Source organism: Vulpes lagopus, chromosome 5, assembly GCF_018345385.1.
Source record: "Vulpes lagopus strain Blue_001 chromosome 5, ASM1834538v1, whole genome shotgun sequence".
Classification (NCBI taxonomy): Eukaryota; Metazoa; Chordata; class Mammalia; order Carnivora; family Canidae; genus Vulpes; species Vulpes lagopus.
Genome location: NC_054828.1, coordinates 51,475,776 through 51,619,954, shown reverse-complemented (window position 1 = coordinate 51,619,954; position 144,179 = coordinate 51,475,776). Strand labels below are relative to the sequence as shown.

At 43.7% G+C, this 144,179-nt stretch overlaps 3 protein-coding genes and 1 pseudogene across 5 annotated transcripts; 1 reads left to right on the top strand and 3 right to left on the bottom strand.

The window, feature by feature from the left end:
• Positions 1-16,826: 16,826 nt before the first annotated feature.
• PROKR1 (prokineticin receptor 1) lies at positions 16,827-28,025 on the bottom strand. Its single transcript, XM_041756586.1, has 3 exons — positions 27,869-28,025; positions 26,572-27,168; positions 16,827-19,455 (listed from the first exon to the last, which is right to left on the bottom strand). Exons 2-3 carry the CDS (start codon positions 27,054-27,056, stop codon positions 18,759-18,761), a joined length of 1,182 nt encoding a protein of 393 aa, XP_041612520.1. The 5' UTR covers positions 27,057-27,168; positions 27,869-28,025; the 3' UTR covers positions 16,827-18,758.
• A 25,250-nt stretch (positions 28,026-53,275) lies between these two features.
• APLF (aprataxin and PNKP like factor) lies at positions 53,276-124,322 on the bottom strand. Of its 2 annotated transcripts, XM_041755366.1 has the most exons (10): positions 124,195-124,322; positions 105,295-105,366; positions 96,651-96,823; positions 89,691-89,838; positions 89,246-89,378; positions 82,654-82,832; positions 76,871-77,223; positions 76,342-76,467; positions 61,855-61,901; positions 53,276-54,251 (listed from the first exon to the last, which is right to left on the bottom strand). In XM_041755366.1, the coding sequence occupies exons 1-10, from the start codon at positions 124,288-124,290 to the stop codon at positions 54,046-54,048; spliced, it is 1,533 nt and encodes a 510-aa protein (XP_041611300.1). In that variant the 5' UTR covers positions 124,291-124,322; the 3' UTR covers positions 53,276-54,045. The 2 variants fall into 2 exon arrangements, with proteins under 2 accessions (XP_041611300.1, XP_041611301.1); XM_041755367.1 differs by lacking the exons at positions 53,276-54,251; positions 61,855-61,901 and adding an exon at positions 64,436-64,868.
• LOC121490923 lies at positions 93,158-95,209 on the bottom strand (annotated as a pseudogene).
• A 378-nt stretch (positions 124,323-124,700) lies between the features above and the next one.
• FBXO48 (F-box protein 48) lies at positions 124,701-129,599 on the top strand. 2 transcript variants are annotated; one of them, XM_041755369.1, is made up of 4 exons: positions 124,701-124,772; positions 125,550-125,663; positions 126,908-127,244; positions 127,695-129,599. In XM_041755369.1, exons 3-4 carry the CDS (start codon positions 126,939-126,941, stop codon positions 127,854-127,856), a joined length of 468 nt encoding a protein of 155 aa, XP_041611303.1. In that variant the 5' UTR covers positions 124,701-124,772; positions 125,550-125,663; positions 126,908-126,938; the 3' UTR covers positions 127,857-129,599. The 2 variants fall into 2 exon arrangements, with proteins under 2 accessions (XP_041611303.1, XP_041611302.1); XM_041755368.1 differs by lacking the exon at positions 124,701-124,772 and adding an exon at positions 125,076-125,315 and having other exon boundaries at positions 125,552-125,663.
• Positions 129,600-144,179: the final 14,580 nt, after the last annotated feature.

The following is a 144,179-nucleotide window of genomic DNA, read 5'->3' as shown; positions in this document are numbered from 1 at the left end:
GGATGAGGGGAGAGGAGACTCAAAGGTCTTCCCTGGACTTCTGGGAAGTCTGAAGAGTATAAAATAGGCAGGTTTTACACATCATCCCTGTAAAGGGAAGTCTCTGAAAACCAAGTTTGGGTGTTTGGTAACTTCTAAAGCTAGTCACTAACTACGATCACCCAGGACCATCTCTCAGGTCAGGCAAGTGGTTAAGATTTGATCTTAATCAAATTCCAAGAGGAATTGATTGATTGATTCCTCCTGGCCAGTACTGTGGAGGGACACCGATACGGACTGGCACACAGAGGGAAGCTATAACCTTCCAACAACTAAATTAGCTGCACTGGGTGTGACTGATCCCCCAGGAATAGCATCGGAAAGAGGAACAGCAACAAAATTAAACATCCGTCAAAGTCTGCGTAGGATGGATATGTGCAAATCAGTCCACACGAGAATGGCAGGGTGACTCTTCTGGCTTTTCACAGCAACAAGATACTATTTCATTGATTTTCCTCTATTGTATTTTTGCTTTCTGTTTTTATTAACCTCTGCTCTTAATTTTTACTAATTCTTACTTTTTATTATTTCCTGTTATTATTACATTTACTCTTCTTTTACTAATCTATTAAGCTGGAGGCTTAAATGACCCATCTAAGACTTTTGATCCTTTCTTTCCAAAATAAACATTTAATGCTAATATGTTTCCCTCTAAGCACTGCTTTTACTGCTGTGTTTTTATTTTCATTCAATGCAAAATATTTTCCAATTTCCTTTGTGACTTCTTTCATCCATGGGTTACCTAAAGTGCATTATTTAATTTTCAATTACTTAAGGATGTTTCAGGTATGTTCAACTTGTTCAGAGAATATACTTTTTATAATTAAGATCCTTCTAAGTTTCCTGTGAATATTGTGTATTTTGATGTATGACCAATGTGTACCTGACTGTGTATTCTGTTCCTGTGAGGGATTTTTCTATAATTACTAACTAGGTAAAAATAAGTGATGCTTTTGTTTGAGTATCCTATATCCTTGCTTACTTGTTCCATCTATTCCTAAGGGTGAAGTGTGGAATATTCAACTACAGTTGTGGGTTTCCTTGTGGCTGTTTTTCGGTTAAACTGTGCTTTTTCAACATATTCTGAAATTTTACCAGGTTCTTTGATATTTTTCTTTTCCTGCATTCTATTAGACTAATTGGCCCTTTGGGTTCAGTGAAGACTTTAATTCCTGCAGTCTTTGGAGCACCATCAGGAGAGGAGTTGAGCGAGGAGGGGCAGGCTGACGATGGCACGCGTTGGTTCTTGGCCGGGGCCTGTACGTCTGCGCACTCAGCAAAGTGTCATCAGCAGCCTTGAAGCAGGGCGGCCCTGCAGCAGTGAGGGCAACTCCAGTGTTGTTTTCCTAGCTCCCAAAGACGAGAGGCTCTGAGGGCAGGAGGTGAGGCCAGGACACAATGGCACTGGCCACACTTCTGAGTGTTCATTGAAGGACACCCTTCTTTCTTCCAACAAGGTTTCTGCACTTGGTGCAGAGATGGGTTCACTATGTTTTTGTTTTTTGAAGAATATTAATATAATTCCTCCCAATCTGAGGACCAAAGTCCAAAACTACCACCTAATTCAAAGAAAAACAGATGATGAAATAGTCATTAAAAGCAATTCAAGTTAAATATTGTTTCATCCCTCAGGAGCCACCTTCTTAGTCCAGACTCAAGCATCTTTTTTTTTTTTAAGATTTTATTTATTCATTCATGAGAGACACAGAGAGAGAGAAAGAGAGAGGCAGAGACACAGGCAGAGGGAGAAGCAGGCTCCATTCAGGGAGCCTGACATGGGACTCGATCCCGGGACTCCAGGATCACGCCCTGGGCTGAAGGCAGGTGCTAAACCGCTGAGCCACCCAGGCTGCCCCAGACTCAAACATCTTAAGGACCCTCTCTCTTCAGCTCTTCCATCTTCAATATCTTCCATGTAGATGGGAGATACACCCTAGGAACGTTTTGTCTCCCATACTCAGTGCCCATCTTAAAACTCTGGTACCTACCCTACTGGGCTTTTCTAGCACTTCACCTCATTCTTAGATTTATTGGCTTTTTTCTTTCATTTGCATTATAAGTTCTCTAGCTAACCCTTCTTCTGTTCTCTAAGAAACTGGATCCTCATAATAATAAAAATGATCATGGGGAGGAGAGGAGGGAGCAAGAATAAAAGGAAGAGAAGGAGAGTAGGAGGAGTGTGGTCAAAGGAAAAGTAGTAAGTCAACAATCCTAGAATTTCCAGAATGTTCCTTATGGGCAAGGGGAGACTCCAAGGGAGCATGAGACATTATGAGTGCATATGTGTTACTTCATTTCATCTGTACTGTACAAGGAAAATGGGATCTCTTGGAAAGGATCAAGGTGCATTTTTGTTAATAGGGAGGAAACCCCACACACACAGTTCTTTTATATCTGGGTAAGGGATTTTGTTGAAAAATAATAAAAAGGGCCACAGTAGCAAAAGCCTCAACCTAGAGCATGAGAATTCTTGAAATTGTAAGGACTGAAGTAAAATCACTGAGCAAGGGGCCCCAGGCACCTAGAATGGCCTAAGCTACACATGCCAATGATCCAGTGAAGGTCTGGTCTCCTCTATTATCTGCCCTTCACCCCACACATTTCAATAACATTTTTTAAAAAGATTTTATTTATTTATTCCTGAGAGGCACAGAGAGAGAGAGGCCGAGGCACAGGCAGAGGCACAGACTCCTGCAAGGAGCTCAATGTGGGACTCGATCCCAGGACTCCAGGATCACACCCTGAGCCGAAGGCAGATGCTCAACCACTGAGCCACCCAGGTGTCCTTTCAATAACATATTCATGCAAATGTCCAGAGCTATTGTCTCCACCTAGACAAAAATTTCCCAGGCCAGCTCCTGAGGAGAAACAAGGGTGAGACCTTTCTGCCCCAGCTATCGACAGGGAGTCTGGCTCACTAGTTCGCTCCTGCTGGTTAAAGCCGGGCTAAGGTTCACAGGCTGTGTGCAGAGAGAACATCACTTTCTGGAAAGCTGTGTCCTCAGCTGAGCACCTGAATCCATCAGAGGCCTTCCCCAAACTCCGCAATACGGCCGAATGGCTCCTCCGCTAGATGTTCTACTTCTGCGGGCCTCAGTACAGTGAATGACCCTCTACCTGCATAGCAGAGCCCAGGCCAGGTCGGATGTGTCGGGAACAATACAGGTGCCTCTTTTTTTTTTATAATGAACTTATTTTTTATTGGTGTTCAATTTACCAACATACAGAATAACACCCAGTGCTCATCCCGTCAAGTGCCCCCCTCAGTGCTCGTCACCCATTCCCCCCCCACCCCCCGCCCTCCTCCCCTTCCACCACCCCTAGTTCCTTTCCCAGAGTTAGGAGTCTTCATGTTCTGTCTCCCTTTCTGATATTTCCCAACATTTCTTCTCCCTGCCCTTATATTCCCTTTCACTATTGTTTATATTCCCCAAATGAATGAGAACATACACTGTTTGTCCTTCTCCGATTGACTTATTTCACTCAGCATAATACCCTCCAGTTCCATCCACGTTGAAACAAATGGTGGGTATTTGTCGTTTCTAATGGCTGAGCAATATTCCATTGTATACATAGACCACAGCTTCTTTATCCATCATCTTTCGATGGACACCGAGGCTCCTTCCACAGTTTGGCTATTGTGGACATTGCTGCTAGAAACACCGGGGTGCAGGTGTCCCGACGTTTCATTGCATCTGTATCTTTGGGGTAAATCCCCAGCAGGGCAATTGCTGGGTCGTAGGGCAGGTCTATTTTAACTCTTTGAGGAACCTCCACAGTTTTCCAGAGTGGCTGCACCAGGTCACATTCCCACCCACAGTGCAGGAGGGTTCCCCTTTCTCCACATCCTCTCCAACATGTGTGGTTTCCTGCCTTGTTAATGTTCCCCATTCTCACTGGTGTGAGGTAGGACCTCACTGTGGTTTTGATTTGTATTTCCCTGATGGCAAGTGATGCGGAGCATTTCCTCATGTGCATGTTGGCCATGTCCACGTCTTCCTCTGTGAGATTTCTCTTCATGTCTTTTGCCCATTTCATGATTGGATTGTTTGTTTCTTTGGTGTTGAGTTTAATAAGTTCTTTATAGATCTTGGAAACTAGCCCTTTATCTGATAGGTCATTTGCAAATACCTTCTCCCATTCTGTAGGTTGTCTTTTAGTTTTGTTGACAATACAGGTGCCTCTTGACTACCTACTTGTCCACCCTCGGGGGTTGTGTGTCAGGATGCGTGATCAAAAGGGCCTTTTCATTTTAGTCATTCTGATGTCAGTTCCAGAAGGTTCTACCCCTATGACATTCCTACAGATGATCAAATAACTGTTTGGAATTAAAATTCAATATTCAATAAATAAGTAAATAAATACATAAAATAAAATTCAATATTCAGATTTTAAAACAAAAGTACAGACTAAAACAGCAACTCATTAGACTGGTTAAAGGACTTGCTGTATCGTGCTCCATGATAACAGGGCAACGGTACTAGGAGCTCACAAACGTTGAATACATGCTAGGCTTCAGGGCACATATTATGTTATTCCATTTAATCCACGGCCTGTTCCTGCCAGTCGCCTCCTTCCTCTGCTCCTAGTCTGACTGATGATGATCTCAGGCCCCCCGGGGAATGGACACGGTGCAGAAGGCACAAAGTAGCCACAGGCTTTGTTCCAGTCCAGTTGGGAATATACTTCTTCATTATGAGAGTTAATGCAGATGAGCACAATTTAAATGAAGCCCTGCTAAATTACTCGATGGGAAGGCGACACAAGAAGATTTCAAAAGAAGCCTTGCAGAGAGAGAAAGAGGAGAGCCGCAAGTGGTAATGGCCTTCTCATTTCCTGCCAGAATTCTCATCACAGCGCACCACATCTCTATTTGTCTGCCTTATCAATCAGTGAAATGAGAGCCTCGTGACCATAAGGCACATAGCCCAGAGATCATGATTAAGTGCGGCATTCAAAATCAGCTTCAACAGAATTAGCTCTCGTTAAGAAGCAAGGTGAAGATGGTTGCTTAAAAAAGAAGAAGAAGGAGGAGGAGGAGGAGGAGGCGGAGGAGGAGGAGGAGGAGGAGGAGGAGGAAGAGGTTGCTTAACCTCTGGTTTCGGTTCCTCTTGTGTGAAACAAGTTGCTGAACTTCATTCTCTCTAGATCCTTTAGTATCCAGCACCCCCTTCCCACCACTTGACCAAAACACACACGGGAAGAAAGAAGATGCATAGCTTGACTTTTGAGGAACAGGGCTTCTGGAAAGGTCTGTAATAAACCTACTCCCCCCAAAGCTGACAGTTGGTCCCCCACCCCCCACCACCACCACCAAAATAATCCATCCCCAGGTTTTCTCTTCTTACCTACTTGAGGTAAAGGGAAAACAATGACCCAGAAGCTGCAAGACCAGATTCGTATCCCAAATCTCAAGTAGTTGTGTGGTCTTCATCTGGGGTTAATCTCCTCAATTGAAAAAGGGGGGAATTGGACCAAGTAGTCTCTAGGGTCCCTTCCAACTCTGAAACTTGAAGTAATACGAGTCACATGGAATAAATGAATTTTATGACTTCAGTTTCCCAGCAGTGACCCCAGAATGCAAACCAAATGGCCCCTTGGAAGGAAATGGCTCCCTAGAAGTGTTATTGATAAGCACTTAATTTTCATACCAGACTTATATTTCATACAAGAATTGCCTAGTCCCTTATTTAGAACATGATGTCAATTTTAGCTACAGTTGCAGTGTCAATGTGAGTTAACTCACTTGGATGTAAATAAAAAATCTGAGGAGGAGGAAAAAAAGGGAAAAAATAATAATAATAACTCAATAAGAAATAATAGCTCCAAATATATTTTTTAATTAATGAATAATACAAACAGGTGACATTTCTGCCAATTTCTTTCCTGCCATTTATGTGGGTTCCACATGAAAGTGACCAAACCTATAGTTATTATGCCTCATTATAATCTGGGAACAGTACTAGGTTCTGGAGACTCAGAAATAAAGAGACCACAGTGTAGTTTGAAAGGGGAGAAAATAAGAGTAAATGGTGAAAGACAGTGCAGTCACAGTCAGCTTTAGATTGGTTATGTTTTCATGGCAACTTCACATCTTTCTAGCAAACACAGTAACTAAGACATCCTTCCCCCGTATATGGTAGGGCAGGGGCACGACGCTCACATACACCTGTGTGTTCTACTTGCTTGGTGGTCCAGAATGTGGCGACGGAGGTGTTTAGAGGGATCATTTCTTTGGAAAGCTACAGAGAAGGACCCAGAAGTCAGCATTTTCAGGGAGGGGATTGTGTCAATTCGCATTCCCACTAGCAATGTACAAGAGCTGCAGCCTCCTCCCATGCTTGCTAATGTAGAGTAGCGCCAATATTTGTACCTTAGCCATTCTGGTTGGGGGGAGTTGGCATCATCTGGTTTTGTTTTACATTTTCCTAATATCTAACGATGTTGAGAACCTTTACATGTGCCTTTTAGTCACTTGTATATTTTCTTTTATGATGTGTTCAAGTCTTTTGCTAGTTTTTATTGGGCTGTTTGTCATGCTATTGTTAATTTTAGGAGTCCTTTATATATTTTGTATCCAAGCCCTGGTCAGTGTGTGTGTGTGTGTGTGTGTGTGTGTATTTGAGATATATATATATATATCAAATATTTTTTTCTTAGGCTGTGGCTTGCCTGTTTATTTCCTTAAAGATGCCTTCAAATGTGTAGAAATATTTAATTTTGATGAATTGAATGTATTAAATTTTTATTTTATGTTATAGTTTTCATGTCTGTCCTAATAAATCTGTTTCTTCCCCCCCCCCCCCCCCCCCCACGATTTTGGAGATATTCTGTTTTCCTCTAGAATCCTTATAGTTCTTGCTAATATTTTTAAGTCTTGGATCCATCTGAAATTAATTTTTTTTTTAATTTTTGTTTCTATAGAGAGATAGGACTTGAGGTTCATCCTTTGCCATTGGGGTATTCAGATGTCCCACTATCCATTTGATAGTTGGTTTCTTGCTGGTCAACGTACCAGGGATGCTCTTGGCCAGGGCTATGCCTCAGTGGGTTTTGCGCTGGCAGGTAGATATTGATAAGACACCAAGCCTTGTAGGTGTCTATTGTTCTGAATTACAGCAAAATCAAGAGTTAAGCCTTTCCAGACATGCTATTACAAGAACTTCTCTTTCATGGTTAGGAAACCCACAGTCCAGAATTATAAAATCTTCAGCAGATAAAACTTTCCGAATAATTTCTCCTCCTCCACTCCACCCCTGGCCAGTCGTGCTATAGCACTCCTCTTCTCTTCCTAATGTGTTTTATTTGATCCTGGTGTTGGTTGGGTTACCACTGATTCCATTTCCCCCAAATTTATCCCCTGTATGCCATCGTATTGCTTTGTCTTATACACATTGTCTGGTTGGATTTTCTTCCTGAGAGGAAATACCTATTATGTTACTCAAACATTCAGGGGAATATTATCCTCTTTATGAAAACTGACTAAGTAGAATGAGGTGCCTCCCTCAGGTATTAGTCTACTGTGAGGGAAGAAAAAAAAGACACTCGACTTGCTCTCCCAAGGACAGATGACAGCCTCGTGGGTAAGAACATGGGAAATCATGGAGTAGAACTTTCCAAGCTTTCTTAGGCTGGAGGCCAGGGTGAGCTGTTTGCCCTTGGCTGTTGAAATCACAAAGAAAATCTCCTCGACTTGATCAAACCAGGTCTCCTGAGGCTGTTCAGTGTCCTGAGTTTGAACAGAGAAGCAAGAATCTCCAGAAATGTGAGGAAAACATTTGCTGTAACAGGTAAACCAAAGCACATAGAAAGAGTAAGAGCTGACCCTTATCGGGCCCATATAGGAGCGAGACACTGATCTAAGGACTTTCTATGCAATTACTCATTTAATCCTCACAACTAGCATTTGAGTTAATACTATTATTATCTCCACTGAAAAATGAAGAATCTAAGGCATAAAGATGCTAAGTAACTTGCCCAAGTTTACTCAGCTAGGAAGTGGGGAAGCTTTTAACCAGGCAATCTGGTTTGAATTTGTGCTGTTAACCACTAAGCCATAAAAATAATAATAAATAAAAATAAAATAAAATAAACACCTGTTAGTAATAGAGACAATTCAGAGAAAATAAGACTTCACAAAGTAATATCCTTTAAAATATAAGAGAAGGAATTTCATGTCAGAAACAAGAAAAGAATGCTATAGAGTATAAGGAGAACAAAAAGAGTCTTCTTGGCGATTACAAATGTGGAAGCATAAGTGAAAATAGAATCACTGGATTCTGGATTTTTCTGGAATGGGAATCTTGCAGAAAGTAGAGCAAGTGATAGCTTTGCAGCTGGTCTCCTGGCTTCCAAACCTGGTCCAGTGCAATGGGCAGAGTGGTTGATTCGAAATCCTAATTTAAAGTCCCATTAATTCCTTGCTCAAAACTCTCTAGCAAACTCCCCTCGCGTTTAAGATAAAACTCACACAGTTATGAGGAGCTAGATGATCTGATGTAAGGCTTCCTCACCAAAGCCAACTCTGGTCATTTCTTTCCTACTCATTCCAGCCCTGCTAGCCTCTTGCTGTTTCTCATCTCACCAAATTTGCTCCTACGTCAGGGCCTCTGGACGTGCTGGTCCCTCTGCTGATAAAGCTCTTTGCCAGATCTTTGCAGAGCAAAGTCTTCAAGAAGCCAAGCTATCCTTGACCTCCCAACCTAAACCACCTCCAATCCCTTTCTGTCTCATCCCATGAATTGTCACGTACTGGCCATTTATTCTGCTCTCCATTTTTTGCAATACCCCTGTCAGAAATTACATCTCTATGCAAGTGCTCTTATTTGCTTGATTATTTGATCTAGACTATAAGCCCCATAAGGGCTGGAGTTTTATCTCCTTCACCGTTAAATCCCCCAACCCCTGCATGGTGCTAGTGCATAGTCAGCATTAAATAGGTATTTGTTAAATAAATAATGAATGAGGAACATTACATGGTAAAAACAATGATATCAACTGCAATGACTGTGTTTATAGAATCCCTGGATTTTCAAACTGCAAAGTAAGGTAAAACTTTGTACAAAAAAAAACAAAGAAAATTGATTTTTTGTTACACCCATAAGCCTTGGAGGGGGTAGCTGCAAACAGAATCTGGGCTGAACAGCATGCTCTTGACATTTCTTCGGTGAGCCCCAGAGACCTCTCCCTCTGGCAGGACCTTAGGCACGGAAGGGGAGTAACACAGCACTGCCATTAGCTAAGCGCGCAAACAAGCCAGCGGCTGCCTCTGCTCATTATCTGCATGAATAAAATGCTTCCACTGGGACCCACCAAGGCAGAAGCAATCTCAGTTCCAAATGAGCTAAGTTCTCTAGGAAAATGATTCTTGATGGTGGCTCCGAGAGACTTTGGAAGGAGAAGGGATCAGCAGTGCTGGCCTGCCTTTTCCCAGCTGGCTTCTTGCTGTTCCAAGCCGTGAAGATGCAGAGGAGATGGGTTTTCTTTAAACCGTGAAGGAAACTTCTGAGAAGAGGATTTAGACTGTCAACTCCTATGGATTATCTCCATTGAGGTAAGCAGTATGGCGAGGTCAGTGGAAAGAAATCCAAACATCTATCTCATCTTTCCGCAAATAACAATAATCTCCTGCCCCCAAAATGTCATGTCCACCAGGGGAAACTTGGCGGGCGTCTTCAGCGTGACAGGGCAGGGCTGGCAGCAGGGGCCTGCAGTCCAGCAGCAGAGGGAGTCCAGAATCGTGGGCCTGGAATTGAGAAGCAGCAAGAACTGACACTGGAGTTCCCCAAGCTGATTCTAGAAGCAGAACTGAGGGCTGTAGAGGCCTAACATCTCCAGGGTGGGCTCAAGGCAGTAATCCTAAGGAGAGTTTGGTGTCCCCTTACAGTTCTGGAGGTCAGAAATCCAATGCTCAGTTTTACTGGGCTAAAGCCAAAGTGTTGGCCGGGCTGGTTCCCTCTGGGGGCTCGAGGGGAGAACTTATTTCCTTGACTTTTTCAGCTTCTAGTGGCCTTGGCTTCTTTACTCCTTCTCCATCTTTAAAGCACATCACTCCAACCTTGGCTTCCAAGGTCACATCACCTTTTTCCCCCTCCGCTTCCCAGTTACAAGGACACTGGTGATTGCATTTAGGGCCTCCCTGGACAATCCAAGATGGTCATCTTCTAGCTCAAGAGCCTTGATTTAATCACATCGGCAAGGTCCTTTTTGTTACATAAGCCAGATTTCACAGGTTCCTGGGACTCAGACCTCGATATTTTGGGGGCCATTACTCAACCTACCACAGTATATAAAGTAAATGAGACATAATGTATATAAAGTATATGTATGATAGACATAAGCATATGTAATACCCACTCTTGTCCATTGCTCATGGAGAAGACACCATAGCTGACTGCTCCAGAATAACATCAAATTTCTATTGGCAAATCGAACTTCAATAAAAAATTTAAAAAATAACATTAAGTTTGGTTTTCATGCTGTAATTTGATATATCTTTGTGTCTTCCTCCCACAACAGACACACCCTAAATGTGGATTATGAGAAATCCTTAAAAAATAGGTGTTTTAGTAGATGTTTGTGTACACCTCTGCCCAGGTATTTACTCACCTGAAGATCACATTACCCAGAGCACACATTAGGGCACCTGCTCTTTACCTCGTGCTGGATAGAAGGTGATGTTGGGTGTCCTGAGCCCTAGGTGGGCTACTTACTGAGACTTACCGTCTCACTGAAGACTGAAGATACTCAGGCTTTCAGGAATATTAGTGAAGTAGCATATGCAAGCAAGAGGAGGGAATTCTTCCCAAGGACAAGCACGCAGCCTGGTCTCAGAGTGAGGACGGAGGTTTCCTCTCCCTCCCATGTTGAGGGACTTTGGAAGGCAGACAGCATGCCGGGGAGGGACAGCCCACACAACTCCAGCAACGGCTGGTGCAGACTGGTTGTAAGAGACCCCCCGAGGAGACGAGCAAACACCAAGAAGAGACTTGTGAAACCTAGACCTTCCTCGGGGAGCCCCAGCAATACTTGGAAGGAGGACGAGGTGTCGGGACTGTCTGCTAAGTTGCAAAGAATTTACAGGTTCCTGGGACTGTGACAACGTAATGATGACAATTACATTAAGCAAATATAATGTCACGGCACTCTAACTTGTCACTGGGGGGTAGAGTCCCTACTTGGTTTGGTGATATGTTGCTATGGATACACTGATTGGCTCCCGAGGACATTCATCTGAAGACCCGACCGCCCCTAGGGTTCAAAAGTTCTTTTAAATATCTGAAGGTGCATCTAAAATGAGGTTTGGTCTGTTTCACGTACTACCATTTTAAGAGTCTTTAGACATTTTATCTTGGTGAATTCCAAAAATGATCACATAAAAATTCAGATCCCTCTTCTAATTCAAAGGTTCTCTGAGTTTCCATGTATGTCCGGAAGAAGTGACCTATCTTTGTCCCATGGGTTTTCAATGCTGTTAAAAAAAAAAAAAAAATGTTCCTCATTAGGTTATTTACTATTTACTCCTGCTTAAAAATGTTCTTCTTTGAAATTCATGGAAGACTTTGGTCAGTCTATTTCCCAAATAAAAACAGCCAAAGAGCTATAGGAATACATGTTAATGCCTTACACTGAGAACTGCTCTTACGTGGGATCTTGGCCAGCCTACTCCAAACAAACCATCTATTAATTTTAGCCCCCTGATATAAACATTTCAGAGACCCTAAATTTGAAAGAGTCATGAGACCTCACTTCTGTACACTCCATAGGCTCAGAACTCCCACCTTGGCGGCCAGTTTGGGGTCTTCGCAGTGCATGGAAGCTGACAGATCCATTGGATCCATCGCCCTGCCTAATGCCTTTTAGCTTTGGGGGACAAGGGCAAAAACTCAGAAACTCTGCGTGCTTAGATAGAATTCTCATTACGATGTAGCTAAAAGGTCGAGTCCTAGTCCTCAAACAGTCCTCTGTGCCAGTAGACATAGAGGGGATGAAGAAAACAACAGACAGGGTGGTTCCATCTTGATATAAATCAGGGGTATCCTTGTCACTTTAAATACAAAGGTAGACCAGACCCCGTAGTGTAGCTTTCTAACCTCCTGCTCTGAAATCAAACCAGCCTGACAGGCTGACTACTCACTAGACAAGTGACCCTCAGGAACAATATTACACACACCTGGTAGGGTTATGAGGCTTTAATAAAATCACACCTATAAATTACTTAACACAGTATATAGAAATACCTGATTAACTAGAATCAATCGTGCAGTCTATTATTATAGTCCACATCACAATAGCCAAAAACAACATTTAAATAATTCTTATCCATAAAGAGAAAAACCTGCCTATGATATTGAAGATGCACCTTGAGGCCAATTAAAAAAAAAATCCTAATACATGCAGTAGAGGTTAGAATTTGTTCAGATTAGAGTTTTATTAAGGTACTAACGTGCGAGGGAATATTGAGGTCTTGGCCATGCAGTTCAGCAATGTCACCTTTCGTGAAAAGATGGGTATTCTATATCATGGCAACTCGAACTCCAATAAAAAAAAATATACAAAAGTAAAATAATAAATTTTAAAAAATAGAAAAGATGCATATTATGCAGAAGACAAAATACAGTCCCCGTGAGCCAATATTGAGCCATAGGTGCCCAGTGAGAAGTCCCTAAACAGTGACTTAAATCAGATGGAGGTTTATTTTTATCTCACTTAGGAGAAGTGTAGAGATCGTCAGGCCGGGGACACTCAGAGTTACCATAGGCCCAGTATTCTTCTGGTTTCCTGGTGGACCATCCCTACACTGCAAACCTTCTTTTCATCGTCCACGATGGCTGCTGGAACCATCCGGCTCCAGCTCCAAGCTGCTGCGTCCTAAGCTACAGGATTTTGCAAGGCAAAGAGAAAGGTGTTTCTCTCTTTAGTGACGTCAGCTCCATAATTTCCTATGTTTCCTCTTAGGTTTTCTTGGTAGGTTCTCGGTCACAGGATCATCTTTCACAGCAAGGGAGCCTGCGAAATGCAGTCTTTACTCCGAAGTAATTATTTGGTTCTTATCCTAAGGAAAAAGAGAATCCTGGTGAGCAAGAGAAAACTAAAGTGATCCTTCCAACATATCAGTCTCCCCATAGCACTCTTCTACACAAACGCCATAGACTGCGGGGGAAGTACAGTGAAGGAGATGCGGGATCATAAAATCTAATGAAATAAGCAGCAATAACATACACAGTTGGCCCTTGACCAGCCCCACGAGGAGGGGCACTGACCCTGCCCTTGCCTCTCCCCACACATTCAAGAATCTGAGTAAAACCTTTGACTCCCCCAAAACTTAAATACTAACAGTGCACTGTAGACTAGAAGCCTAATCAATAGTATAGACAGTCAATTAACACATGGCTGGTTTGCTCTATGTATTATATATTGTATTTTTATAATAAAGTAAGCTAGAGAAAAGGAAATGTTATTATAAAATGATAGGGAAGAGAGAATACATTTACAGTACTGTATTTGTCCCAAAAAAACCTGCCTAGAAGTAGACCACGCAGTTCAAACTCGTTTTGTTCAAGGGTCAACTGTGTATAGATAGAGATAGAAAGAAAGATATTTTCATAAATATTCACTTTAGAACCAGATGCAATGTCATGTGTATCGTCCAAAGGTGAGTAAAATGAAAAGAAGCAATAGAAAAACTGTACACAATCATGCCAAAGGGAAAGGGGGTGGGAAGGAAGGAAGGAAGGGAAAAAAAAGAAGAGACTAGAGCCTGCAAAAGAAAAATGAATAGTCTACTCCGAAATAAATAAATATCACGGAAAGAAAAAAAAAAACAACAAATGCTGGAAATGTTGAATACGTGAGGAGAATATGGAAACCGTGATCCAGGAGATACATATATCAAATACGATTAAATAAAAAGATGTATTTCAGAGCTAGAGATGTTCTATATATCAAACCAGGAGTAAAGCTCTGTCCGGGGGACGCCTGGGTGGCTCAGTCGGTCAAGCATCTGCCTTCGGCTCAGGTCATGATCCCGGGGTCCTCGGTCCTCCCAGAGTCACGCGGTCTGCTCCGCGCGGAGTCTGCTTCTCCCTCTGCCCCTCTCCCCGTTCATACTCACTCTCCCTCTCTAATAAATAAAATTAAATGTTTTTAATAAAATGTTTTAATGTCTAATAAATTAATAAAATGTTTAAATTTATAATGTTTCCTTTCTCTATCCAAAGGAAACTCACTCCCTTAAAGTGACATAAAAATAATTAAAAACACGCATATATTCAACTCAAGAAGATATGAAAAGAGCAACAAAATTAAAGTGAGGAAAGCGAAAGCAGCAACAAAACGATGAAGCGACAGAGAATGACCAACGAAAAGAGAGCAAAGCAGTCACCTTGAGAAGTGAATGTGCAATGCTGCTTTTATAGGATTTTTCCTTGTGCTTCCCAACAACCAAAACGTCCTAGCTCCTAAATTCAGATCATTAGGGGACAAGAGCTAGAATTGGGTCGTTCCTTTTTGTAACATCACAGCCTAGGATGCTGTTTGTTAAGTAATTGTGCAAAAGAATCTGGAATCTCCATGTTATAAAGACAGACCTCTCGGGCTTCTCAGAGGAATCTGCCTGAGGGATGACAGTGGAGGGACCCCGCAGAGGGTAAGGGACCCCACAGGCTGGGGCTGGTTGGGATGGGGGTGGAGGGACCCCACAGAGGGTGGAGATGCAAAGGATGGAGGGACCCCGCAGAGGGTAGAGGGACCCCGTAGGCCAGAGCTGGTGGGGGATGGGTTTGGAGGGACCCCGCAGAGGGTGGAGGGACCCCGCAGGCTAGGGCGGGTGGAGGAGCCACAGCCCCTGTGGAGGCACCTTCATGGGAGGAGCCCGGGAGGTGCTGATGGAGTCCCACTGACCTGCGCCCACCCGCCTCACACCCTGCAGGGCCTCTCCCCCCACCCAGGGCCTGTCCCATGAGCCGCCGCTCTCCCCCACCCCGCGTCCTTCAGGGTCCTGCTTACCTGTTGCAGGGACGACAGTCCCCTCCTGGTGTGAGAAGCCCCCCAGGCCACCCCCGTCCCCAGTCAACACCCAGGTCCGGTCTACAGGGGCAGGTGCAAGCGACCTTCCTCGTGTCCGGTGGCTCCCAGGCCCGTGCCCCGTCCTCACCACGGGGCAGGAGGTGGGCTTCGGGCCACCCCCTCCCACCCTCCGCCAGATGACAGGGCAAGGGATGAAACCTCCTGACCTCTGTGCTGAGTCCGGGAACAAGAGCTAAGTGGACTCTGCGGGGCGGGAAGGGTCCCCAGGGGCGGCCTGGCCGAGCTGAAGGTCAACCCGAGAGTTCTCAGGGAAGATGCTTCCCCCCGAAAAGGGCAGCCCCCAAGGCTGCGGCAGGAAAACCCCGGGAGAGCTAGGGGCCCTGGGCGCCGAACCTCTCACCCGGGGCGTCGGGTTCCCCACCGTGGAAAGCACCCCGCGGGTTTAACAGGCTGGGTCCCGGGGAGGAGAGCTGGACTCGGGCTGTGCGTGCGGCCCGAAGCGTCTCCGATGTTTCAAGAAACCAGAGTCCTAGTTAGGATTTTGTGGCCGCGCCCCACACTCCTCAGCGCCCTTTCCCTAAGGGGGGGCAGGTGCCGCGCTGGAGGGCTCCGGGGACACCGCCCACTGCCCTGTTGCCGTGTCCTGGATTTAGGAAGTCATTTCTCCAACGTGTGACCATTCGGCAAAACGCCCAGCAGCTTTGCTGTGCACCTGCCCTCCTCTTTGGCTCTAGTTAAGGGAACGGTTCAATTTTGCCAAAGCCCTGGCTTCGGCTTCCACGCAGGACACGGCGCAGGCCGGGTGCGCGTGGGAGCGCCTGGAGGACAGCGGAGGGCGGCTCAGCGCCGGGGCCCCTTGGTGGGCTCAGCCCCAGGGTTGGGGAGGCCGGGTCCGCGGGGCCAGCCACCAGGCTGCGGGTGCTGTGGGACCCCGGGGCCACCTCCTGGATCGTTTTGCGCGTGTGGACGGGAAGCCCGTGCCAAGGGCTCGCCGTAGGCCGCGTGACGGCGTAAGCGGGTCCTCAGATTTCACGTCTTGGCATCTAGATGCTGAAAAGGCACTGATGGTCCTACCAGAGCCGCCTCAGAGGAGGAAGATCTAAACCGTGAGATCTGCGGAGGACGGAGAAGCGCGAGGGCAGGAGGGGCCCGGGCAGCGCCGTTCTCACAACTGCTGCGACCGTGGCCGCCGCCTCTGCCCGGCGCTGGCGGGAGGCAGCTCCACGCCGTGACCCAGACGAGGGGGAAGACGTGGAAATTACAGGCACGCTACGCTCCACGCTTAGATCGGCACTGGCTGGGTTTTTTTTTTTTTTTTTTATTTCACTTGATCACAACACGACACTTATTCACTGTGGAAAATCGCAAGCAGACGCAACAAGTAGGAACATCACAGACACTTAAACGAGTGCAAAGCGGACACGTTCTAGGCCGAAAAGCAAAGCCGCTCGGCTGCCACGTGTGAGGAGCTCCTGGGCCATAGTCGACTCTCGCTTAGCATTTCTAATGGGAGAGGCGAACGGGACAACAGCCAACTATGTCCCATTACTATTGTGTGGTCCGAAGCTACCTCTCCCGAGTCTAGAACGGAATATGTCATCTTACAAGGACTAAGTACCGCCCTCCGGGACGTGTCGGGTTTGGGCTCATGTCTTCTTTTTTTTTTTTTTTAATTTTTATTTATTTATGATAGTCACAGAGAGAGAGAGAGAGGCAGAGACACAGGCAGAGGGAGAAGCAGGCTCCATGCACCAGGAGCCCGACGTGGGATTCGATCCCGGGTCTCCAGGATCGCGCCCTGGGCCAAAGGCAGACGCCAAGCCGCTGCGCCTCCCAGGGATCCCTGGGCTCATGTCTTAATTAGTTTTTATTCTCTGAGAGTTTTCCGATGGCAGCGTAGAACGGTCTGCTGGATGGTGAGTGGGAAGACATGGATCTTTGAACGTGTCTTCCAGGGAAATAAAGTAACTATTGGGAAAAAAAAATGAGGTTTGCTGCCAAAAATTAAGAGTTGACTCTATTTGGAGGGAAACGCCGTACGAGTGTCAGTTAAATACCCTTTGAAATGTGCTGCTCTAGGATTCTTTGAGAGGGAAAGGACACATCTACTCTTTAGCTATACACACTTAGGAAACTAAAGAAAGATCGAGAAGCAAATGTCACATTGCCCAGGCGCACGCTGGCCGGGAGCAGGAACGTGGTCAACGCGTCCATGATTGCAGACAGTCTCATTCTGAGATTCCTAAAACCCAGAGCTCATCTTCCGGCGGGAGACACGCTGCCACTCCCTGTTGCATCTTCACCACCAGACGTCTCTGCCTCGCGGTACCAGCGTGTTGTTGGGACGTGACACGTTAGCGCGGCCACGAGAGGTAAAGGGATAATGTGCACGAAGAGTAATGACAAGGGGAGACGGTAAGGTTCCCAGATGCAGAAGCCAGGATGGCAAGTTTTTCCTGGTCGGGCACACTATACAGTCATCGGTCCTCTCCTTTGGTTACCCACCTACCGGCTCCTCGGCTCTTCACAACCACCTCATCAGGAGCTCTCACAGGCCTTAGCCTTGTCCCCTTTGGGAAGCTCTCCCAAGGGTCGCACAGGTGGCAGAGCCAAGGCTGGATCAGATCTTCTGGTCCCAAAAGTCCAAATTCCAAAATTGGAAACACTACACAATGAGGGCGCGTTAGAAAGTAGGATGAGCTCTTGACGAGCCCGTGGAGGCATTGAATCCCACGGGGTCGCCTTCACCCGCTGGTATGTCCCCGTCTTTCCTGGACGCCCAGGGCTGTCCCACCAACCTTCACCACCTGCCCCCGGATCGCAAGGCTCCACTTACACGGAGGAGTAGAAACATGGCAGGTGATCTGTCCCAAGGGGAGAGAAGCAAGTCTTAATCCAAAGGATTAACAGCCGTGATGGGCTTCGGGCACTGGTGACGGACTCCTCTTGCCCTCAAACCGTAACAACGAGGGGGAGAGCTGGTGGACGTGGAACGTGGCTGACGGCCACACCATGAGGGGCTGTGCCTACTTTCAAAGAGTCTATGCTTCCAGGTGTGGATTCAAGAGCAGGACTTGAGGGGAAGCCTAATTGGTCCAAGTCAGAATAACTGAGGGGCAGAAGCATCCTTACCCCCAGAAAACCCGAGCTCCTGCCCTGAGCCCCACAGGCTCTCAGAGGTCTGCCCTGGAGACCAGAGGATATACTCGGCCTGAGCCGAGGCCCTCCCTGGAGCACGTCAAGACACCCAGAACCCCTTAGTACCTTGACCAAATGGCTTCCAGGGTCTGCGTGGCTTCCCCTGATGATGAGCCTCACCGTGTATGGGCACAGCCGTAAGCCAGAGGGGTAGCCACGGAGCAGATTTGGACAGAACTTGGCCATGTGTATTGGGGTGTCCATGTGCATGCACCTGAGGCTCCTCACAGCGACAGGACCAGAGATGAGACTAGAAGGGTTGAGGAAAGAACGAGGAGCCCGTGTCCTATTCATGCTCCAATGCCCCCAAATGTTAAGAGAGAACTCGAGCCGAAGGACAGTCCTAGAGATGGGCTACATCAGTGCCTGGTGGGTTGTCCATCCACTCTGCCCCCGGCAGCCACCCAAGGCTTCTTGCTTGACGCTGTATCTTCCGTACACTGGTCAGGGTCCCAAAGGTCTGTCTTTGTTTAAACGTTGCGAGGCCCAGCGGGTCACTTCAGTCTGACACAGTCCACCTCTTCGGTGGCAGGCACGCCTGTGGTCTTCAGATCCAGGTCGGCGCTGGACTTGCTGGCACTGTAAGAAGCCTTCCAATGGAGCAGCATGATCTTCTTGAAGTACTTGATGGTGTTGTTCTTGACGGTCACGAAGCACAGGGTGTTGATCATGCTGTTGCTCATGGCGATGCACTCGACGACGTAGAAGGCCGTGAGGTAGTGCTTCTCCTTGACGAACACGGCGGGGAAGAAGTCGCGCACGATGGTGAAGCCGTAGAAGGGCGCCCAGCACAGCACGTAGGCCGTGAGGACGCACATGAGCACCAGCACCGTCTTCCTGCGGCAGCGCAGCCGCTTCCGGATCTGCTCGGTCTGGACGCCCGGCACCGCCTTGAACCACAGCTCCCGGGAGATCCTGGCGTAGCACAGGGTCATGGTGACCACCGGGCCCACGAACTCGATGCCGAAGATGAAGAGGAAGTAGGACTTGTAGTAGATCTGCTGGTCCACCGGCCAGATCTGGCCGCAGAAGATCTTCTCCTGGCTCTTGACAATGACGAGGACCGTCTCGGTTGTGAAGTAGGCGGAAGGGATGGCGATGAGGATGGACACCAACCACACCAGGGCGATCAAGCCCGTGGCCGTTTGATACTTCATCCTGGGTCTCAGCGGGTGGACAATGGCCAGGTATCTAGGACGAGAACAGAAAGAGGGCCAACCGCCGTGAGGGGGACGTCGTGGGTCATGATACTGTTGGGGCAACACTAGAACAAGGACAATCCTGGAGACGGGGCTACCATCTCGAGAAGGTGCGACCCAACGGAGAAACGGCCTCGTGGGCTCTCAAGAAAAGTAGGTTCTAAACCCCGGCTCCACCCCTTAGGAGCTGTCGCAGCCTCAGGCAGGCTTTGTTTAATGTCCCCGAATCTCGGTTTCCCTACCTGTCGCGTGTACGCAGTTTTTGACACACTTTCAAATGTGATAGATGCTCAGTAAATGGTGACTATTACTAAATGTAGTAGTAATGCCTCCCGTTGGTTTCTGGCGGGCTCTGTTCCCAGGTCCTTCCGGATTCCAGGGCCATTCATCCTAATTACCTCACCATGAAGAGCCGAGAGGGCCTGATAATTCCAGAAAGCTGTCGGGGGGAGCTTGCCCTTTCCAGTGGAAGCAGTGGGCCAAGTTCCGCCCTCATTCCGCGTCATTAGAAATACTGCTCTTTGGGATCCCTGGGTGGCGCAGCGGTTTGGCGCCTGCCTTTGGCCCAGGGCGCGATCCTGGAGACCCGGGATCGAATCCCACATCGGGCTCCCGGTGCATGGAGCCTGCTTCTCCCTCTGCCTGTGTCTCTGCCTCTCTCTCTCTCTATCTGATGATTATCATAAATAAATTTAAAAAAAAATTAAAAAAAAAAAAGAAATACTGCTCTTTATGCGAAGGTGAAGGGAAGAGCATGTGACCACGTACCTTGTTTTTCAGGGGTAAAAACGGAGCCTGGAGACAGAGGAGTGACTCTCTCAAGGTCACACACCACACAGGACGCTTGATCGAAAACGTTTAACCCTGTCTCACGGTCGATGTGAAAAATCAATCAGGAATATACATAATTTTTTTTTTTTTTTTAGCCACAAAGCAGCAGGCGGTAAAAGATATTGCTTTTGTTCTTTCCAAAAAAAAAGAAAAGAAAAAAAAACCCACACGGCTGCTAGCACAGTGGTCCAGGAATGAAGAGAGAGCACTTTGGGGGGGATGTGAGTCATCTGTGTGGTATGAAAGCCGCCTTCCCGGGAGAGAGCGCAGAGAGCTCTGGTTTCCTGGAAGACCTGCCACGTCTGGCAGGGGGTACAAGTTGGAGAAGGGGACAGATGGGGAGGGAAGGGGAGGGAATGGCCAGACGACGCTGGAAATACTCATTCTCGCGTGTCCCCGGCCTGTCCCAGGTAGAGCCAAGAGCAGGCGTGAGAAGCCTGAAGGAAAGCCAGAGCGACTCTGTTGCCTTTGAAACCAACCCCTTGGAGGTCAACGTTCTTGGGATTTTGATTGGAAGAGGAAGCTCATTCCTTTTTTTGTTTTTCTGTGTTTTTTTTGTTTTGTTTTGCCCGATTATATTCCTGCTGTTTGCGCCCTTCTCCCCCCAACGCAGGCAGCCGACTCCGTTGCGTGTCCTTCGGAGAGTTCACTGGAGTGAGACTCCTGCTGTCTGGAGAGACGGCGGACGGGGTGGGACGGGGCCACCGTCGGTGCACCCGGCCCTTGGGCTTGCTCTGGCCCCGCGACAGTCCCTGCCCTCCCGCCGGTGTCCGAGCGCCGAGAGGGGAAGGGGAACGATGCCGGGTGTCGGCAGCGCCTCTGTCCATGCGCAGGCCCGGGCCCCAGAAGGCCGCGGTGCCCCAAGTCGCCGACCCCTAAGGCCTACTATGAGCTCAGTGCCTTCGCTCTCACCACCCCCTCCCCTTTGCCGTCCCCCCACGTTCTACCGACCCACCGTCCTGCCAAAGGCCACGTCTGCACCTCCACCCGTTTGCAATACGAGTGGTCCCGATCTGCTGCTGTTCCTTCCTCCCCCACGGCACCCCCCGGAGTACTCTTTTCTGCGCCGACCTAGGCGTCAGAGGACCAGGGCTCTGATCCCGGCTTTGCCTCGAACTGCGGGAACGTGCGTCCTTCCTCCGGGCCCCCTGGCTGCACGCGCCCCGGGCGACGGGGGAGAGCACCTGCCTCGCCTGCCTCCGAGAGCTGTGGGCGCCCGTTAGACGCGTCACTTGGGGAACCCGTACGACGCCGTCAGAGTCTGCTTGGGCTCCTTTACTGCTTCCATTCTTTTTTTGTTATTTTTTTTTTTAAGATTTTATTTATTTATTCACAAGACACACAAAGAGAGAGAGAGAGAGAGAGAGAGAGGCAGAGACCTGGGCCGAGGGAGGAGAAGCAGGCCCCATGCAGGGAGCCCGATGCGGGACTGGATCCCGGGAATCTGGTGTCAGGCCCTGGGCCAAGGGCGGATGCTCCACCGCTGAGCCCCCCCAGCGTCCCTACTGCTCCCACTCTTGCAGGGCTCTGCACCCCCACTTCACACGTGCCTCGGAATGCAGAGTCTACGTCCCCCCTGGAAGGGACAAGGAGTTAATGATTCCTTCAGAGTAGATGACCGCTAAGGAGGGACCACGTGAGAGTGACCGACGAAGCCATGATGACGGGACACGGGGGGACAGGGGGGTACAGGCCAAGGGATGCACCTAAGGAGCTGCCAGTTGCCCGACACCTTGGAACATCGGGGGGTGGAAACCAGCTGCGCTGCAGAGGAAGGGGAGAAAAGGATGCCGGCGTTCTGGAGGGTTCCAGGAGGGCAGGAGGACGGGGTGCGGCTTGACAATCAGTAAAGGACGGGAAAGGTTTTCCACGGGGGGTAGGGGCGGGGTTTACAAGACGAGGTCCCCTGGGGAGGTGTGTGGACCCTCCGGGGCAAGGAACATAAGCAGAGCGGAGATGGGAAGCAGCAGGGTCCTATTCCAGAAGGTCTGGGAATCAAGGTACAGGGAGTCGGACCTGCTGGAGCAGGGAGCTGAAAAGGAACATCCCTGGGCTCTGCGCCCCAAGGTCTGGGTTTCCCGTCGGGTGTAGACACAGCTGCACTGGCCTCCATGTGCCATCCACGTACCCCAGAGCGCGTGGGGCGCCGGGGGCGCCCCCCTCTTCACCCAGAATCCAGGCGGGATGTCGGCCCATCTGCTGAGCCCCAGTCTCCCGGCTGCGCGGGGCCAGCGGGGGCCTGAGCAGCCGAGCAGCCTCGGGAAGCACCGACGTCCCCCGTGAGTTCGCCGATGGGTGAACCTCCGTGAAGCCTCCCTGGTATGCAATGACGTCATCCTTCTGCAAATTTCATTTAAAACACAGCCCTTACTGTGGGTTCTGTTAACTCAGGGTTCGTCCCACCATCTGCACCCCCGCCCCGACGGCAAGCTCCTCGAGGGCGGGGATCCAGTCTTACTTCTTCTGTAGCTTCCACTTCCCCGGGAATCCTGGGCACCCAGGATTGTAGTCAAGCCTCAGTCGCAGCAGGCGCTCGGCCCTGGATGAATGGGGACGTAAGGGGCCGTCGCGAAGCTCCCACCCAGAAAGATGGCAACGGCTTTCGGAGAACAGGGCCGGAACGTGCTTACCCAGCCCGAGCCCGGGGCGCCGCCTGGGACTCGATAACCATGAGGAAAGACGGAGGGATGCGAGCCGTAGTCCCTAGAGGTCTTTTGAGCAAGAGGGGAGCTGTGCCCGCGACACGAGTGACACGGCGGCGGCCTTCCTTCTCCCCTCGGGCCATGGAGCCTTGCTGCCCCGTGTGGGTGCCGTCTCGGGGCCTTTGCACTGATCATTTCCCTTGTGTGGAATGCGTCGTCCCAGCCTTCAAAGCCTGGCTTGCTTGCTTGCTTGCTTTTTTTTTTTTTTTTCAATTTTCCCAGAGTTCCCTTCAAATGCCTGTTCCCCGGGGACACTTTCCCCAACGACGTGCCTGGAGCAGCTTCCATCCTGCATCACGTTCAGTGTTCTCCTGCTTGTCTTTTTTTTTTTTTTTTGGTTCAGAGCGTTTGCTGAGATCGCCTTCTGGTTTGTGGCTTGTTTGCCCGACTGTTCCCTCTCCCCACTCCTGGGGGGAAAAGCTGCACGAAGGCAAAGAGCTCCTCCCCCCACCCCGCACCGTCCCGTCCACAGGGCTCGCACTCAGGACGCGCTGTTTGCGGGGAGCCTGGGGGGCTCAGGGCTTGAGCGTCTGCCTTCCGGTCAGGTCGTGATTCCGGGGTCCTGGGTTGGAGCCCTGCATGGGGACCCTGCTCCCTCTGCCTCTCCTGCTCCCCCTGCTTGTGCTCTCTCAATCTCAAATAAATAAAATCTTTAAAAAAGAAAAAAACATGCTGTTTGCATGAATGAGTGTTTAGCGTGGATTGTGAGCAGGAGACGTTAGCTGAGGGGCAGATCCAGGAGCCCCCGAGGCTGCAGTGAAGACGGTGGAGATATACCACCCCCCCGTCACGCCCCTGCAGCAGGTCCCATAAATCAAATGAATGCGGAGAAAGGGAGACAGCCTCTGGGCGGCACAGACGTCTGGGAGCACCAGGGACCCTGGTTCATAAATAGTTCTGCTCTGCTCTGTCTCCATAGCTGCGTGTCTTGCACACCCTGCACCAGAGCTTGTCTGACCTCACATCACAGGAACAGCCACCTCGAAGAGCTTGGCCAATCGAAAACGGTCATCACTTTACCTGGGTCTGTTTTGTTGTTGCTGCTGTAAGGGTTAATTTGAGAATTATCCGCTATTTCGTTTTGCTTTGTATTTATTGATTCCTGAGAGATACAGAGAGAGAGAGAGAGAGGCAGGGACCCAGGCAGAGGGAGACGCATGCTCCATGCAGGGAGCCCGACGCGGGACTCGATCCCGGGACCTCGGGGTCACGCCGCTGAGCCCCAGGGGCCCCTAAGACCCGCTGCTTACTTGTTGTTGACTCTGGTCTACGCCTGGTTCCGAACAACTACACGTCTTACCTCCTCGAATCCTCAGGACACCCCAGCACACGGGCTTTCTTATTATTCTCACCGTACACAGGAGAGCCTGAGGCCGGGGAAGGTAGCTGACGGGAGGCCCTGGCGCTAGCAGGCGCCGCAGCGGGGCTCGAACCCTGCCCGCATAGGCACTACCACTGCGGTTTCGCTGAACAAAGCTCCAGGCCTCCTATAACGGAAGCGTCATCCGTGACATCGAGACAAAAATATCAGTTGCCCCCAGGGGCAGCCCGGGTGGCTCAGCGGTTAGTGTCGCCTGCAGCCCGGGCGTGATCCTGGGGACCCGGGATCGAGTCCCACGTCGGGCTCCCTGCATGGAGCCTGTTCTCCCTCTGCCTGTCTCTGCCTCTCTCTCTCTGTGTCTCTCTCATGAATAAATAAATAAAATGTTTTAAAAACTAACAACACAGAACCTGAAAAAGCCCCGATCCAATCCTGAACAGCACACGAGGCCCGACAAAGTCAAGCAGGCCCTGTAGGCCCTGCACCACGACCCCGGGAGGAGGTGGCACAAACACACGCAAGTCATCTGAAGCAAAGGCACCAACAGGTGCAGCCGAGCAGCCGGCTGGTTGGCCAGGGCCTCGGGGAGGCGGCCTGTGGTGGCCACAGCGCCGTTTTCAATGTCGGGGCTCAGGCCCCGCATCCCCACCCTGCTGGGCCCAACGAGACAGGCCTGCTGTGCAGTGGATGTTGCCGCCGCGTCTAAACAGCGTGATCCTGCAGACCGGGGTTGACGCCTGGCACCGATAGTGGCCCTTGCACAGTCAGGGTGAGCCAGCGTCCCCTGACCGGCGCCGGCGTCCGCCCCCCTGGGAGCCCCCACCACCCACCTCGTGGGACACCCGCAGCGCAGTGACGGGCTGTGCCCGGGGACCAGGCACCGCCGCCCAGCAGGTGCCAGGCCAGCCCACGCCCGTGGCTGGGGCGCCCCCTGTGCAGGAGGTGACACTTCAGGAGAGGACGCTCTTCTGCTCTGAGCTCCCACCTTCAGGAAGTCGGAGACAAGGTCGCAGGAGCCCCTCCCTCCCAGCCCGGAGCGGGACCTGGGGACAGAGGCTGTGCTCGGCCGTCCCCTTTCTGAGCCGCCCGGGTCAGCCGCGGCAGCAGCCCAGGGCGCCCGGACCCCATGGAGGGCCCTGCAGGCACGACCCCTCGCACGCAGCACCTTCGTGCCCTTGAGGCCAAGTCCCTGACGTTCGTGCCCCGAGAGAGGAGGCTGCGGCCCCAGCCTTTAAGGCTTGGCAGCCGGGCTCCTCCTGGGGGACGCCCCCGGGGCCTGGGCAGTGGCCTGTTTCCAGGTCGCGCTATCTCGGCTTGTTCTGCCTTTGGCCTCAGAAAATAGGTTCTATCTGCTGCGCTGGTCCCGGACCGCTGCCCCGGGGCGGCCTGGCTGTGGGGGGCAGGGAGGGGGGAGCCTCCGCGGGAGCCCTGAGGCCACGAACCTGGGGGGCGGCTGTGCTGCGGGCTCTCGGGGCGAAGGGGCAGGGACGGGCCGTGCAGGCCCGAGGACACGGGGCCCTGACCCCGGCGGCGGCGCCAGGAAGAGAGCTTCGGCAGAGGGGCCTGCACACACTGCCCGGGGACCCCCCCGCCGGGCTCCTTAGCACAGGAGCTCGTCCTGAGTGGAAAGGCCCGACACCGCCGAACACAGGTGTGCAGTGTGCTCTGACGGCTTCAGGCACGAGGCCAGACCGGGCCCTCCGAGCGCCCACGCGAACCTCTGGGGAGGGCAAACGTGCCCCGACGGAAAGAACCGGTAAGAGCATGTGAAGAAATTCTTTCCTTTCTTTTTCTTTCTCTTTTTCTTTTTTTTCTTCAAAACAAATCACCCGTCTTATTTTAAAATCAACTGGCGCGGACGTGGGGGAGGTTAGGGGAGAGGTGCTTGTGTTTTGAGAAAATCTTCCTCGGGCAAGCTGACTCGAAAGGCACCTGCCTGGAAGTGAGACTTGTCCCTCCGCGTGTCCTCGAACCTATTTGCCCCCAGGCCCCGAGCAGGCCGTCCAGGAGCGGCCGTCGCCCAGGGATCGGAAGCTGTCCCCCCCGCTCGGCTCCGGGGAGCTCGGCCACTGCCCCTGCCCGCCCACGGCTGGAAAACCAGAAGTCTCCTTAGTGGTCGGCCAACGGGCCAAGGTCCCCCCCGCAGGCATCCGCGACCGCAGAGGACAGAGGTCGCCCGTCCGTCCACACCTGCAGTAAAGGAAGGGGTCGACCCGGGGCCCTTTCTCTGTGGTCCCTGCGTCCCCGGACTCACCTGTCGATGGCGATGGCCAGCAGGGCGTTGGTGGAGACATAGAGCGAGACCGTGCGCAGGTAGTTGACGGAGGCGCACGTGACGTGGCCGTGCTCCCAGGACAGCTGGCGCACCACGTAGTAGTCCATCTCAAAGGGGCAGCAGACCACGGCCACCAGGAAGTCAGAGACGGCCAGGTTGGCGATGAGCAGGTTGGTCAGGTTCCGCAGCTTCCTGTGGCGGGCCAGGGCGGCGATGAAGACCAGGTTGCCAACGCCGCACACCAACATGATGGCCACGAGGGCCACGCCGATGACGATCTTGGCGGCGAAGAAGGTCCGGGAGTTGGTCACGTCCTCCTCTTCACCCGAGGGCAGGTCGTAGTCGCCGTAGCTGAAGTTGAATGGGAAGGACGCGGCGTGGGCCCCGTGGGGCGCAGGCACAGAGGGGAAGTAGGCGGACGCGTTGGGGGCCGACTCCTGGGCAAGCCCCGCGGCGACCTCCATCGGGCCGGTGGCTCCCGGGGCGACGTCGGGGAGGCTGGGGTCGCCGCCCTCTCCACTGGGTCAGGACGCGTCCGCTGTCCTCGGGGCTCGGGGCCTGAGCTCCATCCTACGCCTTCGAGACACACACAAGGGAGCGGCCAAATTGAAAGCCGTCCTGTACCCCAAGCCCACCCGCTAGCCCCGCGCTCACGACGAACAGAGCGATGGGGGGGACCCAGGAGGCGGGGAGAGAAGACAAATGGATAAAAACCACAGAGCCGCTCCTCGGGGCAGGCTGGACTGCAGTAGAGACAACCGGCTCCGGCTCAGCTTGTCTCGTCTCCACTGAAGATCTGACGTGTGGCCGCGATTTTGCTAAAGGACCCGAGTTGGGGGGGGGGGGCGCTGAAGGGAAGGAAAGTGACCGGCTCCAAACGCTCCCCCCTCCCACCAGTGTGAACTCCGGTCTTTGTGAAACGGTCCAGTTCTGTGGCTTAAAAGAAATTATTCTGGGATCCCTGGGGGGCTCAGCGGTTTGGCGCCTGCCTTGGGCCCAGGGCGTGACCCCGGGGTCCCTGGATCAAGTCCCACGTCGGGTTCCCCGCATGGAGCCTGCTTCTCCCTCTACCTGGGTCTCTGCCTATGTCTCTGCCTCTCTCGTGAATAAATAAATAAAATCTTTAAAAAAAGAAAGAAAGAAATTATTCTGAATATCATCAGCCCTGTAGGAGACAGCCCTGTCTCTCCCCCCGCCCCCCAGCTGGTCTCCTTCCTCTCGCAGAACCCTCCAGAATCCCAGAGGCTACCCCGCAGCGTCCCTTCCCGCGCCTCACTGGCTTTCGTGTCCCCACATGCACGTCTGCTGCGATCCCAGGAGCCAGGCGGCGTTGACCAAGGCCTGTCCCCAGGCAGAGGCTGCGGGGCTGAAGCCACAGCCCCCGAGCCCCTGAGTGGCTTAGTCGGGGGCTCCGGAGCCTGCCCCGGGTAAACAGCTTAACCGCTCCGAGTTTCAACATCCTCCAGGCAGCAGATCAGTAACATCTGTGCAGCGAGCTCCCGAGCTCCGGGGAAGGGAGGGCGTTACCCCCGGGGCTGCAGAGAATTCCTGCCCAGGGTTCAGACCTCCGCGGCCACGGGGAAGGGGGGGATCCTGCCCCAGATGCCTCCACCGCAGCTCATATGGGGGGCGGGGGTGGGGGTTCACTGCCCTGCTGGGGGCCAGAAAACCAAGAGGAACCCCCCTCCCCTTGCAGTCCCGGTGCCTCCCAGAGCCTGCAAGCATCACACCAAGTTGCTGAGACCTAAGAGGCCCCGGCCCCGGGGAGGGGTTTGTGGGGGGAGACCTGCTGCCCACACTCCTCGGCAGGGAGGTATCCACAGCCTGTCTTGGGGGGACACTGGGGTTAAAGCCCCTCTGAGCCCCTACAAGGCCACCGCCCGCCTCACCTCCACTGATCTCACGGTTCCCTTCCCAGTCCCTCCCCGGTGCCCCGTCAGGGTGAGACTGCACCCCTGAAGGGTGGGGGGGCACGTCTTGGGGTCCAGGCCGGTCCAGCTGCCATCCTGCTGGGCCCCCCTCCCTCCCCGCAGGCCCCGTGTGCCCCGGGGCACCTACCTGGAAGGCTCCAAGTCAGCTTTTAAAAGCAAATGGTGATAAAAACTTCTTGGGGGGGTGGGCAGGGGGCGCTGGGAGACCCAGCCCCGCGGAGGCCCGTCCTGCGCTCCCTCCGGCTTTCTGGCATCTGCAGGGGGAAGCCCAGTCCCCGGGCCGGGGGGGGGCACTCCCGGGGTGGGTACCCCGCCTCCCTGGGGAATGGGCGCGAAAGCTAGTGCCTGCCGAGGAGCCCGACGGGGGCGAGCATCCCCCCGGGCGCCCCGTACCTGCACCTGCACCTGCACCTGCACCTGCACCTGCAGCGGCCGCGCTCCGGGTCGGTGTCGGCGGTGCGGGGACCCAGGCGGCTCCCGGGGCGCAGGGACCAGCCCCCGCTGCGTCCTCGTCTCCCCCCGCCCCCCCGCTCAGCGATCCCCGCCCCCCGGTGCCCTGGGGGCGCCCAGGCCCCCCCCCCGGGCTCACTGGGGTCGCTGGGCCCGCGCGCGGCTGGGACCCGGGAGCCCCGGGATGCGGAGGACGCGGCGGAGGGAGCGGGGCCGGGGCTCAGGCTCCGAGCGGCGGCCGCGGGCGGGGGGCGGGGCTGAGCCATCCCCGGAGGCGTAGCTCCCTCCCGCAGTGCCCGCCCCGGGCAACCGGACAGTGCGGCTCACCTGGCGGAGGGGGCGGGCCGCGCGCATCAGAGGGCGGCGGAGGGCCCCCCCGCCCCCGCCCTCGCGGGACACCTGGGATGAACCCAGACCTCACCGCCTTGGCCAAGCCCGGGGCACCCCGGGGCACCCCAGGGTCCACGGAGCACCCCAGGGTCAGCTCCGTTTGGGCAGCGCCCACCTCTAGGGGAAAGGGGCTGCGAGGGGAGGGGGCCGCGTGGGCGCTGCAGGAGGCAGGAGCCACCCCGCCCTCGTATCTGTTGAGAAGGCTGCGGAGGCCAGAGCCAACTTCACAGAGCACAGATCTCCCTCAAAAGTCTGGATTTCTCAAGAAGTCAAATATAATATTACCCTGCCATCCGGTCATCTCACTTTCAGAAACAAAACAGGAACCCGGATCCCAGTCCGTCAGTGTTCCGGCCAGTTTTATTCCCAATAGCCAAAACCTGGAAACAACCCAAATGTCCATCAACTGATCAACAGATTTAAAAATAAATAAATAAATAGATAAATAAATAAATAAATAAAAATAGATAAATAGATAAATAAATAAATAAATAAATAAATAAATAAATAAATAAATAAATAAAATGTGCTAGATACACACCTGACAGTATTTGTCATCGCTAAAGAATGATGGAGTGAGGGAGCTACGCGTTGGTGAGGACGCAGAGAAACGGGAACCCCGGGGCGCTCACTGAAGGTGGGAATGGAAAATGATGGAGCCGCTGTGGAAAGCGGTAGGACAGTTCCTTAAAAACTAGAATTCTCACAGGCTCAGCAGCTTCCTCCCTGGATATAGAGCCGGAGTCGTGGAAGGAAGGCAGCGTGTCAAGGGACTCCTGGGGCACCTACGGGCAGAGCCGCATCATTCACAATAGCCAAGAGGTGGGCGCCGGCCCAGGACGCGTCACTAGGTGGACGGATCAGCACAGCGGGATGTGTACACACACTGGGATACCATCAGCCTCCAAATTATGGAAATTATGACAGAGGATGCAACAGGGATGAAACGGGAGGACATCACGGGAAGTGAAGTAAGCCGGTCACAAAAAGGCAAATGCTGTGTGAGTCCACTGACAGCAGGGACCCTGCAGAGTCCAAATCCTAGAGAAAGCGGATGGTGCTGGAGGCTGAGGGAGGGGGAGGTGCCGTGTGCGGGTCCAGGTGTCAGCTTTGCCAGAGGAAGAGTCCTGGAAGGGGTGGGGGGGGTTGCACAAGAATGTGGCTGCGCTTAGGTCGCTGACATGCACATTTCCAAACGGTTAAGATAGTAAATATTTTGTGTATTTCACCACAATTAAAAAAAAATGGGAGATAAAAAGGAACTCAGCCCCGACTCGTGCTACCATATGGCTGATCTTGAAAACAGCACGTTAAGTGAAATAAGTCAGACACAGACAAATACTCCATGAATCCAGGTCTATGAGGAACCTAGAATAGGCGAATCCATCGAGTCAGAGAGTGAATGGAGGAGGGTAGGGAGGAGGAGGAGGAATGGAAAGTTATGTTCAGCGGATCCAGAGGTTCCGTGGGAGATGACGAAAACGCCCTGAATTGGGTGCCCGCGATGTCACTGAGCTGTTCGCTGAAATGGCTCAAAGGGGCTATAGAACAGCTCCGTGCTCGTCAGCAAGGCACCCAAGGCCCATCGCACTTTGACCTCCCAGTGTCCACAAAGGAGGGGGGCCCGCTGGGTGCTGGATCCCCACGCTTCGTGGCCAGATCGGCCTCAGGCAGGTGGCCTCCACTCTCTGGAGCTCCCTTCCTTCACTTACAAGTGAGCTGAGCTTCTATTGGGAAGTCACCGCCGGGTTCCAGCACCTCCCGCTCTGTCTTCCGAGGCCCATCTCCGTCCCTGAGCACCTTCTCCTGTTTGCAGAGATGTCACAGGCCTCTCTCGTGGCTGAGCCTCCTACATCCTGGGATGGAGCCCGTCGGTTAGGGGCCTGGCGTGTGAAGGCCCCTGCCCCCTCCCCCCCTTGCCATGTGCCCGGACGGCCTGGAACCAAAGTGGAGCCTCCCGTTCGTAAGCTACAGGTGGCCAGAGCTCCCCCTGCACAAGGCTGTCGTGAGGACCCAATACGGTGAAACAGGCCAAGTGTCTGGTGCGGGCCGGGGGCTTAGCAGCCTCCGCTAAATGCCGAATGTTTCTGTTGCTCTGTCAGTCTTTCCCTGTCTTGCTCCAGTGAGATCTTAACCAACCAATTTGCTTCCCCTCTCGCACCGTCACCTGAAGAGGGGCTAGGGCTCCCTCATTTTCTAACCCTTTCTTGCAAATATTTCTCAGGCTTGCCTGGTGATAGAATTATCTGGGGTGCTAGTGAAACATACTGATTCCTTGGTTCCCACCCCAAACCGGAGGAAGGGGCCTAGAAATCTGTAAGTTAAACCAGCACCCCAGGTGGTTCCTACTATCAAATAATTTGGGGGCCCGGGGACCTAGAACAGAGCCTGGCACAAGGTAGACCAATATTGATTTGTCCTCTCACACAGCATATACGGTTGTTCCCTACAGCAATCGTCTTCTTGACCCTATTTACGTCCACTCAAAAGATCAGGAACAAAGCACAGAGTTATCTGTTGCTACCAGATTACGCTGAAACCCAGCACCAGAAAGCAGCAAACGCGTATTATATCCCAGAATTTCTGAAGGTCGGGATCTGGGGATGGCTTAGCTCCGTGGATCCCAGCTCAGGGTCTGTCATGAGACTGGAGCCAAGCTGTCAGGGCTGCAGCCTCATCTGAAGCCTCAACTGGGGGAGGAGTCACTTGAAACTCACTCAAGGTGGTTGTCAGGCCTCAGCTTTTCCCTGGCTGTTGCTGGAGACTTGGGTTTTTCAGCATGTGAGCCTAACCTGGGCTGCCCACGTGACCTCACGACTTGGTAGCTGATTCCCTGCCCCCAACCCGCGCCCCCGCCCCGTTATGTATCATTCACCACAAACAACAGCGACAATAACCCTGGTACAATGTGGGAAGGGACCACACAAGTGTGTGACTACGAGGAGGATCACTGGGGACTGACTTGGAGGCCACCTTAAGGACTGGCTACCAGACAAAGCTTAGAATTTTCCTTTTTCCCCCTTCAAAGGCCTGACACGGAATGGCGCCTGAGGTCAACAATGAGGTTAGCCACAGCCAAGACGTTTTTGAACTTCAGAGTAGAGAAGTCCGGCATAAATAACCTCTGGAGTTGGAAGGCAGGATTGAGATGACTGATCGGCCCAGGACCCTCATGAAAGGAACGAAAGAATGAAATGATGACCTAGCAGGTCGTATTGGGAACTCCCGTGGGGAACAAGTTTCTGACACTTCCAGAGATCTCCATTCCATCCGAGAAGCAGACATCCATCAGGGGCCCTATAATAACAGTTTGTCTCTAGACAGAGTTAATTTTTTTTTAATTTTTATTTATGTATTATAGTCACAGAGAGAGAGAGAGAGGCAGAGACACAGGCAGAGGGAGAAGCAGGCTCCGTGCACCGGGAGCCCGATGTGGGATTCGATCCCGGGTCTCCAGGATCGCGCCCTGGGCCAAAGGCAGGCACCAAACCGCTGCGCCACCCAGGGATCCCTCTAGACAGAGTTAAACCAGGACTAGCTTAACTTAGAGCGAAATATGGCACTAAGAAGGTTTTTTTTTTTTTTAAGGAATTAAGAATAAAAACTGGAACTCCAATGGTACAATTTTTTTCTTTTCAAACTTGTAACCCCAAGGATGCCAACAGCCTAGAAATCTGTCCTGTGATTACAGCCTACTGCCAGGAAGGGCAAACGTACTTTGCCTCATCTTATCTACAAGAGAAGCCACACTCTCTGAGAGAATTTGCCATCTCAGTGACCTCTCGCCAAACAAGATCAAAGAACTCATCTGGGAAGCGCTTTTTTTTGGAGATGCTCCTCCCCCCCTAAGTAATGTCCTCAGGCTACTTTAGATTTTCTTTCCTTTCCTATCCCACTAGCAGGAATCATCTCAAAAGTCCTCTGAATTCTCATTTCTTCATCGTTTTAGGCTATGCTTGTATCCTTTACACGTGGAAGTTTTTAATGTCTTAGGGCATTTCTCAGCCATGTAACTCCTGTGATGCTCCAGTAAACACCACATAGGAAACAGTTCAAGGAGCCTTCAGGGTTCATCCAGGGAACGAACGCTCTTACGTGGAGCAAGGAGCAAGCAGGTGCTCAGGAGGGAAGCCGCTAGCCCAAGGGAACAGAAAGGGCCCATTTCAGAGCCCGGATGAGAATCCCAGTCTCCTGACTTTTAGCCCCATCCTCCATCTCCCGCGGCCACACTCACAACACCTACTGCAACCTGCCTCCCTTTGCCCCCCTCCCGCCATGATCCTTGGCCCCATAGATCCTTGGCTCCACTCACAATTCTTCCTGGCTGGCAAATTTACTAAATCAGCTTATTTTCTGCCTTCATCAGATTTGTTCTCTTGGCACGCAGTCTCATCTAGTGCCACGAAAAAAATCAAGGATTCCTGGAAGACACCCAGAGCTGGCTCAGAACCCATGCTGCTTCCTTTTCCAATTACCTCTGCAGCACTCGAGCCAGCAGGGTTGGACGGGCTCCCCGAAGCCCACTCAGTGGGGCCTTCGGACTGCTCTTTGCCGCTCCTCTCCACTTCCCAAGTCCCCCTGGAGGGCATGTGAAGGAAGATTCAGGCAGATACACAGACGTGACCTCACTCTCCACGGAAGCCCCCACACTTCAGAGATGTCGATTCCTTCACTAACCTTATTGGTTTAATACCATCCCTAGCAAGTTCCTAATGATTGACAAAACCATCCCTATGTGTATCTGAATGAATAAACAGGCAACAGCATAAAAGAATTTTTCTTTGAAAAGAAGAGTAATACGGGGAAATTTGACCCATTAGTAATAAAATATTATAAAGGTTTAAGAGGACAGCACGTAATGAGTTTGAGCGAAAAGTGTTGAGACCTGGATACGTCTTGACATGAGGTCTGATAATTCAGCGCAGCCCCCAGCCCCTATTTCACCCAGGGGTGCGGAGGGGAGGGCTGGGGACAAGGGTGGAGCCGGTGCGTGGCATCCGCCCCAGGTTCTGGTCTCCCTGACTAGGGCCCATGGTGACAGGGCTAGAGGCAACGGGACTCTGGGAAACAGGGGCCCCCTGTAGTGCTGGCCTGGGGGCTCGGGGACAGAGTGGGGAAGAAAGGCCCTGTCTCCCCGTTTGGGAAACACGGGCTGGTTCTAAAGCCATGAGTGCCACGTGCAATGTCACAATGTCCCGCTTCGCTGGCACCTGCAGTTTTACCTTTGGAGGACGTGACATGGGTCCTTTCCGTTGACACGGTGCTCTCTCAAGGGAAATGGCACAGCCAGGCCCCAAACGTCTTTGCAGGGAGTAGTGTTGAGGGGTTGGACAGGAGGGGAAGGATATGGGAACTTGAACGATGCCCTCCCCCACCCCAGAGGCTTCCAGAAACAAGGGTCTGGGATTTTCTGCTTTATGCAGACGGTGGCAGGAGTCAGGTGTATCCTTACGTGGGTCCGTTGTACCCAGGAGTTAGGGGATCCTGGTGAAACTGGAGTTACAGGAGAACACATGCAAGGGAAGCAGTGCCCATCGACTGCTTCACCAAGTCCAACTCTTAAAAGTGGTGATTTGATGGGTCCTAGCCACTGTCGGACTGATAGTCCCCACTAAGATTCTGGGACACGGACTTCACTTTTGCAGTTTCTTCTGACGAAAAAAGCTGAAAGTCATATTCAGAACAGCATGAGAATAATAGAATGTTAGAAAGACTGCAGCTCCATCAAGGCCGAGCCGAGTCCCTATGGGCTTCCCGCAGCTGCCGGGGCCGAGCCCCTCCATCCAGGCGCCTTAGGACCACGGCACTGTGGTCTCTGCACTGTTGTGGAGGCTGAGGTCTGCAACCAAGGTGTGACCTGAACCCTTCCCTGCCTCTCCCCATGACACCTGGTGCCCGTGCTTGGGCTGCAGGGCTCCGGCTCTGCGTCCTCCTCATGTGGCTCGCTCCCCGGGGTCTCTGTCTCCATGTACCGGCCCCCTACCCTCCCCCCACCCCCGTGCTGGGACCTGCCCCAGGGACTTCAGCCGAGCTCCATCACCTCCGCAGGAGCCCTGTTTCTGCGCAAGGTCACATCTGCAGGTCCCGGGGTTAGATCTCAAGCTGGCCTTCAAGAGGACACAGGTTACCCCGGATCGCCCACAAGGCCATGCAGCATGGGGCTGGGAATGAACCTGGGATGCTGGGGGTCCGGGTACAAGGTGGCGGGTACTCTCGGGAAAGGGAGATCCCTGGAACGAGCCGGGTGCGGGGCTCTGGGTGTCAGCCACATTCTTCTTGGTGCGGTAGCTTGTTACAGGGTCTGGCCAGTTGGTGAAAATGCACCCAGCTCTGTGCTTCTGAAATGTGCACTTTTCTGAAGGTTTAGGATATTTCAGTAAAAAGTTAATTAGGACATGGTGCTGTCAAGGTGTGTTGATTGCCACGGAGAGAGGTGCTGTCAAGGTGTGTTGATTGCCACGATATATTACTGAGTGGAAAACATCAAGTTACAAAACCATCGTTGCAATATGATTCCACCTGGAGGGGAAATAATGCATTCATCTATAGAAGATACTATCTGGAGGAACAAAGCAAATTACTAACGTTCAACTTGTAGAAACGAAATACAAGTTTTTTCCCCCCATTATTTCAATTGTTTTTTTTTATTTTCTAATTTTTAAAAATGAACCGATGCTATTTGTATAATGCTTTACGTTTCATAAATTAAAAAAGAGTGAATTACTCAATAACAATGAATAGGAGAGTCAACTATTAGGGAAAATTACTAATTTAGATCTTTCTCGCATGCGACATTCTAAAAATGCAATATGGGAGGATTAAACAGTTGAATTCAAAAAATTTAAGACAAAAAAATTGACAAAAAATCTCTCTGATTTCAGAGTAGTGAAGGTTTTACTAAGAAAAAAAAGGCAATCGACAATATCCCAAAGGAAAAGACCTTTATTTATTTATTTCTACCTTGAAACTCAAAACATTTCAAAGACAGAAAAATCATAAACAGAACTAAAAGATACATGTCAAACCAGAAGAAAATATTTATGACAGATGTTGCAAAGAAAAGGTCGCAAGTCTGAATATATGAAGACTATTACATTGTAATAGGAAAGAAACCAGGACTTCGGAGGAATAATGAGCAGAACACACAAATAGGCAATTCACAAAACAAATAACTGAAAACAATGAGACACCATTTTGCCTATTAATTAAGCCAGTGTCACAAACCAAAAGTTAAAATTAGATCAGGAGCTTACTTTAAGAATTCAAGTCCGTTGTCTAACTTTGGAAGAATCTTGAGCTTTCCGTGCTGTGTCTAGAGTTGCTTTGTAGTAAATACGGTTGATTCCGTTGATGACACGCGACCATTTTCCCCCCTTCCATTGTTCATTCCGCTTGGCATTGACTTGAGCTGCGGCCAGGAGAACAGACCTGGGCACGGCGCCAAGAGGATGACGTCATTGCAAGTCAAGTCAAGTGTCACAGGACTCTGGTCCCTGTACTTACAGAGAAACCCGCAGGAGGAGATCGAACTCGAATTATACCTAAAAATGTGTGCTGAATCTTTTGCATGGTCTATTGACTAAGTTTACAATATTGTTTTATATTCAGACCATTTTCAAGAGGGGTGTGTGGGGGTGGGGGTGAGGGTGGGGAGTGGGAGCCAAGGGCTATCCGTGGCAAAGCCCCAGAAGCACATTCTCACCAGCCAAGAGCCAGAAGGTGGTGACACAGCCTACCTGCTGAACACGTGTCCAGTGCATGTGGGGAGGGGACAATGACAGGAGGGCAAGCACCAGGGGACCAGGACTTTCTGGAGAGTCGGAGGAAAAAAATGGAAGCCACTGCTCAGTAAGCAGGGTCTGAGAAGAGTTGAAGGTGCTCAGACAAGACACAATGGCAGATGGGCTCACGCCACCTTGGACGGCAGCAACTCCTCTTGGACACCCCGGCCTCCCCCTCAGCCCTGCCCCAGTGACGACACCGCCTCACCCTTGCTCCGGCCTGTGTCTAGAGCTGGGGCTCCCCTGCACCTGCTGTCTGCCTCGATCCCTCCCCGCTCCCCCACCAAATCAAACACTATTCTCAAGAACAAGGGGATGCACATACATACGGGTACACTCTCTCTGAATATAACATACGTCACGTCTAATGAGGGACAGGACGTGAAGTACGTATGTTCAATGTCTTTAAGTTTTGTCTCATCACGAGCACTGGGTGTTATTCTGTATGTTGGTAAATTGAACACCAATAAAAAATAATTTATTAAAAAAAATAATAAAAAAAAAGTTTTATTAAAAAAAATAATAATAATAAAAAAAGTTTTGTCTCATCACAAAAGTAACGTGTGTTGTCATTTAAAAAATTCTCAAGCACACTGAATACAGAAAGCCAAACTTGTCACATTTACCTATATCCCTGATGCCATTATTAGTGGTTGACATTTTCCGAAATAGAGAGTATTTCAAAATAACCTTACACAGAATTCGTCCACGAGGGAGCAGCATATGTTAATGGGTATTTTAACAAATGGGATGGACTACGAAGACACAAGTCTTTCCAAACACCCACCTCCGTGCCGGAGGATTAGACCTTCCAAGGCGCCCACGGTTTGGTAGCATGCTCTCTGCGGACACGTACTGAAGAGACCGGGTGGGAGGCTGAACAATCCGTGCTTCCATAGAGTTCCAAGCTCAGCTTCTTTTCCCCTGGGGAGTTTGTCTCTTGGAACCCAAGAGGACAGGACAATAATTAGCGTGCATCTCGGTCATACCCAGGCAGGAAATGGTTGGGCCTTAGGGTCAGGGGCAGGGAGGCACAGAGGCTCAACCGGAAGATCCAGTAGTGGAGTGAACGGCCCTCAGGGAGGCAGATGGTTGTGTGGCCACATGCACAACCATGACAAAAGCCTCGGCAGTGCATTGGAGCCCCCTTCAGTCTTGGTCCCAAAATGAGACGAGAGAGCCCACCTGGACCTTCCTCAACGTGCTGGAGCCAAGTCTGACAGAGCCCAGCAGCATTCGCAGAGCCACAGCCACAGCTCCCGCGAGGGAAACGTAAATGTGTGTGGTTTAAGCTGCTGCCTTTCAGAGCTATGGCTCCATTATTGCGGCAAAGGCTGGTTCTTAGGCCTGCAGTAATTTCCAAAGACGGGAATCACGGAGTGCTGGGGGTAACCAGAGATAATCCTAGGGACACCGTCTAGCTCGGCGCCTGTCCCAGTCTGCTAGGCCTCACAGCAAAGTAACACAAACTGAGGACTTAAAAAAAACCCAGAAAGTTATTGTCCTGCAGTCTTGGAGTCTAGAAATCCAAGATCGAGGTAGAGTTAGAGTCGGTTCCTGCTGAGAGCCACGAGGGAGCCCCGGTTCCAGGTTCCATGAATCTCCCCACTTGTGGTGGTTTGCTGGAGGTCCTTGACATTCTTTGGCTTGTAGAAGCATCACCCCAAACTCTGCCTTCATCTTCAGCTGGTGGTCGCCTTGTACGCATGTCTGTGCTCAAATGTCTTAATAAGCATGACATCTTTTAATAAGGATCCCAGTCTTGGGCTGGGGATAAGGACCCACTGTACTCCAGCATGATGTCCTTAACTAATGATATTTGCAGTGGCCCTATATCCAAACAAAGGCACGTTCTGAGGGACTAGGAATTGGGCTTCCAACATATGAATCTGGGGGGACACAGCTCAATCCTTGACAGTGCCTTTTATACTTGTGTTCCTTGAATCAGGGAAAGAAAAGAGCCGGAGCGTCAGGATGGCTTACCTTCCCCACCTTGTGCCCCTGGCCCCTATCGTAACGATTCTCATTTTGAGAGGAATTGAGGTGTCCACGGCACGGTATGTGTTGGAGGCTTCTAAGTTCTGGAACCAGGATGAGAATCTTGGTATCTTGATAATAGACCATTTCCCCGCATCCCATTCTGCCATTGTAGTGGTCGGTGATTCAGGGAGGTAACCAAAAGCAAACAGATTAAAGTAAATAGTGGTAGGGAACCAGAAGAACAATCATAGCATTCAAGTCATCATCAACCTCATCCACTGTTACTAAGGCAAAGTTCCTTCCTCCTCTGAAGGAAGTCAACAGGTCGGCGGTAGAGGTTAGTGGTAGCAACCGAGAAAGGGCTGTCAGTATGGTTGGACAGCAGAGTTTTATGATGTCAAAGTAAAATTTTATAAATTGGAAATGTCTCATTCTACAGGAATTACAAAAACTGACCCAAGACGACGTATGAATCACAGTAATTACAGATAAACGAGAAAGTAGTTAAAGGTCTCTTTCTTTAAAGGTACCAAACCCAGATTTATGCAAAAAGTCTACTGAATTGTTGAGGAACAGATGATGGACAGCCATCTCCCCAGGTATTTGCCCATCACCCTTATGAACGAAGATAAAAGATATATAATAAATATTAGCAAGACTGGATACAGCAGAGAATCATGAGCAGGATGTGCTCCAGGAATACAAGCGTAGTCCAATATTAGAACTATATTATGTAGTTCATCACATTCTTAGGTGAATGGCAAAGAAATCAACTCAGTAGCTAAAAATCATGATAAACTCAAAACCTTTCTTTTTACAATTCTTTATAAGCTATGAGTAAGAGCAAACTTATTTCACTAGGAACCTATTCACAGAAGAAAACAGACCCAGTGATCTATAAAATACCATGTCACGTATACTAAATGTTAACATCGCAAAGAGTTACTTAATATTTCACTCCTCTGGACCAACTCTGGGGTCTCTTTATAGGCTCTCGGTGTTTGACCCCCTCGGAGAAGATGCCGTGTTGCCTTCGCAACTACTTTCCTGGGTAGCTATCATGTGTGTTATCAATGACCTTTCTAAATGACGACCCAAGTGCCACTCTCATCTTCCTTTGTGAGCGTCATGGATCTTACTTTTCCTACTTTATGTCATGAGACCCTTCTCCTCCTCGCTTACTCTAAGGCAATTCTTGAATAGTTCTTAGATTATGCTTATATTTATATATATATATATATATATATATATATATATATATAAAGACTCCATGATTTTAATGCATAAAGGACCAGGCTGTTTTTGTTTCCTTCATTTCTTCCTCTATACGATTCTTCAGCTAAGAGACAAAAGTTTCATTTGTAAAATGAGTGAGGGAGAGAGAGCCCGAGTGTGCATGTGCAAGCCTTGGGGGGGGGGGGTGTTAGAAAGAAAGAGAGAGAGAAAGAGAGAGAATCTCAAGCAGGCTCCAGGCTCAGAGCAGACCCAACACGGGGCTCCATCTCACGACTGTGCAATCAGGACCTGAGCTGAAACCAAGAGTCGGATGCTTAACTGAGCCCCCCAGGTGCCCCTCATGTATTAATTCTGATGCTGTGATTTTTATTTTTCTATAATGGCAGCAGGCCCCACCCCTCATGGTGAGACATTAGCAGCACTCCCATTAAAATCAGGAACAAGATCAGCTTTCTGGCTGTCTCTCCACTACCAACACTGTCCTGGAAGTTCCAGCCAATTTAATGGAATAAGAAAAACTAATGAAGTACAAATACTGGAAAAGAATAGAGGTGCCTGGGTGGCTCGGTTGGTTAAGTGTCTGTGCTTGGCTCAGGTCGTGATCCTGGGGTCTTGGGATTGAGCCCCACATTAGGCCCCCAGCTCAGCGGGGAGTCCGCTTCTCCCTCTGCCCCTCCCCTCACTCGTTCTCTCTCTGTCTCTCTCTCTCTCTCTCTCTCTCTCAAATAAATAATAAAATAAGAGCTTGGGCAGCCCGGGTGGCTCAGCGGGTTAGCGCCGCCTGCAGCCCAGGGCGTTATCCTGGAGACCCGGGATCGAGTCCCATGTCGGGCTCCCTGCATGGAGCCTGCTTCTCCCTCTGCCTGTGTCTCTGCCTCTCTCTGTGTGTGTCTCATGAGTGAATTAATAAATAAATTATTAAAAAAAATAAGAGCTTAAAATTTTTTTTTAAAGAATAAACAAAGCTACCATTGTTTGTCGATGATGACATCATTGTTTGGCTAGGACATCTCTAGAAAATATGAAAGAAATGTTAAAACTAATAAGACGGTCCATTAAATTGGGCTGATAAAAGGTCAGCATAGGAAAATGTGCAATAGCAATAACCAATTAGAAAAAGCAAAGAAGGGAAGCCCGGGTGGCTCAGAGGTTTAGCACCTGCCTTCGACCCCGGACTGATCCTGGAGACCCAGGATCGAGTCCCACGTTGGGCTCCCTGCATGGAGCCTGCTTCTCTCTCTGCCTGTGTCTCTGCCTCTCTCTCCCTCTGTATCTCTCATGAATAAATAAATAAAATCTTAAAAAAAAGAAAAATTTTATATGAACATTTTATATTGGTGTCTTCAAATGATGCTAACTGAAAGTCAGTTGAGCGGATTCCAGTAACGGTTTGATCAGGTTTTTTGCATTCTTACTCAGAGCAAAACTTTAGGAAGTTCATTCTGGCAAAGGCGGACATTTGCTATTAAAAGTCAGTGTTATTATAAATTCAAGCAATAAGTTCGACACTGATGACAAAATTATATGGTGCGTGTGTGTATTTGTGTGTATACCTAGGATTTCAATGCAGCACAGTATTGTGGTAAAAACTATGTTCTTACTGAATAAAGAAACTTATGGAGCAGAATTCTACCGCCAGGATTGGTTTTGTTGCATGTGTGATTGATTCATAATGACACTCAACCTTCAATATTTCACAAAACCACATAGAAGCTATAGTTGTTGACATTTACAAATATTATAAATATACATAGAATGACAAAATCTTTAAAATTAAGTTACTGCTAAATTAAGAAAAATGCCTCTAGTTTGGCAGACTGTTCTCGCTTTACTTTCGGTTATCAATCAGATTTTAGAAATGTCCGTGCCTTCGAAGAACAACTTTGTCGATTAAAATTGCATGCCAACGTAGAGCAATAAAAAAATATATACAAAAAAATAATAATAATAAAGTTGCATGCCATTGTATGAAACCTTTTTAATAGGCCCTCTAACCTTTGGCTGCCTTTGAGCAGAAACTATTTCAGATCTCCAGCTAAAGTGTTCTGTGACTGTAACACCAAACAGCTTAAAATTTAAATCTTTTAGAAAATCACGATTACTGAAAACAAAGCTTTTAAGTAGAAATGTGGACATGCATCCCTATAAAAGCAAGAGGACCTAAAAAGTTTAAGTAAGAGTTTTAACTGATATTCTCCAACTGTCTTCTGGAATGTCTCTACCCGTAAGAAGAATCTCTCTCTTTTTTTTTCATGGTGATAAAATACATTTAATATTTAGCACCTTAACTAGTTTTAAGTGTACATTTCAGTAACGTCAGATACATTCACTCTGTTTTACAAACAATCTTCAGAAATTTTTCATCTTGCACGACTGCGACTCTGTACGTGTAAAACAGCAGTTGCTCACTTTCCGCCTCTTCTCAGCTCCTGGCAGCCGCCGTCCTGCTTCCCGTCCCTCTGATTTGACTGCTCTGCTGCCTCTTCGAAGTGGGGTCAGAGCGGGTGTCTTTCTGCGTCTGGCTTATTTCACTCAGGGTAACGTCTTCAAGGTTCATCCGCGCTGTTGCAGAGGCCAGAGTTTCCTACTGCTTTATTTTTATTATTATTTTTTAAAATTTTATTTATTTATTCATGAAAGACACAAACACACACACACACACACACACACACACACAGAGGCAGAGACACGGGCAGAGGGAGAAGCAGGCTCCATGCGGGGAGCCCGACGTGGGACTCGACCCCGAGACTCCGGGATCACATCCTGAGCTGAAGGCAGATGCTCAACCGCTGAGCCACCCAGGCGTCCCTCCTACTGCTTTAAAGTTGAATAATAGTCCATTAAAAGTATATACAAGGTTTGTGCATCCATCCACCTGCCAGCGGCCCTTCGGGTTGCCCGCACCGCGTGGCCCTGGTGCAGGATGCCGGCCTGCAAAGGTCTCTGAGACCCTGCTTTCAACCCTTTGGGTAAATCCCCAGAAGTGAGATTGCTGGTTCACCTGGCAATCCTATTTTTAATTGTTTGAGAAACTTCCATAATGTTTTCAACGGCAGCCGTACTGTTTTATATCCGTACCCAAGACTGCACAAGAGGTGATGTTTTTCTGTGGTTTTGATCTGCATTTAGCATCTTGTCCTATGCTTGCGGGCCACCTGTGAATCTTCTTTGGGGAAGTGTCTATTCGAGTCCTTTGCACGTGCTTTAATCATGTTATTTGTTTTTGTTTTCTTGTAAGAGTGTAGAGGTTCTAGGTATATCCTGGGTATTCCCTCCTTATTAGTACATGATTAACAGATATTTTCTTCCATCTTATAGGATGCCTTTTCACTCTGTTGGTTATGGTCTTTAAGGCACAGAAACTTTACAAACATCACCTCTCACCCATTAGAACGACTACTTTCAAAAGACAAACAACAACAAAACCCAGAAAATAAGTGTCAGTGAGGACATGGAGAATTTGGAACCCTTGTGTGGTTCCAAACCAGCAATTTATATATAAACTTTGTGTGTATATATATATTTTCTTTACATTTTCACACAGGCCAGTTCATCCATTGGTAAAGTTTTGTTTCCTGGGCAGCTCCCCAGCTGCTTGCTTGGGCCCCCTCCTGGGTTTGTCCAGCAGTCCCCGCAGGGGACCAGGCTGCTGCACCCCCCGGATGGAGAGCAATGAAGAAACAAAGAAGAAACAGCAGGTGGAGAAAGACAGAATCAAGGCTCCGACCTGTTCAATGAGCCAGCGTAAACAAACACTTTGGGCGAATATGAAAAATCTAAGGGGCTCAAAAGAAAACGGTTCTGGAGGAATCCTGCCCTGGAGAGCGGGCGGCTAGGGCCTCAGCATCTCAGCAGAAGCAACGCCGCCCTCCCCGGCGACTACCAGCCTCCCCGCGTCCAGCTGAAGCGGGATGTAGAGATCTCACGGGTAACCAGGTCCGCAGAGGGCGGGGATGATGCAAACGCATTATTCTCTACAAATTAAAGCATTTTATTCGCGTCCAGAGCTTGAGAACGCGTTTCTCGGTAAAGGTCACGGAGAAGCACACACTGCTGGATTCAATTAGCAAGCCAGATGCCAGGCCCTGGCAGTGACAGAGGCACCAGGACCTGGTGAGGCAGGAAGTGAGCGAACACCAGCAGGACGCGGTCCTCGCGTCTGTGATCTTGAACTCCTGTTTCAGAAGCACTTGATTTATCAGTGAAAGAACGACGCCAAGCTGGCGTGAATTTTGTTTCCCGATGTATTTCCTGAATTCTCCCTCTTTATTTATTTATTTATTTATTTATTTATTTATTTATTTATTTATTTATTTAAATTCTCCCTCTTTAAATAGGAAATCTAGCAAACAAGGATTTAGTTTACGGAAAGGAGGATTGATCGTCCCTTCTCAAGCAGTGCCCGAAGCCAAGATTGAAGAGCGAGATAAAAATCAGACCTATGGGCATTTTGTTTCCCTTACAAGTTGGGTGCGAGAGTCAGGTGAGCCTGTTCTATCTTGGACCCCACGGCGACTAACTGGGGGACTCGGCGGGTTGCAGGGACTTCTTGAACGACTGACCTAGAATGAATGAGGAGAAAGGCCTCGGTCACCTGCCACCCCACTTAGGACCACCTGCTCCTACTACTGTTTACTCTAACTTAGCTCACGTAGACTCTCTAATCTTTATCACTTGCAAAACAGGAGTAGGAAACTCCAAAAGGGAATTACTAATGATGGTCTGAAGGTGGAAGCGGCCATGGGTCACTTTTATGTTGTCTTTCCACTTGTCTCTTTTCTCTGATTTTTTTTAAAAAAGATTTTATTTGTAAGAGACAGAGAGAGAGACAGAGACAGAGACAGAGAGAGGCAGAAGCAGGCTCCTCACAGAGGAGGGAGCCTGGCCCGGAACTCAGCCCCAGGACCCTGGGAATCACAACCTGAGCCAAAGGCAGATGCTCAACCCCCCAGGCGCCTTCTCTGATTTTTTTAAAGAAAAAAAAAAAAAAAGGACTTTAATTCATCATAAGACATTGAATAAATACAAATCTCTGAGTACCTATAGATACCACTGCTGCTACTACTAAATAAATATGTTTTAAAAATCAAAGGAAACAAATAAAAAGCTCATGTTCACTAACTTCGTCTTCTGGAAATTTATTTATTTATTTATTTATTTATTTATTTATTTATTTATTTATTCATTCATGAGAGACACACAGAGAGAAGCAGGCTCCCTGTAGGGAGCCCCATGTGGGACTCATCCCAGGACCCCAGGATCACAGCCTGAGCCAAAGGCTCCACCGCTGAGCCCCCCAGGCATCCCTCTTCCTCTGGAAATGTAAAGAAACATTTACTCTACCTTTGAAGACGAACTATATTTCATTTCCATTAGATGAGAAACATCTCTTCTCTATAGTAGTATACCAGCTAATAAATGGGAAAGGAATGAGAGAATGAGGAAATCACTATTTTCTAATCCCCCAGTGTAATAATTGACTCAGGTAAGGATCATCAATAGGTCCCGAAAAGCATCACCCCACAGATAGCTTGCAGGCGAGAAAACACTGCTTTACAAGGGAGAGGTTAGGAGGCACCCACAGCAGAGGGATGGCCTAACGGGCCTCCTGAAGCAGTGTCCTTGCCAACAATATTTTACTGAATCTAATCAAGCTTTTGAATCTAATTCCCAGGGTACAGGAAATACAGTGGATAGAGGAACACGGTGAGTGACACCATAGTAACCAGGCAAATGCAAAATGTGGGATAATTCTATCTTGTCTCTTCAAAAAAGACTGTTCTAAAAAGCTAGGAGGGGACGGCTCTTAACTACCACATGCAATGCATGAATCTTGATTTGACCTTGTTTTTATGCATTTAAGACTACTGGAGAAATTTGGATATGAACTAAACTTGAGTATTAGATGATAATAGGAAACTTGTTAATTTCCTCAGCTGTCATAACAGTATTTTGATTCTGAGGCAGAACAATGTTTTGATTCAATTCTCAATTGTAGAAGATGCACAGCGAAGTATTTATAGCAGAAGTGGCAAAACAAGGTTAGCTTATTTTCTAATGGTTTTGTTCATACACGCATACACCTACAGGTAATGCGTAGACGGTAAATTAATTCACGTTTAATATACGTGGTGAGTATCCGAATACTCATTGTACTTGATTTCAACTTTTCTGCATGTTTGAGGTTTCTCTTTAAAAATCTTAGGTCAATTTAAAGGAAAGAAAACACGGGGATGATATCTTAAATGACAAAACAAAGTGATGAATAGCTCTATCTAGTTAATCTGAAAACAAAAGTATGCTGTGTTAGAAAATATTGATTATTTCAAGTTGACCTCATCCTTTTAAATTTTTAATTTTGTTTGTGTTTTATAGTGCATATATTAATACAGTGATGCACATAAATACTTTATATCAAGAATTTACATAAATACTTGATATGAAGAAGTACGCGTACTCAAAAGTTCCTGCCATGCCCTGTGTGCATCACTAATACTTGGAGACTATGCCCAGGACTACAGTTTCTCATGTTTCTAGGTCAACTTTTAAACTGCTACCAGGGAGGGACACCCGGGGGGCTCAGCGGTTGAGCATCTGCCTTGGGCTCAGGGCGTGACCCCGGGGTCCCGGGATCGAGTCCTGCATCGGGCTCCCTGCATGGAGCCTGCTTCTCCCTCTGCCTGGGTCTCACCTCTCTCTCTGAGTCTCTCATGAATAAATAAATAAATAATCTTTTAAAAAAACCCTGCTATCAAGGCAGGTAAAACAATCCAGCTGTAGGTTTACAGAGTGGGGAGGATGTAAGCAGAGTGAGCCATTAGGAATTGTTAGGGATCGAGCGGTTCTTGGGGGTCCCCACGTAAGCTTCAGAAGTTGGAACCGTAGCTGCACCAAGATTAAGTAACGTGGGAGAGAGCCCTGCAGCCTGCATTTCTCTGTCTTCAAAGACTTTCACTTCGTCTAGGGGAACTTTAGAGTCTGTGAAATGTAATTGAGGTATCTGCCCCAGCAGGGCCGCCCCGGGCTCTGACTCCGGCTGCAGTGCTCCCTGGAGCTGCGACAGCACAAGGATCTGCTGGGGGGAGAGTAACAGATCGCAGAGTCCAGGCAGGTACGTCCTCACTCCCGACGGCGTCCTCCAGCCCCCACATCCTACAACAAGGAGGACAGTTTGGTGCAGGGAGGAGGCTGGAGCTGGGGCAAGATTGGACAGTGCTCTGCTAGAGCTTTCTGGGATCTACGTGAGACAGGTTTGGGTATCACACTGCTCGTTACCATGTGGCTCTGGGTAAAAAATAAAGTCTCCCGACGGGGCCACCAGCACACAGCCTTTTTTTCTTTCACGCGAGTCCCAGATCGCAGGTGCTCAGGCTGCCGAGGGTGGGGCTCTGTTCCTGGCCTAGGAAAGAAAATAGGAAACTGGAGGTGGGAGGAGGAAGAAAGGGAGTGGGGACTGGCTAGAGGTCAGAAGATGTCATTCCCCCCAAAAAAAATCCTCAACAGATTTCCCTAGCCAACGGCAGCCTTTCCCAAATGGCATTCTGATTTTATCAGATATTTGTTAGGTGAGGCTCAAAAATGGTGCATAGCGGTGATACAAGTTTGCAAAATGCTGGATTAAATGGGCTTCTCACTCGGGGACATGGCACAGCCTTGCATAAGCAAATCTATACGGTGAATATTCAAAATTGTTTTTTTTTTTTCCTGGAGCATTCCAGAAATTCTAGAATATTCATTCACTCTTTCAGTCCACAAATCCGTGTCGAGAAGCCATAAGACGGAAGACATCGTTGTGGGCACTGAAGATGCAGAGGTAAACAAGACCATGTTCTTTCCCGAACGGAGTTGATATCCAAGTGGGCTGACAGCAAGGAAACGAGGCCGGGACTGTGAAGCAGTATGATAACTGCTCCGAACAGAAAGCAGGGAAAAGAGGCCGGGACGGTGGGGCGAGGGCTCGAGGTGGTGGCTCGAGGTGACGGTGGGGCGAGGGCTCCAGGTGGTGGCAGTTTCAGGCCAGCAGTCAGAGTGAGATTGGAGTAGATACCGGGAGTCAATGGCAGGGCCCATGTGAAGACCAAGGGGAAGGGCATTCTCAACACAGGGAACGAGTACAAAGGTCACAGGGCAGGAGGGAGCTTGGGGAGTTCCAGAAACATCAAGAAAACCAGAGCATTTAAGGAAGAATAAGCAAGATGAGGAGGAAGGGCTGAAGGCCAGGAGGGGTAAGAGACCCCTCTCTGGAGTAGAGGCAGGCGGGAGCCCATCGTGAAGGGCCAGGTCATGGGAACGCTCAGGGAAGAGGGGAGCAGGTGACCGACTCTGAGTCAGAGGGCAAGTTCCTGACTTGCCTCTCCTCCAAGTCCTTCAAGGAGTCTTCTCTTTCCACCCCTTAGATTCTTGTCCCCAGCTCTTTTCCTAACATCACTCACTCCTTTAGTGACGGTGGTGGCATGACTGATCTTCACTCCAGCAGGTTCTCATCATCTCTGGCCTCCCCTTCCAGCGGGCGGGGCCGGGGGACTGCTTCTAGCCAACACCACTGGGGAGTCCACCTGCAGCCTGCAGCTCTGGATCCGCAGGGCCTCCCTCGCCCCCAACCTCCTCCTGGTTAAGAAGGTCCCAGGTTCCAGATGGTGCAACCGTGAGACCACGGAGCCTCTGAAAGCCTGGGATGCCGTTACGTGGAAGACAGTGCCCCGAGTCACCCAACACAGGAAATCTCGTCATAAGGCAACTTCCCTTTTACCAAATCACTGAGATTTTAGGGTTGTGCTACCACAGCTGACCTAACTGAATGTACACTGATAGGACTGAGGGTTCTCAAAATTCTGAGCCTTAGGACTCCTTTTACTCATAAGGATTACTAAAGATCCCAAAGAGCTTCTGTTTATGGTCATAGCTACAGTTACACGCCATTTTGGAAATTGTAATTGAGAAATGCAAAATATTTGTTTACTAATTCATTTAAAAATAATAAATGGGGGCGTGGGGGAGGCACAGCTGGTTTAGCGTCCAACTCTCAAGTTTCGGATCAGGTCGTGATCTCTGGGTGGGGAGACGGAGCCCCGTGTCGGGCCCCCAGCTCAGCGGGGAGTCTGCTTGAGATTCTCTGTCCCGCTCCCTTTGCTCTCTCTCAAATAAATTATAAATATTTTAAAAATATAAATAAAATAAAAATAACAAGCTGGTTACACATTAACACAAGTGTATTTTATGAAAGACAATTTTTTTTTAATTTTTTTTTTTTTTTTAATGTAGGGAGACGAGCGGCCTTGTGTCACATTTAGGGAAATCTCTCTAACGCCCACATGATAGCAGGTCGCCGGATTCACAGGTTTCTCTCACATGCTGTTCTGCTTAAAGCATATGGAGAAGAGTCGGCCTTACACAGTTACACACTCGGGAAAGGAATGAGTATTTTAACGAGCTTTTCAGATAATTATGGGTATTATTTTTGACACGGCACCAGCAGTAGAAAAATGTAAGGAGCTTCTGAAAGGCTGGTCGCGATCCGTAGTCTGCACCTCAATTAACGAACTGCGCCGGCAGACTCTGGTACGTTGACCTCCACTGCTCTGTGTCGTGCGTGAGCGGGTTCTACCCACCCTGATGTTGTCACATGCGCTAGTCATTTGGAAGCCACCGGCTCGCTCACTTCTGCAGCTCTTCCACACGGCGACACACTTCGTTATGTTATATTACCCTGGTGACGGTTGGTAAAGCTCTCGGAAGCAATCAGGCTCCCGGTGACACACGCAGGCTTTCCAGAATCCTCATTTTTGCTGGCGAGCTCAAGTTTTACGACGACAACGAATAGTGCCGGTTGTTTTCCTTGAGAAACGGGCTCACCTAGTACATTTCGGAGGAAATGTCTGCCAAATACTCAACTTTGAATAACCATAAGCTTATCTGCTATGCTAACCGCCAAGTAAAAATTGCGTCCTGTGGAAAAAAATCTCCTTCGGCTTCCAACTGCGTCATACAAAGGCGTTCCCTCAAGATCGAGGCTGTATTTCAATCGAGCAAGTCGGGATGTTTGGATCATAACCCAGCAGTCCCTTCTCTGACGAGTGTCGCTCCACCCATTGCTCTTGGGCCAACAGCCTCATTGCCTTCGCAGGCTCTGTGACTGCAGACCCCGTGTCCTCTCGCCCTGGCCACCCCCATGGGATCCACTAGTCATGAATAAATATCCAACTCCCCAAACACTTTGTAAGCACAGTGAGACGGACTCTGTGCTCTTCTATGCTAGGCAGGGTCTCGGGCAGAACAGAGCACAACCGTGGTGGCTTAGGGCGACCCTAAGATTTATTATGTGCATTGTACTAGGGCAGCCCATCATAACGTCAGCAGTCACTTGCCTTCACCCCTTTTCTTCAATATTTATTGTAGAGGAGCTCTGTAAGTCTGGTTTGCCGATGGGCGGGAGGAAAATATGTGCATGGACACGGACACACAGCCCTGATCACCGATTCCTGCTCAAGACCGGGAACAAGGAAGCGGGTGGTGTCACGGAGCGGGGCTGGATGCAGCACGTGCGTGCGGTGGTGACGCCGAACGCTGCACATGTGAACTGGAAGAAAGTCACTGTCCATTTATTCTCAGCTTCACGTCACCATCCTGGAAAATTATGATCACGATCTCTCTGCTTTCATTACATGAATGTTTACGTCCACTAGGATCTTCCAGTTCTAGAAACCAAGAGCGCCCGGGTGGCTCAGTTGGTTGAGTGTTGGCCTTCAGCTCAGCCCATGATCTTGGGGTCCTGGGATTGAGACCCGCGTGGGACTTCCTGCTCGGTGGGGAGTCTGCTTCTCCCTCTACCCCTCCCTACTGCTCATGCTATGCTCTCTCTGAAATAGACAAAATCTTAAAAAGAAACAAAGAGAAACAAAGAAAGAAACCGACCGAGAGTACTGTTAAGGCCATCCTCAACCTGGGGCAAAAACAGAATTCAGTGTCTGGGCGTCACTGAAAGATCTTCATGTCTCGGCTGCCCAAGGTCCCAGAAACCACCCCTGCTACCTGCAAGAAGTCAGAAAAAAAAAAAAAATTTCTTTCAGAATGAAGCACATTGGTGAGAAATGTACATGTGATAGAACGTGGCACGATGGAGAAAGCTGACAGAGATTCAGTGAGCCCCACGGGAGCGAGCGTTGGCTCCTACACACTGCCCAGGACAGCAAGGACTTAATCAAGTTTCTGTTAACATTGCTCTTGCACCCATTGACGGCCTAATATCGTCAGTTTTCCCTCCACTTTGTAAGTCACAGATTTGAATACAGCCCACTTACGAGGGGCGAAGTCTGGCCAATTTCGCTACCCGGTCACGCATCATACTCCGGTGTCTTTGGGATGATCATCCACATCAAGTCCTCCTTGAAACGCAGCTACCACGAGGGCTGCTGGGTCAGTTGAGCATCCGGCTCTTGATTTCTGCTCAGGTCATGATGTCAGGGTTGTGACCCTGGGCCCCGCGCTGGCTGTGGAGCCTGCTTCGGATTCTTCCTCTCCCTCCGCCCCTAGCCACGCACCCCCCGCCCCACCAAAAGCTATCACATTACGCCAAGAAGAACGTACTCTGATTAAAAGCTTTTTTCTTTCTGAAAGCCCAGTGTCCGCTTGTGCATTCTCTCTTTATAGCAGCCTTCCCCGGATCACAGAACCCACCCTTTGACAGCGTACAGTCCAGTGGGTTTCCGTTTACAGAGCCGTACAAGCGTCACCACTAACTCCAGATCACAGAGACACCCTACACCGATTAGCAGTCACCCCCTGTGCCCACCTCCTCCAGGCACTCCCCTGCACCCGGCACTGGGAACCACTAATCTACTTTCTATGGGATTTGCCTATTTTGGATATTTCATACAAATTAGTTCATATAATACGTGGCCTTTTGTGGCTGGCTCCTCTCACGTAGCACAGTCCTTTCAAGGTTTATCCGTGTTACAGCATGTATCCACCCTTCAGCTCTTTCTCTCATCCAAAAAAACATTCCATTGTAGAGACACAATGTGTAGAGCCACATTTTGTTTATCTGTTCATCAACTGATGGGCATTTAGGTGTTTCCACTTTTTGACTATTATACCAATTTTATTTATATTTATTTTTTTCAGTAGGCTCCGTGCCCAGCGTGGAACCCAACACAGGGCTCGAACTCACCACCCTGAGATCAAGGCCTGAGCTGGGATTCAGAGTCAGATGCTTAACCGACTGGGCCACCCTGGCGCCCCCACGTTTTGACTATCATAAATAATGCCTCTGTGGACATTGTAAACATGTTTTTGTGTGGACATGTTTTCAATTCTTTCAGGATATATCTATGAGCAGATTAAAAAACACTCGAAGGATTAAGTCGGTGCAGGGATGAAAATAAGTTCAGAGGTCTGTCGAGCCCCAAGACTAAAGGGACATTGGAAGGGACACATGAGTTCCTAAATAACAGAGGCAAAGTCAGAATAATAGGTCTAAAGAAATATTTATCTTGTCTTGGGAAGCTTAAGCTAATTTTAATATTACACAATTAACTTTGAAAGACATTCAGAAACACTGAGAAAACCATTATAAATCTGTCTTGCCCTTTTAAGATATAAATTTCTAGGTTGTCTTAGAAAATATTAGTGTTTAGCAAGGACACTTTTGGCGTAGCAATTTATGACGTCAATACTATGCCTACCGTGGCGCTCACATACCCAACTGCTATGAGAGATTCTAAACTGGATTTCAAAGATTCTAAGTCACCTAAAATGAAGAGTATTACGGGGCCTAAAGTAGTTTGAGAACAGAGATATATACTTCATAAAATTGGAGAATAAGGGGTTTCTTCTTGAAATAAAAGCCCAGAATCTTGAACACTAGCAGACAGCTTGCTGCCGTTATCTGAGGACAAAAGAACCAACGTCATCTGAGAATTACGGTTAAAAATAATTTTTGTATCTTTTAATGTAGAGACAGAACACAGGAGTTAAAATAACCACGCAGGACTTTAGTTTTGAAAAAATAAAGTGTCAAGTCCTTTGGACTTTCCTACTTTTAAATTCAGACACAGAGTAAAGTACCGACGTGAGGCACAGGCAACATTCCCGGCATACGGTGAACAGTTCTACGGTCCAGGTGAATACATTCTCAGCAGCCATTTGATGATAATTTCCCCAAGTTTCAAAGAACAAAAGTAGTGAATGAGGTCATAAAGCCCATATCCACGGCACTAGAAAAATAACAGGCTGTCATTTTCCAAAGCCTGGTTCTGCCTGAAGAATTGCTTCGATAGCAAGGAAGGAGGCAGGCTCCGCCGCCCGCGCCGTGGTTGGCTGCCCTCCGCTTGCCTCGCGGTCCACGAACCGACGGTCTTTGGAAAAAAGGAACAGGGCCAAAGCTTTGTGCGACCTATGGCTTTCTGTTTATTCCCAACACAAAAATATATGAAAAATATCACTTATTTCTCTTTAACTCTCTGCCTCCTCTTTCCAGATGCTTTAACAGGACAGAAAAAGCAAGGCAACAAAAACAAACTCCATCCGCTACACTGAGGGCCGACGCATCAGCGTTTCCTTCGCGAAGAGTCCACAGCAAAGTCACGACCATAAAAACAAGGAAAACAATGGTCACTTAAGTGCTTCCTTAGTTCCTGATTTTTTTCCATAAAGACTAAATGTGAGCCATATATCATCGCTGAAAAAAGTTACTTTTTCCTTTTCATGAACTTTTTTGCTTCCTTTAAAAGCTCCTCTACATCTTCCTGCTCCTGGTCTTCTTGTTCTGGTTCCCAGTCAGAATCTTCATCTGTGGGTTCATAGTCCTCTTCCTCATCACCGACAAAGCTGTCGTTGAGGCCGCACTCACTGGGCTGCCCACCGTTATCACCGTCTTCATCTGACATGCTTCTCACTGGGAGAAAAAAAAAAAACCAAAACCATTTGGTACACAACATATCAATCGCCACTCAAACCCGGGCGTAGGGACATGGAACTGCACGATGTCTTTCTCTGACAAGGAGGACTGATTTTACTTAAGACAACACTAAGCACCACAAATTTCTAGAAAGGCAGATAAAAATACTGTTAGAATTCTGTTTTTTTTTAAACATTTATTTGATTCTAACTTTGCCTACCATGAGGCTCCTAAAATTAAAATGTCCTGTGAGGTTCCTAATAACGGTTCCTTAACAACATCACAATCTAGGGGCACCTGGGGCATGACCCCCAGCATTGGGCTCCCTGCAGGGAGCCTGCTTCTCCCTCTGCCTGTGTCTCCGCCCCTCTCTCTGGGTCTCTCATGAATAAATAAGTAAAATCTTAAAAAAAAAGAAAGAAAGAAGAAAGAAAGAAAGAAAGAAAGAAAGAAAGAAAGAAAGAAAGAAAGAAAGAAAGAAAGAAAGAAAGAAAGAAAGAAAGAAAGAAAGAAAGAAAGAAAGAAAAAAAGCAAAGAAAGCAAGAAAGCAAGAAGGAAAGAAGAAAGAGGAAGATTCTATCTGGAAATCTCTGAATGGCAGGAGACAATTCCTATGATCAACACCACATATATGGGTTAAAAAATTACCACTTGGACTTCTGTGTATGCTTTACTTGACTTCCTCCTAAAATGTTCACAATAGATAGATGTGACCTAAATGAAACTCAAGAATTTGAGAAGGAAAAAAAGTCGGATGACAAAAAAATAATTTATCTGTCCTCTTAACTCCCACAGGCCAGACATTTACATCTTTCTTAGTATCGCCATTCATTTCCAGAGGACTTGAGACAGCTTATAATAATGTGGTCATAAAAAACAAAACAAAACAAAAAAAATGAATAAAAGTAGGAACTAAGATAACATAAAAACCAGAACGTAAACATGTCAACCTTCGGTTTTACCATGATTATTAGAAACGGAGCCTCAGGTTTCCCCCTGGGTTCCTCGGTGGCCCAGGCCAGGAAGGCTACCTAAGGATAAGGATGTGCACAGTTCTCATTGGCGTGAGCAGCACATCAGTGCCTCAGGGGAGATTAGCAGTGTATTTACTTGTAGACATTTCTTATCTCCTGTAAGCATCCTAAGGGCATGTGTTATGTCTAGCTAATCTCAATTTCCCATAAAACTTTCAGGATGGGGAACATTTAAAAGAACATTTTGAGGGTAGTTTGCAGATGGCAAAGGAGGGAGGAGGAAATCCCATCACCATCTCTGCTCCTGGGCATTCTGCTCCAGACGTACCTAGTGACATGGCAGTGAAGCGTGTCCTTTCAGATTCAGAAATTACTCTAGCAGATTTACAAGAGCAACATCCATAAAGCTGAATGAAAAAACTTCAGGTTCTCCTCCTGCTTTATCTGGCTCTTCCTTCTCAGGGTCCTTTGCTGGCTCCTCTTCTCTAACACAGTCCAGTCTGACATCCTGAGTTCCCAAATGTATAGCCTCAGCCCTGACCACCACCCGAATTCCAGACTCCTCTGTCTCACGGCCTACTCAGTGCACAACGCACAGGCATCTGAAACATGATTATTTCCAGAAAACGACTCTTGAGGTGCTTCACCCAATCTGGTCATTCTCTTATCACTCTTGAGCATATGATTTCTCCAACCTTCCAAGAATCTTGGAGCCGTCCTTGAATAGCCTCCCCCTGAACACTCCATATCCAGGATGTCCAGAGATCCTATTGGCTCTGCCATCAAAATCTATCTGCCACTTCTCACTAGATCTACTCCATTCTCTGGTCCCCATGCCATCATCTTTTTTCAGTCAATTCCAATGTTTACTAACTAGTTTCTTGCTTCCACTCTCGTCTGTTCTCCACAGAGAAGCCGAACCTTCCAATAGCTTTCTACCTCAGTCTGAATTAAATCTCAAGGTCTTACTTGTAGGTCATGGCCTCTTAGACCCTATACAACTGGCCCACCGCCAGCTTTTCTGATCTCATCTGCTACTCCTTGCTTATTCTCTGTTTCAATTCCACTCTTTTTCTACTGCTCCTTGAATAGTACAAGCAGCCTTGGATCATCTCGAGGCCTTCTGGAGTCACCGTTCGCCCTGCCTGGCACAGTCTTCCCTCGGATAATCGCCTGTCTTGCTCTCCCCTTCAAGCCTCGGCCCTCGGGTCAAATTATCAGAGTCCTTTCACGATCCTATCTGAAATGGCACCTGTCCCTCACCACACACACCCCTGCCATCTGTCCTCTTACACAACTTTTTCTTCTTAGCAGTTATCATAGACGACATCACACAGCTGTTTACACGCGCCCTGCCCACCTTTGTGAAATTCTACAAGAGTGAGGCGTTGCCTCTATTGTCTCCTCAGCTCCTACAATGCCTAACACATAGAATACACTTAAGATATATATTTGTTAAATATATGAACAGTTGAACAAATCAACAAATTGCAAATCAACTGAATACCTTTAGTTTTACAGAAACCCTTATTATAACCTACATTTTAAAAAGACTTTTCATGTATTCATTAGAGAGAGAGAGAGAGAGAGAGAGAGAGAGCGCACAGGCAAGGCTCCCCCCTCAGCAGGGAGTGTGACATGGGGCTCCACCCCAGGACCCTGGGATGAAGGCAGATGCTTAACCGCACCCCGGCTTTTAATCACTTAGCTTGACTGTCAATATGATGAATTATATTAAAGACATTTATCTAAAACCTAACTGAAGGGGCTTTAAGCCTCAATGAACCCTGGAAGTCTTTAGCAACTTACTGGGCAGGCTCATTTCTTTTCTTTTCTTTAAGATTTTACTTATTTATTCATTAGAGATGCAGAGAGAGAGAGAGAGGCAGAGACACAGGCAGAGGGAGAAGCAGGCTCCATGCAGGGAGCGGGACAGGGGCCTCGATCCCGGTCTCCAGGATCACGCCCTGGGCTGAAGGCGGCACTAAACTGCTGAGCCACCCCGGCCACCCCAGGCTCATTTCTTGAGCAACAAGGTCATGTTATTTGTTCCCTCAAAAAATCATTTATATCTATCAAATCCCCATTTATATAAATATCACATTCGTATTCCTTTAAATAGGAGGTTCAGAATCTACAAAAAGCGGAATCCATAACAGAACTCCATGCAGCTGGTGGCCAAATTTCATCCTCACTTCACATGAACAGGTATTTTGTGCTTTAAGTAGAAGCACCTGAAGAGCCAACTCATGACAAAGGCAAAGTCAGCCCTTTGTCCTTTGTTAGCAGCATTGCTCCCACACTTAACAGGGTATTAGATATGGACCTGTGACCATCCCTCTGGAATCCATTACAATGGATCCTGTTTAGCAAATTCAATTAGTAACTTTAAATATTCCACAACGTAAATGCCAGGGAGAAGGAATTTTAGGCTTTTGTTTTGTTTTGTTCTTTTAATTGCTGAAGGTGCTTTTAGCAAAATAATAGTTTCTGCCTTTCAGTGTAATCGGGGCATGCAGTTAGTGAAACTTTACTTATTTGGAAAGTGCTTTGAATGAGTACACTTGTCGATCTGAATTATTACGTGATTTCCTGAATCATGGGAATAAACTCAGGAAGTAAGGTTCTGAACTAAATATGGCTAGCACTTAACTTAGGAATAAAATGCCTGTCTTTGCCACAAAATAAGTTTTTTTTATGCAAAAGGGAACTAAGGAACACTGAAAGCTTTCTTCAAAAAAACAAAACAAAACAAAAAAGCCCCACACATGTAGTCTCTAACTGGGCAAGCTGAAACATACAGTATAAATATCTGGATTAAAAGTGACGAAAGTAGTAAAGTTCACATAAACCTTCCTAAAAACTGTTTACTTTATGAAATTCTCAAAGAAAGCTTCTCATGCAAGGAAGCTGGCTGGTTGGAGAACCAGGCAACACTCATGAGGCGTCTCATCGCAGACTATCCCAAGCCAAGGCTCCAGTATCATACAGAGAATGTCATGGTTGGTGAAAAGCTTATTAAAGGGCAAAAATAATAACAGGGGACATAGCAGGAGCTGTTTAATATTTTTACCCAATAACAAAACATAATTTTTATGCTTTTTTTGTAGTTATGACGTCCAATAGATTTCCACAGAATTAAAGAGCATAATGCATTTTTGAAAAAATAAGTGCTTACGTATAACATTCGCTTATATAATAATGACTAGCTGATTTGAAATATAATTTTTTGGCAGGGGGAGTAATTTTTTGGTGGGAGAGTACCCAAGGTGGGGTGGGGCAGAGGGAGAGGGAGAAATCTTAAGTAGGCTCCATGCCCAGCACAGAGTTGATGAGGAGCCTGCCGTGGAGCTGGATCTCACGAGCCCGAAATCATGACCTGTGCAGAAATGAAGAGTCTGTTGCTTACCCAACTGAACCACCCAGGTGCCCCTGAAATACAAGTCTTAAGTGTGTCTAAGAAAATCAGAAGTGAGCTTCTTTCTTCCAAATCCAGGTGAGCTCACATGAAATTAATTTTTTTTCTCTATCTTCACCCAGGAGTTTCTCGCTGCTAGTTATTGCTGTTCTTATGTGGCTGCCCATTCCCCTCATCCAACAAAAAGTCTCTTTAAAAAGCAGCTGTGGCTTAAGAGAAAGAAGACAGACACACTGGGGAGTAGAAGCCCAAAGATCTGGGTCATAAACGAGCCCATAAACAATGAACAAGTCACTTAACTTAATGGCTTAATGGAATTTATGTTTTTATCTATGAGTCAAAGGATGTTGATTAAATTACTTCAAAAATCCTTTCTGACTCCTAAGTTCTAATTTTAAGGCCAAAGTAAGAATCTTCATTTTCTCTACAAGTCAGTGAAGTCATATGAAATGTAGGGAATGGACTGACAGCTTGACTGCATGCAGCAGCACAGGAGAAATAGGCTGTCACCTGTTTTTAAAAACTGATGGCTAACACTGGACTTCCATGATGGAAAATAATCACGCTTAGAAAAGTAACAAACTCTTGAAACGTGTTTAAAACAATATGAGATTAATTATTTGATGTTAGGTGGTGATTTCTTACTTTTCATGTAGAGGAATGTGCAATATCAGAGTAATTCCTAAATTTGTATCTAAACTTTCCTTCACAGTTTAAAATTTCACTGTCAATTCTTACCCCAAGAACATAAGTCTGAAGAGCTAGTGAAGAGTACAAAATGTCAAATGTACGTTGGAAGACATGCTGGTTTTTGCAGAGAGAAAAGATCACTCCAAATTGCTGATTTTTCAAAATAGGTTTCTGGTGTCAGGATCTAAGCCTGTCACCTCAGATGACATCTAAGAGATGCCTCATAGCAGATTTACAGCTTAACATCAATAACTCTTCAGATTTTATTTTCCTTTCTTTTCCAGTAAATCTGAGGACTAATTAGGATAGTAATTCTCATTAAGTAAAAAACTTTTGGCCCAATATTCTAAAGATGAAAACCATAAGAATAAACACTTTTTAAAATACTTCATTTTACTACTAAATACTCATCTTTCTCATGCACCAAGCCATGAGTTGGGTATTCATAATTTAGCCTTGGAAAAGCAGCTTGTCTATTCTGATCGACTCTATTTACATGAAATTTATTTCTCTTTTTAGATCCCATTGCACTTGCCTTTTTCGTATCCCCAAATCTCTCCGCTTTCCCCACACTAAGCAGCAGTTTGTAGAATCTTATTTAAGTTTCATTAATTTCTATAATAGCTTTCTAGAACTATGGGTTCTACTGCTGGAAGAAAAGTATATATAAGCAAATGTGTGCAAATAATTGCAGAACTAGAGGAATATTAAAATAGCTATTGTAGATAGCTAAATTTTCAGCCATGGATGGTATCGATAGCCTAGAATAATACATATCACATAATAATAAAAGCCAGAACGATTCTGATAATCAGATAATAAAATGCTGGTGATAATTTCTTTAAATGCTGTTAACAGGTAAGGTAGCTAAGAAAGCATAAAAGTTTCCTGGCATTGGTTACTCTTGCATTCAGCAGCTTATGCCAAAAGCACAGCACTCTTTAAAAAAAGTGTGGAAAGTTAGTGAAATTTTAAATCAATCAGATATACAAGAAGCTTAATAGATGACAGGAGTCAAATCTACAAAAAACAAAATACACTCTATAAATTGCTGCATGTGTGGAAGAATTCTGGAGAAGGAAATGTTTTAGGAGTGTTACAAATCAGAAGCTAAATAGTAAGCGTTTCATGCGTTTTTTGTAACATTGGCACTATATTAAATTGTACTGTCTTACTATGTAGCTACGGAACCCCACCTCACACTCAACATCTACACTGAAAAACAGAAATAAGAACTCCCCGCCCGGTTCTTCTTGATCTCCACAGTATATAAATATCATCCCCAGCCTCCTGATAAATTGTATTATAATTCTGAGTGATCACTGTTTCCTTTCCTTTTATGTCATCCCAGCTCCCAAACCAATTAGTTGGCAAATCTGATTTTTCCTTCAAAATCCCACTGTATCTCATCCTATCCTTCCATTCTCGTGGTGACCACCCTAGCTCTGGCCCTTTATCCAACTATTAGCTCAGATAAAATGAGTTGTGTCTGAAGTACTAAAGCTTTAAAGTGTGTTTCAATGAGAAACTTCGAGTGGAATTCTCTTCCTGGTTGTTGCCCGTTGGTTCCGCGGGGGCTGTTTATGCTCAGACAAGGGCACGTGGGCGGGCCCAGCCTGCAGGATTCGCACTTCAGTCTCTCATTCTGTGAGCAGAAATACTGTGTACCAAATTGGCCTCTGCATTATATAGATGATATGAAGGAGCCAGCATTTGTTATAGGTAGAAAGTATTCGAGTTCGGAAGCAGGGGGAAGAGGAGGGAGATCGAGGTGGCTGCGCCTCAGGCTCAAGGACACTTGATGGTCGCTTCTCTGCCCTCTGTCCTCCCTCCTTCCCTTTCCCTGTGGTTCTGAAGGTGACCCTACCCTAGACCCAGGGGTGGTGTAAACTAATCAGTGGTCTTAGTGACTCATCCAACAGTAAGAATGTGATCTAAACTAGCAAAAAAAAAAATTTTTTTTTCATCTATTTTTCCTAGGAATAATGAGAGCTAAAGTTATTCATCCCCTCTCTCTCCTTAGATGCAAACACGGGTACTGAATAAGGATGCATATAGTCCCTTCGTGGGGAGAGGAGCCAGTCTCAGGGTGGTAATGACCCCTCTAAAGACAGAATGATGGAAGAAAATTGGGTCCTTGGTGACATTACTGACATTACTAATGAGACAAAGCAGTAAATCTTGTCTAAATCCATCCCTACTTCTGGATTTTTCACTTAAATAGGTCAATAAGTTCTTATTATCACTTAGGTTGAGATTTTTTTTTTTTCCAGGAACTGGCCAGTGAAAGAATTCTAAAAGATACAAGGATAAATATACATGGTTGTGCAATGATTACAGAAAACATTTGGCATTTAAAAAAAATTACCACTTTGTTCTAATCTAAGAAAAATCATTAAAATCAGCAAGTTCATAGAAGCAGAGATTTAAAAAATTCACATAACTGGAAATTGTATCTAGGTTGAACAAGAGAATCATTTGAAGGTTTCATTTTGTTTCCTGAAGTAGGACTGCTTACCTGGAAGTGTACTATGTCTGTATTCTATCTTGTGCTGGGGATTCTTCCTAAAAAAAAAAAAAAAAGGGAGAGAGAAAGCAAAAATAAGATCTAGTTTTCTAATCACTAAAAATTAGTAAAACTATTTAAACTAGAACAATAGCAAAGATTAAACTAAACACTCAATTACCTACAAATAAAATTAAGGTCCCAATAAGCCTCTTACTGAAAAGCACTTGCTTTTGTTGTTGTTGCTAACTAGAGTCATGCTGTATAAAGCATTAGCTTTTTAATTACATTTATTAAGTGCCTATTACATGCCAGGCATATTTCTAGATGCAGAGATATACTGGTGAACCAAACAAAAGTTTTTTCCTCCTGACTTACTAGAGAAAAACAGCCTGAGACAAAGTACAATATATCATATCCCCAAAATATAACATACTGTATTTCTCAACTGTCAATGCCATAAACCACCTCTATAAAAATACAATATATCATATATGAAATATAGAACACAAAATATCAAATGTGTGTGCCTGCATGTGTTTGTAATGTCTAAAAAGATTTTTAAGGTTCTTCTTAAATCCAAGATAAAAGCATTTAAGTCATGTCTCCGAAGATCCCAAACTGTTAAGAGAAAACAGCAAAGTCAATTTGCAGGGAGAAATTTACATGAAATATTCCAAAGTAAAAAAAAACCAACAAACTATTGTTTGGATATCTATTTTTGAGTATATGTACTTAAGATCTCTTTTATTATTTTATTAGTTAATGTTGGGGTACACGCTACACACACAAGACATTCTCCAGATAATCCAGACTTGCCCGGGCAGCAAAAATCCAAAGCAGTTACTGGTCGATCATGACCCACATGATGGGCCCCTCTCTCTCGAGGGACTAACACGGAAGAGCGGGGTGCACACCAACAACAGGTATTTGCTGAGGTGCACGGCTCATACAAAGCTATTGTGAGGATTCATGAAGAATACAGAGCACGTCCTTAACCGACAGGCGTGCTAAGTTGTAAGTAATTAATGCTGGCCATTGACACATCCATCATTGGTTCAATAAATAGTCATGGGGCACTAATTACATGTCAGGTTCTGTAATCAGGTGTGACATTTCTCATTGCTAATATCTCTTCTTTTTGGGGGATCACTCTTCCTATACTGTCAGCATGAAACACCGTACAAGGCTTCAACCACATACTTAATTAAGGGTCGTAACTCATCAGTTTTGAAAAATGGAAAAAGGATTCTAAAGAAGATTGTGTATTTGGGATCATTAACCCAAATCTGACCTTTTATTGGAAGAGAAACTTCCAAGTTGGGAAAAATAAACTGGACAACTTAAATGTGGCAAAGGGAGGTACAAATGAACAGAGCTGCAGTGATGATTTGTGGGAAGACGGAACACGCAGGCACAGCTCACGGACCTGTTTAATTCAGTCTTCATTAAAATGCAATTAATGCTGGACATGTCAGGGAGGAGGAATGCAAACACGAGGGACATTAATACCAAAGTTCATCTTCATCAATAACCTAGAAGACAGCTGTTGGTCATTTGAGATTGTTTTTGGTAGCCTTTTAAAAATCTTTTTTTGTATTGAGTATGAAAACTAAATACACTGGTAGCTTTTTGTTTTGGAAAAAAACAAAAACAAAAACCAAACCTACTAAATATTAGCAGGATTAATACACTGAAATTCCATGTAATTTTGCTGAGATTCTACAAGTGTTAGCAATTCTATACAGATGTCCCATTGTTGTTATTATTATTATTACTATTTACAGTCTTTTTAAGATTTAAAATCTTTTTCTCCTTCACTACATATATACATATTTTTTCAGGTTCCAAGCAGTCTTAACTTTCTCCACTTTGCCTTTAATAATTAAGAAAAAATTTATTGAAAAGCTCTTCCTACCATATTCTGCCTAAGTTCAAATCGTACCTCCTTCAGGAAGAGAATTCTGATCATCGCTGGCACACAGGTCTAGGATATCTTGTCTGTATCTATCATTTGGTACTCACTACGTAATTTCTTATATTGTCATCTAAATTTTCAACAGAAGTGTGTGTGTGTGTGTGTGCCCGCACGCCCGCACGTGTATTATCTCCATGGAGTTTTTCTTGTACCTTTTAATATCTTTTATAGCACCTTTCACAAGGAAGCATTCATCTGTAGTTTTAACAAATTTATCTACTAAAATGTAGATTTTTTTCAAGGAAAAAAATGTAATTAGGTTTTTGAGTTTAGAAAATGATAGAATATTTTGTATTTTCCTACTTAATAAGAAAAAAAGAAACTTGTCTTTGCTGACTTTACTATTATTTCTTAAAATAACTATTGAAAGCAATTTGAAAGAATTATTTGCAATACAAACTCAAGTTTAAAATTCTCATTGGTCAGAGTATTAAAAAGCAGCTTCTAGTAGTTTCTAGACTGACAATAAGTGTTTTTGAGTTCACATTAACACTTAATATTTTTATGGTAATCCTATTCCATGGATCCTGATGTTTTCAGAAGCCTAGCCTCTGAAAGGCAGTTTTTCTACTGGGAATATGCCAGAGAATGCCTATTCTCATTAGGTTGAAAAGAATGTCAATGTGCTGAAATCGCTTTGCCTTCACACTTACAAAGTTAATAATCAAAGTACTAACTGAATCTTTTTATACAAACCCAAGACTAAAACATGTTAGTATTTCCTGCCACTGACAATTCCTACTTCCCCAGGAAACCATGAAAATGTAACAATCATATTAAGCAGATTCCACTGCAATCAAGTTCCTGAGATCTTGACGGGTCGGCATCATCAAACACTTAGCTGTACTCAGTCAATCATGCAAGGAACACAGGAACATGGAGTCCTTCACAAATGGTTAAGACAGATAGATGCCACTGTGTTTTGGACCTGTTCTCATCTGGCTGGGTGAACTCGGGATCACTGGATTGCCATGGAAGGGTGGTTTCAGGATCAGAAGAGCTGATTATGAATTCAAACTTTTGCTGGTCGTGTGATTCTCACAAAGTCCTATAAAACAAGTTGCCATACTGCTTGGCTCACACAGGGTTGTTCCAAGGGTTAAATCAAGTAATATGTATAAACACTTGTAGGCTATTAAGTATATTCCACGTGTCAGCTATTTTTATAGAAACAGAAATTTTACTTTAAGATAGCCAACAATGTTTGGAAACTCGGTGTGCCAGTGAAAGTAACTGCCAATTAATACTAAAGAGCTGAATTTTGTTTTCAATGATACATGATACAATGAATATTTTCTAACATTCACCTATGCGTATCTCATCTTCAAAAATCAGTCATTTCATAACAAGGCACAATGTCTTTTTCATATAACCCTGGGTTAAGGCTAAGTGGTAATTTTGTGCAGCCCTTGGGGGGCATATGAGCATTTGAAATAACTTTCAAGGATAATGTGAAATTCTGCTCAGGACTTTTTCCTAATAATGAATGGAAATACTCAGGCTTCATTCATAAAAGATTTACAACCATCTTTTTCACAAATGGCATTTTCTGTAACTTAGCAGGCCTCAAAATCCTTTCTGAATTGTCTGTTTTTTTCTTTTGCATTACTATTAATTATTAATGGTAATCTTTGTTTTTTTTTTAATCTTTGGTTTCTAAACATAAAATTATACAGCCATAACCACACCAGCATTGCAGAAGCTGTTATATATTAAAATATACATTTTCTAAAAAAAAAAAAATTCTGATCTTAATGATAATGGCACTTGAATAAATATTTATCTGAAGGAAGAACACTCCAGGAAGAGGAAATAGAAATGTCTATAAATTTGCTAAGGCTCTATGGGAAACAAGCTAAGGTATTTGGAAAAACATTCAAATGCAGATTTGAACAGCTCAAAGAGAATGAATGAGAAAACAGTAGGAAATGAGGTCAGAAAAGGCCTCGTAAACTATGGCCAAGAGTTTTGTAGGAAAGTATTGGGAGATTTTGAGTAAGAAAACATGATACGACTTACTTTTAGAGAATTACTCTGGTTGCTTATGGAAAATGAACCACTGGAGGGCAAGAGGAGAAACAAAGGTCTCCGTTAAGAAGCTATTGCAGTACTTTAGAAGTAAGGGGTAGTGGTTAGGACTAAAATGGCAGAGGGAGGGGAAGGGAGAAGTGGTCAGGATCCTAATTATTTTCAAGGCTGAAATGGCAAGAACCGCTGATGGGACTGAGTGATGTGAAGAAAAGGGAAGAAATCAAGGCTGCTTGTAGGTTTGGAGCATAAACACTGTGTGAATGGTAAAGTCATTTAGACAGGTGGAGAAACCTTGGGGAAGAGTCGTTTTAATGATAAAAATCCAGAGTTCTGTTTCAGATGTAAGAAGTTTGAACTACCTATTTTATAACCAAGCATATGCGTCTGGAGTCATTAAAATTCAATCAGGTGCCCTCAGGAGTAAGAACAGAATACAGAAATGCCTCACTCAGGGAACTGAACCCTGTGGCTCTGTGATAATCACAGGTAGGGAAAAAGAAGAGGCAGCAAAGAAGACTAAGGAAGAGCAGGCCAGGAACCTAACCGGTCTGGCTCCGTGGACATGAATAAATCACTCTGTACTCCTGATATCCCCACTACTGAGTGCAGGACCCTGGAACACTCAGCTGTTGGATTTTGGGAGAACATGGGGACTCAAGTGTGGCTATGTGGAGTGGAGTGAATGTGGCAGGTGTTTCTCTTCAGGAAATGAATCCAGAAATAGGAACAGACGATGACAGTGAAAACTGGAAGGATGTGCGTAAGACGGTGGTTGAAAGTACCTGCGAAGTCATCAAGCTATAAGGATATACCAACGGGGCTATTAGATTAAGTGTGGCTGATCTCACTGAATCCATGTTGAAACATCCATCCAGGATTCATTCAGTGTCAACGATGGTGAAGGGGATGTGTGGCATTGAGAACAAAGTCTTCCTGAGCCTCCCATGTATCCTGAATGCTTGGGGCTTAACCAGTGTGATCAACCAGAAGCTGAAGGATGATGAGGTTGCTCAGCTCAAGAAAAGTACAGATACCTTGTGGGACATCCAGAAAGACCTAAAAGATCTGTGACTTCCAGCTTCCAGGCTGTAGAAATTTAAGATTACAATGTGATTAACTGTGAGCCTTTAGTTTTTCATTCATATACATGGATCATAGTTTGCTTTTATCTTCCTAAATATGGGAATCTGGCTCACAGAATCAAAGCCCATGCTTGGTTTAATGGTTGCAATATAAGCCCTTGAACAAATAAAATTAACTATTGTAGTGTGCTTCTAAAAAATAAATAAATAAAAAATGAAACCTATTTATTTTGCCTTAAATAAAATAATATGGATTTATGCTAAACATACATTCCTAATTTTTATGAAGCAGCTCCAAAAAATCAGTATCTTCTGGTTTGAAGAATACACCTGTACATATGATCAATTAAGACAATATTGCAATAATTTGGAACATTTTTCAAAAATAAAGAAGGAGAGGTGCCAGGGTGGCTTAGTCGACTGAGTGACCAACTCGGCCTTGGCTCAGTTTATCATCTCAGGTCCTGAGACTGAGCCCCAAATCGGGCTCTGAGCTGGGCGTGGAGTCTGTTGGGATTTTCTGTCCCTCTCCCTCTGCCCCTCTGTCCCTGCTCGTGTGCAAGTGTACGTGCTCTCTCTCTCTAAATAAAAAATATAAATTAAAAAAAGAGGAAATAGCAAAAAATTTTAGGTCATAGATATAAATTTGGATCAGTAAATAACAAAAGATAATGAATTTACTTACTATCAAATAGACTTTTTTAAAAATGAATTATGCTTGTTGCAAAACACTGTGTTCTTTCAACTATACAGATCATGTTGCAAATTCATTACAGTGAGAGCACTTATAATTGACAATATACTTCCTTACGTCATCCCTCTTAGAAAGTATTATAATTAAAAAAATATAAAGTAGGTCATTGGCTTCCAAAAAACAACAAGGTACCAATACTTTTATTTGCATAATTCATATCTGCCTTAAAATTTTAAGTCTGAAGCAATGTATGTGAGTTTACATTTTCACACTAAACTGGTTGATGATGGATTCTATTCATTTCAGTGTACATATATTCCAAGGTTAGTGCCCAATTTAACAAACAAGAACAGGAGTAATGCACTGCATAAAATCCAATTACACACCAGAGGAAGTGAATGAGTCAGAGGCAGGCGCGGCAATCACTGGTTATATTAGACATTAAGTATCTAATGTTCTAATTCACACAAGTACCTTAAGCTAATCAAACACATTAAACTGACAAAGTCTTCTGACAGACTATGGCGTAAGGCACAAAAGGAATAAATCAGATTTATTAAATGGACAACACACTTAAAATGACATTAATTCTTTCATATTGCCATTTTTCTGGGTTGATTTAATTTTGTGAGGCTTAAAAAAGTATAATGTCAGAGGAAATTTTAGTAATGCCTGTAGTCTAGATAAGAATACAATTTAGTGATTAAGTATCTTTTCTAAACATCAATCTCTTATATGGGCCTTAGAATCTTTATCTTTATTTTTACTATAGTACACATTTTTAATATATGATTCATATTGTTTGTCTTACTCATGGGATGGGATGGCTGAAAATGAACTATATCCATATATGTATACTTTGGTGTTTTTTCATATTTGCTTTATTGTTATAAGAATAACAATAAAGAACTTCCACCACAGATGGCAATACTTGGAAATAAAATACAGTATCATGTAAGTTCAGGTGGTTGACACAGTACAAGACAGATTATTTAGTGTACTGTACAGGGTTGAGATCACCTATATATTTCAAAAAGAGAAACTAAATTGCACATTCAAGGGATTAGAAGGTAAAACTGGAAAGCAAAAAAACCAAAAAACAAGCAAAAAAACAACTTAGTATTTCACTTGAGAGACCGTTTTTACTTGAGAATTTGTCTTGTGAAGGCAAATCTTCAAATATAAAAAGCAAACAAAAATGTTTCAATCATAAGCTTCATCTCCCTTCCAAATGTTGTCAACCATCATGGAAAACAGGCTTATCATTGCTCTACTTTTGGAATATATGTATTTACTTTTGTAAATATAATCATTTCTGGCTGATTTTTGTGGGTTATTTTATGATCTGTGAGACACCAATATTTTTCTTCTGTGGCTATAGGAAAAATCTAGCATGCATTTACAGAAAATCTTGCTTTTAAGCAAGCCAAATTAGAACATTTTATCATTCTGATACAGTATGCTTATATTCTAGCACTGCGGAAATAAAAACCTGGCCCCATGACAGTCATTCCTGCCTGGGGTGCCATGTAAACAAACCAACACTTCGATGACTTTGATGTCCCTATAAATGTTCCACTTGACCAGAAACATAATATATCCAGTCTGCCAGTCCCCAAATGCCATACCAGTTCTGGGCTCTATACTTCTTCCTCTTTCTTCTCACCTCAAATAAGGCTGACTATGTGGCCCCGGCTAATCAGATATTTTCTGTTTTTCTCTTCCTTGCTCTTTATTCATTATCCTTAGTTTCCCACCTTCCAACCCAGTCTGCAGTTCTCTGAACAGAGACCATTTACTTCATGAAGTGTTAAATAAAGTTTCTTTGTATTACTTGCCTTCTTTAATAATATTTAACAGCACTAAACAGTACGTGGCTTAAAAATGATATATATTTTTGGGTGCCTGGGTGGATCAGTCAGTTAAGTGTCTGCCTTCAGCTCAGGTCATGATCCTGGAGTCCTGGGCTGGGGCCTGGCATCAGCTCCCTGCTCAGTGGGGAGCCTGCTTCTCTCCCTCTGCCTCCTGCTTCCCCCCACTTGTGCTCATTCTCTCTCTCACTTGTTCTCTCTCAAAAAAAAAATTCTCCTTTAAAAATGATATATTCTTGCAAATCAAGATTATTAGAGAGTAAACTGCTAAAACTAAAGTGATGTTATAATCAATGACATACCTACTCGATCATGTTTTTTGCCTAAATAGTAATAAGAATGTGACAAGAAAGGATATATAAAAACATGTATCATGCTTCCACAACCAGGGTTTATTATTTTGATGATCTGAAAAATTCACAATTTCTTCAATCACAGTACCTTATCTGGAGATCTTTTTTTTCCTAACTCCAAAATATTACTTTGTCATTTGAATAAAAAACAAATACTGTTAATACTTTAGAAAGCCATGATAGGAGTGCCTGGGTGGTTCAGTTGATTAAGCATCTGCTTTTAGCTCAGGTCATGATCTCAAGGTCCTGGGGTGGAGCCCTGCATTGGGCTTTCCTGCTCAGCAATGAGTCTGCTTCTCTTTCTACCTCTGCCCCTCTTTCCTGCTTGTGTACTCTCTCTCTCTCTCTCTCGCTCTAATATATAAATAAATAATAAAATCTTAAAAAAAAAAAGAAAAAGAAAGCCATGAATAATAATGGTGGAGTCGGGCCTGCCACAGAGAAATGCTGGAATGGAGGAGGGAAGAGACTCAGTTTGATTTCACTGGCTTTGGGGTCTTAGGCAGCTCACTTAACCTTTATTTGTAAAATAGTAGTCAGAGTAAGGGATCATACCTAATGTTCTCCCAGAATCTGTCTGAACTGTAATTAAAATTAACAAGGGAAAAAAAAATCTTCAGATTTTATTTCCAATTTGAACCAAGACACCAAGTAGCTCAGCAATGAAAAAAATACACTCTATGTATATATAAACATATTTAGATACAGATCTGAAAGTTTCTATTAGCATATGTGGGTCACTGGTATTGGAATAATTTCTCTTGCCTACTGCTGCTCTGATGTCTCTTAGAGAGACTGATGACACTGAGGCAGTGATTTTTGATGTTATTTTTGACAGTATTTGACATTTGATTATTCTTAGGAAGGTTTTGTATTTTACGTTTATTCTTCTCAAGAATAGGCACATTTGGATTTTGCTTCTGAGAAGGTCATAAGGCATCATGGCAGGCCAATATTCTTAACAACTAGGAAAAAAAGCCTGATAAACTGTAAAAATTGTTTTTATGACAGAACTGTGAGAGCAATGAGAATTTTGGAATATTTAAAATTCCACAGAGAAAAAGACCTTCCTAGGTTAGCTGACAATCACTGGCTCTTTTCTTCCCTGGTTGTCTTTGCCAATTGGTGGGGGCTGAAGAATAAGATTTGAGTCATCTAGAGGAACTCTAGTTGAGGAAAAGAGAAACTTGTAGAGCTTTTCATGGTCTCGTGGGGTTGTCATGACAATCTGAAAACTAAAAAATCCCAAAACACCAGGCTGATTTTTTTCTAAGAAATATTTGCTGAATTCCAGGGAAGTATGAGAGGTTTAAGGACTGCATCTGAAACTCAAAATGGTAGAATGAAATCTCTAATTCATGTCATGTTTCAGAGATGAAGTCCCACTAGGGACAAAGGATCTACAACAAACATAATTAGTCTCCCCTCAAGAAATGTGCCAGATTTTAGGCTGCACAGGTGACAGCCTACTTGGCTAAGCTCAGAATCTCTAAGGGAAGTTTCAGAGCTGAGAGAACAGAGACCTGCTCTTCTGTCAACAATCTAGACATGTCATGCCCAATGAGCATGGATAAACCAAAGGCAGACCGAGTTTTCTTAAGATATCAACCTAGGTATTACTTATCCAAATCTCTGACTGGACAGAGATGACTAGCTCCTATCTGCCAAATAGGGAAGTGGGGGGTGAGGTAGGCTGACTGATGGAAGAGAACATGCATAAAACACAGCATCCAAAATTATAAAGGGTAGGTTCATTAGTGGTCTAGACACATGAGAAGAGAGAATTACTAAACTCTAAGATAAGCAACAACAAATATCCAATCTGAAGCACAGAGGCCAAAAAAAAAAAAAAATGGAAAGAATAAAACAATGTGTAAGAGACATATGGGATGGACTCAAAAGACTCGATATGGTTAATTGGAGTGGAGAAATGAGGGAAGACACAGAGTGGGGCAGAACAATATCCAAGGGATGAGATAACAGCTAAGCAATTTCCTCAAACTAACAAAGACAGCAACCTGCAAAAAAGCTCAGTGAACCCCAAACAAGATGAATGTCAAAAAAATCATACCTAAACACATGAAAGTGAAAGCAACAAGGGGAGCCTAGCTGGTTTGGTGGGTAGAACATGAGACTCTTAATGTTGGGGTCATGAGTTTGAGCTCCACGTTGAGGGTAGCTTATTAAAAAAAAAAAAAAAAAAAAAAAGCAATGATAAAAATCTTTAAAATGACCAAAGGAAAAGCATGTTCATTTCAAAGCAACAATAAGACAAACAAGTAACTTTCAACAGAAACTATGGATGAAGGAGTTGATGGAACACCCTCAAGTTGATGGAGAATAAGCAAAGGTGCCAAGCTAGAATTCTATACCCAGTGAAAAGAGCCATCAATCAATCCACCAATCAGAACATACAGACACACAAAATTTGAAAGAATCCTTTCCCATAAGATTTTCACTAAAGAAATGCTAAAAGAAGTTCCTAAGACGAAGAAAATGATCCCAGATTAAAGGATAAAGCTTCAGAAAGCCTTTCAAAATGATAAATATGTCAGTAAATATAAAAAATGCTGATGCTTAAAATTTAAGAAAATAATAGCAATGCCTTTACAACTTAACATGTGTAGAGGTAAAAATAAATGATGCAATATTTTTTGAAAAGAGCAGAAGACAAAGTAAATGGACTTAAACCAACAAAGCATTACTGTTCTATTTCAGAAGTGGTAAAAGAACCAACTACATGGTAGACTGTGTAATGGTAGACTGCGTAATAAGTCACTGATGCCTATTAAAATCAAATATAACTACTGGGGAAGAAAGAATATACAATTAAACAGTTAATGGAAGAGAAAAAAATGGAATGAAAGACCTTTGGTCAATCCAAAAGAATGGGATCCCTGGGTGGCTCAGCGGTTTAGCGCCTGCCTTTGGCCCAGGGTGTGATCTTGGGAGTCCAGGGATCGAGTCCCCCATCGGGCTCCCTGCATGAAGCCTGCTTCTCCCTCTGCCTGTGTCTCTGCCTCTCTCTCTCTGTGTCTCTCATGAATGAATAAAGAAAAAAAAATCTTAAAAAAAACAGAGGTCAGAAAAAGAATAAAGGAACATGAATATAGGGGGCAAATAGAAAACACATAGCAAAATGGCAAAATTAAACTTAAAAAGATCAGCAATTATGCTAAATATATTGGACTACACAATGTACCAGAAAAGCAGACTATCCAGCTGGGTTAAAAATGAAAACAGTGAACCAATTATATGCCACTTGTAAGAGACATAGTTTAAACATAAGGACAGGGGATCCCTGGGTGGCTCAGCGGTTTAGCGCCTGCCTTCAGCTGAGGGTGCGATCCTGGAGTCCTGGGATCAAGTCCTACAGCAGGCTCCCTGCATGGAGCCTGCATCTCCCTCTGCCTGTGTCTCTGCCTCTCTCTCTCTCTCTCTCTCTCTCTCTCTCTGTGTGTGTGTGTGTGTGTCTCATGAATGAATAAAATCTTAAAAAAATAAAATAAAATAAAAAAATAAACCTAAGGACAGAGGTTGAAAAAAGAAGGATGAAAAATATTATCACACAATACTAACCAATGAAGGCTGGGGAAGCTGTACTACATCACACAAAATAGTTCTTTTTCTGGTAATCACAGAGGATATCATCAGACCAAACCTCCTACAGGTAACAATTACACTCTGTTAAAAATATAAAAACAATAATCTTAAGGAAAGGGATAGCTACCAAAAGCAGGCAGAAGCCAGAAGGGAGTCAATGTAGGGAAAAAAGGGAGCAGCTCTGAGTGAGTTTCCCATCTTTATGGCTTTTCCACTGACAACAGACCACAGTTAGTGCATTAAGAAAAACTGACAATTAAGAGAAGAAATAAACAAACCTACGATTACAGTGGAGATTCTCACATCCTTTTCTCAGTAATAGAATTACATAAAAAATCAGCAAAGACAATGAATACATGAACAACACTAACTATTTGCTCAAATTGACAGTTACAAAACCCTATTCCCCCAAATCACAGATATTTCTGTGCACATAGTACGTTCAACAAACATAGACCATCTAGCTTGACCAAAATCAAATCTCAGTAAGTTTTAAATTCTAAAAAATGTTTTATGACAATGAAACTAAACTATAAATCAATAATAATAGTATGCCTAGAGCAATCCTAAAACGTGTAAATATTAGACTAAGTAGACTTTACAACAAGAAGCATTTTAGAGACTAAAAGGGACATGATGGACCAGAAAACTTTTAAAATTTTTAGAACTGATATCTGATCAGGTCACTAGATCTAACTACCAATTATTAGGAGATACAGGGGAACATAATGAATGACAATTCGGTAATGCAGTCAGCAAAATCCAGACAGTCAGACACTCCTCAGAACAAATCGTCAGCTTTCTTCAACAAATATATTGCAAGGGAAAAAAAATGAAGAGGAACCTATTGATTAAATAACTTAAGAAACATGGCCACCTTTTGCCCATACATGGACCTTAACTGGATCCTAATTCAAAGAAAAGATAATGTGAAAAAAAAGAAAAAAATAGGAGAAAAGAAAAAGAAAATGAGACTATAAGTAAATTGGGATACCTGACAGGATCTAAATTATATATTTTTTAATAATGGTTGTAGTATATTTTTAGAAAGCCTTTATCTTTTAGTGATATACCCTAAAATACCTATGAATAAAATGGGATGAGAAGTTACACTACCAAGGGTTTACTTCCAAATAATCTAGGAGCAGAGGTAGCAGGTGGAAGAGAGGGAAGTATAGAGAAAACAGTATTGGCCAAGACTTGAAAATGAGTTACGGCTTCACTTGATCTGCATTTCCCCCACTTGAGGATAATGTATAAAATTCTGTATTATAAAAGTTCCCTGAAATGTTCCCTAAAAGTTCCCTAAAGATGAAAAGGCATATGGCCATTGTGCCATGAGCTATGAAAGGCTATTTTATCTTTAAAAAAAATAGAGACAGAGGGACGCCTGGGCGACTCAGTGGTTCAGCACCTGCCTTTGGTCCAGGGTGTGATCCTGGAGTCCCTGGATTGAGACCCACATCGGGCTCCTTGTGTGGAGCCTGCTTCTCCCTCTGCCTGTGTCTCTGCCCCTCTCTCTGTGTCTCTTATGAATAAATAAATAAAATCTTTTAAAAAAAAAGATAGAGACAGAGATACACATTTGTTCTACAAGTAATCTCACTCAACATTGTTTCATCAGTACTTGGCATTTGATGATTCTTTGGAGAATATTTGTTGAATAAATAAATGGGAGCAAGGAATTAGTTACTTCAAGGGTGTGTGTGTGTGTGTGTGTGTGTGAGAGAGAGAGAGAGAGAGAGAGAAAGAGAGAGAGAGAAATTTCCCTAATTAATAAGATTTCCATATTAGTTCTTGCTTTTTATATCTTGTTCTAGAAAATCATTCCTAGTCTGCGATCAGGAAATAATGTTCTTATACACATCTCTAAAGCTTTATTGTTTTTTTTTTTCCTTTCACATTTAGTTCTAGGATTCATCTAGAATCCAGTTTTTGACTATGGTGTGAAATAGAGTTCCAATTTTCTTTCTCCAGATATTTACTCTTATCTCAACAAAATTAATTTAAAAACTTCATACTTTTATCAATACCTGCAATGCCCCTTTTTCATGAATATGTCACCTGTATATGCAAAGGTCTACAAGAAGTTCTGCTGGAATGAAACACTGTAATTTTCAAATGATAAGGCACAAGGTTTTCAATTTTTCTTTCCTGCCTCAGAAGATTATCCTGCCTTCTTATTGAAAACTACAATCATAGAAATAATAACAACTTCAAATAGACCAGTAGGTTCAGTAACTGTTTCAAATTTATCTAAGAAACATGGCTGTCTGGAATTAAAGCTGAGGTTAGAATCACTACTTTTTCTTTGGTAGTCGGATTTATTTCAAGCTCATTCAGTCATTGAACAAAGTTGCAGATACAAGGATAAAGCAGTCCCTATTGTCAAGAGACAACTGCAATCTCATAAGATAAATTCTACTATGCATGATACACACAGGCAAAAGATGCTATGAAAGGAAAGAGGAGAAGGTGCTCTTCTTTTAAGCATCGAGTTGCATGTGCTGGCAAGAATGGTGGAGTAGTAGGACTTGAGGAAGGCAGAGATAACATCCCGAATTGCTTTATGTCACACCAAGGAGTCTTGGTACGATGGATAGAATGTACAATGGGGTAGCATCGACACCTTTTCAATTATCTGATTTACATTTTAGAAAGTCAGGAATAAATGAGGAACAATTTCAGGCATTTACAAGGCCAATAACTTCAACAATTTATAATTATCTAAAAGAAACATAATCCTATTGGCAAAATGAAAAGCTACTATCTATGGAAGTTTAAAGACTGAAAGGCTTGAGGTGAGAAGTTGCCTGCAATTTCTGCTGAATATACAACAGAGGTTAAGGAGGAAAGGAGTACAACCCAACATTCCAGGTGTATGTACCTGTAACAAGATGCTCCATAGGGACATTCCGGCCGGTCGTCAGCCTCATCTTGACACATGACTTGTACACCTCCATAATCACCATCACCAGGGTGACTGAAGTGTTGAAAGTGGACAGGATTCTTCCTATGAGGATGGAAAACACACTGTCAGAAAAAATACAATTCTCTTGACAGTTATACTACATACTGCTATTTATGAAGCCATCTTTCTAATATCTAAATAAGACATTAAACAAGCAGGCATTTAGGTCTGGGTGATTCAATTCTTAAGTCTGCCTTCCCTAGTTCATGTCCTTGCATCAATCAGCATGTCTACATATGAAGCATTTAATCCCCCCGGTTCTATCTTGAAAGCCTCTAGTGAGATTTACAGGACCGAATACTGAGAAAGTGTAAACCAGCAGAAACATGATAAATCTCCTAACCTTTAGGCCAATGTGTTTTCTGAGGCCTTTAATATACATATACCACACAGCTACCTGCTATGGAAATAAGGGAATCACGTGCTACCTGTAATTTTATTTTACCTGTAGCACTTTGCCCCATACATGCAGGATGTCCTCTTGATCTTGTTTTCTTCAGAACCTTGTGCAACTGAATCGGTTGCCTTTGCACTCAAGGTTTCAGGATTGGAGGGGTCAGAGCTGGACTCAGGAGATCCTGGAGACTCCTCCTGGGAGGACTTGCCCTGGGCACTCAAGGGACTCTCAGAACAGCTCATCACCTCGCCTTCTTTACTTCGCCTTCCTTTCATAATATTTCTACGTTCGGGAACCCTACCGAGCTCCTCTACTGGGGTTTCATTTCTCTGTGTATTAGCCCTTATATCATTCACTTCTGCATTATGTGACGTGATCACAGAACATGATCGCAGCATTTCCTACAAAGGCAAATCAGAAAAAAAGATATTAGAAATAGATGAAACATGTTTTAAAAGAAATACGTAAACATAAGCAAAAAGGCATGAAACCAAGATTCATTCAATATGTGCACTTTTATTTTTTAATTTTTTAAAAAGATTTTATTTATTTATTTGAGAGAGTAAGAAAGATGGCGAGAAAGAGAGAGCACGAGTGGGGGATGAGGGAGAAGCTGAGCAGGGAGACTGACTGACGTGGGGCTTGATCCCAGAGAACCCTGGGATCATGACCTGAGCTGAAGGCAGACGCTTACCTGACTGAGCCACCCTGGCACCCAATATGTATTATTTTTAGAACTTTAAGATTCAATTTTAAAATTATTAAAAATGTCATTTTCCCTGTTGGCAATCTGATAGCCTTAAAACAATCTATAGTTATTAGAAAGGGAATATACAGGGGCACCTGGCTGGCTCAGTCAGAAGAGCACCTGACTCGATTGCAGGGTTGTGAGTTCAAACCCCATGTCAGGTGTAGAGATTACTTTTAAAAAAACAGAGAGGGGGAAAAAAAAAACAAAAAAAACAAAGAGGGCAGCCCCGGTGGCGCAGCGGTTTGGCGCCACCTGCAGCCTGGGGTGTGATCCTGGAAACTTGGGATCGAGTCCCATGTCAGGCTCCCTGCATGGAGCCTGCTTCTCCCTCTGCCTGTGTCTCTGCCTCTTTCTCTCTGTGTCTATGAATAAATAAATAAAATCTTAAAAAAAAGAAAAAAGAAAATCTTAAAAAAAAGGATATACAGCTGTATCAAACCTTTACAATCACCTCAAACATTCAGAAAAATACAAATGCAACCTAAGAAAATACAACTTTGCTTCCATTTGAATATAATCTTTCCCCAAAAAACTACTAGTCTTTTAAACTTTCCGTTCTGGGATGCCTGGATGGTTCAGTGGTTGAGCGTCTTCCTTTGGCTCAGGCCATGACCCCGGGGTCCTGGGATCAAGTCCAGCATCAGGCTCCTCGCAGGGAGCCTGTTTCTCCCTCTGCCTGTCTCTCATGAATAAATAAAATCTTAAAAACAAAACAAAAAAAACTTCCCATTCAATAATGTGTGATGCTTTTAACTTGCTCTGTCTTTATAATTTGTTACTGCAATACTTTTATTTCTACCCTCTAAATATAATCATGACATTTTCCCTTTAGCTGAATGAGAACATTGTTTTTCTTTCACACCGAAAAACTTGCATGAAGCTGTGTCATGACAAACTCAGAAAATAAACAGGATTCCTCTGAAGTGGTCCGAATAAAAGTTTCAGTTTAATCAAAAAGTTTGAACCAAGTAAACGTTCTTATTAGCACTGAGGAACCTTTTTAATCTGTACTTACCACTGGGACAAACAGTAAGTTTAGCTGTATCCTATTAAAAATGACTTCTTAATTACTTAACTTCCTGTGGAGTGGAAACAGCTCAGGTAAGCCTCGGTCCTCCTGTAACCACTACTAGGATGTGACACCGTAACAGGTATGCATGAAGGTTGCCATGTTTCTGGTGTAACAGTAAACGGCCTATGGGAGAAGCAATTGTTCAGCTACCTCTTGGAGCTAACCCTCAGCTGGTGGCATCCACTGCCACACCTCTCTTTTCTCCCAAGCTGCTCAGCTACAGCCCAATCTCATCTCCCTCCACTACAGGACCAATTGACAGATGCCAGGGACTGGACTCTGAGGTGGGGATGGGGCAAACCTGACCCACCTCCCACCTTGGCAGTCCCTTAAGGGGTCAACTCACACAAAAATGTTCTTTTTCCCTGTTGGGTAGAAATAGGACAGATTAGCAATCCCTTAGCTATGCAGATGTCCAGTAAAATGTCAGTCCCTGGTTCCTGTTGGCATCTCTAAACTCCACAATGAATGGTCTCAGAGTGAGAACATAATGTCTCCCTACAAACACAGCATTCCCCCAAGCCTCAACATCTTCTGGCCTCTCAGCTCTCTTTGTCTAAAGCCTGGGGGTGGGATGGTGAACACTTCTCATACCTTTCAATAAGCCTCACAGGGAGAGGCTTGGCTCTCACTGCTGGGGGCTCCTTTTAATCATGAGATACTTATACTTAGTAATCTTGTCCTCAGCTTTGGGCCTCAGCAGCAGTTTTGGGATGATGGGGTAAAAATATCCCACTCAACATCCTGCCAGTTACTTAGGGAGATAAGGAACACAACTAGGGAAGGAGTTAAATAAATTGGAATTCATTTTTACCATGAAATACTATGCAAAGGTTGAAAATGAACAGATCTCTCTCTCTCTCTATATATATATATATAAGGATTTTTATTTATTTTTTTTTTATTATTATTTTTTTTATTTATTTACGATAGTCACAGAGAGAGAGAGAGAGAGGCAGAGACACAGGCGGAGGGAGAAGCAGGCTCCATGCACCGGGAGCCTGACGTGGGACTCGATCCCGGGTCTCCAGGATCGCGCCCTGGGCCAAAGGCAGGCGCCAAACCTCTGCGCCACCCAGGGATCCCTATATAAGGATTTTTAAAAAGAGAATTCACACAATGATTCCCTTTAGCTTTATTTTTTTTCCCTTTATCTTTAAAAAACAAAAAAACAAAAAGAAAACCCTATCTCCCTATGTGTGTATTTACTTGTGTAAATTCAAATTAAAAGGTTTAGAAGGATACAAACCAAAATATTAGTAAGACCAATGGGATTGAAGGACAAGGCAAATCAAAATTTTCACTTAATACTCCACACGCTCTGCCATTCTATTTTTTGATAACAGCATGTATTTTTCTTGCCATTTAAAAAACAGAAAAACCAAAGAAAATAAAATATAAGACATGAAATGTTTAACATGATTTCAACTCCTCTGTTTTTTTTCTTAATTTTCACAAAGAATATATTCAACATGCTAATTTATTCTAAAGGAGAAAGGAATGATAAAGTCACAGATATCAAGACTATGGATCAGGAGTTCTCAAATATATTTTAAGAGGCACAAAAGCTGGAATTCATAATGTTCTTTATGGAACTTCATGAAATATTGATACTCAGTAAACCCTTGGCATTCAAGAATTTAACATTCAGGGTCTCAATTATTTATAAATGATCCCAAAAATCCATTACATGGAGTAATTTGTAAGTTTGCTGAAACATAAATTTGCTCTGTGCCAATTACAAAGCTCATGAGCCAGAGCAAGTCACTGAACTGCCAAGTGACGGAACAGAAAAGATGGAATGTGCTCTGCACGTGAAAGAAGCAGCAAAAAGGCAGAGAGGTCCATATTTTATGCACCTACCTTGCTTATATCTTAGATTAGATGAAAATGTTAAGAATGAAATGCGGGAGGCTGAAGATTCATGATAGAGAAGCTGAGTTCCCTACACTATAAAAATATATGCTAGAGCCCTCAGGGTTCAAGGAGCATGGAGCTGGTGTGAGGTGACCTTGATGCTTGGCGATGGTTGGAAGGTACTCGTATGGTTATTAAATTGTCTGTTAACTGGCCCAGCAAGCCCTCCCTTGCCCTTCATATGAGGTTTTAATGTCCACAAGGGACAGGATAAAGAACTTCTGCCCAATAAAGGCACTGAGGTCATCTGCTCCTGGAAAGAATGTCTGTACTAAGAAGACACTGCCTTGAAAGTCCTGCATTAGTCTCATTAGCAACCTCATACTAAGGATTTAAAAATCCCAACCTCCAGCCCCAACTTCACTTCTGAGCTTCAAACTTATATTCAACCTCTAACTGGACATTTCTTCCTCAATATCCTACTCACCTCAAACTCAGTCGAAACTGAAATCCTCCCCCAGTATCCTGTACCAAAGTTTTTCATTCTGGTCAGAAGCTTGGAAGTCTATCTTTCACTCCTCTTTTCCCCTCACCTCTCAGATCCAAGCAACAAGCCCTGCAGTTTTGCTTCTTAAATATTTCTCTGATCCAATGCCTTTGTGCCATCCTTAATGTCACCAGTCGGTCAGATTCTCTTTTTTTCTTGACTGAGGTCCTCATTTCCTCTCTCCTCTCCCTGTCTTTTATTTTGTTCCCTTTCAATCTCTCCTCTAAAGAGCTGCCAGGGTTCTCTCTGTGGCCAAAATCCTTTGAAAGTCCTCCCTCTCCAACTGGTCCCCACTGCCAGCTCCATCCTTATCTCACATCCTCATCTGGCTTTACACCAAGAATTCTAAGAACAATAGTTCCCAGAATGCTATTCGTACACCCTCTGCTCCTGTACCTGCTGCCCACCTACCCGGATGGGTTCCTACTTCTACTTCTTTTATACCTGTTTCACGCCTACGCTTGTTAAGATTCAGCTCAGATCGCTTCTTCCCAAGGAATTGGTGTAGGCGGTCCTCAGAGCCCCCAGAAAAATCAATGTGGTGTCAACATTATTTCATGATTTCAAATCATGTCCACCACAGGACTATGAGCTCCTAGTCAGGTATGTCTTATTCACATTTTTATCCCAGATTCAAGCACACTGCCTTGAATATAATAGAATGACTGTTTAATGTAATGATTATTAAGACGGTCTTTGAAGTAAAAAAAATCGTATCTTGAATATTAGTCTAACCATTTCCTACCTTTGACTGAGCTACCCAGGTGCCCCCCAGTGTGTGCTATTCTAAAGCCAATCCTACACCTTTAGCTTCTAGTGAAAGCTCCCAAAAATATGGCGACCCATGGAGCTCAGCCATAAGTCTACAAGGATCATGAAAACTATACCTAAAGCCACCCCTCTCTGAAGAGGAAATATATCTGACCTTTTTGGCCTTCGTGCGTGCTCTCTAATTCTTTCTCTTTTTTAAATGCATCCAATAATAGGCCCCATTTTCATTAAGTACCCAGTGTTAAAGAATGCTTAAGTCAGCCAAACCATTCTAGTGAGTTAGCAAAAACTCAAAGAGGAAAGAGTAGTTTTCTAAATACTATAAATTAGCCCAGAAGTAATCCTGCAATAGGCTATTAAGAACTAGCCTATCAGTTGTTCTTCATAGGCCCAAGAAAAAGGTGGATACATGTAGTGTGAGAATGCCAATGAAATAAAAGAAACCAGATTTTCAGAAAGGAGGTACCAATTACTAACAGTCAAGTGGTCTCCACTGCTTTCCATTCTGGACATTTCTAAATTAAATAGATTTGTCTTCTACAAAGCAAGTACTGTATCAGTTTTAGTAAAGAAAAATCTATCTTCAAATTTTATCTTCGTAAACTCCATAATAAAGAACAGTTTTGGTTTTTCCTTGCTTTATATGACATATAATTAAATTCTTATCTAGAACACTTGATGAAGGAAACAAAAGAATAAATAATAAACTTTTTAATTTTATTTTTAAGTAATCTTTACATCCAATGTGGGGCTTAAACCCACAACCTCCAAATCAAGAGTCACACACTCTACCAACTGAGCTAGCCTGCCACCCCCGAATAATAAAAAATCACCTTGGATGAAATGATAGACTCTTCTTGATCAGCATTTTTGTACTTTTTCCCCATGTCTTGCTCTGCTGATGTACTTTCTGATGAAATGAATCGCTTTCTTCCTCCTTGCTGTGTTATGTTTACTTGAGTTTTATCTTTGCAGATTCCTTCTTTTCTACTTCCCTGGATTACGGTATTATCTTAAACACACAAAGAAAAACAAGAAAAAAAATTATGTCTTGTATCTTCAAATGTCAATAATCCATTAAAAGAAAGAAAGAAGGAAAAAGATAAAAGGGCAATTAAAAGTAAAGTTCCATTTATATTCATGCCAACTTGAAAACACTTTTTAGCAAATCCCAAAAAAGTATTAAGCAGCACTTTGGCCAGGAGCTCCAGCCCTGGAGAGAGCCCAGCCAAGATACTAATATGAGCAGGTGCCATCCTTGAACTGCTTCATCTTGCGTCTCTGGACTCTGGTTTTATCAGCCCAAAAAAGGGAATTATAATAATAACTCATAAAGTTACTAGGCATAAATGAAGTATGATATGTAAATTATAGCAGAGTACTTGATACATGTTAAATATATGTTTTATTAGTCTTGAATTTTCTCTAAGAGAAAATTTAACATATAGCTATCCAATGAAGCTGACATCTAATTATTGAGCCCCTAACATCCACATTGAGGAATTCAACTTCATAACAGATTAAGAACCCAAAATAAACCAAAAGCGAGACAAACTTCACCAATTTAGAAAATAAGTCTCAATAACAATAATGGACATTGTTCCCCATAAAATATTTACCTGAGTTCAATATATTTGGCAAACCCCAGTCAACATAATTTTTGGTTAATAAATCCATGATCCTTCTAATCAGAAAAAAACATCTACTCTTTAAGGGGATAATATCTGTATTTAATTATCTGTCTCCCTTACACTCAAATGACAACTTCACATGGGCAGAAACTTTATGTGCCTTGTTCATTGTTCCCCTCTGGTATCTCTAGCACCTAGAAATGTGCTCGCATAAAACTGGTGTTCAGTAAATGTCGACTAAATGAATTGTGAACATAAACAGAATTGGTCCAAAGATTCCCTCAAGAGCCTGAATATAGGTCTGAATATTCCTATAGTCACTAATGTTCTGCAGCCAGCTTTATCAAATTTTTCTACAAAGAGCCAGAGTATAAATATTTTAAGTTCTGTTGGCCATACAGTGTCTGTCACAACTACCCAACTCTGCCTTCATGGTGCAAAAGCCGCCACAGGCAATACATACATGGATGAGCACAGCCGTGTTCCAGTAAAACTTTACTGACAAAAACAGGCAGCATGCTGGATTTGGCTCATGGGCTGTAGTTTGCTCAGATCTGTACTAAAGGATATCAAGAGGCCTGAAATAACATTCCTTCATTAAAGTCAAGAAAGAAAACACTGTCCGTATTATTTAACAGGAAAATCAACTGAATCAATATAAACATAATATATTTAACATAAGAAATTTATGAATAACCTGTTCAATAACTAAACTTTACCTAAATTCCTTAAATATTTGCTTTGAATCTAAATTCAAAGATTTCCTATCATTTTAGAAACTGTCAGGAATAAGACTAAATAGGACGATACAGCTTCATGCAGCAAATGTCCAAATGCTACAACAGATATGGATTAATCAAATCAAGAGAAATAATCAACCATGGTACTGCTTACTATGCTAAGAACTAAAAATGTAAATTAAGACACAGCATTTGCCCAAATGGCAGTTTACCATATTCCAAGTGTCACACATGTACATAAAATCGTAAAATTAGGGGTACCTGGGTAGCTCAGTCAGTTGAGCTTCAGTCTCTTGAGTTTTGGCTCAGGCCATGCTTGGGGGTCATGAGATCACAGGCACTGAGTAGCATGGTGTCTGCTTTAAAGTCTCTCCTTCTGACCCTCCACTCACCCCACACCCCCTGCTCGAGTATATATACACTCTCTCTAATAATAGTAAAATCTTTTTTAAAAAATCATAAAATTGAAAATGTATACTTAAAAAACTCTTTAAGATTCCAAATTCTCTACTTACAAATATCTTTTCACATAGGAAGAAGCCACTCTGATATTGTTGCAAAAATGCTCTTTACAAAGAGTCAATAAAATAAATAGCTTAGTTAGCTTCTAACAATCTTCAAATCTGGCATACCAAATATTTTTTTAATCTAGAATAGGTACAGTTAAATGACTACAATATAAAAGAAAATTTGTTAAAACAAATCACTTGTTTTTTAGTATTACTAGTTGCATTTACTTATACTTACATGAGCTATTGCACTGACAGTATATGAATGATAGCCCAACTATACGCATATGTCATTACAACTACATCCAACCAACTTTAAGAACCCTAACAGTTATATTAACAATTTGAAGTGTACCCTTCCTAACTTGCTAGGGTTAACCCAATATACCTACAAATACATATATGTAAACACACACAGGACTAAAACTATAAATGCTATTATTGTTGTGGGATAAAAATGCAGAATAAGAATTTTTTTTAAGAATAAGAATTTATAAATCAAGGAGTATTATATACTTAAATATGTAAGAGATACTGGCAAAATAGTCATATATTTATTGCCTATTTGTATTTATTCTTCTGTAGTATGTCATATACTATGCCCCAAACTTCTGAGTTTTACCTTTTTTTGTTACTAAGTAAACAATTACTAACCTTCTATCTTTTCTCAGTGTGACAGGTAACATCTCCCGGTAGGTTTGCCAGTCTGACTTTGTTTATAGTCTCTTCTGCCACAAATTTTTTTTTCATTTTTAACCTAAATGCTGTCAATTCTTCCCTGATGTCCCAAGCTCCCTATCATCTTCAGAAAGCCTCCCAAAAGTAATAAAAATATTGTTTCCATTTTTTCTTCATATGCCTTAGTAGTTTTAATTTTTACATTAGGACTATTAATTCAATAAAAATTTAAGAATATAGTATGAGGTAGTGCTCTAACACTGTTTTCTTCCAAATGGAAAGCTAATTTTGCCAACATCCTTTATAGTAATGATGCATCCTTTCCCTACCAATTTGAGCTGATAATTTTTAATATATGAACTATATGTTAATTTGATCTGTTTCTGGGTGTTTCATTCATTTTCTACTGGTCTAACTTACCTATTCCTGGGCTAGGACAACTGTTAAAAGTAGGAACCAGGCCCAGATTGTGAAATAAAAAGATTCAATAAAGAAACAGGTATTTCTGTTATTCAAACTGTCCTTTGGAAAAATCTCCTAATTCATTGTATACAACAGATGCACAGCTCAACACTAACATCTGACATAGATGGCACATATGGAGGAAAATACTAATCACTTTTGAAATACAAACACAAATGTTCTAAGCTAAATATCAGCAACTCTGATCTAACAGAGCTTAAAAATAATAAGCCATCATGACAAATAAAACATATTCCAGGAACCCAAGCATGGTACATTAGGAAATCTACCAACATCACTAATTACACTGACACAAGAAAATGCAGAACTATTTCTTTTTTTTTTTCTTTTTCAGCCCCACGCCCATCCCACCACTCGTCTATGCCCTCCCTGCCTCCACCCCCTCCACCCCTTTGCAGGACTATTTCTATACCAAAAAACTTGTTAAAGAATTCAGTAGTTGTTTCTGAAGGGAAAATAAGAAAAAGAAAAAACATCCTAACCATGATAAGAGTATCAGAATTGAATACCAATCACTTTAGTACTGAAATACTAATAGAATTTCTATTAAAATCGGGAACAAGATAAAGATGCCAATTTTATTCATTTTTTAAAATATTTCATTTATTGATAAGCAAATTATTTATAACAAATAAATAATTTTATTTATCTGCAAAAACAAATAAAGAGAGGGAGCACAAGCAGGCGGAGCGGCAGGCAGAGGGAGAGGGAGAAGCAGGCTCCCCACAGAGCAGGGAGCCTGAGTGGAACTCGATCCCAGTACTTGAGCCAAAGGCAGATGCTTAACTGACTGAGTCACCCAGCCACCCCAATTTCATCCACTCTTATTTAAAATGTATAGGGTCTGGTTCATGAAACAAAATTTTGTTTAAAGGCGGTAGGTAGAGCAGAAGAGGAAGAATTATCATAATTTTGTAGACATGGCTGTAGAGCTAGATAATCTGAAAGACTTAAAAACTATTAGAATTAGATAATTTAGGGCTGCTGGAAATAAAGTAAACAAAGAATAACTAGCACTTAGAGTAAATTTTAAACTATAGTTAAATTAATAGAATGTCAGTTCAACATTTACAGTCTGAGTTGAGTGGCCATGTGGAAAATACTCAGAGTCTAAAATTAAATGCAAACCAAGTGATCTGGGGATAACTTCAATCTTTTTCAGCATATGCCACTTTCCATGACTTCGTGTTGGAGGGTTAGAAGATGGGAGAAGAAGAAGATGAGAGAGTAGTACGATACCTGTTACAAAGTAAAAGCTCCTTTTGCAATCCAGCAGGAGTGTCATAGCCCGGGAATTATGACTTGTCCCAGAGCCTAGAAGGCTAAGGGAGCAGAGATGACTGGAAGCCAAGAGAAGAGAAGAGAAGCGCTGAAAACTCACCCAAGTGAATGTATATTCACTTCCCAATCACTAAGGAACATGGAGAAAAGTTTACCTCAAGCCTAAGAAACTCATGATAACATCTGAGGGCTAGTACCTGGGGACCCAGAAAAATAAACTAGAACTATATTGGCTGAAAAAACGAAAAGGACAGCCTGATCACAGCAAATATTCAGGTACAGTTAAGGATTAAATCAAGAGTTACACAGAGAAAAGACCTAGGAGAGAATGCAAGGGCATAATATTAAAACAGAAAAGAGGGATCCCTGGGTGGCGCAGCGGTTTGGCGCCTGCCTTTGGCTCAGGGCGCGATCCTGGAGACCGGGGATCGAGTCCCACGTCGGGCTCCCGGTGCATGGAGCCTGCTTCTCTCTCTGCCTGTGTCTCTGCCTCTCTCTCTCTCTCTCTCTCTGTGACTCTCGTAAATAAATTAAAAAAAAACAAAAAACAAAAAACAAAAACAAAAAAAACATAACTTTAAAAAAATAAATAAATAAATAAAACAGAAAAGAATAAAAACACCACAACATAGAAGGGGTAAATTTAGGTGGCTGTATAGCACCATAGCTCAGAAGATGGGCTTTAAAGTCAGACTGAGCTAGGTCTGTTACAGCTCTGGCCTTTATTACGTGATCCTGGAGCAGCCACTTAACGTCAGTTCATGTTATCTGTCTTGTACCTAATGATACGAAAGTTTCCAAAATAACAAGTTAATCAGATAATCTAAATAGCTATCAATGAACAAAGCATAGCACTAAAGCTGCAAAATACCTAAGAAAGTAACCTACTTCTAAATGAGTCCAAAATGGACTCTAAAAATTGATTTTTAAAAATCTCTAGCATTGATCTATTGACCTGGATGACTTATTACTCAAACAAACAAAACAACAATAATAAAAAACTACTCGGCAGAAAAAAGTCAAATTATTTCAATTTTTAATTAGCTGGATTCAGGTACCAAACTGTCTTACGTGTACTTCTAAATCTTTCTATCTCTAAAGGAATCAAGTAACCTACATTTGCTTTTACAAGTACCCCTCAAAGTCTGCTTATGAGAAAAGAAGACATGCGAGAATCCAAAGACTTTTCTATCTTATTTTGAAGCTTTGGCATTTTAAGTATATTGTGTATTATATAACATTCTTGTCCAAATTAATGTCAAATTGCTAAGTCCTTGGCTGGCTGCTGAGCCACACGTGCTTGGGAGGAAAAGCAGCAGCTGGAAGCCACTAGGGCTACGCAGAGGCTGTGGCTGCTGACCACAACAGGGGAGACAGACGTTAGGGCCCAAATCAATCGCCTATTAGAAGAAAGTTGCCTATTATGCCAAATTAATTGTCTATTAAAACAAAAATATTCAGAGGAACATAAAATCAAAAATCTCTACAATGTATCATTCCTAACATCCACTATCCCCTAGAAAGTTACTAAACTTGAGAATGAACAGGAAAATGTGACTAGTATGAAAGAAAACAAGCAGTCAATAGAAACTAAACCTGAGATGGCTACAAAGTTGCAAAAAAGACCAACAGAGACAACACATCAAACATTTTCATGATCCTGAATCAACGGGATGCCCAGCCGGTGACATAAATCACTGTGGCATCTGCCATGACAGTGAGCTGTGCCAGGACAGAGGTCCTCTCCTTTGCATCCTCCAGCGCATAATATTGTGTGCCCAGCAGTTCTTACTCAACCAATTCAGAAAGCTCTTACTGTGCTAGCCTTTTATCGTTGACGTGACACCAACACATGTGTTTGAAGATCTAAATTAATATATGTCCAGCACATAAGATGAACCGCACTTATTAAATCAAAAGGTAATTAGGACGATGCTGTATGATAAAGGACATAAAATAATAACTTACGTTTTAAGTTAGATTTCACGTACATGTCTAAAAAAATGTTAGGCTAAGTGATCACTGACACACAACCACTAGTCTAACTCCATTTGTTCAGAAAAACTTCCAAATTCTGCTTAATGTTTTCTAAACAAAACCTACCCTCGCTGCTGACTGGCGCTGAAAGGTTCTGATCACTTGGATCTTCCGTTAACATCCATGCTGGAAGGATTCTTCTCCTCTCGGCAGGGTTTGACTGTTGCTTACTGAGCTCTCTATGCTCACCTAGGAAACACTAAAAAGGCATATATGTATTAATTACTAAAAATAATCATGCAACCTTTAATGAAATTGTAAAATTATTTGCTTGGCAGAAGACTACCTTTTTAAAAAAATTCTATCTGCAACCCTGGACTGAATTAGTCAAATTCCTCAAAGAAAGAAATTCATTATCTCTATTAGTTGACACGGGGACTAGTACATTCTGTTCAGCTTACCTAAAAACATCAGTGCCAGTATTACGGTCATGATAGGCCTAATTTCAGTTGTCTTTTCTCTCCTTGAATAAGGAGTATATTACAAATGGACGAGATCCTAAATTTCTTACCTCACTATTTGTAGTAGTAGTCTGGGTCTCAGCTACTTCTGTGCTTCTTTCCAGCTGTGGGGCACCCGTTGTCTCATCAGGTGAGTGACCCAAGAAAGATTTTGATGTACCACTCAGTATATTATCTTCATCAAGCATCTGACTATTCCTATAAAATAAAATTAAAAATCACTGAAAACACTTGGATTGTATCACGTCATCATAAATGTGATTCCCCCAAGGACATCTAACCAATCAATTGTAATCCTTTCCTTGGCCTTTGCAAGACAAAAAAAGATTGTAACATACTAGAATGAAATATATGACTAAAATATGTTCTTCATCTGCTCACTATACCAGCACAAAATACATTTATCTTTCTAAATCACTGGCCTAGAAATCACCAGCTATTTACAGATGGGTAGCAGCCATCTCTCTTAAGGCTTAAGTGCTATGTACTTAGTACTTCTCCGGATAGCTCATAAAAGTTAACATCGCTACCCATCATCCAAAGAGAAAATGCAAACCGCAAGAACATCAGATAAGCTAATTTGGCTTTTGAAGAAACAAAAATAAAATCCTGATGTCATGTTCACACGTGGCTGCCACTGGAGTTCTAGCCAGGATAGCCATTTGTGAAATCTCCCCAAACCTGTAGTCCAACTGGAAGCTAAATGTTCTGACATTTAGGAGCATCCACGGTCACGTGTGGAACATACTAGCAGAACCGACTACCTCCCACTTGCTGCAAAGTGCAATAAGATCATCCAAAGCTGACGGGTCATTATTCATTATATAGACATACAGACAATCCAACAAATGTACTTTTTTGAAAATCTGAAAATATAGATGGAAATATTATCCAGAAATAGTAACGAATAAACTACTGATACACAACAGGGATGAATCTCCAAGGCATTTTGTTAAGTCAAAGAAGTCGACACCAAAAGGCTACATATCATATAATTCCATTCCTACCACATTCTGAAGACATAAAGTTACAGGGACAGAAATCAGATCAGTGGTTGCCCCGGCCTGGGGGTGGAGCCTGAGGGTGCTTCCTAGGGAAATGGAAATGGAAATGTTCTCTAGCTCACTGTGGTGGAAATTGCACTACTACATACATTTGCCAAAGGACATTGAACTGCACATTTAAAAAGGGTGAATTTCACTGTGTGTAAAAATGGAAGACAGAGATTTTAGAAATGTGTCCAGCTGAGAAGACACTACTTAATGGCTTGTTTTATTGCCTATATAGGAATCATCTCCAAAGGCCGACTGCATTTCAGTGGCAGAAATCAGCCAAAAGACAACTACATTACTGTGCAACGGGGCAGTTTTTCTCATTCAATAAATACCTGTTTTTATTTGAGCATTGTGGACTCACAGTGTTACCTTAGTTTCAGGTGTACAACACAGCGACTCAGCTTCTCTACAGGTCGTGCTGTGCTCAGGCATCTGTTACAACACCATTACAATATCACTGCCTGTATTCCCTACACTGCGCCTTCCCATTCCGTAAGTATTTGTATAACCCCTCGGTGTGTCAGGTACTGTGCCAGGCCCTGGAGATAGACTGAAAACGTATGATTCTCCCAACTATCATACCTCACTCCCCTTCCAATATTCAGATCCATTTTACTCAGAAGATACAGGTGTGCTTCCAAGTTACGATGTTTCCTTAAATTCTCTTAATGTTTAATTTGAAAAATATTAAGAAAAATTCAATTGTGCATTGGCTTTCCACAATTTATAATATTAGAAACTAAGCAACATTGTCCATTCTATTTCTAGTTTATCTTCTCTTGTGGCAGAAATTCAAGATGAATATACACTTTTGTGTCCCATAGAGAACTTTTTAAAATATTTGCCAAGAATAAATGTGACAACAAAAGGTAATCTAATCCACGAACAAAATTCTAATTGATATTTAGTTCCAAATAGGTCAAAGTACGCATTATTTTATTATACTTTTATTTAAATATCAAATATTGTCACTCTGATACAGCTGTGTTTTTATTTTATCTCCAATCCTTCTATGAGCAATCAACCATCACGGGATTTATAATGTAATGCTACCAGAATTTGCTAAATAAAAAAATTAAAAATTGGAAACTTGCCTAAATACAGGATAATAAAGCTAACTGAGTTACTTTTTTAAAATAATAGCCTTATTGAGATTTGATTCATATAAACAAAAATTCATGCTAAGTAGAACTTAGCAGTTTTTAGGACATTTACAAAATTAATCTATAATGCACCCATCATCAGCATCTACTTTTAGATCCTATGCATCACCTCAAAGAGAAATCCTGTATGAATTACTAGTCCCCTTGCATTCCCTTTTTCTCCAGCCCTTGGTAACTGCTAATCTACCTCTGCCTCTATGGATTCACATTTTCTACACATTTCACAGAAATGGAACCATACAAGTTTTTGTGTAGACACGTTTTCAAATCTTTTGGGTACATACCTGGGAGTAGATTGCATACCACATGTAATTCCTAGTTTAAAATTTTGAGTAACCGTCAGAATACATTCCAGACACTGTATCATTTTACAACCCCACCAGCAATGCATAAGCATTTTAATTTCTACACATCCTCAACTACACTTGTTATTATATGTCTTTTTGAGTACAACCTTTTTAGAAGATGTGCGGTCTTATCCCATTGTGGTTTTGATTTGCATTTTCCTAATGACTAATCATGTGATCTTTTCATGTGCATGGATAATCGCCATTTGAATATCTTCTTTGGGGATGTCTACTCAAATCCTTCATGCATTTTTAATTAGTTTATTTGCCTTTTTATTGTTGGATTGTAAGAACTCTTTATTTTTCTGGATGTAAGTTCCTCATCAGATATATGATCTACAAATATTTCCTCTCATTCTGTGAACTGTCTTTCCACAATTTTAATGGTGTCTTAGAAGCAAGGAAACTTTTAACCATGATGAAGCCCAATTTATCCACTCTTTCTTTGCTTGTGCTTTCGGTGTTATATCTAAGAAACCACTGCCTAATCCAAAGTCACAAAGATTTATGTCTGTATTTCTTCCTAATTTCATAGTTTTAGCTCTAATATTTAGGTCTCTGATCCATTTTTATATGGTGTGACGTAGGAGTCCAACTTCACTCCTTTGCATGTCGCTATCCACTTGTCCCAACACCATTTGTTGAAAAGACTATTGTTTTTCCCATTTAATTGTCTTGGCACTCTTGCCAAAAATCAGTTGGCCATAATGTAGGGGCTTATTTCTGGACCCTCAGTTCTATTTCACTGATCTATATGTCTTTCTTTATGCTAGTACCATACTGTCTTCATTACTATAGCTTTGTAGCAGGTTTTGAAATTGGGAAGTATGAATCCACCAATTCTTTTTTTTTTTTTCAACTTTTAGAAACCATTTATTTTCCATCAACTTTATTTCCATTTTGTCTGCCTTTGTGGAAGAGCACTTTAAGACCACTCGGTGGGTCTTTCTACCTATTCAATAGTGGCCTGAGAAGTGGAGGCTGCAGACCAGTCTTCAGGGGCAGGCTGAGTGTGCCAGTCTTCAGCAGGGAACTGCTGAAAAGAAACAGAGGCCACGTGCATGCACACCTTCAGACCAGCCTGCAACTTCAGGTTGGGTAGCGGTGAAGTCAGGAGCTGGAGCAGAGCATTCACCCTGAACCTCCTTGTTGGTCACAGCCTTTTCGGCAACAGGCATCTCTTCCTTTTTAAGCTCTTGAGGATCTCTGTGCAAGCAGAGATCAGGCCTGACTTGCCAAGGGTGTTCACAGGGAACGCCATGCACGCACAATACTTCCCATGCGAGCGTCCACCACATCAGACTCACTACTGGCCTCCCTTGGTGCAAGAAATGGCAATGTCCATGAGTGCAGAGGAGAGTCTGTCTTACACGGAGCAATGGTAGGCAGGTTAACATGAGACGCCTCCGTGAGAGGATCAGCCCTTGATTCAGTAATTACCAGAAGCTGCCTAGATCTGGTTAGTGAAGGTTTCAGGAATGAGGCAGCCAGCAGCAGGAGCGGCTCTGGCGCAGCAGCAAACTTCAACACAGCTCGCTGGCAGTATTCCCAGATGATGTAACACTGACATCAACAGGGTCTTCAACGGCAAGAGTGGCACGAGCTGCCAGCAGAAGCTTCTCCCAGGTTCTCTTCAATTTATGATGTAGATGCACTGTTTTCCTCTGGTAGACACACTGTTCCATTAGGAAGTCAAGGTTGGTGCCAACAAAGTGGGCTCCTGCTGCAAGGAATTTGAGGACATCCTCCTCCTTCATTTCCGGAACATCAAAGGCTCCAGACTCTATGAAAGTTTTCCTTTAAGTTATGACAGGAATCCCTGACTCCGGCAGGAAGCTTGTTCTGGTGGCTTTGGGGGGTGCTAGGTGCCCACAGTACATTCATGCAGAATAACGCTGTAAAGACTCCTCCTTGGGTAGTGGAGAAAACTGCTTTCTTCTTTTTAAAGTCTGTTTTAGCAATTAAGTTATTCTTAAATCTTAAAAATATACTCCAAATTAAATTTAAATATAAATTATACATTTTTTATCTTTAATATAAATTATGCTAACATAAATGAATTGGATCTAGAAATAAATTTTTAAAATCATAAATGAATTGTAGGCATGTATATTATCATACTATAGTGGTATTTTCATTTTACTGTTTTGTTGAAATTAAAGTGAATAAAACTAGCTTTTTATATGAAACCTAAAAATTAAGAGCTTTAACAATTTGAAAAAAAATAACTTTGCATGACATGAGGTTTACTGTACTTTTCTTAACGGTGTCTTATGGAAAATAATCTCCCTAGAGAGACAATGTTGTACTTCATCAGTGAAATTCAGATACAAAATTCAGAAACAAAAACAAAACGCTATACAATAATCTCATTCATATATTTAAGAACCCAATCTTTGCTGAGCACTTGCTACTGGAGAGGCAGTAAGAATGAAAAATTAATATTGGTGCTTCTGAATGAAATATGCCATAATGTAATTTAAAAAAACATAAAACTAAGTTTTTTTTTTTTTTTTAATTTGGCTTTCTCTGACTTCTCAAAAAAGTATGGGTTTTGGTATTTCTAGCAGAATAATTTCACAGAAATATATACAGAAAAGAGTGAGAAATGAACAAACTGATGAGAACTGATGTGAACAGACCCACATACTCCCCAGGAGTTGGTTATAAATAGGATTTCTTATACAGAATCTGACTACTACATAGAAAACAGTATGAGTAAAATGAAAAGTGAAAGAAATGGCAAGCTTTGTTTCCTCAGGTTTTTATGCTGTTCTTTTGTTGTTCAAATCTTTTTTATATTCACAACTGGCTGGGAGAAAAACTTCATAATGGCATCAGGGACCCAACCACTGCCACAAAGCACATGGGTTTTTAAAATATAAAATAACACAATTAATTTGGTTGCTCTAATCCAGGCAAACAATGACCAAATCATGCGCAAAATATTACCTCTTTCAAAACACAGCTTCACAGCAACAATATACCAAATGATATTACTCATAATAAATAACCTAAAAAAGTACAGTGCTGCTGGACTGTATTCTTACTTTTGTCAATACTAAAAATATTCAGAATTTAGTCAGCCCACAATCTCATTTATTTAAGGTACAGCATTAGTCTTTCTAGTTAAGGGGACAAGCTTGTTTGAATGGATATAAATAAAATTAAAGCTGACATATAATACTTTAAGCATAAGGCAATGATTGTGTTCTGTTTTATAGAGATGTGCAATATTTTCCTGATTTTTTTAAAAATGATTTAATTCCACTGTGGAAATTTACTGTAATAAAAAAAATTAAATCTTTATATTTCTCATTTCAATAGCTGGTTAAAAATAGCATTGTTTCTACCTGTGTAATAAGAGAAAAAAGAAGAGGAAGACAGGTAAAGTTGCAAGCAACAGTGACTGAATTTCATTTAACTGAAATCAAAAACCATTTTCTCACATAATTTTTCATTTCCTAGTTTGAAAAACTGTAGATGTAATTTGTATTTACTGCAATATACAGATCTGAAGCACATGATTTGGTCAGTTTTAACAGATGCATACACCCATTTAACCCACAACTGGCTGATTTTTAGTACTACTGTAATTACAGAACACATTCTGTGTACTTTTGTCTACCTACTTCTATAAATCTAGTTTATGTAGACTATAATTTAACAGCTGAAAAAGGCAAATAATATCTGCTAATGACTGCCTCAAAAAAACTAGTGCATTAATTTTAACTTTACATCAAATTGTAAATATTACATATTACATCAAATTGTAATATCTCATATCCTCAGTTTCCCAATTCTATATTTTCTGTTATTTTCATAAGAAAGAGGAGTTATATGCATGTAGTCTAAGTCAGAGGGATTAATAACTTAATAAAACTACAAAAGCTAAAAGGAAAGGTTAAGAAAACATAGTTGGTTTCAAATTAACTATCTTGGGTACTATTAGATGGAAAATACATTCTGAACACATTGGCAAAAGAAACCACATATGCAGGCAATCACTATTGAGGTGTAGGTTTCCAATGTCAAATGTTTTCTAGAGAAATACAAACACATAACCACATGCATCCCATGTAACTCCTATACTGCCAACATAGTTTAATCCTAGAAAAGTTTCTACTGGAGCATTTGTGGATGGCTGAGGAATTAGGTTACAATTACCAATTAAGTAACCTAATTGTCATTAGGTTACAATTACCATTTTAAAGATTTTGTTTATTTATTTGAAACAGAGAGCCAGCATGAGCAGGGAGAGTAGCAGAGGAAGCGGGAGAAGGAGGTTCCCCGCTGAGCAGGGAGCCCAACAGGGGGCTTGATCCAAGGAAACCTGGGATCCTGACCTGAGCCGAAGGCCAATGGATGCTTAACCCGCTGACCCACCCAGGCGCCCTCAGGTTATAATTACCATTACTTAATCTCATTTCATCAGGCAATCTTACCTTAAAGTACATTCCATTTCTGTTTCAGAGTGTGTAGAGAAAACACAGAAAATGTATTTGTCGATTAGCAAAGAAAAACTGTCTCCAGGACTCAACCAGCGCCATAGATTTTTCTTCAATGGTAAGAGCTGGCTCTTCTCGGAAGACTGATAAAAACATGGATTTGTGTGTATCTAACAAGTAAAAAAAGAATACAGTGATGTAATTCTAAATTATGAGAAGAACACAACTAAACACAAACTGATTCAAAATTTCAGTATCAATACAATTTCATTACAAACTTGGACTTTAAAGTCTAATAAATCTGGCACTTATATAAGTACCATAATATTATCTAAACCTAAAAAAGGAAAAAGAGCTAAAATATTCTTCTCACTTCTCAAGGAATCAAAGAAAAAAGCAAAGTTATCAATTAACTAATTAAAAGACATTTGCTTAAGAGTGACAATCAAACATTAGAAAAAGAAATATGAAAAATAATTCTCAGTATGGAAACTGAGTCCCCCAACTTTTATATCCATACTAATCCCTTGAAATGGCTAGCTTATTTTATACTTCTTTTCCCCAGTAACTTCTTTCTTTGTATGATTAAAAAATATTATAGGGAGAGAGATTTTGATCAAATCTCTCAAGCAAACATAGCTTGTTTCAATTGTTTTTGGTTCTCACAGGAGTTTTCTAATATAGACTAATATAGAAAAGGGAGCATTACAAGAAAAGCTGCCAATAAAAAATAAGCATTGTTGTCTACATACCCAAATTTAAAAAAAAAAAAAGAAAGACAATGTTGAAAGCTATAATGAATATGATCTATCTGGTACTGGCAATTTCATTTCATGAGGACCTGGCCATAAGTCCTTCCTATGTGTATCTGCAATTAAAAACATTTCTATTTCCTTTAAGTTTGTTAAAAGAAAGGAGTGAAATAAAATTTGGAGATAAAGAGTAGAAATAGAAGCTAAAAACAGAGATCATACAAATTTGGTAGGGGATTATTTTACAGGCCAGAGTTATTTTACAAACTATATACAAGACTTCATAAGAATGGACTTGCAGTGGAACACCGTATTTATGTAACACCACATTGCTAAAAAGGATTGTGAATGATTTTTAAAAATCAAGTTATAGTTTCACGTTTAGAAACCTTTCATTACGGTATCAACCACCCCTAATTTATCTCTCAGATGACCCTGGCTCATGGCTAGAGTTTTGAAGCCAAGACAAACCACCAGATTCTGAGCTTGCGCACATTGCTGTGCTTGGAAATTGTTCCCTGTTATTCCTCGGACTTTTAAAGGAAGCCTCCCCTTCCCTGAGAACACCACAATCATCAGAGTCAGGAATGCTGGGTAGCAAGAGGGACAAGAGTCAGGACAGAAATATTCATAGCTTCTGCCTGAACCTCGAATATTCTATAAATGAGGTTTGCTTCTAATAGGCTAAGATACGACCATGCTCTTATTCATAAGTATTTTAAAGATTCAGATGAATCTCTAAGCAACATTAAATTACAACAGTCCTAAATTCTCAAAGGCCAAGATGTTAAATACAAAGGCATAATATTCAAAGAGTAGAAAAGGTAAAATACTTTTTAAAAAAGGAAACTAATTACATTCTTTTAATAAGGCACCACGAACCCGAAGTGAAAGAAACGGTCATTTTCGGTACTTTTTACTCAGTTGGATATGCTTAGCATTTAAATTTTAAGTGGTAAATATTAGGTATTTAGCAAATATCTAAAGAGAAAGAGGACCAATGTATGTCGTCCATGATCATCTGTTTCTTCTAAAATTGTTCATACAGGGGATTCCAGCACCAAGAGCAAAAATGACATTCCTATAAACTAATGTAATATTTGATCCTATAATTTAAACCTAGACAAATATTACTCATTGAATAAGTTTTTAAAATCTATACCAAACCATACATACTTCTGGGCACCGACGTGGCTCAACAGGTTAAGCATCTAACTCTTGATTTCAGCTCAGGTCATGACCTCAGGGTCATGAGATCAAGTCCCGTGTTGGGCTCCATGCTGGGCATAGAGCCTGCTTAAGATTCTCTCCCTCTTCCTCTGCTCCCCTCCCTCCATAAAGAAACAAACAAACAAACAAAAAAACCCAACTATATACACTTCAACTAAAAAGCCACACACACACATGAAGTCTAAAACAAAGGGTAGTTTTTAGAAAGTTATAAAGTAGACAAAAATCTAGCAATATTGATAGACAAAAAGGGAGAAGATATACGCAAATTTTGAAATGAAAACAATGACACAGGCACACATGAAACTTGGTGGTATACTGCAAGTGCTTTGTGCTGATGTATTTGTAAATACAGCCAAGATGGACAATGATCTTAGAGATTATATACCAAGCTGACTTAGAAAAAAAAGCATGTATGTGTGTGTGTGTGTCTTTTGGAATTAGACTGATAATATTTTAAACATACAATCAGTAATTAAAAATCTTTCTAATCTCTCTCCAAACCAGACCTCAATGGATTTAAATTTTTTCTGAATATTCAAAGTCTTCCTGGACCAGAAAAAGATGGAAAGCTCTCTAATTCCTTCAATAAGGCTCAGTTAACTTTGATTCTAAAAGCAGATAAGGGCAGGCAAAATATTGGCAAGCCCAGAGTCACAGTGAGAACAAGATATGAGCCACTTATTGTGAGAAGCATATTTTTGGGAAGTGCCTTTTAACATATTCATGGGATTATAAGTGCAAACTTAAATAATATTATGTTCTAATTTTAGAAGTGGTGCAAAGGATGCATTAATCCTGAAGAAATGGAACTAAAATACAAATCAGTTTTCCATAGTTTCTCTTGTAATTATCATAACCATTAAGAAGGATTGATGTGTGTAACCTGAATTCCTCTTATTTTCAATGTTTTCTCTTTTTAATTTGGAAAGCATTCGTTTTTCTTTTTTTTCTTTCTTTCTTCTTCCTCCTCTTTTTTTTTTTTCTTTTACAAAATGAGCTGTGGAAAAGCTATTGTATATTTTATAGCTGTTTTCCAAGTACGCTCATAGGAAGAAAAACAATCACAACTTAGGAATTTTAATGCGCCAAAGAAAAAGAGCAGTCACCCAAGGATGCATATTTTGAAGATTAACACCAAGTTGCAAAAACATATCTAATCTTTTGCAATTTATATGTAGTTATAGAACCACTCTTTCAATCGTCCAAGAACCAAAAAGAGTAAGATTTTATTAAAATGAAATAAAAGCACTGACAGCTATGAATTCACCCGGAGGACATAACTAACCACTGGGGATGCGTCCATTTACAGACAACACTGTCATTTTGCCTTTATAATACATTTCCTTCCTGCTGATACCAGACAGTAGATTAAATTTAAATGACACACAAAAAAGCTATCATCTCCTCATGAGCTAACGTTATCTCCTACATACACTATTTCCAAGAACTGCTGAGAGCTAGAGCCTTTTTTAAAAGGAAATACTAGAGGAAAAAAAAGACCAATTCATCCAATTTAAAAGTACAAATTAGTAAATGCTCTAATTGCACTCATCTATTATTGTCAAAGTTACATTTCTATTTGATTGGATTTCTAGTTTGAAGGAAAGCAGAAAAATATTTAATCACTTAAACGTAATTTGGAGTACACAGCCTACAGAAGGGGTCATAACAAAATGACCGTAACAAAATATACAATAGCTTTTCCACAGCTCATTTACTATAATTCATTTAAATAATGTTACAAAAAATTTTTAAGCTAAAACTTCTCTCAAAATTTTATCACAGGGATCCCTGGGTGGCGCAGCGGTTTGGCGCCTGCCTTTGGCCCAGGGCGCGATCCTGGAGACCCGGGATCGAATCCCACGTCAGGCTCCTGGTGCATGGAGCCTGCTTCTCCCTCCGCCTGTGTCTCTGCCTCTCTCTCTCTCTGTGACTATCATAAATAAATTAAAAAAAAAAATTTAAAAAAAAAAAAAAATTTTATCACAGTTGTGTATATATAACCTTTACCGGATTAATTTATTTGTGACTGACTAGAGAACAGAGAGTAAATGATATTTAGCACACATTAAGGTAATACAAATGAATTAGAAGTCACTCTTCTATCTCATTATTTTCAAGACCTTAACATTTCTATTCACAATTATGGTCAGTTTAGAATTTTTCTAAATTTCTCTAAATTGCATCTTGCAGGTACAGCTACAGGAAGTAGCTGAATAAATAAATATATCTATTTCAAGGAGAGAGGCGTTTTGTTCAAACTACATTAACATTAACAAGAAATCAAGCATTGCATAAAGCAAAATACCAATACACACATCACCAAGTCCAAGAAGCAATATTCCTTCAAGTGGTATGGTATAAATAATTCATGGAATAAAATTCAGAACCCAATGAAATATTGTTCTAAAAGAGCAATCAAATTCTAGTACTAGAGCTGAAGATTTCCTTAAAATACACATTTTCATGTTTTCCAATGTTTGGAAGTTTGGCATTACAGAAGGAACTGCATGCACTACACTGTACTCTTCTCTAACCTTTTTCATGTAGTAAGTACTCCATAATAAGTTTTTAAAAATATAACACATGTTATTAGATATTATGTGTAGACCCACCACACAGTTTCAGAAAAAGTGTATTAACTTCTGATGTCCCTTTTAGTCTTGCCCATCCCATTCTCCTCTCAGTTCCTTCAGAGCTAAGTATTATACCTATTGTAGTGTTTGTCAATTCCTTAATTTTATGGTTTTATCACCTAAGCTTACAGCTATGAATATACTGTTATTTTGTAGAACTTTTCATCTTATATAAATGAAGCTATATTGCATATATTCTCCCAAGGTTGCTTTTATCATTATCAGGTTCCTGGCTCTATCCCATTAGTTTTTCATGCTTTCACTCTAATTTATCTTCACTGTTGTAGAACATTTCACCAAATGAATATATTATAATGTATTTATCAATTCCACTATTGATGGAAATTATGTTGTGTCTAGTTTTTCGCTATGATATGAACAATTTTGCTCTTCAGGTGCTTGTAGACATCTATTGGCACACACATATGTGTGAGGTCTGGCTTGTTGGGAATGAATGCCTTCATCTTTATTCTACTTGTTATCCTCGTCAACACTTGAAATTGTTTGACTTTCCATTTTTGCAATCCGTCAGGTGTTAGTATCTCACTGCAGTTCCACTTACATTTCTCCACTTAACAAGAAGGCTGAGCACCTTACTCCTGTTTACTACATCAGATTTCCAATTATGCAATGTGCCACTCAAGTCTTCAGCACATTTTCTCACTGGATTTTTATCTTTCCCATTGATTGAAGACATTTGCTATATATTTTGGATATTACTCCTTTGTCAATTACACGTGTTTTAAATAATGTCTCCCTGTTACATTTTTCATTTTCATTATAGTCTTTGCTAAGTAAAGGTTCTTAATTTCAATGTTATTGCATTTTTTTCAGTCTTTCTTTTTTATCGCTTATTTTAAAATCTTTCCCTACTCTAAGGTCACAAATGTTTTTTTCATCTATAATCTAATAGTTTTATAGTTTTGACTTTCATCTTTAAACCAACCAAAACTGATGTGTATATGGTTTGAGGTACAGATCTAATTCTTTTCCCCTCAAACAAATAACACACTGTCCCAGTATCATTTACGGATGAAAAGTCCTCTTGTCCACTGGTAAGTAATGCCAGCGCTGGCTCAAATAAAACTCCTACATACATAAGACCGAATCTAAGGTTGCTTTCAGTTGTAAGATTCTATTCAACTGAAGGCACCAAAACTTCTTATGAAGAAAAATCAAGTTACTTTTAACTTCAAGAAATTTTTTTAAAGAAGAAAATACCAAATGGCAAAAGAATCCTGACTTGGGAAATATGGTGAAAAAAAAAATACTGCATAGATTTCAAAGAACCTGAGTTCTAATTCCCATTTACAACTTGCTGACTATGTAAAATGAGGCATTCTCCAGAGGGCCTCAATGTCCTACGCTGTCAAAAACAATACTACCAAAAAAATGTAAAAAATGTTTATCTTCCTCCCATGTATATAAGGTTACATTTACTAGAAAGTTCATAAATCATACTAAATAATATTTAAAAGATAAGTGTAAACAAAGGTATAACTTAAGTAAACATTATGTAAAATTTTTAGTTTTATATCTATGACCTCATGAGAAATTTTTGCTCCACCTTCTAATTTTATACCTACCACAGTTTGGTACGCAAAAGACCCTTGTTGACTTCATGTAGTTATTTTACATGAGTACAATCTAATTAAAGAGCAAGGAAAAGTGAAGGATGTTTTCTACAAAATATTTTTTAATTAAAAATTGCTAAACTCATGCAGAAATCTGACCCACCTCACAAAAAATAAAGTTTAACTCAAAGAGAGAATTTTCCATTAATAAAATCACTATTAATTTAAGTATACTTATATTATTACTTTTTTGAATAGTCACACAAGTTCAAAATATACCTGAATACTTTTCATCCAAGTATAAACACAACTCCAGTTAAGTATCTTGATTAAGCCACTTCGGAAAACATTCTAGTCTTCAAAACTAAAATATCCTTAATTAACACTGAGAAAATAATATAAGTAAGTTTTTCAATATTCATGCATTAGTCAAAATTATGGTTTCCCAAATGGCCTACTTTTGATACATAAAAAATTTAATGCCATGTAAATTTTGTTGTACGAAGGGTTTCTTCTTAGCACTGAGTAAATAAGAATATAAAAAGAAAGTCTAATATTTATCAACTGTTCACAATTCAGTTGATTAATTTGCTTACAAATAAATGTGCTGAGTTCTTAAAATGGATCATGTCATTGTCTACAACTCTTCTGCTACTATAAATTTTTCAGATGCTATTTGAAACAAAAGCAAGCTTCAAAAACATCAGAAATTATAGGTATTAACCAAGGATCTGTTTTTTTAAGTTGTGTAAAGAGTACTCTTGGTTTATTGATTTTGTGATATATGTATACATAGTAGGATTTGAATACTAATAATACAAATCTAGAAAAAATCTATAAACCTAGCAGGAGCTGATATTCTCTGCTTTGGTATCAAAAATAACTGGAAATCATTCATTGAGGACTATTTAGATGTTATATTTTTCCAAAAAGTTAATACTCACTATAAAGTTCTCCATTTCATTAACACGAATGATAGAGCAGTAAATCTAAATAAAGTAGTATTAAGTTGTAGGTATTCCACTTGAGGAGCCATGTGCATCATTTGCCATAATTACTTTTTTGATAAAAGTAAATATAAAGTAATGATATGCTCTATCAGAAATGATATGCTCTATCAGGATGGGAATTTAGAGATTCATATATTCTTTACCTTACCGTGTTTCAGTAACAATTTAAAAAAACTTGTTTATTTCAGACCATAGTTGTTCATTGAAATGGCATTAGAAATTAGGTGCTGGGAATAACATAATTTTGTAAAAATTCATGCTATCTCCACTTTTAGAAGTGCCACATATAGTTCTCACTGTAGCATTTATTCATGCATTCACAAATATGAATTAAGTACCTACTCTACTATATGCTTGGCATTATGCTATTTACTAAAGATACAAGGATTAGTCAGCGTTCCTATACTCAACAAGCTTATGATCTGGTCAGTCTCGTCTAAGAAGAGAAGAGTTGGAGGGGATTCAGAGGTGAACCACTGATAGTAAATAAAGGGGGTCTCACAAGAGAGCTGACTACAGACATCAGCACTTTTCAGGAAGATAATGCAGAACAATATACAAACCTTTTTAAAAATATTTATTCAATGGTGAGATGGGGCAAATTCAACTTTATTCAAAACTTTTCCAATATGAGAATTAAAAGGATAATTCTCAAATTTGGAAACAGCTCAACATAGAATAATAAAGGTACTTTATGTGGAAAGGAAAGAACTAATGATATCAAAGGCAGTTATACACAGAAGATAAAAATACCTGTAAGTTTAAGAATGTTACAAATTAATTAATTTCATTCCATAATAATTCTACCACCACAGCATCTAGTCCAAAACAGAGGAACCCTCTACACATATTTTATTCTCCTGCAGCACATTGTGCAAATGGAAAGGTATAATACATCCTCAGAAACTGATATCCCTGCAATACAGCAGTGCTTAAACTCTAAAGCAAGCAATTAAAATTTTAGCTCTCAACAGGAACTTTCAAATTAAAATTATTTATACAACTCTAAAGTTGAACAAGGTTTAAATTTTAGAACTATTCAATTCTACACATAGAGAAATCTGTTAAAATACAATTCTGTAGCATTTAAATGACTGTGGTCACTACCTCATCCCCCCAAAACAAACCATTACATAGTTATAAGCTTTCTTATAGGATCTTATTTGCAATACCCAGCTATGAGCAAAATCATAACATATTCATGAACTGGTAGTCATCTTTCACTAAAATTGTGTAAACGTAGCACTGCCTTATGGGAAAATAAATACTTTAAATAGTTTATATCATTATCTCCCAATTATCCTCTGGAAATAAGAAGGATATATTCTAACATTCATTTTCTATTTTCATAATCTTAGGAAATAAGTCACTTTAATCAGGAGCTAGAAAAAGGTGAGTGGCAAAAAGTTAAAACAAGTCTTGAATAACATACATACCGGTTTGATTCGAAGCTGACCACCGACCACCTCAAGAATGGCATGTCTTCTGGACACTCTCTTGTCTGTTATCTACAGGGGGAAAAATAAACATTTCAAACAGAGCTACCGCCATTAAAAACAAGAGTAACAACAACAACAAAACCCAAAGCAATGTTTCTGAAATAAGTAGGTTAGATATGACATATTCACTCATCAATTGTGGTATTACCACGATGGTTCTCATTGAACAGATAATGAAACAAACTCAAGAGATTAAGGGACATGCCCAAGGTCATAAGAATAAATGGCAGAGCAGGGACTCAAACTTGGAATCTAACACATCCCCAACCTTTCATGATAGTTTCCATTCAAGATAGACATTTGGGAGCACCTGGCTCAGTGGCTGAGCATCTGCCTTTGGCTCAGGGCATGATCCCAGGATCAGGGATCAAATCCCACATCGGGCTCCCCACAGGGAGCCTGCTTCTCCCTCTGCCTGTGTCTCTGCCCCTCTCTGTGTCTCTCATGAATAAATAGTCTTCTAAGAATATCTATATATTATGTACTTATTAGGAAACCTTTCAAATACAAGAAATATATAGTAGGTTATGATGACAAAAGATTTTAAAGACAGCAGTCTGGTAAATATAAAGGTGTGACAAGTTTTAGGGCCGGGCAGACTTGTGCTGGAGCTCTAGGGCCCTCAGAAGTAGTTAACAGAACAGGAAGGTGGAAGGGGGAGAGATGAAAACCAAATATTTACAGTGAAAAAGAGATTACCATTTATATATGTATGTGTATATACACCTATGACATATATACATATATCTTAGTATCAGATAATAATGTATAATGAAAATATTTGCTTCCTGTCTTGAGCCAATAATGCTCTACTTATGTTCACAAGCACTTCTGCATACCAAAGTTCAAAAATCGCATTTTAAATCCTGAAAATTGCCAAATGAGCCTTCCCTGCAAGGCTATAAACACAATAGTTAAGATTGGCTTTGTTACTTGGGGCTGATACATAATGAAAACATTTTAAGCACACACTTTATTGAACACCATAATTATCTGGCCCATTTCTTGATCACGTTGGTATCTATCACTTCAACACTGGCATTATCCACCTCAGGACTGAAATTATCAGTAAAAACAGACTACAGCAATGCCTAATTCAATTAAACCCATTAGTCCTGCAAAAACTTACAAAAAATGTGAAACTGCCAGGAATCAGTAGTCTTTTTTTTTTTTTTTAAACCAGAGAGCAGTTCCACATGTGAGACTATGACTATATAAAATAGGCACATCAAGCCTCCCAGGTGAATGAATTCCACATACGTATATTTGTGACAGCTACAGTTAATCTTTAGAACATCCCCAACCTTTCATGGTAAAGTAAAGTATCTTAAAAGTAGCGCATTTAAAATACATACACTATTGGCCACAATGGCTAGTTTAGAAAAGTAAGTATAAACTAATAAGCTGTTCTATCAAAAAGGAGAGAAGAAATTTGGATGTTCCTATATTCTTTCCCATTATGTGCCCTGTGGGTGAAAAACACCAGTTTTTCCAAAGTGCACAGATTTTACCATTTGCATAGAGCTTTCACTTAAATGTTGAGATTCACCTTAATACTGTCATAGCTATTATTCGCATTTTACCAATTTGTAAATTCAAAGTCTAGAGAATTGAAGTAATTTGCATAGGCCACTCCTCAAGTAGGTAGCACTCCAAATCCATACTCATTAATAAATAAATATGTAGAAGATAGTCATATGTGATACTATACCTGCAAATAATCATTCAGAAATAGTTTGCGTCAGAGAGAAAGAAGCTTCCAACTTGGGTAGAAAGATCTCATTGCTAATTTCAATAATACAAATCAATTTTCTAACCAACTGAGTAGCAGACTGTCAAATATAAAACCATGGCATGCAACAGTGGCTCCTCTAATAGTTCAGCTTGGGTTTCTTTCTTTTTTAAATACTATTTTTGCAGAAAGTAATAATGGACTTTTCCCATCTTAGTCTTTCTTTGGTTTTCCTGACACTAGCATGAAAAATATATTATAAAATCAAAACATGACCTCTAGTGGACATATCATTCCACAACAATGTAATTTCAAGGCAAGCTGTGCATTTCTACAGTATATCAAAAAAAGTGTTTTTGGGTTTTTTTTTAAGATTTTATTTATTTATTCACGAGAGACCCAGAGAGAGAGGCAGAGACATAGGCAGAGGGAGAGGCAGGCTCCCTGTGGGGAGCATGATGTGGGACTCATCCCAGGACCCTGGGGTCATGCCCTGACCTGAAGGCAAATGCTCAACCACTGAGCCACCCAGGTGCCCAAAAGTTTTTTTTTTTTTAAAGATTTTTATTTATTTATTCATGAGAGACAGAGAGAGAGAGAGAGAGGGAAAGAGAGAGGCAGAGACACAGGCAGAGGGAGAAGCAGGCTCCACGCAGGGCGCCTCACGCGGGACTCGATCCCAGGTCTCCAGGATCACGCCCTGGGCTGAAGGCGGCGCTAAATCGCTGAGCCACTGGGGCTGCTCCTAAAAAAGTGTTTTTTAAAGAGTCCTTAAAATTAATATCATCTGGGCATTTAGCTATAATTGTCCCTTTTAAACTATACGTCTAGGGACCCCAGTGGCTCAGCGGTTAAGCATCTGCCTTTGGCTCAGGATATAATCCCAGGGTCCTGGGATCGAGTCCCACAGCAGGCTCCCCAGAGGGAGCCTGCTTCTCCTCCCTCTGCTATGTCTCTGCTTCTGTCTCTGTGTTTCTCATGAATAAAGTCTTTTTAAAAAGTAAATAAAATAAACTATACCTCTAAATAATGAGTAGGGGCAGCCCAGCTGGCTCAGCGGTTTAGCGCCACCTTCAGCCCAGGGCCTCATACTGGAGACCCAGGATGGAGTCCCACATCAGGCTCCCTCCATGGAGCCTGCTTCTCCTTTACCTCTCTCTCTCTCTCTCTCTGTCTCTCATGAATAAATAAATAAATGAAATCTTAAAAAATAAATAAATAAATAAATAAATAAATAAATAAATAAATAAATAAATAAATAGTAAATTACAAAATAACTTATGTTCTCTCTACAGGAAGCTTAAAGTTTTAACAAATTATCATTAGAACTTATTCTAATTTCAGGATGGGTGTGGGGAGGGTAGAATGCATATGGTCTGTGGAGGCCAGGTCATAAATAAATTACCCTAAAGATCTGATAACCTGCTTTATTAAACAGAGATCACTATTCCTTGTGTACTTGTGCAGAGTAAATATCCATATATTCTTACTACTATATTAGCTGTAATAGCAATTAATTATCAAGTCTAAGGCACTCTTCTGTATTTACCACATATTATCTTTTTTGCTGAGCAGGGAGGCTGACACAGGAGGCGGGGGGGCACACGGGTTGATCCCAGTACCTTGGGATCATGACGTAGGCCAAAGGCAGACACCTAACCGACTGAGCCACTCAGATGCACGTATCATGTATTATCTTTTTAAATCTTCACCAAACCTTTGGAGAAGGCATTATTATCTTTATTTTATAAGAGAAATGACAAGTACAGAGGGGTTAAGCAACTACTTAAAGTTACACGTCAATAAGCAGGGAGACCAGGACTTAAACCCAAGGAATCTGATTCTGGTGACACTCGTCCTTTTAACACTGTATTGCCTCCCTCATTATCATTACATAAAATATAATTTTTTAGATTATTTACCATCAGTTTAACTATCTAAACTAGAATATACTACAGAACTAGAAATAAGGCAGGATGACTATTTAATAAGCAGGTAGACATTCTGGGAAAATCAAGCCCTAAATAAAGCTCCAGAAGGTTTTCAGGTTTTCATTGGCCCTATGTATTCTAACGTCATACCCAAGTCTAACAACATTGTTATCTGAATTCCCATTTCTCTATACACAGTAGACAAAAAAAAGTGGGTGGGGCTCAGTAGGCAGTGGATTGACAAGGGGGGGGGGGGAATGACTGATGTTGGTCCACAAGTAAAAAGACAAAGGTTATAGAAAAGCAAAGAAACTCAAAGACTCACAAAGGGTCTTTCGATTCTTTTTTGAGAGTAGGAACAAATGGCATAACACACTTCAAAAGGTTCTAAATACTTACCTGATTTTGCTTACTGATTACCCAAACTTCATTTGAAAGATATTTCACATCTCCAAAAAAATAGTTAAAATAGGAGAATTCCAATTTTCTGTCAAATAACTGTAGCCACCTAAACACTCATCACACCATAAAAATCAACATTTAGAACAAATAAAACCACCTATATTCACATCTAAAGCCCATCTAAGAGATTACCACAAACTTTACATGTAAAAGGGGAAAGAAACACCAAATGCAGATCAAGCTCTAGGGTTTTTGCTGGAACAGAAAGTCAAGGGACAAATGGGAAGAAAGAAAGAGAGTGGGAGCTAGGGGTGGTGGGGTACAGATACTATCACTCCCCCAAACAGTCACACCTTGAGTGGGAAATAACGAAAACATATCTCATATCCAGCAGTTCAGTGGTCCAAGCAAAACTGGAAACAATTTGGGAATCAATATGAATAATGATAATAAGGAATACAACACACTGAATACAAAATAATCCATGAGTTCATACTGAACTCAAGACAAGGGCTGGGGCTAGGGCTGGGAGGAAAAGCTCTTCTTCATAAAAGAATGCCAACTAATGAAGAAGAAATGATCAAACCAGAAAATCACTAGTTTGTAACTACCAATATAATAATTGACTCAGGAAAGGATCAACAGATGTTAACTTTCAGGTAAGTGCTTCATGGAAAAAGAATATTCCTGAAGTCTCAATGCATCATTGCACAAATTGCTCACAAAGGGAACTGTGTCTTTACTGGAGCAGTCTGACAGACACCACCTTCCCAAAGTGACCACACAATATCAACAATTTTGGGGCACCTGGGTGGCTCAGTCGGTTAGGCCTCTGATTCTTGACTTCAGCTCAGGTCGTGATCTGTTGTGAGACTCAGCTCCACACAGGGCTCAACATCTGGCTCCTCGCTGAGTGTGGAGCCTGCTTAAGATTCTCTCTTTCCCTCTCCCTTTGCCCCTATCCCCTGCTCGTGAATGCGCATTCTCTCACTCTCTAAAAATAAATGAAACAAATTACCTAGAAAATGTAGTATATGATTGCTAAGTAACATAAATGAGATATAATTCTATTTATAGTCATTTCAGCAAAATTAATAAGCCTCTATTTAGTTGTAATTTTTTTCACCTATTTTAGACTGGGCACCACATACTTGTAGCCAATAGGTCACAAATCATTTAGGTTTTTTTTTTTTTTAAGTTTTGCTTGGAAAAGTATATGTACCTTCCATCTCACCACAGTCCCCAGCACTCCCTATAATCTTACACTGAGCACACTTCACTCCTTATTGCAGAGCTGGCCTCTGCAGGCATCTGAATTTGCAACTTAGGATTTAAACTACACCTGTGCTTTTAGATGCCAGTTCTTCACATGTGACGTTGTGTACCAGATGCTACTTAGTTGCTTAATCAATAGCAACTTAATCAATAGCAATAGCAAATGAATAACTATTCATTTCTTCTTCCATACTAATATTTACTTATTTTTTTTAGGATTAACAATGCACCCATTTAACAATATCCAAATGCCCAGAATTCCTTATAGCTAAGGATGGCCAAATGACAAGTTCTAGCAAAGGAAAGAAAAGGGAGTATATATTAACCACATTTTCTAGTTCCTGCATCTAATGTTTTGATATTTGGTACTTTGGACTAAGGAAGGACTACCCCTCCCAGGGTTATTGGATTCTTAAAGACAGTAAATGACTCACCTGCAAGTACACCTTTCATATGCAAACTAACCAATCCCAAGCCTGTACTCCCAATTCTGGGTTTAGCTGGCTCTTATGCTGCCCCAATCACCCAGGGCTAGGCATCAGACAACTAGGGGCAGCCCCCTACAGCTCAGGGCCACGTGAAATTATTCCGATTACATCATCCTACACCTGCTTACCTTGTCTTGCCCATTCATTGCTGAGAAAACCGTTAAGAAAGGCTTTCCTGCAGTTCCCCTAGCTCTCTCTGCCCTCTGCCTTCAACCAACCTCATGTGGCCCCGCATGGCACCGTGTGCCCTTCTTTCTCTTGGGAACTCTGAGTGATAATCATCTTCTGATCTGTTGGCCTCATCATTCCTGAACAAAACAACGAAACCTACATTTTAAAACAGTGGAGCTTCTGGAGATTACTGCCTTCACGGTAAGAACAGGCGCAACTGGCATGGACTTTTTTCTGCCCTGTGCCTTTCGCTTTTCTTAGTGTTTCAGTGGGATACTTTCAGGACTGCAGGCTTGAAAGCCACTTGCAAAGGATGAAAAAGGAGGAACACAGAAGAGCCCATTCCTTGAGCATCCGTGCCAGCCCTGGACTGACTGCCCCTGAGATTGTCTTACAAAAGAAAAATCACTGTGATTAAACCGCCGTTTGTCGCGCTTCTGTTACCTGCAGCCAAAAGTAATGATAATGAATATCCTTTACTGTAACAACCGTTATATCGATACTGAACATCTAATAACAAATTCCTTTATGTTCAGCCAGAGAAGGAATATTGGAAAACAGAAAAGCTAACCAAATTGAACAAACCCAAGAATTGTTTTTTAACGTTAAAAAAACTGCATAGGCATGTCGCAGGAGCTGAAGAATACACAGGCTAATGGGTAATGCTGAAATCACTCCTATCCTTTGTTAACAAGAGCAAAAATGGTAACAATTCTTCAGAGATACTACAGAACAAACCTCTTTTACTTGAATTCTTCATATTGTTTTTTGAATGGCGACCGGACTGTTTCTATATCACTTTCCTATTGATACAATGCGGATCCCTTATCTTTGATTTTCTGGTCCTAAATTGAATGTTTCACATATTATGATAAGGACAAAATCCCTTCTCCTTATCTTCATGTCTCGTTTTTAAGACATGGAGTTTGTGCTTGAATAAAAGGCAAAGACATGAAAACATAAAAGAACTGTGATTTGTTTGCCAAATATTAATTTTTGACATTTACTGAAGTCAAACAAAATGAAGATTTTCTTATGCTACTAGCAAAAATGCTTGAGATGTTTTGAATCAAGGTCTCTGACCTATTTATTATTTCCAAAATTCTAAAAATAAAAAATAAACTTGAATAAAGTAAAAGCAGAAAAACTACTGGATCCTGAAACAGAATAAAAGGGTATCTTTCCTTTCATTTTTGCCTATTTATACACATTCACTGAAAAACCAACAGCAGTTAATTTTTCTTAGAATGTTTTCCTAGAGAAATTTCTGAGTATCACAAATAAATAAATACAATGCCCCCTGTAGCCTAGCTCCTATAAACATAAAAGAACAGCAAAGAGGCAAGATTTGTTTTTTCCAGTATAAATTACATAACACACTGAAGGCTAAGATAGTCAACAAATTTTTTCGTAAAATATTTTATAGGGATCCCTGGGTGGCGCAGCGGTTTGGCGCCTGCCTTTGGCCCAGGGCGCGATCCTGGAGACCCGGGATCGAATCCCACGTCGGGCTCCCGGTGCATGGAGCCTGCTTCTCCCTCCGCCTGTGTCTCTGCCTCTCTCTCTCTCTCTGACTATCATAAATAAAAAATAAAAAATAGAAGAGCAGTAACTCTTAACCAAGATAAGAATGGAAGAAAGAATGTTATCACTTGTGAAGCAATGTATGCAGAGAGAGTACACTGGTACATTTAGAAACTAGGAAGTTTAATTTGGCAGAAATGGGATAGGCTTTCAGAAGAGAAGGGGGAAGGCAGAGGTTGGCAATGAGTAACTCAATGATCAATGAAGAAACTGGATGTCATTTTAGAAAAAAAAATAAATAAATAAATAAAATAAAATAAAATAAAATAAAATATTTTATAACTTACAATGCGTTCACACAAGATTATCTGGCTTGCTCTATCAACAGACAAATAGAAAAAGAGACAAATTCAAACCTTCATGGTAGAGAAAAATAAAAAGCCACCTGGCATGGGACTTGAGCCTGTATTATGAAAAATGCATAAAACTAAAGAAGCACAGAATTCATTTCAGATATAATTTGCATAAAATATTTTCCTCAAACTTGTGTATGAGGCAAGTAAATAAACTCTAAAATTAAGACTTGAATTAAAGTAGAGAAAGAAAGAAAGGCACACGGTGCCATGCAGGGCCACATATGGCTACTGTGGTCTATAGCCACACCACCCTGAACACACCCGATGATTATCTGATCTCAGAAACAAAGCAGGATCGGGCCTGGTTGGTACTTGGATGGGAGACTGGTTAGGTAAACCAGCTGACAAACCATAAAATTTTCTTATCAGAGTGCTTCCCAGTTATCAGATCCAGGATGCACTCCAGAGCTCAACCAACACCGAGACTCTGTCATAACATTAGATAAGTCCTTCTTATTCCTCAAGAGGGCAAAAGTTACCTGATATAGTGTTTATTATACTTGGAATGTACCAAAGTTCATTTTCTGATATTAACAAAGGGCAAGTTTGAGGAGACAGAGTTAATTTTTGCCAGAGGCTCTCTAGACAGATTAAACTCTCTTTAAAAGGTCATTAATAATAATAAAAAGAAAAAGAAAATAAATAAAAGGTTATTAGGATACTGGATGTGAAATGGTCTTTGAAACTTGTGAAACACTGTCTCTTAGAACTAATGGTATCAAAGTAGTTATCAGGCTACCTCACAAACATCTATTTAATCCACAATACTGGTGAAATATAGATCGCTTAGATTTCAAAAAGTAAAATCCAACACCTTCTGAGCTCCTAAGTCAAGGATGCTGAATTGTTAGATGTTAGTATGATGGAACTGTGCTGACTTGATGCCACTGAAATCCCAACTCCCCCAACCTGTTAGGCTTGCAATGCTACTGGTGAAGTGAATGCTATGCATGTGTGAGAACATCATCCCTATCATTATTATGACAAGGCAACATAATTAACGCATAAGCAGATCTTAGAGAAACAAAACTGGATTTAAATCTCCACTTGGGACTTTGGCAAATTAAAGTTTCTGAATAGTTATTTAATTCAGTTCAGCAGACATTTCTTAAAGAATTATCCTCTGCCAAGCATTCTTAGTGTGTCTAGAAGAGGTTTCCAACTCTCATTTCACAACAGAATCATCTTCAGAGTTTTTAATAATACAGATATTGAAATGCTACCTACAGAATCAAATTACCAGAGGAGGGAACTCAAACAGAGGTACGGAGGCATGTGAGAAGACGGCATACTCAGGCTGAGCAGTACACGGGAGACGGTTTGGAGAGACTGATTTAGAAATGAATATATATACTTATGAAAAGTAATCGACTACACACCTATCAGAATGGCCAAAACTCAAATCGCTGACAACAGGAAACCCTGGTGAGGTTGTGAACAACAGGAAATCATTCACTGCTGAGGGGGATGCAAACGGTATAGCCACACTGAAGGACGATGGCAGCTTCTTATAAAACCAGACACCGTATGTATGATCCAGCAGGCGAGCCCCTTGGTATTTACCCAAATGAACTGAAAACTTATGTCCACACAAAAACTTGCATTGGATGTTTGTAACAGAGTCACTGATAATTGCCAGAACTTCAAAGTAACCATGATGTCCTTCAGCAGGTAAACGCTTAAACTGCGGAACATCCAGACAATGGAGTATTACTCATCACTAAAAAAGGCACGGAGGAAGCGTAAACCCACATTACTAACTGAGAGAAACCAATCCAAAAAAGTCTCCGTATACATACTGTACAATTCCCAACTATATGATATTCTGGGGAAGGTAAAGCTATGGAGACAGTAAAGTGTTCAGTAGTTGCCAGGGGTTGGGAGAGGAAGAAAGAAAAACAGAACATAGAGGATCTTTAGGGCAGTGAAACTATTCTGCGCGGTACTACAATAGCTGATGTGCGTCACTACGCACATCAACATTTTTTTCTTAAGATTTTATTTATTTATTCATGAGAGACAGAGAGAGAGGCCGAGACAGGCAGAGGGAGAAGCAGGCTCCCTGCAGGGAGCCCAATGCAGGACTCGATCCCAGGACCCCAGGGTCATGGCCTGAGCCGAAGGCAGATGCTCAACCACTGAGCCCCCCAGGCGCCCACATCATTCCGCTTTCGTTACAACCCATAGAATGTGCATAGTGAACCGTAAACTATGGACTTTGGATTATAAGGACAATACAGGGTCATCAAACACAGCGCTATGGTGCAGGTGCTGAGAGTGAGGGAGGTGGGGGGACGGGGAGGGAGAGGTATCCTAGGCATCCCCTGTACTTTGTATTCAATTCTGCCAAGAACCTACAACTGCTCAGTAAAATGAAGCCTATTTCAAAAAAGGAAGCTACATACCATATAAAAGCTACATCTGTAACAGTTAAAGGGGATCAGAGAAGCAATGTGAGGATCCCACAAGCCCGGTCAGCACTTATCTAGTCATCCAATGCCACAGGCTTCCCATCAGAGCCAGGAAACCATGTACCATCCCCCCACCGAGCCGGAAGGGCCTTTCCCTCTCTATCACCCACTCCCTACCTACCAAACTTCTCACTGTTCTGACACTTCCAAGTCAGCTCAGTGTCGCTGAGTTCATGAAACCTTCCCTGACCCCTTATCTTAATTACGGGTTCCTTCCTTTCTATGCCTCTTTGTATCATGGAACATCCTTTTCTGTGTGGCTTGCCGTACCAAAACAAAACTTTTAATTAAATGTGACCTTTCAAAAGTCAGAGGTTATATCTAAAAATCCAGATTTCGGGGATCCCTGGGTGGCTCAGTGGTTTAGCGCCTGCCTTTGGCCCAGGGCGTGATCCTGGAGTCCCGGGATCGAGTCCCAGTCCCACGTCGGGCTCCCTGCAGGGAGCCTGCTTCTCCCTCTGCCCGTGTCTCTGTGTCTCTCATGGATAAATAAATAAAGTCTTAAATAAATAAATAAATAAATAAATAAATAAATAAATAAATAAATATCCAGATTTCTGACTAATCCTGAAAATAACAACAGGACCCTGTTACCAGGTGGGCATGGGGGTGAGCAGTAGGCACCGCATTACGGACCCCTTCCCAGTCCCCATTTGAGGCGGCGACTACTGGTTAGTTTCCCACTTTTCTGTCTCTCACACCCAGGAAACTCCAAGTTTCTTGAGAGTAATGACTTGCGTGTCTTCATCCCTCCACTCTGACTGGTATATATTCAACTATTTTCTGAATGTACTCAATTAATAGTCAACAAAAGAGGAAAAACGCTAACGACGATCCATCATGAACGCTGCCCTGCGAGCTGTAGCGGCTGTAGCACTGCTTCTTTACTGTGCTTAAATTCACTTCCAAGTCCTACATCCTCTTCACACCTCAGTTACAAGTAGGCTGTTTTTCACGGTTGGAAGAATGAAAAGCAGAGACGCAGAAAAGGAAGAGGTCATGTGCTTTGAGGGCCTCCCCTGTGCCAGGCACTGTACTAGGCTTGGTAATTAAGAGGGGGAGGGATACCCAGTAGCTAGAGGCACTGGGCACATCCCAATGGACAGGTAGGACTAGCATTCTAGAATAGCCAGGGAGCTGCTGCAACAAGCAGAAACCATACAGAGCTGCCCGGCCACAGTAGTTACCGGCTACTTTGTGTAGACTTTGTAGGACACTTAACAGCATTCTTGCAAGGGGTGAACTGACGCCAGGAAAGAGTCTGTACTAGAGTCCTTGACCATCCCCATCCACAACCGAGGGCCTCTTCTCTTTTAAATAGATTCCATTACACCTGCTGTTGGGAAGACTGACTAGATAGCTATGTTGTCTTATTTCTTTGGAGGAAAAAGATAAGAAAGAAATGTGTCATATAATCTCTATCAAAACAGAAAAAGGAAAATGTGAAACCAAAAACAGTAGTTTTTTTTTTTCAGTAGTTTTCATTTAAGAGTATAAGCAGCTTTTTAAAAAGAGTATAATCAGCTTTAATTAAAAAAAAAAAACAACATAAACCAAATAATTTCGCCTAAAGGTACTCTGTTGCTTGAGACGCTGTACTGAAAAACCTTTTTTAAAATTAAATTTTTTATTTAAGATAATTGTAAGTTCACATATAATTGGAAGATACAATACAGAAAAATCTCTTGTGCCATATCCCCAGTTTTCCTCGGTGGTAACGTCTTGCAACACCAGAAGACAGTATCACAATCAGATACTGAAACAGTCAAGATAGAAAACATTTCCATCACCACAAAAATCCCTCATGCTGCTGTATCATAACCATATCAATTCCCTCCTGCTCCCTTCCCTTTCTCCCTCCCTTCTTTAAACTCCTGGCAACCACTAATCTGTTCTCCATCTTTTGTCTTTTTTAATCATTTCAATAACATCATGTAAATAAATTTATCCAATATGTAACCTTTGGGATTGGCTGTCTGCACCCCAGATAATTCCATAGAGATTCATTCTGCTACAAAACCTTTAATTAGTGTAGATCATAAAATAGAATTACAACCGAGTAAAGTAAACCAAGACCCTGGGTCCACTGATGACTTCCACTGAAGCAAATAGCTCAAGGAAATTAAATTTCACTGTGCTCTGTTATCTCTAAGTATTTTCCTGGCACGGTAAAGACATAAAGACATTCTTACCAAATTGTTTCACCACCAAGCCCATTTTACACACTGGAATTATAAACCTTTATGCTTGTATGCCCATGAAGGCTTGTGAAGCTTGTCTCCAAAAAAACATGACTCGTTAAGGGAGTCCAAAAATCATTACTAATCACCTATTAATAACTATCACCACGTCATGCATAATCTACAATGCACTTCCTGTGTTTCCCTACCTTAACTAAATCTTTGCTCTCTCATACCACAAAAAAAAAGCCTCCCTGGAATTGCTGCTATTTGAAACTGCACACCCATGGTGAGTTGTTTTCTCTCCCTCTTTTTTTAAGTTTGTATTTATTTATTTGAGAGAGGGAGAGAAGAGCACGAGCAAATGTGCGTGATGAGAGCAGGAGGAGGGGGGAGGAGAGGGAGCCGGAGAAGCAGATGCTGCAAGTGGAGCCTGGCAGAGGTCACGGGACCCTGAGATCATGACTAAGCCACCCGGGCATCCCCTCATGTAGGGTTTTAACCACTGCAAAGAAAGAAACATGTCTTAAAAACCACAAACTGATTTGTTTGTTCTTCACATTTTTCCTTCAACACACTGAGGACACTGTTCATAACCCGCTTCTACTATCTGCTAAACTTGGCAAGAAAAAAAAATCTCATCACTGAATGAATGATTATTTGAAAAAGAGAAGCAAAATTCTGACCCAACAGGCTTTCTTCTACTCCTTACCGTTTTAAGACAGAAACCAAGGAGGCTCATCTCACATTAGCAAGCCTGTAACACGGAGATCAAGCCACCAACCATGAAAGGATCTGCAACCTGTTGCCACGTTTATAAAACACAGGCCTACAATCCATGGATCTTTTAACCAGATCCACAGCACCCTGTCCTGGTGACACAATTAGTTAAGTAAATCAAAAGTCAATTGTCGCTAGACAAAAGCTCCCTGGATGAAGCACAGACTCTGTAAAATTTCATATATATACAAATATATGTATGTGTATGTATATATGTATGGAGAAAGGGGGAAGGAGGGAGGGAGGAAAAAAAAAAAAACCAAACCGCTCAGGCAGGTCTCTCCAATGTTTGCATAAGTTAACAAACTGGAAAAAAGTAACAGAATGTCATCCAAACATTAAAGTAATTGCTTGTACAGTAAAATAAATAAAGAAATAAATAAATAAGCAGCATGTGAGCTTCAACTTCCTCAGGGCTCAGCTCACATGCATACACACACCCACACACACTGATTCAGGACTCCCTTCCACATCGCCACCCCCAACCACCACTCCTTTCCTGCAGGTTCTTAAGGCCAATACCCATGTCTTGGTTCAGACACTGAAGGTTAGCGGGGGACCACGGTGCACTCTCATGGCTGCGTGCTATTAATTCACGGACACAGGTGTGTCTCCATGGCCCAAGAGAACACTCCTGGAGGGCAGGGACCACATCTCTGTCATCTTTGGGCCACCACGTGCACACGGGACCCGCGTCTCAGTCACCTTTGAGGACCCCGTGGGCCACCACATGCACATGGGACCCGCGTCTCAGTCGTCTTTCAGGACCCCACTGCGCCACCACGTGCACTTGGGACCTGCGTCTCAGTCACCTTTGAGGACCCCACTGGGCCACCACATGCACATGGGACCTGCGTCTCAGTCACCTTTGAGGACCCCGTGGGCCACCACGTGCACATGGGACCTGCGTCTCAGTCACCTTTGAGGACCCCGTGGGCCAACACGTGCACATGGGACCCGCGTCTCAGTTGTCTTTGAGGACCCCACTGGGCCACCACGTGCACATGGGACCCGCGTCTCAGTCGTCTTTCAGGACCCCGTGGGCCACCACGTGCACTTGGGACCCGCGTCTCAGTCACCTTTGAGGACCCCACTGGGCCACCACATGCACATGGGACCCGCGTCTCAGTTGTCTTTGAGGACCCCACTGGGCCACCATGTGCACATGGGACCCGCGTCTCAGTCGTCTTTCAGGACCCCGTGGGCCACCACGTGCACATGGGACCTGCGTCTCAGTCACCTTTGAGGACCCCACTGCGCCACCACGTGCACTTGGGACCCGCGTCTCAGTCACCTTTGAGGACCCCACTGGGCCACCACATGCACATGGGACCTGCGTCTCAGTTGTCTTTGAGGACCCCACTGGGCCACCACGTGCACATGGGACCCGCGTCTCAGTCACCTTTGAGGACCCCACTGGGCCACCACGTGCACATGGGACCCGCGTCTCAGTCGTCTTTGAGGACCCCACTGGGCCACCACGTGCACTTGGGACCCGCGTCTCAGTCACCTTTGAGGACCCCACTGGGCCACCACGTGTACATGGGACCACCACGTGCACATGGGACCTGCGTCTCAGTCGTCTTTCAGGACCCCACTGGGCCACCACGTGCACATGGGACCCGCGTCTCAGTCGTCTTTCAGGACCCCGTGGGCCACCACGTGCACATGGGACCTGCGTCTCAGTCACCTTTGAGGACCCCACTGCGCCACCATGTGCACTTGGGACCCGCGTCTCAGTCACCTTTGAGGACCCCACTGGGCCACCACATGCACATGGGACCTGCGTCTCAGTTGTCTTTGAGGACCCCACTGGGCCACCACGTGCACTTGGGACCCGCGTCTCAGTCACCTTTGAGGACCCCACTGGGCCACCACGTGTACATGGGACCCGCATCTCAGTCACCTTTGAGGACCCCGTGGGCCACCACGTGCACATGGGACCTGCGTCTCAGTCACCTTTGAGGACCTCACTGGGCCACCACGTGCACATGGGACCTGCGTCTCAGTCACCTTTGAGGACCCCACTGCGCCACCACGTGCACTTGGGACCCGCGTCTCAGTCACCTTTGAGGACCCCACTGGGCCACCACGTGCACATGGGACCCGCGTCTCAGTCTCCTTTGAGGACCCCACTGGGCCACCACGTGCACTTGGGACCCGCGTCACAGTCGACCTTTGAGGACCCCACTGGGCCACCACGTGCACATGGGACCCGCGACTCAGTCACCTTTGAGGACCCACTGGGCCACCACGTGCACATGGGACCTGCGTCTCAGTCTCCTTTGAGGACCCACTGGGCCATCCACGTGCACTTGGGACCCGCGTCTCAGTCACCTTTGAGGACCCCACTGGGCCACCACGTGTACATGGGACCCGCATCTCAGTCACCTTTGAGGACCCCGTGGGCCACCACGTGCACATGGGACCTGCGTCTCAGTCGTCTTTCAGGACCCCACTGGGCCACCACGTGCACATGGGACCTGCGTCTCAGTCACCTTTGAGGACCCACTGGCCACCACGTGCACTTGGACCTGCGTCTCAGTCACCTTTGAGGACCCCACTGGCCACCACGTGCACATGGGACCCGGCGTCTCAGTCACCTTTGAGGACCCCACGTGGGCCACCACGTGCACTTGGGACCCGCGTCTCAGTCACCTTTGAGGACCCCACTGGGCCACCACATTGCACAGGGGCCCGCGTCTTCAGTCTCTTTGAGGACCCCACTGGGCCACCACGTGCACTTGGGACCCGCGTCTCAGTCACCTTTGAGGACCCCGTGGGCCACACAGTGCACATGGACCCTGCGTCTCAGTGTCTTTGAGGACCCCACTGGGCCACCACGTGCACATGGGACCGCGTCTCAGTCTCCTTTGAGGACCCACTGGGCCACCACGTGCACATGGGACCCGCGTCTCAGTCACCTTTGAGGACCCCACTGGGCCACCACGTGCACTTGGGACCCGCGTCTCAGTCACCTTTGAGGACCCCACTGGGCCACCACGTGCACATGGGACCCGCGTCTCAGTCACCTTTGAGGACCCCACTGGGCCACCACGTGCACATGGGACCCGCGTCTCAGTCGTCCTTTGAGGACCCCACTGGGCCACCACGTGCACATGGGACCGCGTCTCAGTCGTCTTTCAGGACCCCACTGGGCCACCACGTGCACATGGGACCTGCGTCTCAGTCACCTTTGAGGACCCCACTGGGCCACCATGTGCACATGGGACCGCGTCTCAGTCACCTTTGAGGACCCCACTGGGCCACCACGTGCACATGGGACCCTGCGTCTCAGTCGTCTTTGAGGACCCCACTGGGCCAACCACGTGCACATGGGACCGCGCGACACAGTCTTCTGTTGAGGACCCACTGTCCACCACGTGCACTGGGACCCCGCGTCTCAGTCACTCACCTTTGAGGACTCCCACGGGGCCATCGACGTGACATGGGAACCCGCCTCTCAGTCACCTTTGAGGACCCCGTGGGCCACCTACGTGCACCTGGACCTGCGTCTCAGTCGTCTTTCATGACCCCACTGGGCCACCACGTGCACATGCCCCGCGTCTCAGTCGTCTTTCAGGACCGCCCGTGGGCCACCACGCACATGGGACCTGCGTCTCAGTCACCTTTGTGGACCCAACTGCGCCAACCATGAGCACATGGGACGCGCGTCTCAGACACCTTTAGGACCCCACTGCCCACGAGTCACATGGGACCTGCGTCTCAGTTGTCTTTGAGGACCCCACTGGGCCACTCACGTGCACTTGGGGTCCCGGCGTCTCTGTCACCTTTGAGGACCCCACTAGGGCCCACCACGTTGCACATGGGACCTGCGTCTCAGTGTCTTTGAGGACCCACTGGGCCACCACGTGCACATGGGACCTGCGTCTCAGTCACCTTTGAGGACCTCACTGGGCCACCACGTGCACATGGGACCTGCGTCTCAGTCACCTTTGAGGACCCCACTGCGCCACCATGTGCACTTGGGACCCGCGTCTCAGTCACCTTTGAGGACCCCACTGGGCCACCACATGCACATGGGACCTGCGTCTCATTGTCTTTGAGGACCCCACTGGGCCACCACGTGCACTTGGGACCCGCGTCTCAGTCACCTTTGAGGACCCCGTGGGCCACCACGTGCACATGGGACCCGCGTCTCAGTCGTCTTTCAGGACCCCGTGGGCCACCACGTGCACATGGGACCTGCGTCTCAGTCGTCTTTCAGGACCCCGTGGGCCACCACGTGCACATGGGACCTGCGTCTCAGTCACCTTTGAGGACCCCACTGGGCCACCACGTGCACATGGGACCCGCGTCTCAGTCACCTTTGAGGACCCCACTGGGCCACCACATGCACATGGGACCTGCGTCTCAGTTGTCTTTGAGGACCCCGTGGGCCACCACGTGCACATGGGACCTGCGTCTCAGTCGTCTTTCAGGACCCCACTGGGCCACCACGTGCACATGGGACCCGCGTCTCAGTCGTCTTTCAGGACCCCGTGGGCCACCACGTGCACATGGGACCTGCGTCTCAGTCACCTTTGAGGACCTCACTGGGCCACCACGTGCACATGGGACCCGCGTCTCAGTCACCTTTGAGGACCCCACTGGGCCACCACATGCACATGGGACCTGCGTCTCAGTTGTCTTTGAGGACCCCACTGGGCCACCACGTGCACTTGGGACCCGCGTCTCAGTCACCTTTGAGGACCCCGTGGGCCACCACGTGCACATGGGACCCGCGTCTCAGTCGTCTTTCAGGACCCCACTGGGCCACCACGTGCAAATCGGCTGTACCAAATAGACACTAAAGAAAACATCCTGAAATGTCAAAAAATAAAATAAAATAAAAACAGATACGTTTTACGTGGAGACCTACGAAATCCCGATCGCCACAGGGGGGTTTCTAGCCCCTAAACATGCAGGGGGCGGGGAACACCCACAGCCCAGCGGCACCTGGCGCCCGGCTCCCGGGCCCTCCGCGGCCGCTGCACCGCTCACCTCCCGCGCGACCCTGCGACCTTCGGGCCCCTGAGCAACAGGGTCCTGGGCGCGGGCGCGGGAGCGGGCGGGCCAGGCCCCAGGTCAAGGGATCCCCTGCGGGTGCTACCGGGAAACACCATCCTCGCCCAGAGCGAGGCTCCCGCGGTGCGGCCAGGGAACCACCTGCGGGCGGGAGCAGCGCCGAGGTCGGGGTCGGGGTCGGGGGTCGAAGGTCGAGGTCGGGGTCAGCTACCTCCGCCCAGGGTCGGGCTGCACGGTCGGTGGGTCCCGGAGCACACGGGCACACGCTCAGCCCTGGGCCCCATGAGCGCCCCCCAGCGGCCGGCGGGCGCGCGCTCGCCTCGCGCTGGACACGTTTGAAGGCCTCCTCGTACGTGGGCCCGTGCGAAAAAAAAAAAAAAGGGGGGGGGGGGGAAGCAAAAAATGAGAACTAAGGAAGCCAGGCCGGCCCCGCACTTACTCGCAGCAGCGGCCCGCGGCCGATCACCGTCTCGCCGGGCGCCAGGGCCACCCGGGGGCCGCCGTCGCGCGGCCGCAGCTCGAAGCCCCCGGACATGGCGCCGGCGACCGCCCCCCTGCGCGACCTCACGCGCCCCGCCGCCGTTTCCGCCTTCCATGGACACGCGCGGGCCTCGGCGGGACGCGGGGGGGGGGGGCTGGGGGGGGGCTCCGCTCGGCCGCGCCCCGCCTCGCCCCTCCCGCCGCCACTTCCGCCTCCAAACGACTTTTTAAAAGCCCGGGTTAACCACCCCCCCCCCCGCCACGCCTCCGCCCCCCGCAGCGCTCTCTCCCCGCCCACCCGCCGCGGAGGATGCCGGGCCTTGTAGTCCGCCGCGCTGTCCTCTGGAGCTGAGCGGAGGCGCCCGGGTTTAAAAAGAAAACTACCACTCCCAAGAGGCAGCGCGCGCTCCTCTCTACGCCTGCGCGGAATTCGAGGCAGCGAGGCGGGGCCGCAGGGGGCGGGGCCGGGGAGGCGATGGCGAAGGATTCGAATTCCGGAGGCTGTAATTCGCCGGAGGGGCCTAGGCGGCCCTGGAGGTAGGAGGGTCTTCCCTTACGGCGGACGCCTGGGTGGCGCGGCGCCCCGCTCACCGCCGGGAGCTGCGGGGACAGTCGGTGCCGGCGCTCGCTGTCGTCGCCCCGTGCTCGTCGGAGGCGGGCCGCTGCGGACGGCGGAGACCCTCGGGGGGCGGCTACTGGGGCTGCGGGGTCTTCCCTTCCGACCTGCACGGTGCGGCCGCGCGGAGTGCGGACCCCTCCCCGGCTGCGCCGTCGGCAGGTGCCGGGGGGCGGGGCGGGGCGAGGGAAGGGGCGGGGCTGGGCGTGGGCGGGGCTATGGAAGGGGCGGGGCGTGGGCGGGGCGATGGGTGGGCGGGGCGAGCTCCTGACCTGCAGAGAGACCTCAGCAAGGTGTGGTTCATACACCAGAAGAGGCGGAAGAGGGATGGGTTCCCAGGCGTCCAGGAAAACTGCTCTTGGAAGGAGATGCCCAGCGGGGGTTTAGGAGCCTCCCCGAGGCGTCCACCCCCCGCCCCAAGCTGTTAACTCCAAAGACATTCGTTTGCCTCCTGGAGAAGAACTGTAAGGAGAGGACGCATTTATATCCCCCCCCACCCTCCTTGAGATTCTGGGAGAAGTGACAGGTGTTTAAATGCACGGCCGGGGAGATGTAGACTCTTATTTCTCCACCAAAAGTGTACTTTGGCTTGGTTTGTATTGATGGTTAAGAGAGGTGAGTGAACTGGCAAAAAACTTGCTCTCGACTCATGAATTTGTTTCTGTCGCTTTGCTTCCTGACTTCCCCAAAACTTCGAGAGGAAGTCCTCTGCTGAACAGAGACAGTAAAATTCTAACCACGGTGGCTAACTTGGATCACAAACAGCCGAATGAATGGGAGCATCTGTGGCCTTGGCAAGTCCGGGAACATAGGTGAGTGGCATGTCTAGAAGGGGGGGGTATCATTAGCGGAGTTAAAAAAAAGAAGCATTTAGGGGCACCTGGGTGGCTCCAGGTCATGATCCTGGGGTCCTGGGGTCAAGCCCCTCATCGTGCTCCACAGGGACTCTCCCCCTCCCTTTGCCACTCCCCCTACTTGTGCGCGCGCTCTCTTTCTTAAATAAACAAAATATTTTTTTTAAAAGAAAGTATTTAACAAACCCCTCCTCCTGCACTGCCACATGCCCCCCCCCCATCATAAAAGGAAGTGCAATATGGAATAAACTGATTTTTAGTAATATGAGCTGTCTTTATAGGCAAAAATAGCTCCGTGCTTTCAGCTGATTTTAGAAGCCTACACCATGCACCTTAGGTGGATTAGCAGAAACGGGACTTTCCGTCTTTAATTAATATGCTGCACGCAGCTGAATTATAAACATTGTTTATGGTTGCTAGTTACTGTTGCTTCATGGCCTCAAGAACTACTGTTCTTATTCATAATTATGCCTATAGAATAGCTTCAAGAGGCCATTTCCAAAACATTAATCTTATAACTGGATTGAATATTTGAGACTTTGTCATTATAACCTGGACTTCAACCTCTAGTCCATTTCAGATAGTGGTTGTGTCAGCTGTGAACACACCTACCCATTAGATACAAGTAGCTAAATGATGATCATATAAACTATAAAAGTCCTCCAGGTTTATGATTAAGTCACAAACTGTAAATGAAGGACTTAATGACAAGGCATCAGTTCCCACAGGCAAGTATTTAGGAGTTGAAGATCATTGAATAGTACACACTTTCCAAGTGTGTACCAAGTGATTCAACAAATGCTTGGAATCAAATATGTTCCCGCAACAGTCATTTCTACTACTACAATTTTGGTCTGTGAAGAATCACTTCTCTTTTTTTAGATAATGCTCTTTGGAAGCAGAAAAACAAATGTTAAGAAACAAACCCATTAACTAAAAAACGTTTAAAAAGAAAAAGGGAAGTAACAAGTGTTGAGTACCTCCCACGTGCAATTCATATTGTGAAGCTTGATGCTTTACACATAATCCCTGTTAATCCTTGGAAGGACACCCAAGAGAGGAGCATCCTTGGCCCCATTTTATAGATAGAAAAACTAAAAAAAGTTAAGGTTCTTTAAATCATACCCAGGCAGTATCCGGCTCAGGGTACATTCTGTAGTCTGATCTGAAGAGACTGAACATATTTAAACTTTGCCTTTTAGGTTACATATGAGGATAATTTGCTAAAACATTATGCAGAAAAACTCCAAGAGGAACAATAATTCAAGAGTTTCTGGCATAGAATTGAATGCTGCGGATGCTGAGAAGGAAAAAAAAGAGGGTCAAAATAACTTTGTGGAACTGCTGCCTCCAGAAGTTACTTTTAAAATTTTCAGTCAGCTGGACATTCGGAGTTTGTGCAGGGCTTCGATAACATGCAGGAGCTGGAATAACACAGTAAGAGACAGTGACTCCTTATGGAAACCTCATTGCTTGACTCTAAGAGCTGTGTGCCAAAGAGAGATAGACGATGATGTAGAAAGTGGATATTCCTGGAGAGTAAGTGTGGTCTCTGTAGTCTGCAGTGTTCTTGACAATGTGGTGGCAGGTGTGAGCCCACTCTACCTTCTGCACGGAGGAGGTAGGATTTCATATCAGAGTGTTGGCTTTTGGAGTTGACGTTGAATGATTGTTCTTTTCCTACAAGCCACACCATCCCATCCATCCTTTTACATGTTTTGCATCCTAAACTCAGGCATATTCCTCCGTTCACTACTTTAGTCCACCTTACCCAAAAGTCACGGCAAACGGGGTGGCTCACTCTGCATATGCACACGTGTACCCACCCACCCACCCACCTACATGCACACACCACAGATTTATTAGTTTGTGTTTATCAGTGTAAATGCGTAATCCTCTTTTCAGCCCTGTCAGCTTCTCCCATTTTAAACAAACTCACTGACCAGCCCCCTACTACATCCTTTAACGATGATGATTTACCCCTTCCAGGTAATACTGCTGAGGAACTACCAGAAGAGTAAAGTGAAACACGAATGGCTAAGTGGCAGATACAGCAACATATGTTCTCCTCTTAGTTTACCAGAAAAAATCATGTACCCAATGGATGCAGATACATGGGGGGAGATTCTAGAAGCAGAACTGGAACGATAAGCCGAAAAATCACAAACAGATCTTGTAACTTTGAGACTTTGAAATTAAAATGACTCTTAGGTTCTTTTTTTTTTTTTTGGTTTACCTTTTTTATGTTCAACATTTAAAAGAAAACTAAGGAGAAAACTTTTTAAAAGTCAAACTTTGTTTTTATTCTGCACTTTCATAAAAATATTTTTCTGGTTTTATTGTAAGGTGGAAAGATCATGAAATGTTGTGTAAGAAGTACCATACCGACAGAGTGTTTTTAAATGTATTTGTATCAGTATGTTGCAGTAATTAATCACAAGAGGGTTTGATGGGCATTTTCTACTGAATCACAATTCAGAAATTCTGGAAACCAGTTGAAGAAACTGATCAGAGAGATTCATTCAGTAGTAGGTGTAACCGGGCTCAGAATTAGAGATAGATAGCACCAGGAAGACTACCTAAATGAAATTATTCACAGTGTGTTTCAATATACAGAGTATAATACATTTATATTTCAGTAACTTTAAAATGTCCATTTCAGTGGAATCAGATTGAATTGTCAAACACTGAGCCTTTTTAAAATGTGTTTTAAAAACACTTAAGAAGTGTTTAAAAAAGAAAGCATTTTAAAAAGTATTATACTTGTGGTTTAGTTTAAAATTAACCTGACCAGAAGGCTAAACCTTGTGAGATTAAGATTCTCATTACTTGCCTGCAGACCTGGAACTTTTCTCAGGGACAGAGTATTTGTAACTGCCAGTTTTTCTTGCTAAAGCTTTCTTTCTAACAGCCTAATAGCACCATCTAGTGTCTTACTCCTAGATAACCAAGGCAAAGGACTTCCGGGTCACATTTAAAAGAAAAAAATATATATTTTAGAGAACCCTATATATCTGATTTGTTTAAGTTTATAGCTCTCCAGGAACCTTCGATTTAACTTATGTTCTCTCTTTTTTTTAAAAGTAGATGGTATAGTACTCACTATACCGGATTGTTCATTCTGAATCTGTAGTCAGTACCATAGTGAAAAGTTTCCACAAAACATTTTAGTATGACATTTTCTTCTTAAATTGTGACCTATGGCACAAAAAATAAGAATCTGGGAAACCCACAGTTAGCAGATGGACACAGTATCGGAAAGATACGTCACCCTCTGCATATTCCCTGTGTTGGATCAAGCAGGGAGGATATGCTGGAAAGGGCCTTGAAGACCAGGCAGTGAGGTCTCTGGGCCTAGTTGACCGTCCCTTCTAGAGGAATTCCTCGCACCCGCTGTTAATGTCTTTGTGGCAAACTCTTCCGTAAAACTTATCCTCTGGACCCAGACACCGTCCCTAGGTTGCACCACTCTGGATTATGTGACCCTCGTTAGGGTTCCCATCATCCTCCGTCCATACCACTCCCAAAGCCGTCTACTATATTAAGTTGTCTATTTGTCTGTATCCCCCATTAGACTGTGAGCTTCGTGAAGGCAGGGACCATTTATTTATTTTTTATGTTCCGCAAACCTGGAATATAGTAGGTATTCCACGAAGAGTTGTTAAATTATTTCTATATTATTTATTTTAATCCTACCCAGAATGTATAATAAAAATAATTTGCTGTATCATTAGTGAACAAGACTGACTGTCCACAGCCCAAAAGATAGATGGGATGCTTACTATCAGTGCAAATATGTGAATAATTGTTTTAGTCTCCTCAAAAGCTGTAAGAGAGAAACAGGAAAATAGAAATGTTTTATGTTTTTGAATAAACACTTGCAAATAAACATAACCCAAAAGTATCACTTATTTTTAATTATTGGGTCACCCCAATGAGTTTTAAGTATTACTTTACCAGTTATATGAATGGTCTTTAGTTTGTTTTTTTTAGTACTGTAGCATTAAAGTAATTTTTATATAATAAGTTATAAACTGAGCACAGTCTACACAGAAAGGAAAGTTTGGGAACTTAATGATAAATTTTATGGCACGTGCTTAGAGGGAACTGTACCTTTATCAGACCAAGCCATTAGCCTCTGAGAACGTGAGTGGGTGGAGCAGAATGCGGGGAAGGAGTGCTTTTACTCAGATAAAATAACATGTTATATAGACACAGTTTGTTAAAGAGGCAAGATTATTGGTATAGAATGTGAAGGAGTTCCCAGGTTTGATATTTAATCAGTTCAAGATCTAGTATTTTTTTAAATTCAGAAACCGTTATTTTATTTGTTTTAAGATTTTATTTATTTATTCATGAGAGACACAGAGAAGCAGAGACACAGGCAGAGGGAGAAGCAGGCTCCATGCAGGGAGCCTGAGTGGGACTCGATCCTGGGACCCCAGGGTCACGGCCTGGGCCGAAGGCAGAGGCTCAACCACTGAGCCACCCAGGCGTCCCTAGAAATCTTTAGTTGCCTCTGGTCTATAACCCAATCTTAGACCAGGATATAATCATCAATAAAATCTGTTGAATATAAACTTTAGATCTTAGAATGCTCAAGTAAATAAAAGCCTAACTTGAAAAATATACCCCTAACCACTGTAATTGGATCTTTGCTTTGACTTCATATAATATCTTCTCTCCAAAACTTCAAATATCCTAATAATATTAACAAAAATAAGATGAGTAGTAAAATCATGGGAAGATTAATACACAGGATACACACACATTTTCATTTAAGTAGAATTGAAAGACCAAAATCATCAAATAGATGAAATGAGGCCAACAATGGACAAAGTTGATTAATTATAATAGCCAACATTTATTGAGTGCCTACTCTGAACCAAGCATAATGCTTATGCGAGGGATACCATTGCTCTGCATCTTTTCTATGGATGAGGAGATGGAAAATAAAAGAATGATCTATCTGGTTCATCACCACACCCCAGCATCCATAAGCACGTAACGTAGTAAGTGCTCGATAAATTTTTTATTGAATAAATTAAAAACTTACCTGAGATTGAGTAACTTGAATGAAAAGCCACGAATGTTCCTCCAACTTTTTATTTTGAAAAAATTCAAACACACAGAGAAGTAAAAACATATGACAAAAAACTCTTACGTATATCCTCACCAGATACACCAGTTGTTAAGATTTCCACATTTGTTTTATTTAGTATTTATTTTTACTGAAACATTGGAAACTAAGTTGTAGCCACGGTGATACTTTACCCCTAAATATTCAACATGGGTCTCCTAAGAATAAGTCCGTTATCCTATATGCAATATCATCACATCTAAAATTTTTATTTGATTAAATAATATTTACAATCCCTATTTAAATTTTTTTAATGGCCTCAAAAATATATAGATTTTTTTTTTCCAATTCAGGATCCAAACAAGTTTACAAGTACATGTCATTTTTTATGTCCTCTTAATCTCTTTTAGCCAGAAGCTTTCCTCCGCCTTTGGTTTTGTTTTTCAGAATATTGGCTTGTTGGGTGAATATTGGCTTGTTGGGTTTTTTTAAGGATTCAGGATGGTTTTCCCATAGAATGTTCTATAAATGTTCCCATAGAATGTCTATAAATGACATAGAATGTCTCATCATCTCTTCATGATTTGATTCAGTTAAAAATATTTAGCAATTAGACTACATAGGTAGTGTAATATAATATGCTTCTTCATATGAGGTTAGTGCTAACATTAAAAGGTACATAATGTCTGGTTGTTCTACTGTGTGACAGGGTTAGTCTGATTTTTTGATGGAGGTGGTAATCATCAAATCTCTCCATTCTAAGGATATTTTCCCATAGAGTCACAATTTCTTTTTTTCAAGAAACTGTTTCTAGAGTATTCCCCTTTGACTAACCCTATGCTAAATGCTTTATAGCATTTTCTTGTTTCATCTTAGTAATTGGACTTTCAAAGAACACAGGAAATCAAGTTATTTTCCAGGTAATCTGAATATCAAGATGTAAAGCCACTATTTAAACCCAAATCTCCTTGACGTTAGAGACCAAGTTTTTAACGACAGGAGTATAACGCCTTTTAGAATTTTGACACTTAGACCTTACATCGAAGCAACATGAAGGACTAAGGAACACCTCCCAAACAGATACTTAGAAAATCAGAGGAAATCAGTATTAGGTATATAGATGGAATTTCGGACTCACTAAGAGAAGGGGAAACCCTTCTCTAAGGAGAGGAAACCCTCTCCTTAGTAATTCCCCTTCTGTAGTTCGGGACCCAGAAGGACTGCACCCTAGGAATGGCACTGACCTGGGAGTACATCAAATCCTCAGATCAGGGCAGCTGGGTGGCTCAGTGGTTGAGCCTCTGCCTTCGACCCAGGGCGTGACCCTGGGGTCCTGGGATCGAGTCCCACATTGGGCTCCCCGCATGGAGCCTGCTTCTCCCTCTGCCTGTGTCTCTGCCTCTTTCTGTGTTTCTCATGAATGAATCAATCAATCAATCAATCCTCACAAGAAAATCATGTGCTTTCAAAACATCTCAGTCTCTGAAACTTAGCTAATAGGTAGCTACCAAGGTAAAATGGAATAGTTGTTTTTTTTTAAATCAATGAACACAAGAAAAGACAGTAACATAACAAGAATAAACAAAAAGTAAATAGTAAGATGGGAAATTTCACCCCAAATATATCTTGAATTATAGTTAATATAAGGAAGTACACTAAATGCTCTAATGAAAAGATAAAGAGGCCAGATTGCATTTTTTTAAAAAAAAACTATATGCATTTTACAAGAGAGACATCAAAACATAAGGATACATAAAAGTTTAAAGTAAAACTATGGAAAATCATATACTGTGCAAACAGCAACAAGAGGAAAATTGATACACCCAATACCAGACAAATTAAACTTCAAGGGAAAATGCATTACTGGAGTTTTTTACAAAACTACACGAGGATAAAAAATAATTTGTCATGAAGATTAATTTTTTCTAATCATATGAATTTAATAACACAGGGTACCTGCGTGATTCTGATGATGAATTTAATAATACAGCATAAATACGTGGGAATAAAAATTGATTTAACTACAAGAAGAAAGGGTGCCCGGGGGGGCTCTGTCGGTTAAGTGTCAGCCTTCGGCTCAGGTCATGGTCCTGGGGTCCTGGGATCGAGCCCCACGTCGGGCCTCCCACTCGGTGGGGAACCTGCTTCTCCCTCTGCCTCTGCCCCTCACCCCTGCTTGTGCTCATTCTCTCTCTGTCAAATAAATAAGTAAATAATCTTAAATATATATATATATATGAAGTTGGAGAATCCATAATTATAGTGGGAGATTTTTATCACACTCTATCAGCGACTGATAGAAAAACAAACAAACAAAAAAAGTAAGGATATGCAAGAGCAATGCTACTGCCTCAAATAAGTAGAAAAACCGTAAAAAAAACAGAAAACATCTCCTTAAAGGCATTGGAGAGTGGCCTTGGCAGCGGGGCCAGAGACCAAGGTCGGGGGGCAGGAGGGACCTGTAAGCGAAGCTGATACTCCGCAGTGTTCTTTCCCATGGAAGCCCTGGGCCATTGCAGACGTGATGCACAAAAAATAAATAAATAAACCTGAACATCTGGGCTTTGTCAAGACCGAGCCTTGGAGGGGGAGCAGGGAACCCCCGGGGGGCTCGGGGCCCGTGGCGCACTAGAGACACAAAGCGAGGCGTGAGGCTCCCCGAGGGCCGGGAGCTCGCCGTCCACCCCGGCCGTGCTCCTCCCACCTCTGCCCGGGTCTGAGGCTCTGCTGACCGTGGCAGAGAGAGCTGGGGGGGGCGGGGGGGGGGCCCAGGGCACTTTTCCCAGGCTCCCTCTGTGGGGGGACAGTGGCCCGAGCTGAGGACCCACCAGAGGCAGCGGCCCAGGGGAGCAGGCCAGGTGCTCAACCTGCAGGGCGGAGGTTGGGGACTAAGGGCCCAGGCCTCAATCCCCGCCACGGCCCCAGGTGGCCTCCCTCCCGCGCACAGCGGCCACCCTGCTGGGGACAGGCCTGCATCGTCTGCCTGCAGCAAAGGGGGGTTGGCAGGATCCTGAACGACAGGGCTAAGTGACAACGTTGGAGAAAGACCCGGGCCCCAGGGGCTGGAGCGTGAGGTTAGGACCGCCCAGCAGCCCGGCTGATGTGGCCCCACAGATGCAGGCCGAGGACGCAAATAGGTACCACTGGGGAGTTTTACCAGAAAATGAGAGAATTTAGAAAAAGAGAAAGACTAAATGGAGAATCTAGAACCGAAACATTCAATAGCAGAAGTGGAAACTCAGCACATGGGCGTAATTTCAGCCGGGAGCACCGCGTGGCTGGCGAACCAGGGAACGCAGCAGTAGAGAAACGTGTGAGCTAAACGCAGGGAGAGAAAAGGATGTAAAAGGAAAGAAGGAGTTGGCAACTAGGATCGCAAGGGGGGATCCCCAAGGGGTGGGGCCGAGGGGGAGCCCTCAGGTCCCTTCAGCTCTGCGGGCCCCGGAGAGGTCTGAAGACGTTGTCACGCCCCGAGATGGGGATGAGGCGAGGGGACCCCCAAGACCCCGCGGGACAGACGGCGACACCAGGAGCAAACCGGGTCGCAGGGTCCCCACGGCCACGGCCCTTTGTCCAGTGCGGTGAGGTCTGCAGTGGCCCAGGGCCCCCATCCCCGAGCCCTGATCGTCCAGAAGGTCACACTGGGGTGACCACAGGGATGAGGGATGCGGGGGGAGAGGCCGTGGGTGTGGGAGTGGGAGGCAGGGTGCAGGCCGCAGCCTCTGCCCCGACGCCGTTACTCAAGCTTCCCGCTCCTCCTGATGCCAGCAGCGGAGGGAGAGGAGCTGCAAACAGAGTGGCCCGAAGTAGCAAATAAAAACGCACGACGCTCCGCTAGATTTCAAGTGCAGATAAACAACAGATCAGTTTCAGTATAAGTATATCCCACATATTGCATGGGACATACTTATACTAAATTTTTCTTTTAATCATTTTGAAAAGCTGAAATTCAAACATAGCCGGGCGTCTGTATTTTCCCTGGCAGCCCTGACCCCACAAGACCGACGAACGTGTTGGGACTGAGTGAACGTGGATGGGACCGAAGGACACTTCACAGGCAAGACGAAGGCCTACCACCGGGTGTCCCGGCCGCCCTCCCGACCCCGCGCTGCACAACGAACACCAGATGCTTTCTCAGCGGGGACCGTGAGGCGACTCACCTCCCCCGGGCCCATCGTGCCCAGATGCCCCACAGCTCGCCCTTGTGCTCCCCTGCCCCTGCTCATGGGGACACTGGGACATTCTGCTCTGACATCCTCGGCTGGGGAGGGGGTGAGGGGGGCCGAGGAGGGGTGCGGTTCCACAAGGAGGAGGGGAGGCCCGGAGCCCTGGGCCACACGCTCCGGTCTTCTCCGCGTCCTAGCAGGCGTCCCCAGCTCCTCTGGGAGCCAACGCTCTACTTCCACCCTACCTTGCTTTGCACCTTTTCTATCTTCCAGTCGTCCAGGTGACCAACACTGTTCTACGGTATTTAAAGTGAGTCCTTTGAAACCCAGAAGACCCTTCCTTCCTCAAGTGCCTGGATCTTGGCATTCCTCAACGCCAGACTCTGAAAACGTTTGTTTCTTCTATGCCTTTTATTTTTTTTTAAAGTCGTTTAAAATTCAAAGCTGGGCCTTGACTCCTTTATTCTTAGCAGGTGCATCGTCCCCACAAAGCCTTCACCTGGGGGGCAGCGAGGCTGTAGAAAAACAAGAATTCCTGGGGCTGGAACGTCCAGTAGGAAATGTCACAAAAGCACCAAGGCATCCGACGTGTCTGCACAACGGGACAAGGAGGGAGACGGAGGCCTGTGAGGGGGGCAGAGAGCGGAGGAGGGCAGAGGGCACCAGTGCCAAGCGAGGGGCACAAGTTGGGCCTCAGAAAAGCCTTATATTCAGCCCTGACATACGGGAAATCTGCTTTTTCAGTAAATCCGTTTTGCATTTGCCAACACCTCCCAGCCCCTGCCCAGGGAGGGCAGGATGGGCCATCAAGTCGGATGAAACGGGAGCTTCGCCCACCACGCCAATTATACCGTGTTGCCGTAGCACTACGTCGTCGGGGAGACTTTTTATTTTTTAGTAATTATCTTTTGAGGCCTGTTTTTCAGCTGCGGGTCTCCCGAGCCCTGCGGGGAACACACAGTTTGGTCGTTTCGATCTAGTTTTAATATGACAAGGTTATGTCTCTGATCATGCCGTAGTGAGAGGCCAGTAAACGAAACAAAACCAAAATACAAGGGCACCTACCTGTCTGGCTCAGAGAGCGCGTCTCGATCTGGAGGTCATGACTTTGAGCCCCACGTCGGGCGGGGAGGCTGCTTTAAAAAATATATGCGGCTTATTGTTTTATCAGTGCGGCTTTCTTTTCCTTTCCTAGACTCTTTTGATGATATATTTTTACAATTTACGTTTTCGGACGCCTGGGTGGCTCAGGGCGTGACCCCTTTTATATGTGTGAATTTTTGCTTTTCTGGGTGGCTCAGGGCGTGACCTCTTTTATATGTGTGAATTTTTGCTTTTCTGAATTTTTGAAGGCTTTATAAATAGAGAAAGCTGGAGCTTTCTCAGGGTCCTGAGATCGAGTCCTGCATCGGGCTCCCTGCATGGAGCCTGCTTCTCCCTCTGCCTGTGTCTCTGCCTCTCTCTCTGCATCTCTCATGAACAAATAAATAAAACCTTTAAAAATGAATAAAATAAAATTTACTTTTTCTCTAAATGCTTTGTCTTGAAAAATTTCACACTTCCAGAGAAGTTGAAGGAGCAGCCCAACGGTACCATCACCCAGATTAACCCAACCAGAGCTGCATTTGCTTCATCGCTGTCTACCCCAGGTTCCTAAACCTTGGCACTCTTGATGTTTGGCGAGAGGGCCGTGCTGCGCTTTGCTGGAGGTTTCGCAGTATCCCCGGCCTCCACTCATGGAGGTGCCAATAGCCTCCTTCCCAAGACGTCACAACCAAAAATGTCTCCAACATTGTCAAATGTCCCCAGTTAAAAGGACTGGTTGGTAATAAAAGCACAACTACTTTTGTTGAGCTGACGTATTTGACGGTAGGCTCCGAGGTCTCCGGGGATTTTATCCATAAACACGGTAGCACGGATTTCCCGAGCACAAGCACGCACCCCTCCGTAACCACAACACGATGATCACACCCAGGAAATACAACCTTCATGCAATAGCATCTAATCCTCAGCTCAGGCCCAAATTTCAGTCAGTGGATTGCAGAAAAGTGTGTTTTCAAGCCTGTGAACACCTGCCAATCCAGCAGTGAGAAATGATGCCCCAGGGTATCATTTTCTGCTCCTTTATTATGACCTTTTTCACACAAAAAGCTGGAAGAACTTTTTCTCCTATAGATTTTTTTTAAGATTTTATTTATTTATTTATTCAAGAGAGACACAGACTGAGAGAGAGAGACAGAGACACAGCAGAGGGAGAAGCAGGTTCCATGCAGGGAGCCCGACGCGGGACTCGATCCCGGGACTCCAGGGTCACACCCTGGGCCGAAGGCGGCGCTAAACCACTGGGCCACCGGGCTGCCCTCTCCTATAGATTTAATTTGCTTCTCTCTGGTCATAAATGAAGTTCATAAGTTTAAAGGCACTTATATCTTTTATATGTGTGAATTTTTGCTTTTCTGAATTTTTGAAGGCTTTATAAATAGAGAAAGCTGGAGCTTTAGCTATATGTTGCAATTATATTTTTCCCAGCTCATCATTTGTCTTTTGGTTTTTGCTTGTAGTTTTTTTTTTTTCCTCGAACCTTATTCTTATCAATGTAGTAAAATGTCTTGATCTTTTCTGCTATTACTTCTGGATGATAAGCATATTTTAAAAGGTTTTCTGACAGCAAAATGATAAATAAATTTTGGCTTTTAATAAATAATAAAAATAATTAAATAAACTAAGGTTTTCTTCTCGTACTTGTATGGCTTATTTTTCCCATTTAGAGTTTTTCCAGAAGCAGAATATGTGTTACGGATCCAAAATTATTTTTTTCACATGGGTGTCTACTTGTCCCAACACCATTCGTTAATGAGTCGGTCTTTTCCCCAGCGATTTGAGATGCCATTTTATTCATATCATAAACTTTCCTGTGACTTGGTTCTATTTCTGAATTTTCTGTTATGTTCCAGACCTGTCCATTTATTCATGCTGTGCTGTTTTAATCATAGAGAATTTATAGTGTATTTTATTTATTAGAATTACCTCTCCGTCATTGATCCTACTCCCCCCGCCCCCAGGTTTTCCTGTATATACGCATGTATGTTCGGGGGTGTTTTTGTTTTTGTTTTGCCATTTGAATGTGAGAATCAATTTTCCAGGGACACCTGGATGGGTCAGTGGTTGAGTGTCTGCTTTCGGTCCGGGGTCCTGGGATCGAGTGCCGCATCGCGCTCCCCGCAGGGAACCTGCTTCTCCCTCTGCCTGTGTCTCTGCCTCTCTCTCTGTCTCTTGTGAATAAATAAATAAAATCTCTTAAAAATAAATAAATAAAGGTGCAAACCTTGACCTTCATGGAAGCAAAGTAACTTGAGTAAGGTCAAGCAGCTTGTCCCTGGAGCCAAGGACCCTGACCCCAGGACTGGCCCAGAAGCGGTTTCTGAGACACCGTCCTGGAGGCCCAGTAAATGCTAATCGGCTGCCAGCAGAGGGAGCAATATTTCTGTTGAAACCGTGACAAAGAAGAGCCAGGGCGTCAGAGGGCACACACGTTGGTCATCTAGGCCATGTGAGCTGATTGGAAAAATCTCAGAAGTCAGGATTTGTACAAAACTTTTCGTTGCAAATGATAGAACTGAAACTAGTCCTGCCCATCCTCTGGGCCTTTCCCAGAAGAGAACACTGGGGGATAACAGCAACAACAAAAAATGACCAACAGCTTTTCTAGCTAGAAATTGAAGCTGTCAGGGGAGAGAGCACTCCAGCGAAAAGCGTTCTCGCGCCACTCGGCCCGTCCTTCCTGTCCTGACCACCCAATAGGTTTCTATCTTGATTTCCAAAAGCACAGTAAAGAACATGTCAATTTAGTTGTGCAGGGTTTTTTTTTTTCCCCAAAGAACTACACCCACGTCATTATTCTGTGCAGAATTTTTTACATAGGGGTATTTTTTTCATTTTTCATAGGTTTGTTCTCCAAATTCTCAGCCCACTGTCTTTGGATACTGCAGTTCTGTGGTCGGACCGTTAGTGTGAGTATATTCTACTGAAATAACATGTGAGCTCTGAGGTTGCTGCATCAAAGATTTAGGCATTTATGGTTTGACAGTCTTTAGGTGTCAAGAAATTTCTCACCCTTTTGCCAACATTGTTGATAAGTTCTACTCTCTTAATGAAGACACTATAAAAGAAGTTCATCCAGAGATGAAGACTTCTGGAATCAGGTTTTTAGTTTCCCTTCGAAATTCATTTGGGCAGAAAGAGTGAGCCAGGGGCTTACGTAGTTGAGGAAGGTAATCAAACTACATGTGCAAGATTCCATCTCATTTACAAATAAACCTGTCACTTGTAAATTTTGAAATCCGTTTCTTGGATTGCACATTTTATTATGTATGTAATATCCACATCTCAAAAGGGAAAGTAAACCGTGCTCAAGTGTGACATATAGTTTTATCTCATATCGCTTCTTTTTTTATTCTATTTTAATGACCCTGCCTAAAGTACAGTATGTGTGTGAAATAAAAGCCACCACTCGAAATTAATGCCCGTAGATAATAATTGGTATCCTAAGGGGAGTGCTCACCATGTATAAGATATCTTCCCAATAACCACTGGAGATAGTCCATTCCTGCCTCTTCCACTTATTAACTGTGTGCACAAGTTATCTATGCCTTAGATTTTCATCTATAATATGATAACAAAAGGATTCATCTCCTGGAACGATTATGAAAATCAGCGGTCACGTCCCATCTTCCCATATCCCCCAGCTACTACTTAGCTATATTCTGTTTCCATAGATTTGCCTGTTCTTTTCACTTGAGTGGAATTTTATAAGTGGTGTGAGGTAGGGCTTCATTCTTTTGCATGCAGCTCTCTACCTGTCCTAACATTATTTGTTGAAAAACTGTTCTTAAAAAATAAAATAAATAATTATTCTTTCCTCATTGAATGATTTTGTCACCTTTGTTGTTGTTTTAAAAATATATATTTTTTATTTATTTATCCATAAGAGACTCAGAAAGAGAGGCAGAGACACAGACTGAGAGAGGAGAGGCAGGCTCCCTGCAAGGAACCCGATGCGAGACTCGATCCAGGGAACCTGGAATCAGGCCCTGAGCCAAAGTCAGACACTCAACCACTGAGCCACTCAGGCATCCCTGGCACCTTTGTTGAAAATCACTTGACCATAGATACATGGGTCCATTCTGGAATCTCAATTCTGTTCCATTGAGCTCTCTATTCTCACTCCAATACCCCTTTGTCTTGATCACTATAGCTTTGCATTAAGCGCTATCAAAAAGTGTAAGTCATCTAAGTTTGTTCCTTTTTAAGATTGTTTTTGACTGGGATCCCTGGGTGGCGCAGCGGTTTGGCGCCTGCCTTTGGCTCAGGGCGTGATCCTGGAGACCCAGGATCGAATCCCACGTCGGGCTCCCGGTGCATGGAGCCTGCTTCTCCCTCCGCCTGTGTCTCTGCCTCTCTCTCTCTCTCTGTGACTATCATAAATAAATAAAAAAAAAAAAATTAAAAAAAAAAAAAGATTGTTTTTGACTATGCTGAGTCTCAGAAGGATAGTTTTTCGACCTTACCTTACCTGGGGGAGTTTTCCATAAGGAGAAGAGAGAAAATTGTCTCGGGGGGAGGGGGGACTTCTGAGTGATTGGACTGTTTTCTGTAATCTCAGCATGGAGTATATATCTTTCATAGCTAGAGTGGCAAAAAGGCATTTAATAATAGATTAACATTCAAGATATAGGATCCTTCTGGTATTTTCCATATTACACGCTTTTGTGCAGTAGCAAATAGGAAGCAAATAAGATAGTAGAATTATTAACACTAATTAGCAGCAATACTCCAGGCTGATTCCTTCTGTAGACAAACAGGCCTGCCGTTGGCATGACAGAGGCCCTTGACAGACTGCGGGTCCTGGCAGTTGGGGCCATCTCTGCCTTCAGGAACGTGTGTGGAGACCCCAACCCCTGGGAGTTACTTAAGCCCAGAGGTCACTCTGAGTAACTCCTGTGACTTGTCAGCTTTGTTTCTTTTTAAGTAATGGGAGCTTATTTTTCTTGACCTTCATTCCACAAATACTTGGGGATTTGGAGTTAAATTTAGTAAGGTTTAACATTTTGATTTTATGCACTTCCCCCTTAAGTCTTTTGTCACCTCTCTATTTTTATTCTCTGTATTTATCATTCAGCTTATTTTAGCTTTGTTTTTACTTTTCACACTATCTATTCTTGACTTGACGGTGTATATTTTATCCTTATATCTTTTTTTTTATTTAGCTCTAATAGTTATCCTTAATCCTTGTTTCTTTAATTTTTTAGTTATATCTCTTTTAGTTTCCTTTTTCTTTTTCTTTTTTAGAGAGAAAGCAAGCAGGGGTAGGGGTAGAAGGAGAGAGAGCATCTTCAGCAGACTCCACACCCAGCCTGGAGCCCAACACAGGGCTCCATCTCATGACCCTGAGATCATGACCTGAGCCAAAATCAAAAGGTGGATGTTTAACCAATTGAGCCACCCAGGGGCCCCTTTTTTAACCAAATTTAGATTTATTTAAAACTATTACTTTACTTTTCGAATGATCTCAGTCCACTTTTTTTTTTTTTTTAAACAAGGCTTACTTTTGTAAGGAACCATATGTTTAACCTTCCTCTAAATGCCTATGGAATAAGGCAAATCCATTCTTGACAAACCTGTGTATGTGTATTTTTAATTGGATTTGTGTTCATTTTTCATGGGATTACTAAAAGATCCTTTCAATGGTTCAATGTGTGAGTTTAGTATGTGAGTATTTTTTTCTGCTCCTGCCTTTGTCTTCCCTTCAGAGTCAAGAAGTTCCTAAAGAGTCATTTGATTTCTTTATAGAAATGCATAAACCTCAAATGCCTTCAGAGTCCAAGCTGGCAATAAACAGGAATGGAGCAAACTGAATATAAGAAAAGTCAGCCGAGGAGGGGCGCCTGGGTGGCGCAGTAGGTTAAACATCTGCCTTCAGCTTAGGTCCTGGGATCGAGCCCTGGGCATGGGGCCCTTTCTGCCCCTCCCCGTGCTTTCACTCTCTCTCTCTCAAATAAATAAATAAAATCTTTTAAAAAGTCAGCTGAGAAAAGATAATCAAATTTGCCTTATTTTTATAGAATTATGGCTTATGCACATAATCTCATATACATTTATATAATACTGGAAGTTTTATTTTGAAAACGAAATGGAATACAAATTGAAAAATATAAATATTGAATTATCCTGAACATTCTCATGGGTTTTCTTATACAACATACGCACATATAAAAGTGTTTTTCCTTTTTTTAGCTGATATAGCTGATCAGGTATTCCCGGCAAGCCTCCAACCTCTGAGTTTCTGCAGAGGAAAAAAAAAAATAAAAAAAAAAAGCTTACTGTTCAATCCATTTCAAACCTTAGACCAACCCAGTGACATAAAGTATCATTAAACATCAAACTTTTGAGAGAAATGCTCACTGCCTTGTAATTCATTGTTCTCTATCCTGTTGTTGTTTAAATTGGTGAAGAGCACTGGGGGCAGAGGGATTCACGTCATTTTCACCCAAAGAGGTCATATGACATTTATTCTCCTGTCATCAGCTGGTCTTATGGCCTGGACTTCCCCTGGCCTCTACTGCTGCCCTACAAGGCTGCACACGTGGGCCTCTCTCCGCTGTCCCATGCTGACCAGGCCTGCCTGCAGCTATTGCTTCGTGTATGGTCTCATAGCCTGTAGCTCCCCCTTTAACTCTGCTGTGAGGCCCACTGCTCCTGCCACGGCAGCGTGAGGACAAGCACCCTGGCTCTCGGTATAGAGCCAACCGAGGCTTCGTGTCTAAACGAGAGCAGCTCTCTTCTTGGCCATGCTCACCAGCTCTCTTGGCTATGCCGGTTCACCCCTATTGGCCTGGAGCCTCCACACAAAAGTCCCCTTTGGAATCTCGAACTGTGAGCAGGGAAAGTCACTCTCCCTTCCATTTATCTGAATCTTCCCATTCCCTGCACCAAGGCCCAAGTTGGAAAATCCCCCAACACACGTCTATTCCTCCTGCTTCTTTCTCTCTGCCTTTTCCCATAACCCCAGAACTGGAATGGGCAGGTTCTGACCACCACCCCCCTTTCTGTGCTCTAGCCTCCCCAGCTGGCCATCCCAGCAGAAGTCTCTTCTTTACATTAACTCTATGATCTCGGCTTGCTAGACTTAGAAAAATGTAAGCCCTTTTTCTCTCCCATTAACTAGATTTTAAGAATGTTGTCTCACACCTGGATGGAACTGGAGGGTATGATGCTGAGTGAAGTAAGTCAATTGGAAAAGGACAAACATTATATGGTCTCATTCGTTTGGGGAATATAAAAAATAGTGAAAGGGGATAAAGGGGAAAGGAGGGAAAATGAGTGGGAAATATCAGAAAGGGAGACAGGACATGAGAGATTTCTAACTCTGGGAAACGAATTAGGGGGTGGTGGAAGGGGAGGTGGGCGGGAGGGGTGGGGGTGACAGGATGATCGGCACTGAGGGGGGCCCTCGATGGGATGAGCACTGGGTGTTACGCTATATGTTAGCAAATTGAACCCCAATAAAAAAAAAAGAATGTCTCACTGTGAATCTCAAAGTACGTCCAAAAAGGAACATTACCTTATTCTCGCTCTCCCATTGCTTCTGTAACAGATCTCGCTCTCCTCCAAGTCTAACCAGGAAAATGGTCATACACTTGGAAAGGCACAGTTATACTGTCCTTTAAATATCACCACTGTTAAATTGCATTTTCCTTTTTTAAGGAAATTTGGAACTAAAATATCATGCATTTTCCTCCTCACTAAGCTATCAATGTCAGGTTTGTATTTTTTGATATAGTTTGCAATGCAGAATTTAGTCTCAAATCATTTAGGCAAGAGAGATTATTTTTATTCATGGTGAAATCAGCCAATCACAACTACAGATACTTCCAAATATGGACACAAGCTTTGCACCATGGTTTTTATGGCTCGCCATTCTCAAGATTTTTGTAAAATTCTGTTCTTCTGAAATCACGTCATTTCGGGGTTTTTTTTTTTATGCTCTTGTTTAACTGCATTTAGTAACTTTCCTTTTTATCGATTTTCCACACTATCAATACTCAGTTAGATGGTAAAAAGGATAATCTCAGCTCTTTTCCATTAAGTCGAGGTCAGAGAACTTTTTGAAATTTAGCTCTTAGTGTCACAATTTTACTTTGTACCATGATTTCTATTTCCGGAAACTGA

Coding starts and splice junctions, on each gene's coding strand:
- PROKR1 (XM_041756586.1), bottom strand. CDS start 27,056: ATGGAGGTCGCCGCGGGGCTTGCCCAGGAGTCGGCCCCCAACGCGTCC. Junction 19,456..26,571: donor CTGGCCATCGCCATCGACAG/GTGAGTCCGGGG, acceptor TTCTCGTCCTAG/ATACCTGGCCATTGTCCACC.
- APLF (XM_041755366.1), bottom strand. CDS start 124,290: ATGTCCGGGGGCTTCGAGCTGCGGCCGCGCGACGGCGGCCCCCGGGTG. Junction 89,379..89,690: donor CTACTACTACAAATAGTGAG/GTAAGAAATTTA, acceptor ATGCCTTTTTAG/TGTTTCCTAGGTGAGCATAG. Junction 77,224..82,653: donor AGTCTATCATTTCATCCAAG/GTGATTTTTTAT, acceptor TTGCCTTTGTAG/GAAATGCTGCGATCATGTTC.
- FBXO48 (XM_041755369.1), top strand. CDS start 126,939: ATGCAGAAAAACTCCAAGAGGAACAATAATTCAAGAGTTTCTGGCATA. Junction 127,245..127,694: donor AAAGTGGATATTCCTGGAGA/GTAAGTGTGGTC, acceptor TACCCCTTCCAG/GTAATACTGCTGAGGAACTA.